The 121896-nt window shown below is 42.3% G+C and overlaps 1 protein-coding gene and 1 long non-coding RNA gene across 3 annotated transcripts; both read left to right on the top strand.

Moving 5' to 3' along the window:
* Positions 1–499: 499 nt before the first annotated feature.
* Positions 500–44021, top strand: TMEM65 (transmembrane protein 65). 2 transcript variants are annotated; one of them, XM_039525651.1, is made up of 8 exons: positions 500–1699; positions 9438–9518; positions 22162–22206; positions 25170–25237; positions 26463–26517; positions 28045–28087; positions 36056–36161; positions 39174–44021. In XM_039525651.1, the coding sequence occupies exons 1-8, from the start codon at positions 1366–1368 to the stop codon at positions 39267–39269; spliced, it is 828 nt and encodes a 275-aa protein (XP_039381585.1). In that variant the 5' UTR covers positions 500–1365; the 3' UTR covers positions 39270–44021. The 2 variants fall into 2 exon arrangements, with proteins under 2 accessions (XP_039381585.1, XP_039381586.1); XM_039525652.1 differs by lacking the exon at positions 9438–9518 and having other exon boundaries at positions 914–1699.
* Positions 44022–112011: 67990 nt separating this feature from the next.
* Positions 112012–114239, top strand: LOC120397190. The gene is made up of 3 exons (XR_005593706.1): positions 112012–112060; positions 112637–112784; positions 114121–114239. It is a non-coding gene; the product is annotated as an uncharacterized LOC120397190 (long non-coding RNA).
* Positions 114240–121896: the final 7657 nt, after the last annotated feature.

Raw genomic sequence — 121896 nt, 5'->3', positions numbered from 1 at the left:
TAGCATGGGGTTCGGAAATTCAGAAACCACGTGCCTAAGCCTGGCACACCGTCTCTCTGTGTAATCTACAGAAAACAGAGAGCACAGCTCTCTGAGCCTCGCTGCCTGAAACTACTTCTCCAGACTCCTCCCCCGAGGGAGAGAGGGGCACCCCACGAATATGATGGGTAAATAGCCTCTTAACTCAGCCCGCGGGGAGAGCCTGCACGCAGACCTTTGTCCCCCAGAGCACGTGTCAGGTCACGCAGATCCCGCCCCTCCACTGGGGACAGCCCCACCCGCTAAACAGACGCGAACTCACCCGCGATCCCGGGGAAAAGGCACGAGGGTGCCGGGATGACTCCGTGCTATGACACCCCGACACGGGATAATGACCCCCACAAGTTGCACTAAGAAGCTCTAGGCGGCTCAGCCGCTCGCTGGGTTCTATTTACAGCCGGCCCCGAGCTTTGTATCTTTACATGCTGGCAAAGCTCGCCGTGCCCACAGCAAGCCCCGCTCCCACTGGGTCCAGGCTCGCTGCTGAGACACAGCCGGGCTGCCCACCCAGCGCTTCCCCGCAGCAGCGGGCGTTACAGCGGCTCGCTCCCCTGGCGCTGGCGGGCGGGGAAACACCGCGGGCAGCGCCCAGTCCCCCCGGAGATGGCAGTGGTAGAACCGGGCACTAACCCGCTCCTCGCAAGGGACTGAACCAAGGGAGCCGGGAGCACTGGGGCCGGAGGGGAGCGTGCCCAGGCGGAGCCCGGCGGGAGGAGCCCCCTGGGCCTGGCTTTCCCTGGGACGCGGGGCTGAGCGCCCCCTCTCGCGCTCCGGAGCAAGGCCTGGGGGTGGGACACACACGGGGGGCGGGGGCCGGGCCGCGTCCCGCATCGCCTGGCTGGGCAGGGCGCCTGCCGCTCGCCTGGGCGGGACCCTCCTTCTCTCCCGCTGTCGCTCAGGCATCGGCCGGGCGCCTGCGCGGAGCCGCCCCCTCGGCTGTCGGCGGGCGCCGCCGGTGTTTGTGCGGGGCGGCCGGGGTGTTCCCTTCGCAGCCGGCTCGGGGGCCGTAGGCTAGTGCCGCTGCCAGGAGCCTCCATGGGGCGGCGCAGGGAGCTGTGACTGACTCGCCCTCCCCCAGCCCGGAGCCAACCGCAGGAGGCGGCTGCGGAGAGAGACCGAGCGGACCCCCCCTGCTCCCCGGCCGGCAGCCCATGAGCAGCGCGTCCCGCTCCCCAGTCTCGGTCACCGGCGCAGGAAGGAGCCGAGCCCGGCCGCGGCGGCTCGTTTCCCGGCTCCCGGGCTCTGCCCTGGATGGTGCCCGGCCCTGCCGCGCGCGGGGCTCCCGGGCGGGGATCGTAGCTCCCTAGCGCCGCTCCCTGCCTGCTGATGTCGGCGTGGCTGAGCCGGGCGGCGCTGCTGCTGGGGCGGCCGGGGGGCCCCGCCGCCGCCCCCTTCTGCCTGGGCTCCTTACGGGCCCCGCGCTGCTGCCGCCGCCTGGCCACCCTGCGCGGCGGGGCCGAGGGGCTGCGCCTTCCCCCGGCCTCGGGGCTGGCGTCGCCCGGCCGCCCGCGGGCGCTGGGCACCCACCCGAGGAAGGAGCCGATTGAGGCGCTGAACACGGCGCAGGGCGCCCGCGACTTCATCTACAGCCTGCACTCCACCGAGCGGAGCTGCCTGCTGCGGGAGCTGCACCGCTTCGAGTCCATCGCCATCGCGCAAGGTGAGCGGCCAGCGCCCCCGCTCCCTGTCCTGCCCGCGTCGGGGCCCAGCCTGGCATCGCCGCGCCCTGTAGCCCCCTGCGCTCCGGGGGGGAGGCAGGGAGACGCCGACGCGCCGCCCTCCACTAAAGTCATCCTGGACCCGGCCCGTGCCGCGTCCTGCCAATGCACCTGGGTCTGCAGCTGCATTAGCCAGGGGGGCCAGGCTGCCACCGCAGCCGCTAACACCTTGTTAGCGTGACACTGCCCCCAAAGTAAGCGACATGGGAAGGGTTCCCCATCGCCTGCTCCCCCAGCCAGGTGTCCCGAGCAGCCGGGCTCGGGTGACTGTGGCTGTGTCACGTACTTCAGGGTGCCTTTGGTGAGCCGGGCTGTGCAGTGAAATTAAATGCTGCACAGGGCCCAGTGTTACTCACGGAAAGTTTTCCGTAAAAAAAAAAAGTAGGAACGACACGCCTAGTGGAATGATTACTCTCTTGCCTATCCCTGTTCATTGAAGAATAAAACCTATTTTGGTGGAGGAGGGTGTGTTTGAAGTGCTTTAGGAACAGGAAGGAGAGAATCTCCAGAAGGTATTAGGAAGCAGAAGGGTAGAGCAGAGGTGGTCATACAAGTAAACAAGATCAGTGAATGACTTGAAAACAGTCCAGCATCAAATTGGGGAAAGGTATAGTGAAATAAAGATGAAAGCGGGCTGTATGCGGACCAGTTAAATTAATACTAGCTTGAGGTTGTTGGTAAAGAGGGACAGGGAGAAAAAGCAACATCTTTACCATATTATAAAAACAAACTTAATGCAAATAGAAGCAGAAAACAAAATGTTAAAACTAGGGCTTGCTATTTCATTCTAGACTAAATTGTCTATTCTGAGCTTTTTTAATTGTGGTATTTAAAGATTTGGCATGTCAGATTTTAGGGAGGCTTCTTGGAACTCCAGGAAAAGAGATGGACGCAAAATGACAGACTATGGAGAAAAGGAATAAAATGATTCCAAGGAACCCTTTTCACACTCTAGTTACTCAACTTATGAGTTTTCTGGATGTTGATATAATTTATTGATTCAATGAAGCATTCAGGTCTGACTTAGTAAGAATTCAGCCTTTTCTCCCTCCTATGCATTAGGCTAATTGAATCCTTAAAAAGCAATAGAGTAAGTAGGAGACTCATGTAAAATGTGACTTCAAAAATGTACTAATATATAAAAATAAAGTAAATTTGTCTTTGTTATACAGTAGCAGTGCATAGGGACAATGTCCTCTGCCTTCAACACCCGAAGCTCCGCAATTCTTGGGCAGCGTAATGTTTGTGTTTGTTAAACTGTTATGCAGCTAGAGTTCATAAGCTTCCAAAGATGCCATAGCTTTGGTCTCAAAACTTGATGTAACACTAACAAACCAACCAACCTATTAAGCCTAGTACTGAATTTGAAATTCTGACTCTTATAATTTAATCTTATTAGGTACCATAAACATTTTTATTACAAATATTCAAGATTCTGTAACTTATTAAAGAAATCCACTCATATTTGAGGTAGGCCTCTTTGTGGTTTCAGTAGTACTGTAATATATGTCCTTGGAAAGGGCACTTTTATGGCCTGTAGCTGTACAGTGCAAGTCTTGAGGAAACATTGCAGTCAATGGAAAACAGCTACAACAGTCAGCTCTAGAAGCACTGTTTCACTGAAGAAATAATGTGCTTTTCTTATCTTTGTTATGTAAATGTGTAAACGAATGCTATATTTATAATATACTATTCTGTGATAGTAATCCTTTAAAATGTCACTTGCTTTCTATGTGAATATCTCTTGAGAAAATTCAAGCTTTTGTGGAGCTTTACTGCTAGCTTTTGACAAAGCAATACATGAGTCTGAATAGTTTTATTCTTTAGCATAGTTGCCAAAGCACCTTATTCAATGATAAATAGGACAAGAAGAAATGTTGTTGTTTTTTTATTTCAACATAATGTTTGAGGATTGATACAGAGATAAACAGATTGCAATTAAGTAGTTTCCTAAACTACTGCTAGATGCATTCCTCTATAACTGCATTTCTATAAAATCCATAGTCTGCATACCTGTTACCTGAGTATTTAGAAGACTAAACAGAAACAAAACAGTCAGGCCATATTAATCTTTATTGTATTTTAATTATGACTTCTTTATTACAGATCTGTAAAATTACCAGGGGCACCTCTCTTATACTCTTGGCACTCATGAAAATTAGTTAATAGCACAATTAACATGAACAGAAGACTCAGCAGAAGCCTCACACAGTATGACCAAAAAAAAAAGACCATACAGTATAGATTAAATAGCTACTCCATCCTCAGTAAACATTACTCCTCAAATAGCATTTGTCTCCAAAAATCCCTCTCAAATTTTTTGGAGACTCTCCTGCAGGTCAACATATCCAGGCTATTTTGAGTTGGGGGTGTGTATTCCAGAGGAAAGGGTCCCTCACCTAGAATGCCCTTCCAATTTAGTGACAGGGATCTTTGGCTGGAGTGTCTCCACAGGTCTTGACTTCAACAATGTGGCATGTAGAGAGAGGCAGTCTTAAGTAGGCTGGTCTCGAGTCATTTAGGGATTTGTATATCTATACTAGTACCTTCAGCTCCACCTGGAAATCTGCAGGCAGCCAGGACATGCCTGCTGCAACTAACAAACTTTCTCCTCCTTGATGAGAAAATAATAAAAGGTGTGCATAGTTCTGTCGTCATATACAATTAAGCTTGGTTCATGTCTGTGGTCTTCTGATGTGTCCTGAAGCTTCAGGTCTTGACACAATGCACCTTTATGGAAGAAGAGCCTTTAGTACGTGCCCCTTTTGACCAAGAATTCCTAGTTAGGGTAGGTTTTTGTCTCCCTTGCTGCACTACCTCTTTTGTGCCCCCGCTGAGACTCTCATTAGTTAGGGGAGACTGTGAGCATACAGGAGACTTGTTCACATCAAGAACCAAAGGGGGCCTGTTTCCCAATTAATTACCAAGCCCATGACCAGAAGAATATAGTCCCGTCTATGTCCACCAACTGCCTTACAGCTAGATAGGGCAGGGTGTCTTGACTGCAGCTTCCACTAACATCAGAGGCTGAGGAATAACCTACCTATTGTCACCACTGCTGCACTGAAGAACAATTGTCAGATAGGTGAGCCAGAGCCACCACCCTTAACATTTAGAAGCCACCAATCCGAACAGGTGGGCCTGTGAAAAACGTTTGTATCTTTACCATTCCAAAACATAACACGTTCCTGTCTACCGTGATCATATAGCTATGCACAGGGATGTGCTGAGTGTATACGATAATTCCTTCCAAATATAACTGATTTGTTTTATGTTAGGTGTTGGTTGGAGAACTCTAGGTGCCCTCCAGCTCCCTGTTGCTGAAGTGGATACCAAGTTCTGTTTGGTTTACACTGGTTGACATTATCAGGCCGATCTAGAAAAGGGCTAGAAATGTACTTTAAAAAATAAAAACAGAAGTTCTCCTTTATACTTTTAGTCCTCAATCAGAAGGCCTGTGTCTGTGTGCTTGGCAGTGCCCTGAAGGGAGCCACATAGAGCTGTGGTTCTCAACCTTTCCAGACTACTGTACCCCTTTCAATAGTCTGATTTGTCTTGCATACCTCAAGTTTCACCTCACTTAAAACCTACTTGCTAACAAAATCAGACACAAAGGTCACATCACATTGTTACTGAAAAATTGCTTACTTCCTCATTTTTATCATATAATTATAAAACAAATCAATTTGGAATATAAATATTGTACTTACATTTCATTGTGATATTTGAGCCTGTTTTTCACTTGAGAGCCTTGTCAGAAGCCTGAGCCCCAGGCAGTGGGTCTGAAGCATGCTACTTAGCTTTGCAGGGATCCCTGTGGTGTGAGGCCCTGGGCAATTGCCCTGCTTGTCACTCCTTAATGCTGGCCCTGCACTTGCAATCCCCCTAAACCTGTCTCGTGACCCCCCTGATGGCTTCAACCCCCAGGTTGAAAAACACTGATCTAGATGAGTTGAGTACCCCCTGGAAGACTTGTGTGTACCCCCAGGGGTACATGTACCCCTGGTTGAGAACCACTGACATAGAGGAACCTCTCACAGGAGCAGTGGAGTGAGAGCATGTAGCTCTGGGTGGGAAGACTGGGAGGAGGATAAAGTAAAGAACTGGATTTTTGGGAAGTGTTGTCAGGATACTATTTTACCTAACGATATGTCCTGCCAATTGAGGTAGAATACTTTTTTTTTTAAAGCGTTCCATGTTAAAATTTTGACAATACATCACTATATAGTGTGCTGTATCTACAACATTAATTTTATATTTTTTCTTGTAACATGGAAATCATTTGCAAGTTGTTCTCAGGGACATAATCCTCAAGCCTCTCTGTCTGAGTTTCTATTCTTCCTGGAAAGTATAGTTTGTAAATGGAATGCCTGTCCCTTACAAACATTATCTTAAAGTCATACAGATGGACTGGACTTGTATCATGTTTTACTTCCTCCCTCTATAATTATAAAAGCACTAAGTGCGGGGGCTGACAAATTCTTCTTTTTTTCTGTTTTGAATATATCTGAAATGCTTCCAATTTTGCTTTATTTTCTGAGTAAAAGGGATGCCCCTGGTAAGCTTTGCTTAGCAGTCAGACAGAGTTAATTCCTCCTCCCTGTCCCCTCCCCCCCTTTTTAAACATGGTCAGAGGAGGAAGGTGTCACTGATTCCACAGTAGTGGAAAAACTTACAGCTAGTGTGAAAAATGACTTTACACAGAGACTCATGTACACTTCTAAATTTCCTTTTATGTAACAAAACCATCTTTTGATGAAAATTAAGAAAATTGTAGAAATAATTTTTCAGCGAAAAGATTGATACATTCAAGTTTTCTTTCAGTTTGACCAAACTTACATTTCTAAAGTGACTTTTATGAAAACACCCTTGCGCGGTGTACTAAGGCATACCAACACCAGTGGGTTTAGTGCCACTCTTTGACCCAGTGACCACTTACATGATTCTGCTGGGATCATTTCCTCTGCAAAATAAGCTGCTTTACTGTGTTTTTGTTTTTGTTTGTTTGTTTAGACTAATTGATCTACTGTGGGGAATATTCCTGACAGTGTAATATGGCAGATAATGGTTGAAGCTGAAGAGAAGATTCTTCTGGCATCCCTTTATGGCTATTGTATATATGTGCAGGTGAATTTTGAGCTAGGCATAGATGGAACCATCTGCCTCCTGGCTAACTCTTAAATAGTTTAGTTTATTCAGTGGGAGAATAAATGGTTAGTTTCATTGTTATTTTGATAATTGGTGATTGTGCAGATTTTGTGCCTGTGCTGCTAAACATTCATAACATTTTTGCAAGAGTAAGCTGCTTTGACTAGTGCAAACAGTTCTAATCCAATATGACAGCAAGCTCTTTCAGTTGGTAGGTTTGCAAAACCCACTAGTGAGTGCAAAAGGTTAATTCATAGAATGAATGAGACTAAGATATTTCAGATGGAAATATACATTTCCTCCACCATCCCACAGTGCTTTTTCTTTTCAGACACTGTAAGACTAGTGTCAAGTGTCTGTATAAAGGAGGCATGTACAGCAACTGCTGTATAGCTTGTCTAGAATGTTAAAAGAAAATACAAGCAATATTGACTTTGAACTTCGGTCAATCTTACTTGTACTTTGAATGTATTTTACACACAGCATCAATTTATGGGAATCTAAGAATTACTATTTATGATAGTTTATGTTACTATTTCTGTGTAGAAGATAAGCAACATACATTAATGCTAATGGTCTTTTGTGGTAGAGAATATATTTGGTAAGTATTTACACCACAGTAGAAAATCAGAAGCCTTTCATTGCTATTTTCTGTTGACATGTACAGCAGTTAGCTCAGTTATCAGCAGCAATACATCATATTAACTTTAAAAAGTTTGTTCAATTTTATGTTTAAATACATTCTTTGATAATTTGTTCAAATAGCAGAAGTTGTAGGTGATAAGATGTGAATAATGTACATGGCCTTCTTGGCAAAAGAGAATGTGTGTGTATATAATACATGCGAACTAGCCCAACCAGGGGACATTCAGAGTTAAGTGTTGCTTTATTTCTTTGGTACAATATTTGGCCTGAGGGAAAAATGCATTTTCTTTGTCAGAATCATGAGACTGTTCATCCACAAAATTGTCACAGCAGATTTTGAGTCAAAGTATTTAATGAAGTAAGTTGCTGTGCAAAGCAGATATGGCTTTTGTTGGTCTGACCCAGCCACGCCCCTTTCTGATGGCTGGAACTGTGGATTCTGCCTTGTTTAGATAGGAACTCTATTGTGGAGTTTAGCCAGGGAGAACTGAATGCTCAATTGAGCTTAAAAACTCCACAGTTTTAGTATATAGAGGCTTAGGTCAGATTTCTCATCAGTGAACACCACAACTACCCCACCAAGTAAATAGGGTCAAAAGTTGGATTTCTTCACTCTCCTGATCCCTAGATGAAACTATTTTGTCTTGTAAAAATAGTCTGGATTAGCTTTCATGCTAATCTTTCCCCTCCACAAATTGGGTGGCACTAAGGTTATAGCACCTCTTGTAGCCTGCAAAACAATCAGCACCAGATGCAGGTGGAGCAGAGAGAAAAGATTGAAGACTAGGCATTTCATTGGATACCTCAGTTATGAGCCTTCTGAGCTGAGAACTTGAAAAATATTAATCTACAAAGTTTAAAAAAGCTTTAACATGTACTGCTCTTGAGGAGTTGAAAATCTTAGTTTCTAGTGGCATAACTACCTTTGGTTGCACTACAGAGCTGCACAACTCAGCAGTTCTTCACCTAGTTTTCTTTATTCCTATATTCCTCTACATTTTTAATCTTTATTTAAAAAAATACAAAACCCTATGTCAATCTAACAATAAAATTGCAAATTCAAATAGTTGGGAAACTCAATTTTAAATTTCTCATAGGAATGTTATCTTACCCTCATTAACATGTAGTGTTTTTGCTAGATTAAATGTTTACCTTAATATATATATGTTGTGTGCCATATAGGCAAGTTAAAATTGCTATGAGAACTTTAATTTCCTGACTTGTTCTGTATTTAAACTTGCAAACCTAACATTGTGTTGATTTTGTTTAGGACTTGAACTTGGTTCCACGTGTATAACCTGTGAAAACAGGAGCTTCTTGTAGAAAGCACTCCATGGTGAGGCTGTTGATATGTTGTTAGAGTACCAAAAGTGGGGTAGGGTTTAATAGTCTAAATTACAAAGGAAGCATTTAATAATTTAAAACGGAATTAGCCTGGAATTTGTCTCAGAAAATGGCTAAATAACATATAGCTGTCCATTTTTACCTTAGATTCAGCAACAAACTGTTTAGTGCAATTTAACTTGTTTTATGACTCATTCACCTGATTTTGCTTTGTGCTCCATTCTGCAGTGTTCTGTCTATGTTTTTATGAAGACCACTTCTTTAATTTGATATTGCATCTATTTCTCTGTTCTCAGTAGTTCTCTATGTACATCTAGAAATTCTCAGCGCCTGATGCTGCAGACTTTACTGTCACAAAAACATCTTATTAAAGGCAATGATGCTGCAATCAGTGGGAGTTTTGTATATGGGATTAGGCCTCTCCATCAGTTATAAAGGCCCTATCCTTTCTGGCAGGTAAATTATGGTAGTTTGGAATGGTTTTAAATAATATAAGCTACTAAAGAATGACTTGTTCCTGTTTTTGCTTTTTAAAACGTTTAGCATCCAGATACCCAAAACCACTGGTACCCTTTGAGAAGGCAATGAAGCAGGTAACATCACCAGAGACAACTAGTACTTCTGGTATGGTAAAATCTCTTATGTTTGCTGGCTTTATGCAGCACGAAAAATGTAGGGAATTATCAGTTTGACATACTTCTGCTTGCTTGTTTTGAAGCAGTTGGCATGTTTTGTTAGCAGGAATAAAGTTTGCAGTTCTGTTTATAATTCAAGAATGTCAGCTCGGCCCAAGAATTATTATGGAAATTTTTTAGCTCAATTTTAGAAAGTTGTTCTTTTCCTTCTCCTTGTAGAGAGGCTTATGAACTGTATCTTAACTTTTAGTTAATGCTGAAACAGGCATGCTTTTTTGAAATAGCTCTGTTCACTCTGTAAACATTGGCAACATGTATCTTATCCCATCAGCATCACTTTGCTAGAAAAGAGCTACATCTGATACACTAAATGTTCAGTACCCTAGTACTGAACAACTTTCACCACTAAAAATAGTTACTTATTTAAAAAAAAAAACACCCCAAAGCAGTAATTACTGTTCATAGGTGAAATGAAATGGAATGTTCTAATTTAGATTTAGGCCTAAATTTTCAAAATTGTGCATGTGCAGTTTTGCATATATATTTTGTGCCAAGTTACTTCATAAATTATGCTTGCACACTTTTACATGCATGTCTTTACAAATTTGAGCCTTAAGGCCTGGTCCTGAAGATGCTTACCTGTGTTTTAACTTCAAGTATGTGAGTAGTCATGTTGAAGTTAATGGGATTACTTAAAGTTCAGTATATGCATAAGTGTTTGCAGGAGTGGGGTCTAAGTTTGAAAATATATGTAAAAGTAGTAATCTTATATCTGTAAAAGGAATACATTTATACCTGTAAGAAGTAAGATTTTTAACGAACTTTTCTAGAGGAAAATATGCTACTTTTTGATATAGTAAGACTTTTAGGAGAGATCAACATTCTGCTAACACTAAATGTGTAGTTTGATTTTTACGGTTCACATTACTATCCAAGTTAAAAACACTTTAGCAGCCATAAGCGGTATTCAAAGTATGCATATGCTCAGTTCCTTTATTTTCTTCATCAGAGGCTTAGTTCTGGTGTGTCATCTAAATTAAAATAAAATAAAATGTGGGGTTTTACTTAAGCAAGGAGAGAAGTTTACTCTGTATTGCAGCTCTTAGCCACTGCCGATTTTATTTAGCCAAAGTGTACTAGGTGCTGTACAGAAGGAGGAAGAAATAGTCTGTGCCCTTAGGAATTTACAGTATAAAAAGACAAAGTAGACAATGGGATGCAGATAGATATGGTTTACAAGCAGAGTAGTCAGGGCAAATGTCACAAATCTTGTTAAGTTAGTTCCATTAAAAAAAAAATAGAAATGGCTAGATTAATAGACAGTTGGAAACAGTTCCATGATATTTTTTTTAAAAGTGATCTCCAACACCAAAAAGTATCTTCTTTTAGTTTACTCTTACTCTGTGTGAAACTTTCCTTCATAACAAATAATATGCTTGCTTGAGTCTTGGGACATGTACTAACAATGCTTGCAATTAAACTTGTCCTTTCATTTCTGATGGCTTTTTGAATTTTCAGTTTTTGTCTCCTATAAACCATATTTACTTGGTTCTAAAGGCAGAAGTTCAGAAAAATGTTTGTTTTATCCAATGGATGTGATTTTTTTTCCATCCAAAGACTTTCTCAATACTATCTGAAAGAAGTTGAAGGTACTTCCGCAGTGTTCATTGCAATACTTTATTCTTTAGATAGACATATGTGCTTTTTAATATATAGCCCAGGTTTTGCTAAACTTTAGCAGAGTCATGGCACATGTCAGCAGTTCTAGTTTATTAAATGGTGTTTCCTCAGCTTGTCTGCTACATTCCATTTATCTCCGATAGTCTGTTTACCCTCTGTTCTTTGGATTCCTTTGGAAGACATGTTTGAATTATTCATTTTGTACTGCTTGTTTTTAAAATGGTGAGGATAGATGTTTGTTGTGCCTTGGGGAAGGACGCACTAAGGAAAGGCACTCCATTTGTAAGTCCTTTAAGAAGAGGAACCAGATGGTTAGAGACTTAAGATTGAAGCAGCGCCTTCTTGAGCAGGCAGTGAAGCCTGCCTAGACACTAGAGACTGCTTTGGAAAGTCAGGCCCCTCAAAGAGCACCAGAGCTGGGGCGTCTCAGCCAAGCCCAAATTACTCAAGCTGAAGGAAGAGGGGCCGCTCCCTTTCATTGGGCTATCTGAGAAAAAAACCCTCATAAGAGAGCCCAGGGCTATTCCAGAGGTTGGACTTGACTTCTCTGCCTAAGAATAGTACTGAACAGCATTGGGAGTCTCCCAGTCCACAGGTTAGAGTGGGACTGTTAACCCACTCTTCAGTACCGAGGTGGGAGCAAAGAAAGCCTGTACTGTTGACTCAGTACTGCCTCAGGCACTCGTTGAGACTGTTGGTCTCCTCCCTGACTGTGTATCAAGCAGCAGCAGATTTTCTGTGTCTTTCTATCCCTGACTCACCGCTCATTCAGGACCAGTTGACTACAGTGCTATCATCCTTGGCATCCTCAGATCCCACCGTGGTTTGGTGGCAAACTTACTATTGTTGCTGATGCCATCCTCGGAACTGCAGTTTACCCTTGGTGCAGGCTTGTCATCGACTTCCTGCTTGGCATGAAGATCATTGTTGATGTGCATAGAATCTTTGTTACTGATGCCGTCTACAATGCAGCCTGCATCTGCTGTGCTTGGATGATCTTCGTTTTTGGTAACGATGCCTCTTTTGGGACCCACTGTGAGGTTGTTTGATGGCCCCGTTGAGTGACCCCACTGACACCGTCAAGCTATTTGGAGGGATCCTCGCAGTCAAGCTCAAAACATCTCCCTCCCCTTTCCCGTCGCTCTCTATCTCAAAGGTCATCAAGACACAGCAGGAATCACAGTCGGTACTGGGTTCGGTACCGTTCCTGCAGTAGACACATGAGACCTTGGCTTAGTTCTTTCTGGTTGGCAAGGTATTATCCTTATTCACAGTGGCCTCTGTGGAAGTCCTTTGTTTGGAGAAATGCTGGTTGTCTGTTCACTGTAGAGTGAGTTCACCTGTACCTACAGTGGGCTCCCTGCCAGAACCACCTGGCCTGCAGCCATCGGCTCCCTCTGCCATGGGGTATCCTGAACCATTACGGCAGTCAGATGTTATTTCTCAAGGGATTCCATTGGTCCCAACTATATTTTTCTCCTCATCACCAAATGACAAAGAAATACTGAGTCCTTATCTTCAGTGCTGGATGGCTTCAGATTGTATCATGATTAGCTTAGGTGCATGGCATCGGCCTTAGGAATTCAGGCTGAGTTTGTACAGGGAAATACCTACACATAGGTGGTTATTCTCCATCAGTTCCTTGGATAGTTGTTCTCCCTATAAACAAAGCAATACTAAAGCCTGGTAAAGCCCTGTGTAATGCCCTGGCTTTGTTAATCCACACAGCAAAGCTCACTGTCAGAAGATACTGTGTGCCAGTGCAGGGCTCTGAGTCTTTTTTCTGTCATCCAGCTCCAAATTCTCTGAGATAGTGTCAGTTGAGAAAGTAAGACAGGGAAGATATAAATCGGTGCCTACAGAAAGAGTCCAAAAGGCTGGATTTGATGGGGAGAAAGATCTACTTGACTCCCACTTTGCAGATGCACATTACAAACAAGTAAGCTGTGTTATTGAAATATAATTTTGTGAACTGGGATGCTATGTCCAATTTTGTGGACAAATTGCCAGAATCTTCCAGGCAGGAATTCAAGGCCTTTGTTATGGAAGGCCATTTAGTGGCCAAGACATTCTTACAGTCCGCCCTGGATGTTGTTGGTGCTTCCTCCAGGCTCAGGGCCTTTGCGTAACAGTGAGAAGAAATCATGGTTACAAAACTCTGGCATAGCTCCTGAGGTCCAGCAAACCATAGAGGACTTGCCATTTGGTTGCTTCCTATTCTTGGAGAAAACTGAGGAGACGTTACATTCTTTCAAGGACTCCCAGGCCACCCTATCCTCATTGGGGATTTATACGCAAGCCTCAAAGAGATGTCATTTTGGGAACCAACAGCAATATCATCCTCAGTCCTCCCACCCTGTGAGGCATCAAGATTTCCCCAGAAAGGGGTACAAATCATGGAGAAGGAAAACTTCTGGGTCTAGTTTTTCTCAAATGGCCCATCCGCCCACTCTTTTGGCTAGACATGTTGTTTGGGCATTTTGAGAGCAGTGCCTCAGTTGTCAGCTATGCTGGAACAGGCTTTTTCACTTCTGCGGTGCTTGGGGGACAGTAACTGTGGAGAGATGGGTCCTCAGCACCATGAGATTGGGTTATATCATTCAGTTCCTCTCCATTCCCTGCTCCCATCCTACTACCCCATCTGTCTTCAGGGATCCCTCTCAGAACTCACTGCTGTCACAGCAGGTATGAACCGTGTGTACTGGGGAGGGTATCAAAGAGGTTCCTCATCACCATCACAGAAAGAGCTTTTACTCCTTGTACTTCCTAATTCCCATATCCAAAGATGGGAATGAGACCTATTCTCGATCTTGTGCTCTTAAGACACATCAAGTACATTAGATTTTTGCCTGGGTACTCTTGTTACCATTCTCCTGGCTTCGAATCACGACCTGTTTGCTGCCCTCGACGTCCAGGATGCTTATTTTCACGTGGCAATTTTCCCAGGCCACAGGAAGTTCCTCAGATTCCTTATTGCTGGCCACCACTACCAGTATATGGTCCCTCCCCTTTAGCCTATCATCAGCTCCCGTCATGCGATTTTACCAAATGCATGTATTGTGCTGGTGGCCTTCCTCAGGAGGATGGGACTTCATATCTTCCTGCACTTGGACCGACTGGTTACTGAGAGACTATCCAAGGAACAGGTCCTCAGTCTTGTCAACTTTTCATGCTAGACTTTTTTGATCGTCTAGGTCTGTTCTCAAAAGGGCAAATCAACTTTGCACCCACCTCAGAAAATCATGTTCATTGGAGCCTGATAGTTTCTATGAATTTGAGGGCCTTCCTTCCATCTGAACAGTTCCAGTCAATTCAGCAACTTCGCTGAGATCTCCAGTTGCACCCTTTGACCACAATCTGAGTATGCTTGAGGATACTGGACCATATGACCGTATGCACGTACATAATGCAGTATGTGAGGTTGCGCCTTTGCTCTCTTCAGTGGTGGCTGAAGTTACTCTATTGCCCAAGCTGCAGACATGGGGCACCCTTGTTGAGGTGCCTCCAGAGATACTTCACTCTTTACAACGGTGGATGGAATATAACGTGGGTCAGGGAATCCCCTTTTCCTGCCCTCCGTCGATCAAAGCAGTGGTTACCGAATGCCAATGCAATAGGTTGGGGAGTGCGTCTGGGAACATTTAAAATTTGGGGCTTTTGTTCAGAAGAGGAAGCTCCCTCCCATGTCAACCTGCTGAAACTTCGGGGGATATACAGTGCCTGTTGGCTTTTCGGGATCACATACCTACTCAGTTAACATCATGGCCAGACATGTTAAAAGGTCAGGCTGTATCTATCCAGAGGTTATCTAAGTAGGTGTCTAATTGCATTAACACTAATTAGAAATAATCCGTTTAGATCCTTCGGTTCAGATTAGGGCTTATTCCATTAGAGCTCAAGCATCTTCTGCTTCCCTGAGAAGCGTATCTGTTTCTGAGATTTTTCTTTTTTTTTTAAAGTGGCGAGGGGATTAGTCCATACCATTATGAGATGTTATTTCTTGGTTGAAGTTTTGAGATCTGATGGTTGTTTTTGAAGAGTTGGATGGCAGTCTTTATATAAATTGACTATGAGCACCCTCCTCGTACACATCAGATTACTGATTGTGAGTCACCAGAAGTGGAATACATATGGACAGTTGCACCAAGAAGAAAACTGTTACTTACCCTACAATAACAGCGAGATGTTGTCCATATGTATTCCATGACCTTTATTGCACCTGGATTCTGTATTGGCAAAGGAAACTGAGAAGCTATTAGGACCGCTTTCCCCTCAGTATGGGAGTGTGAGGGCACAGCTCAAGTGGATGCTGTTGACTAAAAGATTTCAATTGCAAATGCATGGGGCTCATGTGCACCAGAAGTGGAGTACGTATAGACAATACAACTTGAAGAACCAGTTAATATAGCGTCAGTAAAGGGTATTTGGTATAAAAATCCAGCATATTTGTTATGGATTTCAGTGTTGAGAGCTTCTTTCTTCATGGTTGCATACTGCATTCTATTTTATTAGGCTTCGCTCCTCTCAAGGAGCCAAGGAAATTGTTTTAAATACTTCTGTATGACCAAATTCTATTGAACATATAAAATAGGCTTTTTAAAGAACCTGTATAATTTTAAGGGTATGTCTACACTACCCACTGGATCAGTAGGTAGTGATCAATCTATCGGGGGTTGGTTTATTGCATCTATACTAGATGCGATAGATTGATCCCTGATCGCTCCTCCGTCAGCTCCAGAACTCCTCCACTGCAAGAGGCGGAAGCAGAGTCGACGGGGGAGCGGCGGCAATCGATCCCGTGCTGTGAGGACGCGAGATAAGTCGATCTAAGATACGTTGACTTCAGCTACGCGATTCTCGTAGCTGAAGTTGCGTATCTTAGATTGATTCCCCTCCCCTAGTGTAGACCAGGGCTCAGACTAAAAGAATGAGATATTGCATATCAAAGCTGGCTTCCATTAGGCTGGCCTTTTAAATTAATTTTTCAAAGAATATTCAAAGTGTGGTTCTGCACTGAAAAATGAAATGACATCTTCTGACTTGATAACAGTTTCCAGTTGGCATTTAGAGTAATATTTGCTTCCCTTAATGACAAATATAAGATTTACTCCTGATGCTCAAGGGCTACGAGGGAGAGAATAGAATCCAGCTCCTTCTCATGAAGCATCAACAGAATTGTTAACTAATTTCCAATTGCCATGCCAAAATTTGCCCTCTTCTTTGTGCGAGCTCATGTGTACCACAGAAGCTGAATTTATAATGATGCATGATGCAGAAAGAAAAACTTGATTTTTCAGAGTCCAGGTTGTCTGCAGTACTGGCAGTTAGAAAAAAAACCAAAACAGCCGCTGTCTATATTTAAAACTAGCAGATGTGCTCTGGCTTTGGAGACATGAAAATGGAAGCATATGATGCCACTTAAGTTACTTGTCATAGTGAAACCATGCATTAAGTGCACATGTCTTAAGAACTGAAATGCCATCAGGCCAAACCTGACCTTAAAAAAACAAACAAACAAACAAACCCCCACCCCCTTAATTTACCTTCCAGCTTTCTCAGCCTACCCTTTAATTACTTCCCTTTCCGAAATAAATGTAAGACAAGGGAGGCAATTGTCTCACTCTACTCGTCACTGGTGAGTCTCAGCTGGAGTCTTGTGTCCAGTTCTGGGCACCACACTTTCAGAAAGATGTGATAAATTGGAGAGAGTCCAGAGGAGAACAATAGAAATTATAAAAGTTTTAGAAAACCTGCCCTGTGAGGAAAGATTGAAAAAAAAACTTGGCATGTTTAGTCTTGAGGAAAGAAGGCTGAGGGGAGCCCTGATAAGTCTTGAGATGTGTTAAGGACTGTTATAAAGAGGACTGTAATCAGTTCTCTGTGTCTACTGAATGTAGGAGAAGTAGTAATGGGCTTAATCTGCAGCAAGGGAGATTTAGGTTAGATATTAGGGAAAACTTTCTAACTATAAAAATAGTTAAGCACTGGATTAGTCTTTCACGGGAGGTTGTGGAATCCCCATCATTGGAGGTTTTTAAGAACAGGTTAGACAAACATCGGCCAGGGTTTACTTGGTCTTGCCTCGGTGCAGGGGGCTGGATTAACTGACCTTTCGAGGTCCACTCCAGCCCAACATTTCTATATTCTGAGATTCTAAAATAAATCTGTAAATTTAAGGTACTGAAGTAGAGTTAGACGAGAGAGGGAAAACTGTTCCATTGTTTTAGGTGCCAGCCTGGGATTTGGGAGAACTGGCTTAGATTCCCTGCTCTGCCTCCTTGGTAGTGATTTGCCCATGATCAAGTCTCTCTCTGTGTTAGTTCCTCATCTGTAAAATGGGGAAGAATAGCAGTAACCAACCTCATAGGAAGGTTGTGAGTGTATATATACATAATTGGAAAAAAAAAAAAGGGAGGTACTAAGTCACTTTGGTAGGGCACATCATAAGCACTGATGATAGAAGTCGGTACCCAAAGCTCTGTATATCCTGTAGTAATATACAACATTTGAATTTTGTGTGTGATTTACAGAAATGTGCAGACTAATGAGTTTCTTAATCCTGAACTATGTTTGAGAACATGACATAATGTAGGTTTTTTTCAGGGAAGGAGCCTTATGTTAATGCATATGTATGAGGTGCCAAGCACACGTTTGTCACTACCGTGCATAAATATAGAAGCTTGTTGCTTTTCCTTGTGTAATCACCCTACATGGTGTGACTGTCTCCTTCTAATGGCTAGTCCACATATATGGGTTTGTCTGCTACAACCGTTCAGTTAAGGAACCTGATTCTTTATCTTAGCCAGTAGGGACTCAGGGTTTTAGTTCTGGGTTCAATCCCCATCACTTATATGTAATACACTTATAGTAAATATGGGGTGTCATGTTGTTATTACCTTAAATGTTTTTGTTCTCATTGTAGTGCGTTCTGTGGAGATTGTGCAAAACGTGGTCCAGTAGCACTGAAGGCAGTTTAGTTTAAATATTTATTTTTTAAAAATAATCCTCTTTGTATTGTATTATACAAAATTTGATATTCAAATGTAAGAGTGGGATCAAGTAAACAGAAACATTGAATAACTGTAGAAACTTCTCAGATTTTGAGGGAGGGATGAGGCACTCTCTTGAGATGTGACTAAAATTCTCTGAGGAAGAGCTCTGTGTATCTCGAAAACATGTCTTTCTCACCAACAGCAGTTGGTCCCATAAAAGATATTACCTCACCCACCTTGTCGCTCTAATATCCTGGGACTGACACGGCTACAACAACACTGCATATAGAATTCTCTGCAGATTTCCATTATTTCGGTTGATTGTTTGCCTTTATCTGAACAGCACCACAAATATGCAGAGTATTTTATGGATGTAAATATCTTTTTCCAGTGGTGATGTGGAATCACATATTTTCTTATGTTCTGTGTATCATGTGAATACTTTGCTAAGCTTTTTTGCGGGGTGTGGGGGGGACGTAACTAAATAGTTAATATGGTACAGCATATATTTAGGCACAGGGGCGGCTCTAGGAATTTGGCCGCCCCAAGCACGCCGGTCCCGCGGCTCCGGGGGACCTCTTGCAGACGTGCCTGCGGGAGGTCCGCTGGTCCCGCGGCGCCAGCGGACCTCCCGCAGTCATGACTGCGTAAGGTCCGCCGGAGCCGCCTGCCGCCCTCCCGGCAAAATGCTGCCCCAAGCGCACGCTTGGCGCGCTGGGGTCTGGAGCCAGCCCTGTTTAGGCATTTCACTAGTCAACATCCTTCCATGCTTTGACTGGTATAACAACTGGAAATCATTTATATTATGTACACCAAGTGGCTGAAGTTTTTTGTTTCTAGATACTGTCAGCTTATGTTTTGGCTTTTCCTGCCTGAAATGTCTAAGATAACCACTGGAAAAGCAATGAACTTGTTCACTAAACATTAGAGTCAAAGTGTTTGCTGTACTTCCGTCTCAATTTTAGGTTTTAGAGATCTTCATACTTTTACTGTCTCATGAGGCTATCCCAGTGAGTTAAATTAACAACTGGTTATCTGTCTTGCCTTATGCTTAACAGTTATTATATAGAATCCACCTCCTTCAGGATTCTCAAGTAAGTGTTATTTGGTTTCTGTGCATCTTATCCACCAGTCCAGAATTTTTCCCTAGCATAGTCCCTTTCCTCTTCATGGATACTTCTACAAAGGACTTTAGATTACCTTTCTGATAGGAAAATACTTTTGGTTCTTTTGTTTTGTGTGTTTAAAGCCCTCACTGTCCTGATGGTGATTATCTTGGCAAGTGATTTGCTGGCTTTGCCTTGACAGGCAGGTCGGAGAGAACCTTGTGTTCTGGATTGATGGATCTGAGGCACAGAAACTAACTTCCAGGTAAGAAACTATCCTTCACTCTGCGTATGGTAGGGGTACTAGATCCAGAGTATTAGTATTTTCCTTGATTGTTCATATTATTTCCTCACCCTTTCCCAGCATCCACTGTTAAATGGCTGACAATGATTTCTTTTTTTTCTGCTTTGGAGGAGACAATTAAAATATGATCTGTACAGTATCTGAAATTATTCTTTCTTACAAAATGTGCTATTTCGATTTTTAACACTTTTACATGGCTTGATATTGCCCAGCTGTATCTTATGTATTTATGGGAGCATCCATCCCCATATCAAGTATCACCAGTAGCCAATTGCAGGACTGAAGTAGTAGAGATTGATTCTAATATTTTTGTATAAAATTATAAGACGTTATGACTTGGATTACCATAGACCCTGTGTATTTCTTCAAGGCTGCCAGTTTCATTGTATCCTTATTTCTTAATAGTTTGTTAATTTACTAATTTACTGAATATCCCCAGCTATCACTCATCTGATCATTTTCCTTTCAGATGCAAGGAAAAAACCTGGATCTAAACTGTTGAATATTGCTTGAAAGAGTATAAATCAGCCCCAGTCAGCAGATTTTATGTCATTTTGCTGAACAAGGAACAAAGTGGAAAAACAGTGCTGTATTCGGATTTATGTCCTTCAAGCTTAATCCTTTTGCGATTAAATCTAATTTTGTTTTAAAACAATTTATCAATTATAAACATGTAAAGAATTTAGATTTGGGAAGTTGTTGGGGAAAAAAACCACTTCCCTAGTTAATTGCTGGGCCTCAGTTATCAGAAAATATAGAATGCCTTCCACTTCCACTTCTACAGGTTATTCCAATGGCATGCTAGTAAGGTTCTCTTTCCATTTCATTCCTCCTGCTGCAAGACGCACTCTGGTGTCTCCTTCGGTTGTGTGCCTTAGCCAGAAGATCTGGTGAGATGCTCTCTTGAGACCTGATGCCAGGACTGCTTTCATTTTTGAGACACACATACTCCCTATTTGTGTATTGAATTTATAGTATGATGGTAACTCTTAAAACTGAAGCTTCTGCATGAACATTCTATTGAGGTTCCAGGAGTTACTGGGGTTTTTTAATGGGGAAAATTAAGGACCCTTTGCTTGTTTTTCCTTTAGTATTGATATGTAAGGTTTCAATTTGTCCCTTTCTAGTTTTAAAAAAATCAGACAGACCACAGCTTGTATTCATTATGCTAAGCCTTGAAAATTCAAAAGATCAAAACCAGCTTTTGTGTATGAATGTACTGTGAAATATATTTCAAGTTTTTAATTACATCTAGAATTTTGGTCTTTCAACTGTTGGGACTATCTTGCTGATAAGATAGTGACATTAATGTGGTTACAGTCTTACAATTTCTGTGCTTTAAAGCAGTGGTTTTATACACTACAAAGTGACTCTGCAAAAAATGGTATTTTGGAGTTTCATGGCTGTATCTCAGTTATTCTAGTTCAAACTTGCTCATTGTTAAAAGAATATTTTTTTCTACCAGCCTTAAACTCGGACGTGGGCTCTGAGAATAAAGCTGGGTTCTTTCCTTCTCAAGCATCGTCATCTGTAATAAAAGTACTGCAGGCTTTAGCCAAAGTACAGGTGTGCATGTTGGAGCATGATTGGGTGATCAGTCAAGAATTCCCTTGTGCTTTCCTATGAAATGCAATTCCTGCAGGCTTGCTGCAGCAATCTGTAGGAGAGAGCTTTAATGTCCAATGCCTGGATAACATGCCCAGTTTCAGGCTGTGTCCCTGATCCTGGCAGAGGTAACATCAGGGTGGCAGTGCCTGCATATTCTGAGGGTCAGTGGTTGCTGATCTGCACTTAATTTCCTGGGCTTAAGTCCACATAACACCTGTTGAATACCACCACCAGTTTCCTTTGGGCCCCGCAATCCAAGGTTGGATTTCTTTTCATAACCTTATCATCTTGGTCCTTATCTTCAAGGCTGTTAATGGTTTGGGCCCAGGATATATAAACGATTTGTTTATACTTCAGGAACTCAGTTGCTGCTGCCTGTGCCACTATATTATTGTTTACTTTTAATCTTGCATCAGCAATGAAAAATCTATGCTATTTATTAGATATTTCCAATATCTGTATACAAAATGCTGTCTGCTATATACTTAGAGTATCTTTTTTTAAACGTACTTCTGTAAGGGATTCACTGGTGCACCATGAAATGTACTGTTTATTTATATAGACATATTACTGCCTTATTGCTATTTTCCAGAACTTTCCTCCCTCAATTTTAAAACAAAGGTGCTCATCAAATTTTTTGAATATAGGCAAATTACTTTGCATAATTTTGATATTTTTAATGATATGGAACTAGTCTAAGGCTTTCCTATTCTATATTTAAAAATTACTAGAGAGCATGTTAGTCATGATATCTTGAATCCAATTTAGATGTATCCTTATGTAATATATTGATGTATGCCTGTATTTTCATTACTCCACTACAATCACATTTCTTTATATACCCTAGAAGGCAGAAAATAGAGAGATACCGTAAACGTTTTATATTGCAATGAAATAAGTATGATTAGACTAACTTTCTAATTTCTTTTTGACCCTATCTAGAGAAGTTGGAAGTTGCACCACCATCCCCAGGACAGCTGAAACACGGTAAAAGAAAAAATATACTTATTGAATGTAGTTAATAGTTGTATATATTCTTTGATTCCTCATACTTGAAATACTTTGTCTTATTCTCAGAACTGTGCAGATTTATTCTAACTCCTCCTTTCATTAATGGGAGCTATCTACATAGTTTCCTTAGAGACTAGTGAGAGAACCTACATCTGGAGTGCACTGAGGTATTAAAAAAGTATCTGCAACCGCCGTGCTGTTGTTTCATAATACTCTAATTGGAGAAATGACCAGATATTTTTGGTGTGTTTATTGTCCTTTATGTCTAGTTTACCCAAACACAAATTATTACTGCATAGGAAAAGAAATTCAGAGCCAATACAGAACAGTGTATTGGTTCTGAGCTGTGTTGATGCAATAGCTTTTTTTCCCTTCTTTTTTCAGCTTCTTGTCCCACAGAAGTAGATTGTCATCTGCGTGTGGAGCGGTGGTGGGAGACTAGAAAATAAAAACTATAAATATAGATGTTGGATAAAATTTCTGAGAATTTAGTAGTCAACACCTATATTTATAGTTTTTATCCGACATCTATATTTATAGTTTTTATTTTCTAGTCCCCCGCCACTGCTCTACACACAGATGATAATCTACTTCTGTGGGATAAGAAATAATTTACTCAGACACCACTTCCTGCCAAAAAAGAGATTCACTGAATCTTAACACCTAACGTTTTTAGCCTAATCCCACACCTGCATCTATAGGAGAGAACACTGTGCTATAACCAGGCTGATTTGACTACTAAATTCTCAGAAATTTTATCCAAGTCAGCCTGATTATAGCACAGTGTTCTCTCCTATAGATGTAGGTTTGGGATTAGGCTAAAAATTTTAGGTGTTAAGATTCAGTGAATTTCTTTTTTTTGGCAGGAAGTGGTGTCTCTGAGTAAATTATTTCTTATCCCACAGAAGTAGATTATCATCTGTGTGTGGAGCCATGGTGGGGGACTAGAAAATAAAACCTGTTTGTATATACTGGGTTTAAATCTTCTAATTTTTTCACTGTGTTTACATCTGCTTAGTGTTGATCTTCCATAAACACTTTAGCAAACAGATTTACTGGCAGGAATGTTTGCCAAAGCAATTTATATTTAAGCAAATATTGCAGTATATTAATGGAAAGGAAATTTCAGATTATCAAAAGTATTCATGCTGTTAACCTGGAAAGAGTTACTCGCATGCAGTGGCCGAATTGAGTACTTGAAACAGTGAACAAATACATAAAAACTTCATTTTCATCACAGATAATTCACGAACAGGGAAAAAACCCACCCCACTCCAAATTATTATTGACAAATTATGTGTTCAGCTCTGTTTATTAACAGAAAGAATGTAAGTACCTTTTTCTTGTATATCAATGAACAAACACACTTCTATACCTTTTTCCCTTTTTTCAGTTGTGTAAGTTGTTTGTAGTGTTACTCGTTCAGGGACCCAATCTAAACCCTATTGAAGTTGTTAGAATCTCATTGACTTCATTTAAGAGTTTGATCAGGCCTTTGCTACAGATCCATAGTTGGCAATACAGATCTTGGAAGGCACTGCAGTGTGTCACACTTAGTGTTTTCTATCTATTGCCTTTTTAATGTCCTCAGTGTTCAAGCTTGCTAACATACCAGATGTTTACAAATCACAATCCACTACACATTTTCAAATGCTGATATAAAGAGAGAGAGTTTTTACTGTCATGTAGAATAGTTCCAGAATTCCAAACTAAACCTTAAGTATTTGGGGGCAAAAAAAAATTTATTCAAGTATGGTATTTTAGTTCCAAAAATTGGATTATACCTAGGTGCCTCTACTGGGTAGTATGAGTTGACTGTACCATTCACATTTTTATTATCCTTTCGGTTTTCCGTCAGTGTGAAATCAATACTCATGGGTTTTCATTTTTCCCTTCTTTCTTTCTCTGTCTCTCCCTCCCACATGTGGTTGTTTGTATGTTTACAAAATAGTGTACATTTTAAAAGAGCATAGATTTTAAGATACTATTGGGGGGGGGGAGTGTCAAAGGGCAGAAAGATTGAGAATATGCCAAAAAAGATGTTAAAATGAGTCTATTCCCCACATTTGTGTTTTAAGTTATATGCTTTATTCTTCAATTCCCTATTTAATATTTATATTATAGTAGCACCTAGAGTTTCTGATCAGGACTGAGGCTCCATTGAGACAGGTGCTGTATAAATACATACAAAGACGTACTCCTTTCCCCAAAGTGCTCACAAACTAAGAACTATTGGGGCAGAACAGATGGGAATGATAGCAGAAAGAAAGAATTGTGCTGTAATGAAAGCCCCTGCTTATTGAAGGAAGCTACTCATGTCATAGTCCATACCAAGTTACCACAATATTGAGTTATATCAATTTCTTGAACTATCAGAGGAAAGGTGAGAGGTAGAGAAAAAGGGAAGGGTTGGGAACGCAGAAAATGGAGCTGAAGCTCAGTTCTTCAAGCAGGAAAATGAGGAACAAATTTAAATGTAGAAATATTAGCACTAGCCAAGAAACATAAAGGAAGACATACTCCTTGATCTGAGGAGTTTACAGTCTAACAAAACACAGCTCCAGGAACATGCTAAGGACTCCAAGATAATGTAGATAACTATAGGCCCTCGCAGGGTCTCCGAGCCTGGGCTCCAGCCTCAGCTCAAATGTCAACAGTGATAGTTTGTAACCCCACAGCCCAAGTTAGCTGACCTGGGATAGCTGCAGCCATGCTGTGGGTCTTCTACTGCAGTGTGGGCATACCCAGTGAAAACAAAAAGGTCAGGACAATGAGACCAAGCTATAGAAAAGCAGCTGGGAAAAGACTACTGCATGTGTGTGTCTTAATTTGTCTTTTAAATCTGATGTCTTGCAATTGAAGAACAGTTGAAACTTAGATTTATTTAAATTAGTGAACCCAGCTGTAGAGTCTTACCTCTTATTACTCATTTCTTCCAGTGTTCTTCCACAATGCAATACCTTTTGTAGGGTTTGGATTCTTGGATAATGCAATTATGATAGCTGCGGTAAGTTTGTTTTTCTGTCTGATTTTGATAAAGGAACTGTAGTGCCTCGGATTAAATAAACATTTATTATGATTTCCAGAAGACTTTTTTTCTACCATGTTGCTAACTTCAGTCCCATTTTAGTACTTCCATTGGCAATATTTTCACATTTTATTTATTTATACAGAATATTTTCATTTTTTTTTTTACTGTTCAGAATAGTGATGTTCATGTCTGAAGGGGCAAAATTAGAGCTGATCTTATTTTGGCTTGGTTTGAAAAGAACTTGCTTTTTTTTCTGCTCTTAAAGATCCGTGCAGTGTGAGCAGTCTTAATATGTGAAGAATCCTTCATTCTGTTGACTGACACTGGCTTGTCGTGTGACGTTAGACATGTCATGAAACACGTCTGTCTTATAAAATGGTTATAATACATCATAACACACAGGAGTGATGTGATGCTTAATGTTTGTAAAGAATGTTTGTGACTTGCTGATAAATGGTCCTAGAGATATGCTGTAAATGCTGTTGCTTCTTTTTATTACAGTATTTTATTAATCTAGATGGGTTTAATTGGAATAGCACTTTCAAATATTTCTACCTAGTTCATAGATTTCAAGGCCAGAAAAGATCATTCTGAACATCTGTATAACATAGGCCATAGAACTTCCCCAAAATAATTCCTAAAGGCAAAATAAACTAGTGGAGTGGGAACAGGAGTGGAGGCCAAAAAATCTTTCTTCTAATCTTGATTTTTACCTCTGACCCTAGGGGGTTGGGCATGCTACTTAATTGCATTGTGTCATCTTCCTCATCTGACAGTTAAGGCCCTAACTAGCCCATGTGGTGCTGACTACTTACTATTTTGATTAGCATTTGAAGATGTAAAAGTGTTATAATAATTATAACATGCATTAGTTTTACATTTAACTAAGAGAATTAAAATAGGAAATTAGTGTGCTGAGATTGGGGCTCTTGTTTTCTGATGTCCAGTAGGTAGCCACTGTGAAACAAATATATAGGAGTTATTAAATATATGAAGCAGGGACCTGCATTTAAGGGAATGGGAAAGGCTGGAAGGAGATGAGAAGCTATGGTATTACCTACCTCTGTACTTCTAAATAACGAAGCAAGCAGCCGTCAGTCTGTTATGTTAAGTATGAAAGTTCTTAACTTGTTGGTTTCAGAGTAGCTTGTGGCTGACAATTAATGCCTCAAATAATGACAAGACAAACTTTTATTTTCAGGGAACCCAAATAGAATTATCGATTGGAGTTGTCCTGGGAATAACAACTATGGCAGGCAAGTAATATAGACACAATAATAAATGTAAACCAAAATGGCAAATTCCTTCAATCTAGACTGAAAATGAGCCACATGGATTTGAAGTAGCTGCTCATTGTTCCATAATTGAATCTTGGTTATAGAGAAACAACTCTCAGTTGTTAAAAGTAAGTATTCCATCTACAGTAATGGAATTTTCAGCCGAAATAGCCTCTAAAGATATTGATAGATTGCAGTTGTGTTACTTTTTTTTTTTTTTAAAAGTGGTATTTGTGTAGGACAGCTGTAACTCACTAAGGGCCTGATTCTATGAGCTGCTATGTGCCTGCAACTGCAAAGAAAGTACACAGGAGTTGAGGGAACTCACCTTGCAAAATCAGACCCACAGTCTATAGCTCTTAAGTATGTTTAAATGATCTTGTCTGTTTACCAGTATTTGCAACATGTTGTTTAATTCTGTCATACTATTGGAAAGAAGACTCTAAAGTTCCAATTGCAGAGAAAACGGCACTTAAATGCTGACGTGAAAGTAGGGCTGACTTTGTCTTGTATAAATCTAGATGTAATTCTTTTGCAAAATTCTGCTTTACTACAAAATTATCAAAAGTTATTTTTGTTTAATTCAATAACGGTGGCCAATGCCAGATGCTTCAGTGTTAATGAACAGAACATGGCAATTATTGAGTGATCCATTCCTTATCATCCAGTCCCAGGTTCTGGCAATCAGAGGTTTAGAAATGCCGAAGGCATGGGATTGTATCCCCAAGCATCTTAGCTAATAGCCATTGATGGATCTGTTATCGATAAACTCAAGTAATTCTTTTTGAACCCAGTTATACTTTTGGCCTTCACTGCATCCCGTGGCAAGGAATTCCACACATTGACTGTGTGTCGAATGAAGAAGTATTTCCTGCTGTCTGTTAATTTCATCGGGTGAACCTGTAGTTTTAGTATTTTGTGAAAGGGTAAATAACGCTTCCCTGTTCACTTTCTCCACACCATTCATGATTTTATAGATCTCTATCATTTTGGAATGCAGAGTGTATAGTTTCTCCATCTGGGTGTTCTCCTCAAATACTAGTTAATAGGACATATAATGAGTAGTTTCCTTCTCTGTTTTTAGGAAAATACACACGAGCAACAGGAATTTAGTTATAAATCCAATAGCATTAGCAGACCTTTTTGAACGACTTTCTTACGTGGCTAGTATAGACCTAGAAAGAATGCTCAGTTGGAAAATGTCAAACATAAAAGCCACAAAAATGTGACTAAAAATAACTATGGCCATTGTTAACTACAGTCTGAAAATTTGTTATGCCGTGTCCCAGGTCTGAGTGAATTTCCTGAATTTAATAAATTCAAGAAAATAGGTGCACCACCTATGATGTTAAAGCTCTGCTAGACCTACTGTTACAAATTGTGCTGCTAAAAGAAATCCTAGTGTAAGAGAAGAAACTTAATTCTGATACTCATGCTATATATCTTAATTAATCTTTTGTCAGTGGGTTTTGTAAAATAATGCTTTTCTGTTTCTCAATTTTTCAGCTGCTGCTTTGGGAAATCTTGTTTCAGATTTAGCTGGACTTGGGTAAGTTTGGGTTTTGCTGGAAGTATGTTATTGCTTGATCTCAAAAAAACAAAACAAAAAACCCCACCCAACAAAGCTTAATACACTGTAGAAATCCCTTTGGATGTTTCTAATTCTTGAAATATGTATTAACCAACCAGATACCCATAAAGATACCAAAATAATTGCCCTTCTCTCCTTGTGTTGCTCAGAAATAAAGCTGTGTTCTTTGAATTACTGCACATGTGGCTCTCAATTATGGTGTTCATGTGCCCCAGCACAGGGGTTTGGAACATTTTCAGTAGCAGTGTCCAGGAGGGGGTTTCCTGGCATGCCCTCATGCTCCCATTCCCCAAATACATAAAGGGCACAGTGATCCCAACTGCCACTCAGTTCCTTCTAACTGCCTCAGCCAGTGAATCAGAACAACTATGGGTGTGTCTACACTGCAAAGAAAAAAAACCCAGGCCAGCAAGTCTCACCACCCAGGACAACTGACTCAGGCTTGCAGGGCTCGCGGTACAGGGCCAAAAATAAAAGCTAACAATTTCTGGATGGGCTTTGAAACCCAGCAGAGAGGTGTGGGGGAGGCAAAGGGAGGGGTTGTGTCTTAGAGGCCCAGCCGGAGTGGGAAAGTCTACGCTGCTATTTTTAGCCCCTTAGTACAAACCCAAGTTGGTTGACCTGGGCTCTGAGAATTGCTGGTGTGCATTTGCTTCTCCCCACCAGCCCTCATGTAGTACGCATAGTGTCCCTTTGTAACCATTTTATTATTTAGTAATTGGTCTGATAGTTAAGGGTTAATTTGTTGATAGTTGCTTTGTTTATATTTGTGAGTATATTGGTTATCCTTTCAATTAGCTTGTTAGCAGTAGTTGTTTTTTTAAAGGCAGCAGCTTATGGCAGAGCCCAGATCTTCAGGCTTCAAGCCACATCTCTCCTGGGGTGGGATCGTTCCTCTGACTGACACCTGTGATAGATGCCTTTACTGTCTGAGTGAGGAACATGGCCATGCTGAGTGTGTGATTTTGCAAGTCTTTCAAGTAGCACACAAAAAGTAGAGGCAGTCCAGACTTTTTCTTATGGTCTATGAGATCTGTGTTGGATGTTCACAATTTACCTCTCCAGTGCTCCGGTCAGCTGAAATGTGGCACCTAATGCAGGAGAAATTAAGACATAAGAGACTCAGAGGAGTCCCTCAGAGCAGCCAGGGACCCCTGCTGTCAGAGGACTAAGGCCAGGTCTACACTAGGAAATTAGGTTGGTATAACTACTTTTTGATATTCTACAGTCAGCATCCCAAAGCAGGTTTGCACTACCTATTAATGAAGGAATATTGGATCCAACAAAAGATCTCTGGGCTACCTCTGTTTCCATTTCCGCTATTGCAAAACATGCTGATCATAAATACCAGGTGCCCTCCAGGATGTGAGTATCTTTGTCACATCATCATCTTGCTTCATCACCACTGGTGGTTGCTGCAGCCAATGAATGTTCAAAACAGACTGGAAAATCTATCCCTCACGAGATTGGATTTTTATTTATTTTTATTTTATTTTAAAGAAAATTTACTCTTCAGCATTTTTTCGGATCAGGATAGCAAATTATCAAATCATGCTTTCTAAATATGATTATGTCCAGTGGGTAGACTGTCGGAGTTTAAGGACAAATTGCGCTCAGAGTAGAGATGAGTTTAGAGCTATTTGTGAAGAAGAGCAGCTTATTGCTAAAACCTCTCTCTAAGCTAGGTTAGATGCTGCTGATTAGAGTGCTTGTTCAGTGGCTACAGGTATCATGCTCACCATGGTTCTCTGCATCAGGTTTACCAAAAGAAGTGCAAGTGACAGTTGAAGATTTGCCATTTGATGGTCAGAATCCATTCAGTGCCAAGACATGAATCTCTGCATTAATTAAAAGACTCAAGTTGCACACTCAGGACATTGGGTTTATATAATCCTCCTTTCAAAAAGAAATTAGTTTCATTCTCAGTTTTTAGTCTCCGCATATAGGAATGCCCAGTATCCTTCTTTTCCATGTTCCCGACACCAAAGGCCCTTCTGAACAGTTTAGAAAGAAATTTAGATATCAGAAGTAGTAGTCAATTCCACTACCCTCTTCTAGAATTACTCAGTTGGGTCAGACACAAAGACATCAAATTTGATCCTCTTTTACTCCACCCTTTGACTCCCATCTATTTTATTTCCTGGCGGCTTGGTAGCAATCACCATAGATTGATGGGTCCATTAAGTAATCAGGGATGGTTATGCCATTCAATTTGAATCCTTGCCTCCTTCCCACCACCCTTCCCAGTCCCTTTTCAGGGACCATTCTTACGCGAGTGCCATGCATCAGGAGATGGATGAAACTGCTCAAGCTTGCAGCAATAGAGTTAGTTCCTCAGCAGTATATGGGAAAAGGCTTCTATTCTCCCTGTTTCCTCATATTAAAAAAGAAAGGTGACTTGCGTCCAATTCAAGATCTCAGGAACCTCAACAAATTCATTTGATATGCAAAGTTCCAGATAGTAACTCTTGCTTCAGTTATCCCTGTGCTGGATCGGTTCATTATCTTTGACTTACAGGACACTTATTTTCATGTATCAATACACCCAGCACACAAAGTGTCTGTTTTGTGGCATTAGGGAGTCATTACTAATTCAGAGTACTACTTTGGAATTTCATCAGTGCAGAAGACATTTACAAAATTCCTGTCAGTAATGCAGCCCGTCTCCTCAGAGAAGGATTGCATATTTACCATTACCTAGAAGACTGGCTTGTGTGGGGGAAGTGACGAACACAGGTCATAGTGGCAGCAAAGAAAGTGATTTGTTTATTTTCATTCCTGGGTTAAAGGATCAACTTTAAAAAGTCTACTCAGATTCTGTCACAATACATAGAGTTCCTCAAAGCTCTCTTAGACTCAATAGCAGTGAGACAGTCCTCACACCAGACAGATTTAAAATAATAAAAAAAATCTGATTCTTCACTTCCATACTTACCCTCAGACAACAATAAGGATATGCCTGAAGCTTCTAGGCCATATGACTTGTGTACATTTGTAATCCCATTTGTCAGGTTATGTCTGGCTGTTTCAAGCATGGATCCGAGTCTGTTTACAGACCAGCAATCCACATTGTCAATGAAAGTGCTGATCCTAGATCAAATTTTATTCTCGATGGAATGGTGGCTGATACATGGAAATGTATGTGCAGGAATTCCATTTGCCCCTCTGATTGCATCCAAAACTTTGATAACCTATGCATCCAAGATGGGCTGGGGAACACACACAAATCAAGACCAGAGGCCATGAGTCTGAATATATCTAGAATCCACAGTTCACATAAATGTACTTGAACGAAGGGTGGTAAGCTTAGCTTGCAAAGCATTTCTACCTGTCATAAAGAATTATTAAATCCAAGTTCTCATGGACAATTCCATGGATGCCTATTACTTAAACAGACGGAGGCACAAGATCAGGCCTTCTTTGCCAAGAAGCCATAAAACTTTGGGAATGGTGCATTCAGAATCACATCAGACTGACAGCTCTTCATCTCTCAGAAAAGAAAAAAACGGTCTAGTGGCCTCACTGAGCAGGAAAATGTACTTATCTCACAAATGGGAATTTAAAAAAATGCAATAAAAAACTGATTTTTTTCAAGGGTGGGGACTTCCCCAGATAGACTTGTTTCCATCAGTTCAAAATAGGAAATGTGTGATATTTTGCTCTTGAGCAGGAAAGAATCTGGAATCTCTAACAGATGATTCATGATTTCTTGGTCACACTGTTTGATGTATGCTTTCCCTCCATTTCCACTAATTCCAAGAGTGTTAGACAATATAGCAAGAAAAGACTTGAGTTATACAGGTGGCTCCGGCTTGACCTTGCCAGTTTTGATTCTCAGATCAAATGCTACTGTCATCACTTTATCATCATATCATCAGTTTATCACATTCACAGTTCTGGAAGGCCTGTTATCGTAGAATCAGGGTCTGATTCTCCACTCAAATCCAACCTCTCTGCCTTTCCCAGCCTGGATGATATCTGGATGTCCTCAACAGACAGAGCATTCTTCAGACATACAGAGCATTCTCCTTCAGAGTAGAAAATTATCCATTAGGGCTAAATACCCAGCCAAATGGAAACATTTGACTTTATGGGCAAGGTTTAAAGGTTATGCTCCATCTCAGTGTTCAGTTCCAATAATATTAGATTACCTCTTATCTTTAAAGCACTCAAGACTATTTATCTCTTCAATCAAAGTCCATTTGGCAGTGATACCTGTATTTCATTCTCTAGAAGAGGGAAATACATTTTTTCTCATAAATCGGTGAATAGATTTATTAAAGGGCTTGTTTGCATTTTTTTCCTTCTGTGAGAAAGATTGTTTCAATATGGGACTTAAATTTAGTGCTTTCTTCAGTTAATGACATCCTCACTTTGAACCTTTATCAAATTGTCCAATTCATCTACTAACGTTGAAGGTAGCATTCCTGGTGCCAATTAACATCAGTTGGTAGAAAAAGCATATTTCAAGCCATATGGATTAATCCTCCATACACATTTTTTCACATGGATAGAGTAACTGAGACTGCATCCATCTTTTATTTCCAAACTACTATCAGATTTTCATATCAATCAGTTCATGCATTTACCAGTTTTCCTCACAAAAGCCTCATTCTTCACCTGCTGAATCTAAATTACATATTTTAGATGTGAGGTCCCTGTTATATTGCCTAGATAGTACCAGATCTTTTCATAAAATGTCAAGATTTTTTCATTGCTTATGATGATAAATCAAAAGGGATGGCTATTTCATCACAAAGACCTTAAAAATGGGTATAGCCTGTCTTAGAACTGCAAATTATATTAACAAGAAGAGACATCTGTCAAGCATTCGAACCACTCCACCAGAGCATAAGCTTCATAGATAGCGTGCTTAAGTCAGGTTCTAATGTAGAACAGCTACCAGGTCTTCAGCTCACACATTTATGAAACATTATTCGTTAGTTACTGATTCAAGATTTGACCCCCATTTTGGTAGAGCTGTTCTGCAGTCTCTTTTCTGATCAGTCCCAGCTCTCACCTCTTACAGGTAACTGTTAGCTAATAACTATAAGTGGACTCCACATGTGCAGTACCACGGAGAAGGAGGAATGGTTACTTACTTGATATTAACTGTGGCTCTGAGATTTTCTGCACATGTGGATCCTGTGATACACCCACCATCCCCACAGCTTAGAGTCTTATAAATGAGGATTCTGGGTGGCAAAAGGAACTGAATAGTGATTGAGGTTGCTGTAACCTTTGTGCCTTTGGAAGGGGCAGGGACACGAGGGCATGCAGGGCACATGTGTGATGCCTACTGGACACGGCTAGTGAAAATGTTCCAAATTCCTGTGCTGGAGCACATGGACCCCATAAATAGAATCCACATGTGCAGAACGTCTCGAAGAAGCGCAGTTACTATGAGTTAAGTAAGTTCTTTATCTGTTTCTTACAGTAGCTGGAATTACGATATCTTTACTCACATTGATTTCTTTTCCCGTTTCGGAATGTATTTTAGCCTTTGCTCCATTCCGAAAATATAGCAAAGTAGCTAAAGTTGAGCTTTAAAAGTTTTGCTGTATTCATTAAAAGGTACATTCACATATCTTGCAGATGAATAGAATTTGCACCCATTATTGCAAACAGAACTTGCATTCACAAGACCCGTTCATTTCAGTGTGTTCTGTAGATGCAAATATGAAATAGTTGCCTACTGGTAAGGGTTAGAATTGTGTTTGCACGAATGTTTGTACTTGCAAAATGTGGATCCATGTTTGTATGCATATATGTGTGTTTGTGCATGTCTAAGTGGAGACTCAGTAGAGAACCAGCTGAAAATTTGACCCTAAGGTTAGTTCATTAGTGTTCAAATTACATTAATGTAATGAAATGGCCAGAAAGTGGAAAAACTGTGTGCAGATAAGAGAAACATAACTAAAATGCCATAAATCCAACATTTTAATATTTTTCATGCTGTTTTTTTGTGTTTGGGTTTTTTTAGAGCAGTTTCTTAAAAATGTCCTTGATCATCTCAGCATGACATACATTCTGTGCTAGAATATGAAGTTGCCACCAGCAGTGTGTAGGGTCAGTATTTGAGACTTTGGGCAAGATCTTTGGATAGCATCATGTGCTGTCTTAGCCTCAGTTAGTTCAACACTGTCTCATTCTGGAAAAACAAAGCCCATAGTGGGAATCCTTTAGTGTTAGTATCTTCAAATAACTTTTCATATACAGGAAAAAATATGGAAGTTGTTATAAACTGTTCAGTCCTAATCTATAAACTTGACTTTATAGTATAGTTTGAATAGACTCTGCATCCGTCAGTCCATCTAATGTAGTTTACTAGTGTGCCTAGACAGATGAACTGGAACATCCCAGTCTGCCTTCAGGCAGGTTTGTTCAGTTGGCCTGCATCTGTGGAGTACACTCCTTTTTATGGTGTTTATTTCCAGAGGACTTGTGCAACCTAGAGCCCCCATAACTATTTTCTTTGAGGCTTATTTGTCAGGCCAAGTGCGTCCCAAACTCACTTCCACCAGTTTTACTGTGTAGCAGCCCACTATCTGCACCTAACCATAAAAGCGAGACTAACCTCCAGGTAGATAAGTTGGTTAAGAGAGAAAAAACTTTCCTAACTTGCATTCCTCTTCAGTGGGATAACACTGCACTGATAATACCAAGTGTTCTCCAGCAAGTGGCTATAGTTCCAGACAAGCTTTGGAATATTGCCAAAGCTTTGACTAGCGGTAACAGGTTTTTAGAATCTCTACATAGAGAATTTCATGGTAATAACAATTTTCTCTTTGAAAACTGAAAAACCTGAAGAGTTGCATATAAACTAGTAATTCTTTGCAATGACTTAGCTATATTGGGAGGGGCAATCGACAAAGACAGGGCCTCATACAATTTTAATATATTTTACAAGTATTAATGTGCCTTGAGAAGTACAAAAGCGATAGAGTGGGTGAGGTAATATCTTTTATTGGACCAACTTCTGTTGGTGGAAGAGACAAGCTTTCAAGATCTGTGTAAACACGGAAGCTTGTCTCTTTCACCAACAGAAGTTGGTCCAATAAAAGATATTACTTCACTCACCTTGTCTTTCTAGTATCCAGGGACCAACACAGCTATAATGCTGCAAAAGGCTAAATAGATTAACTCTGCCAAAAACTTTTCTCTGAAACCCTTATTTTTTCAGTTCCATTTTAAAAAAGATAACTTTTGTTTGCCATGTAGCTTCTTGTATGATAAGGGTTATGGTAAATATGCTGAACACTCAGTATTAAAATGTAATGTAACTTTTATTTTACAGTGGTACTGTTACATTTTAAGAAAAAGGTATATAAGAGGGGAAAAGATGCCTTTAGACTCCAGACTTGAGTAGTTATCAATGGTAAATTAGTATGTGTGTGACTTTTCGGCTTTCTTTTCCATAGGGAAAAAAAACATATTGAACATTAATTTCTGCCTCAGCAACTGATTATTAAAGCACAAATATATGATATGATAGAATGTTCCATGAATAATTGTTGAGAGGGAAGCTCTTACGTATGTACTGGATTTTTTTTCTAGTACTGAAAAAGACATTGCTGAATGGTGAAATCTTTTTTTCATAAATGTTACTGTAAAATGTGTCAAATTACAATAAAGTCCAGGTCTTATTACATGAAGGTTGTTTTTTTTTTGGAAGGCTTGACTAATTAGGGAGTGAATTAGTCAAAAGTATTCACTTACCATGTAAATGTGAACTTTCAAGTCTGAATATTTTCTTCTATATGCCAAACTGGTGGGTTAGCAGTACAGCATGGAAGAAGAAAAACTTTTCAGTATAAGTTAGTATTACTTTTGCACAAGTAATTTAACTTCAGTTGTGCGTTACTCCAGCTAATATATTTTCAAATCCAGAAACCTGAGTACTAACATGTGGCTCTTTTTTTTTAGTCTTGCAGGCTATGTTGAAGCTCTGGCTTCGAGAATGGGCCTGTCAATTCCTGATCTGACACCCAAGCAAGCAGATATGTGGCAAACACGTCTTAGTGCACACGTGGTAAATATATTTATGTATAGTTTGTGTGTACTTTTCACTGGTCATTAGCAGGGATGGGCAGAATCCATTTTTTTTAAATTTTTTTGACAAATGTCAAATATTTAGCTTTTGGTATTTGGTAAATACTAAATATTGTTGTGTCAAGTTGAGGGGAAGCAGATCTGGGCCAGGGAGCGGGGGCGGGGGGGGTAGATCTGGAGGAGTTTGGATGATTAGAGGCAGGCTGCAGTAGGGATGGAGGGGAAAATAGCCGCACACTCTGTGTATATCTGTGAACTCTGGCTGTGATGGTAAGATTAGGTGGGTGTCTGTGAAGTTAGTCAATGTGATGGGTGGCAGTACTTGTCCTTTAGAAAGTTTGGAATTCATTGTCCATGTCAGACTTACTAAATGCTTTCTGGCAATATATCTGTAGTGTGTACAAACTAATTCCAATCCTTAATTTATATATAAATCTGGATATGAAAAAAACTTTCCTCTAAGTAAAATGTGCGTGTTAAAGGAATATCCACTACCTATTAGGATATAAATCATTTTCAGAATTAGTAGATATTCATCATCTTTGGCTATTTTATTTTATTAAAAATTGAAGTGGTTGATATTGACTCATTTAAAATGGGGGGAATTAATTGCCACAGAAATAAACTGACTAATTTCATTGTGATGAAATAAATGGTACAGCTGCAAGATGAAGGAAATATCCAAGCAAGAGCTGAAAAAGTAATGTAGGAATAGTTTACCTTGGTAGAAATTAGGGTAAAAAAGTACAGCATTTATCTAGGAAGAGTAGTTATGGAGAGGTGTGTGTTTGTATGTAACACCTCCAGCAGCAAAAGAAGCAATAAATCCTCTAGCCTTATGTACAGGTACTAAATGTTTTCAATGGCGCACTCATCAGCCTCTAGCATTTAGGGTTTTCCTATGCTAATTGCTAATCCCAAATGTTAAAATTGTGAGAGTCTAACTCCTGGAACTTTAAATGAAGTTAACTGTAGAGCTACTCTACTGCTCTTCCTACACATCTTTTTGTAAGATCTCATTCATTCACATAGATTCAGCTTCCATTCTCATGCCGATGACTCTCAAATCTGTCCTTCTGCTGTCTCCCTCTAGCCAATCTGGCTTTACAGCATCTCTGTTTGACAGCATCTTCTGGGTCTCGTACCATTAATTTAAACCTAAAATGGCCAAAATTAAACACACTATTTTTCCTCCCAAAACCGTCCCACTCAACCCTTATTTGTCACTTCACAATATGACCGTATTTTTTTGCTCAAAGATCTAACCTGCACATCACCTTTGACTTCTCCTTTGACCTAGACATGTGGGCCCAAATCTTGCGCATGGGTGCCAAGTTTGTAGAAGTTTTGGTGGTGCCCAGAACCCGCCCCCCAACTCCGCCCCCACCTGCCTAAGGCTCTGGGAGGGGGCTCGGCGGGGGAGGTCTGGGGTGCAGATCCTGGGCTGGGGATTAGGGTGCAGGAGAGGTGCTGGGTGCAGGCTCTGGGCTGGGGCAGGGTGTGGGTGTGCGGGAGGGAGTGAAAGGTGCAGGCTTTGGGACGGAGTTTGGGGTTGGGAAGGGGTGTGTGGGAAGGGGGAGAGGGGGCACCTTCTGGGGAGGGAGTTTGGGAATAGGAGGGAGTACAGGGGTGCGGGCTGTGGGGCTGCGGATGCGGGCTCCATGCTGCCGGAGGGGGCTCAGGGCTGGGGCAGAGGATTAGGGTGTGGGGGGATGAGGGCTCTGGCTGGTGCTGAGGTGTTCATGATGCAGGAGGGTGCTCAGGGCAGAGGGTTGGGGTGTGGGGTGAGGGCTGTGGGGCTGAGGATGAGGGGTTCATGCTGCGGGGGGCTCAGGGCTGGTGCTGAGGATTAGTGTGCAGGGGGATGAGGGGTTCATGATGCGGGGGCGCTCAGGGCTGGGGATGAGGATTAGGGTGCGGGAGGATGAGGGATCTGGCTGGGGCTGAGGATTAGGGTGCAGGGGGATGAGGGCTCTGTCTGAGGATTAGGGTGAGGGGGGATGAGGGGTTCATGATGCGAGGGCACTCAGGGCTGGGGATGAGGATTAGGGTGCGGGGGGATGAGGGCTCTGGCTGGGGCTGAGGATTAGGGTGCAGGGGGATGAGGGCTCTGGCTGGGGCTGAGGATTAGGGTGCAGGAGGATGAGGGCTCTGGCTGGGGCTGAGGATTAGGGTGCGGGGGGATGAGGGCTCTGGCTGGGGATGAGGGTTTGGGGCATTGGAGAGGCTCAGGGTAAGGGCAGCCTGCCTTGCCATTAGTGGAGGGCAGGCACTAGGACCCTGGGGCAGCATCTCTGACAGCTCCAGCAGGCAGGGGAGAGGCGCGGCTGCTTTTTGTCAGGCAGGGACGCGACCTGGGAAATCTGACCTACTTCTTTGTATACATGCAGCAAAATCTTACAGGCCCTCATCTCCCATTCTGATTACAATAACCTCCTCTTCTCTGGCCTCCCTGACACCTCCTTCACTCCCTCCCATTCCATTCAAAGTGCAGCTGCTAAGATATCTTCCTTGCCTGTCATGAGCATGCCACCCCTTTTTTTGAATCTCTCCACAGTTGTCATCTTTTCCATCACAAGAAATTCAAGTTCTTGGGCTCTGGTTCAAGACCTTTCACAGTTCTGCCCTCCCCCTCCCACTACTTATTCATACTCTCTTCTTTTTATTATGGTGTGTATCCAACTCTTTGTGCCTTGCCACTGCCATCCGTGTCCACTTGCACATATATACATGCCTCTCCACCACTCTTTGTATGTTGCCTGACTTGGGGCAAAAAACCCCAACCCACTGAATTAATTTGACATGTTACCCTGATTGCTGTCGTTGCACGTTTATATCTTTTTTGTCTTCCTATATTGTAAGCACTTCAGAACAGGGTTGGTTTCTAATTATGTGATATTGCAGTGGCTAGCGTAATAGGACCTATTTCCTGATTGGGGGTAGCAACTGGACTATGAAAACCCTGGTAATTTCTCTCCATTTTTTTCCTTAGGGTAAAGCTATTGGAGTGACCATTGGCTGCCTTTTAGGAATGTTTCCTTTGTTCTTCTTTGGAGATGAAGAAAAAAAACTGGAAGAGAAAAATTAACCTTTTTACAATACAAATAAAAATGTAAACTAATGTACCTCAATTATTCAATTATGCTGTCAGAATATTTAGGAATTAACTGACTAACAATGTATAGACTTGGGAACAAAACATTCAGCATGTTGTTTTATGAATAGACTAATTTATTGTAGCTGTGTCTTATTCAGTACATCTTTTTATAAGATACCATTTAGCTTTTTATTTAATGTAAATTGTTGAAATGTTTTCACTTATAGTAGCAACTGACGTTTACCGATTCCCTCTCACCTTCATCCTGTAACAGGATTATTACTTAATTGCCTGCTCTGGATGTACTGTGCAGATTTTGGGTTTCCGTGACTGCTGCCTAACTTGTAAATGCATGCCAAAAAGGGTTCTTTTGCTGCTGCTCAGGTCCTCCAATCCAGACTGTCTATGGGGCCAGTTGGCGAGTGATTTGGAATGATGTCATTAAGCATTCTTGCAGTTACTTTTCCCTTTGAGCTGCCATTTCACATTGCCCCAGGATAGACCTGTTTTAGCTACCCCCCACGGTTTGGTTTGCACTCCTTCACAATTCTAGCTAATATTGCTTGCAAGCCATCCATTACACGCCATCACTTCTTGAGGAGGTAAGTATTTATTTATAGTGGTGCCTTGTTACCAAGTTCATCCTTCAGTGTTTATACACAGTCACCCAATTTTTTTTCCCCTGAAGCAGTATTTTGAGAATCAAGTTTAAAGTTAGTTTGTGGAATATCCCTTCTTTCATCTAACCACCCACTCAAGTTACAGCACCTACTTGCAGTGAGCATAACTTTCCTCTCTTCCTGAACTTTAACCAAACTCCAGGAATTCCAGCTGAGCCCCTAATGGAGTAATTATGTGCTACTGGCAACTGGATCAAAACAATAAAACTGTGTTTTGTACAGAATAGCAGATAGGTTGAGAAGAGCTGTAGACAAGGGATGGATGTCATGATGAAATTGGAAAAGGAGAGGTATATTTGAGGTGATGATACAGGAAGTCTTTTCCAGATGAGTGCACAGGACAAAAAATGAGGTTGCTCCCTTATTGTTTCGAACACTTTGTGCAAAGGGTATGAACCAGTGCTGTGTTCTGTCTGAGAAGGATATAACTTGAAAATCGGTTTCAGTCAAATGAAATCAGATTCCAGTGTGCCAACTCTGGACACTTTCCAGATCTGCCAGTTCTACATGCTTCCCTGTAGACTACAGATGTTCAAACCATTATATGGATTTGTGGGGAAAACCTCTAATATATGGGGAAATAGCCTCTGTTTGGTTGCCTTTTCCTATTCATCTGCATCATGGGGAAGGAGAGCCAGTTGGAGCTGCTACACAAGCTGATGGATAGTCTGTGGAGCGCACAAGAGCTCTGCTCCGCTATCTGTTAGCTGGTGAAATGCTCAGCTCTTTGGTTGTAGAACTGGCTGGGGAGTCGCTGCTTCCTGCCAGCTCTGCAGCTCCCCGTGTCCCCTTGTCCTCCCCCATCTGCCTACACACACTTGCCCTCCCATGAGTCTCTAGCCGCTGACATCACCCTACCCACCATGTCCCCAGCTTCCCTCTTACTTAGGTGTCTTCTGGGACAGGCCCTGATGGCCTGCCCCTCCCCTCCATAGGTCTTAATGCGGTACCTGGCTGACTCCTCACCTCCAGTCATTGGGGAGCTGCAAACAGGGAACCCATTGCCTCCCAAATCCCACAGAGTTCCACGGCCTTTAGAGGCAGGGACGTAGCCTCCCAGGCACTGAGCTCTGCTGACTTCAATCATACTAGCCAGGAGTAGCTCTACCCAGTGGGTGGGGTTTCCACCTATTGCTGGCAAACTCCTCCCATAGATTTGGAACTTTCTTCAGCAGCCAGGGCTGGAGCCATCTGAACTTAATGCCTGCAGAGCCAGGGTGTGGATTAGGCAGTGTCCCCCCCACTTGGCAGTCCCCCAAACACGGGAGATAGTGGGTAGCAGGTCCTCCCAAAGGCACATAGGTGTGGGAGGCCATTGGGGGAGTAATGGGGGAGAGAGGAAAAGAATAGGGAATCATAGGCCTGGGATGGAACTTCCACGCATGGAATCCCCGTTCTTACCCTGGGCTCTGTCTATGAATGGTGAAGCCTATGGTATGCTTTCCCTCCTCTTGTGTAATGTGGGAGCTGGCTTGGTGGAGGGTTTTGTGGGTGATGGGATGACTGCATGGACTGAATTGGGTATGAGGTGCTGGGGTGTGTGTGTGTGTAATGGGTGGGTGATATTGTTCAGCACGGGTGGGTGGAACATACATGGGTGTGTGAAGTGGGCAGGTGTGCACGTACAATTGGAGGATGTGGGGCTGCATGCATAGAATGAGTGGGTATTGTGTGCGTATGCCGAATGGGTGAAATGAATGGGGGGGTTGGTGGAGGAGTGAGTTGTCTGGGTAGTATATGAGTAACGACGTTGGGTAGGAAGATGGGAGGGAGTGAAAGTGGGTTTGAGATGTATGGAATGAATGTATGAAGTGGACATGCATAGAACAAATGGACACATGTATCTGAATTTATGCATATTTATGCCTGTTCATGCAACTATAGCTAAATTAAAATCTACTGGGTTTTTTATTTGCAAATGTTTGCAGGCATGGTTTCCTAATTTAGAAACTCAATCTGGTGGTCTCTCAATCTTTCTGTTGAAAGCTGTTTTAAGACGAATGAGTGCTCATGTCAAAAATGCTTAACGGGTGGTTTCTCTGATCGTCAAATTGGAAAAAAAAATCAGTCTGGATTAGTGGATCTGATCTGCAGAATATAATTCACAGTTAAAACTAGACCTTTGTTTATTATTTTCGCTGTGAAGGCATTTATTGGAAAAGCAGATTTGTGGGTTTTTTCCTTTTTTGCCTTATTAATTTTACTTATTTGCATCCCTGTATAATCTTTTATGTTTGTTGGTGAGTGATGAGTGATAGTTGCAATTACCATATGAAATATTTTTTAATATTTCAGTATATGACCCATCTGTACTATAACTATAAATTCCTAATAGTTGCTTACAAAGGAAAGGATCCTCTGTATGTACAATATGGAAGATGATACCAAAAGCAGGGTAGACCTAGGGCACTTTATTTTGGCAGCTCTGCATCCTTAGATGAGTTTTTCTAATCTGTAGAAAAATAGTAACAATTACGTTAAATCCCATGAAACTAAGTGTTTTGTTTGCTGTTGGAAAGACTTTATTATTGCAGCCCTTATTTGTTTAACATGTTTGATTAGCAGCTCACCTCCTTGGTGGTAAATCTGATCCCCCTCTTGACCACCTCCAGAGGCCCTGCCCCAGCGGTACCAGCCCTTTAATCCTAATGGATGAAGAAGGAACAAAGAAATGCTATCAACTTTTTAATAAGCTTTGAGATAGTACTGCTAAAGCAGTGTCTCAGAATTGCACTTCCCACAAAAAGATGACTTTTCATAAACTTTGTTAGTATCCCCTTAATATGTAGTATCAATTCAAATGTCCCTTGTTGTAGGATAGTATAATCTTCCTTCCGGTATAAGTTTGTGTTTTATGTGGTGCTTGGATGCTTTAAAATTGATCATCCAGTAGTAGTTGTCTTGCCTGGAAAGGACACTTTGGTTTTCTTCCTCTGCATATGTACTCAGTTTGCAAGAAGCTTTTCTTCTTTTGACTACTGTTCTTTCCTATTTTTTTCTTTACAAAGCTATAATTAGTCCTTTTTTTTTTTTTTAAGATGGAGAACACACAAAATGCATTTTGGATAGCAGTATTTTTATTTTACTATGGACATGCCATAACTCATCAAAGTGTAACATGTTGCTGAAGATAAGTACCATACTCTAATGTATGGTACTTTGCACAGAGTAGTTTCAGCAATGTTTCCCATTACAATATTGGCATTGGCATTGAAATTTTTAGGCACTACTCAAGCTTCTGTACTTCACTAACTGATTAAAATTGGAACACTAACTTCATTCTCATTATTTTTGAGAGCTTGCAAGAACAAATACATAGCTAAATTCAGCTGTTGTAGTAGTGGTCATTTAAAAATGACTATTAAGTCTATGTACTATTGTTTATTACCTTGTGCATGTAAATTGAGTGCATTTTGTTGATACTGTATGGTAAACTATTGTTCTGCAACCAATGTTTTTAACAAGAAAAGATGAACTAAAAGATCTTCAAAGAAGTTAATGTGATTTTGTTTTAAAACTATTGAGCTGGCCATGAAAAATTATAATGGGCAGGCAACACCGTGGTTGGAACTAGTCTTGTGTGTTTCAGACCAGCCGTGGACAGGGAGATCATGAAGGTGACTCCCTAGGTCTCCCAGGATTTGGGAAAGGAATAGTTAATACTGTGGGTAAAATCCTGCCACCTTTGTCACCAGTGGGGAAGCTCTCACAGTTTTCAGTGGGGCTAGATGTCACCCTGTATATGGGATGGCTCAACAAGGCTACAGGATTAACCCTTGTGTACCTCAGTGGTGCGAAAATAGGGGTTTGTGCCTATTCAGTATTGTGAATCTCTCAGCATGTGTTTTTAGTAAATGAGTATGGGCAATCCTGAGTGCTCTGGCCCTGTTCTTAAAAACACAGATTTGAAAAGACCAAGCATATAACAGAAGAACTACCATGTTGTCCGTACAAGTTTTTTAAGAGACTTTGTTCTTACTCCATTCATTTATTTCTATCAGTTTTGTACTGTATGTAAAATGGGCCTTTAACATTAAAAACTTGGTAGACGTGAAATTGTTTATATTCTGAAATGGTATGTCTTTTATTGTAACTTTAAATTTCATTATCAGTGTGTTTTTAACAAATGATTCAAGTGATTACTGTAGTTTGAGTTATTCCTTTTGCTTCCATTGCCCATGATAGATTCAGGGACATTTTTTAGAAATAACCAGCAAAGAACATGCATTTGATAGTATGGTGTGTGCCAAGCTGGGAAATACCTCTAATTTTTTATGAATATTGTGCATACGTCAGTGTGTTTGATGCATTACTTGCTGTGGGGTAAGATCAAAAGGGGTTGTTAGAGGAACCAAGCAGGAAAAGGAAAACAATCAGCTAGATAAGGAATGGCCCAGCAAAACACAGTAGCCAGGTTATTAGTTGTAAAGAAGCGACTTATCTGGTGCCAATAAGGTTACACAGCTGCTTTGTCAAGGCTGATGAGAGAGAGAGCTCAAAAGACTTGGTCGGTTAAAGGATTTGCTCTGCTGAAAGAGATGGGGAGAAAGGAATCCTCAGCAGACTGAGGCTGACAGGCTGATAGAGTGAGAGGGTCTGTGAAGATGCGAACTGACTCTCAGAAGCGGGGTCTGGAATAAGCTGGACCTACCTCAGCTATGCATAGAAAGGCTGCGCGGCGGTAAGTCAGGATACATATAGGACACTTTTTTGCTTTAACCCCTTTTCCTAAATGCTGAGTTCCCTTTGGCAAATAAATACTACTTTGTTTTGAAGAAGCTGTTTCAGTGTCACTACAAACTTATTACGTCACAGGCTCATGGAGCCAATCCCAATTGGTGCCTCTCAGGTTAACGCAGCTGGTAAACGGGGCTGCAGCCCAGAGGTCAGTCTGAGTGGTAAGACTGCCTGGTTCCACCCAGAATGAGGTGCTGGAAGCTAGGCCTGCCACCTGAGGGGAGCACTTAAGAGAGACTGAAAGGGCTCTAAAGCGCAGCTCACCCTGTAACCGTGACACCATAGCATATCTTCGTATTTTTCTCATTCATAGAATCATAGAAGATTAGGGTTGGAAGAGACCGCAGAAGGCCATCTAGTCCAATCCCCTGCTCAAAGCTGGACCAACCCCAACTAAATCATCCCAGCCAGGGCTTTGTCAAGCCAGGCCTTAAAAACCTCTAAGGATGGAGATTCCACCACCTCCCTAGGTAACCCATTCCAGTGCTTCACCACCCTCCTAGTGAAATAGTTTTTCCTAATATCCAACCTACACCTCCCCCACTGCAACTTGAGACCATTGCTTCTTGTTCTGTCATCTGCCACCACTGAGAACAGCCTAGCTCCATCCTCTTTGGAACCCCCCTTTAGGTAGTTGAAGGCTGCTATCAAATCCCCCTCACTCATCTTCTGCAGACTAAACAATCCCAGTTCACTCAGCGTCTCATCTCCAGAGCCCCCTAATCATTTTCATTGCCCTCCGCTGGACTTTCTCCAATTTGTCCACATCCTTTCTGTAGTAGGGGGCCCAAAACTGGACGCAGTACTCCAGAAGTGGCCTCACCGTTGCCGAATAGAGGGGAATAATCACCAGTCCAGCATGCTATTAGCCTTCTTGGCAACAAGGGCACACTTGACTCATATCCAGCTTCTCGTCCACTGTAATCCCAGGTCCTTTTCTGTAGAACTGCCACTTAGCCAGTCAGTCCCCAGCCTGTAGCAGTGCATGGAATTCTTACATCCTAAGTGCAGGACTCTGCGCTTGTCCTTGTTGAACCTCATCAGATTTCTTTTGGCCTAATCCTCTAATGTGTCTAGTCACATTGGACCCTATCCCTACCCTCCTGCATATCTACCTCTCCCCACAGCTTAGTGCCATCCGTAAACTTGCTGAGGGTGCAATCTATCCCATCATCCAGATCATTAATGAAGATTTTGAACAAAACTGGCCCCAGGATTGACCCCTGGGGCACTCCGCTTGATACCAGCTGCCAACTAGACATCAAGCCATTGATCACTACCTGTTGAGCCCGACGATCAAACCAGCTTTCTATCCACCTTATAGTCCATTCATCCAATCCATACTTTAACGTCCTGGCAAGAATACTGTGGGATACTCTATCAAAATCTTTGCTAAAGTCAAGGTATATCACGTCCCTCTCACTTTCCCAATATCCAGAAAGCCAATTATCTCATCATAGAAGGCACTCAGTTTGGTCAGGCATGACTTGCCCTTGGTGAATCCATGTTGACTGTTCCTGATCACCTTCCTCTCCTCCAAGTGCTTCAAAATGGGTTCCTTGAGGACCTGCTCCATGATTTTTCCAGGGACTGAGGTGAGGCTGACCATGTAGGGGTGTGGATAGGGGTCAGGGGGGAAGGGTTGGATAGGGGCTGGGGTCCTGGGAGGGGGCAGTCAGGGACAAAGAGTAGGAGGGTTGGTTGGGTCGGGGTTTCTGAGGAGGACAGTCAGGAGGTGGGAAGTGGGAGGGGGCAGATAGGGGGCAGGGGCCAGGCTGTTTTGGAATGCATAGCCTTCCCTACCCGGCCCTCCATACGGTTTTGGAACCCAATGTGGCCCTCAGGCCAAAAAGTTTGCCCACCCCAGTGTAATACTTGCAAAAAAAACAAAACATCATTCTGGGATGTATTACCAGAAGTGTTCTAAGCAAGACACAAGAAGTGATTCTGCTCTATTCCACGCTGATTAGACCTCAACTGGAGTAGTGTGTCCCATTCGGGGCATCATATTTCAGGAAAGATATGGACAAATAATCCAGAGAAGAGCAACAAAATGATTAAAGCTCTAGAAAACATGACCTCTGAGGGAAGATTGAAAAAGTTGGGTTTGTTTAGTCTGCAGAAGAGAAGACTGAAGGGGGACATAACAGTTTTCAAATACATAAAAGGTTGTTCTAAGGAGGAGGGAGAAAAATTGTTCTCCTTAACCTTTGAGGATAGGACAAGAAGCAAAGGTCTTAAATTGCAGTAAGGGAGGTTTAGTTTGGACATTAGGAAAAACTTCTTAACTGTCAGGGTGGTTAAACACTGGAATAAATAGCCTATGGAGGTTGTGGAATCTCCATCATTGGAAATTTTTAAGAGCAGGTTAGACAAACACCTGTCAGGGATGATCTAGATAATAGACCTTGAGTGCAAGGGACTGGACTAGATGACCTTTCAAGGTCCCTTCCAGTCTTACGATTCTATGATTAAACTACTGAGTTTTATGTAATGTTTTAGTTACAGTGAACTTCTTTTGTGTTCCTTTACTAGACTGTTGTCCAGTCCTTGGGAGAAATGCCCATTAATATTCAGGCGAAATGCCCATTGAAATAAGCAATGCAGGAATTGGGCACTTAAGTTATAACCGATTACCTTGGTTCCTTTCATAGGAGGTACTACAGGTGAGCATGTTCAGTACATTCAGGTTAGGGCGTTCTCACCTCTGGGGAGGTATCTAAATGGGTACTAAATGTGAAAACTTTAAGGAAGTAAAGTCAGCCTAACTGACAAATATATAGGCAAAAAGTCCAGCTGCACTTTAATTTTGTACCTGATAACATGCATACAAACATAAACATTCAGTTTAATGAGCCTTTGGAACTCTGCATTAGTCATTTTGGCTCTTTACTTGATTTACTACTTGGCTCTCAGTAATTGAAGCACAGTAACAAATGCCACAGATGCCATTCACTTTAATAGAAGTGACTAAAATAAATATATTGAGGAATTTACATGGTCTCATTTAAAATGTATTAGTGTCTCTGGTATATGAAAGATCACACATTTCACTGGCACCACTAGTAAGAGCAATAAAGTTTATATAAGAATGAATGAATGGCTTTACAAATTACTACAGAGAAGTTCAGTTACATGGATGGCATCTACCATGATTTTTACAGTAGCAGGCACTGATATCAATGGGCGGATCTCTTATTTTTGCTTCTATACTACAGACATTTTCTAAAATTCTTCCAGCTCAAAAGAAATCTTGGTTTTCAGTAGTCAGTGAAATGGCTGAATATTTTTTCCTTTGAAATCTTTCTCGTTGCTGCTGTTTAGCTCTCATTCTTGACAGGTTTAATGGAGGAGTATGAATGATTTTGTACAGATGTTGCTTCTTCTACCAGTTGGGTGTTAGCATTTTTGTTCTCTCCCAGTAGCCAACCCTGTTGAACTACTTTAGACTTTTAAAGAGAGTAAAGGGCACATGAGAAAAGGAGCCAAGGCAAAAAAGCATGCTTGCCATTCTTAGATATTTTTTTTTATTCCAGAAAATACTTTTAGAAGCATCTAGCTGAGCAGTGTCAATCTGCACACTGTGAGCGAGATGGTCTCTAGCCAAGAAGCTGTTAGTTACAAAATTAAGCTGTTTGGAGGATGACTTCTGTGAAGCCTTTATGTTCATTGCAAGACTTACATGCATAGCATAGCATTACTCCTACCAGATCAGACCACTGATTGATCTAGCTTGAATTCTAGCCTTTGGCAGTTGCCGGAACATGAGTCTTCAAAAGAGTACAAACATCATCCCAAAATATACCTAGTCATTGGAACAATACATACTAGTACTAAGAAGTTCCCTCAGGCAGTTAATTTATGCCATAAAGCATAGCAGAATTACCTCTAGCAATATCCTGCTTAGATGTATCAACCATAAATATGGAAAAAATCATATTGTTATAGTGTGTTTATAAGACACGTCAGTTCTTGTAGTGTATAGTTGCCATTGCCCACATTTAGAAGTCCATCTGTACCCTGAAGGAAGAGAAACAAACTTCCCATTTCCCCTCTTGTATAAAGTTGAATATCTTGGAATACCCTACAGAACTTTGCCAAGAAAGAGTACAAGCGTTGTTCAGCTAGAAGGGATCTTGAGTATATATTTAACTAACCCGTAAGCCTTTCATGTGAATTGCATCTTGAAACCTAACTAAACTGTATGAATTGGTTTTGTTCAATTTAAGATTGTCCTTATCTGTGCAGATATAGTGAGTTTAAATGTATTATTCATGTTTATTGCGGTAGTGCCTAAGGACCAACCACAAATGAGGAGCTATTGTGCCAGGTGGTGTTCAGGTGGACACTGCCTGAAGAACTTAAAATCTAAATTGACAAGACAGACACAGGGTCAAAGATGCAGTTAACCCTGAAACTGGCAACACAGCAGGAAATGTTATGAATGGTCCCTAAATCAGTTAGTGTTAGTTTAGTTTTCAGGTAGGGTCAACCCCAAATTGACCTGCTCATGTCCATTCAGAATTCTCAGTGTCAGCTGTATTGACCAGGCTCAGACACCAATTACTATCAGATGCCTTTCTGCTGAATTGAAGCAGTCATCTCTGTGCCTTCCCTCCGTTCCCTTGATGCCCAGAATCATAAGGAAAATCAGGGAGGACTGAGCAAATAGTATCCTCTTGGCAGGACCTTAGCAGTATCGGTACACAGACCTTCTCCAGCTGACCAGAGAACTGCTGGCTCTCTGAATTTTCCTTTGCCCCGGACCTCCTTTCTCCACAACAAAGAGAATGTGTTGGATCTGAGACACTTCACTTAGCCACTGGGAGAATAGTCTGCTTGTTTCCATGGATTGCTTGTGTTCACAGAGAATTCAAGCAGTACTGTTACAGTCTAGCAAGATCTCTACCTTGACGTGTTGCAGACTAAAATGAGAATTTGGTGTTTGGTGAAGGACAAGAAGTTATGTCACAGGTGGGAGTCTCTGCAGGTTCAGAGCATCTCTTGCATTTAAAATCACAGAGTTTGATAGTAGATTCCCTAAAGGCGCCTCTTGCAGTTGTATCTGACTCTCAAATATTGATTAGAAACAAGCCTCTATTCTCCCACCCCCCAATCTCTAGGATTTTTTTTATGGGAATGACTAATGCCTCTCCTGCTATTAGAGGCCCTTCCTGAGACTCCAACATTGATGGGCCCACCCTATGAGCCCCTTGCTCCAGCTTCCTTAGAACAGCTGGCTATCAAAATGGCATTTTTAATAGTCTAGACAAAGTCATTTGAGAGAGACTTCACCCCAGATTTATGCCTTAAATGGACTCAGATTTTCTGCTGTCACAGTATGTCTCCGTCTGTGTTCTTCCACAGACCTCATGCCCATCCAGGAGAGTTCCATTTAATTTTTTTTAGATGTGCAGAGCCCATATGCTATTATCTGGACAGGACTAAGCCCTTCAGAAAGTGTAACATTATTTGCTGCCTGTGGGGAAAGATGTAAGGGACAACCTATTAGTAAATAGACTCTCAGAATGGATTAGGATGTGTATTAAACATTGTTATTTGGTGAGAAAATCAATACCCGTATGATTAAAGATGCACTCCAGTGGGGCCCATAGCTGCCTCTTTAGCTTGTTTGAGGCCGATTCCTTTTGCAGACATTTGCAAAGCAGCAACACGGAGTTCTGGTCATACTTCCACTAACCACTGTCCATTGGACTTGGCATTGCGATCCGATACTCGGTTTGGTAAGGGGGTCCATTCGTGCCTAAAACTCTTTGCCCACCATCCTCTAACAGGGGCCGTGGCTTACTAATTCCCCATAAGTGGAAAAGCACAGAGGCCCTTGAATGGGGTTGGTTGCTTGTAACTGTTCAAGAGTTGCTGCTGTGCATTCACACCACCCAGCCACCTTCTGCCCTGCCGCAGAATTCTTTGTGTGTCAGGCTGGAGAGAAGGAACGGGGGTGACTCCGGTGTGAGGCAGGTGTACTCTTTTCTAGACATGGCCAATGACAGCATCACAAGAAAGTGCTACTGCACCACTTCCCTCATCACTCCCGCCACAACAGCCATGGCTTTCTATGCAGTTCTGCAGCTCGATGCTAGAGGCACCAAATCCCAAAAGTGTGAGTGCACAGAGGCAGCTCTCAGAGAGCAGCAGTAACTAGTAAGTAACTCCTCTTTCAATCCAAAATTCCCTGAGGGGGAGAGGCAGGTCACATGCTGTGCTGTTATAAATGCTTGTCTTCGCACTGGGGTTAGGTTATTCATCAAAGAACACATTCAAGGCCAATCAACCCTCAAAAGGAAGTAGGATGGGGGGGGGATTATACATTCCCTCAGTTTTAATATTCAGGCTTACTGTGACACTTGTTTTGGATTCCCAGTGCTGGGAGGCACCTCTCTATCTCTTGCCCTTAGTGTGAGGAAGCCCTGTAAGTGCCTGCTGTGGGTCAGCTCCCCAACTCCACCGGCCACAAGCACTGCCTTGCAGGCCCCACTGTTACTCTGCCAGTTAGCAACAGGCACACCCTAAGCCTTGAGCCCTCCGAGCAGCTCCTTGGAGCATCCAGCCCTTGGTGCGCCAGACACTTGCAGTACAGTAACTCCTCGCTTAACATTGTAGTTAAGTTCCTGAAAAATGCGACTTTAAGCAAAACAATGTTAAGTGAATCCAATTTCCCCATAAGAATTAATGTAAATGTTTTACCCGCATTCTGCCATATATTTCATGTTATAGTAGTCTCGGATGATGACACTCACAGCAGTTTGACAAAACACACAGAAGTTACCAGTGTGATTTTTCAAAAAATAGCTACAGCACTTGAACCAAGATTTAATAATCTGAAGTGCCTTCCAAAATCTGCGAGGGATGAGGTGTGGAGCATGCTTTCAGACATCTTAACAGCCCAACACTCGGATGCAGAAACCACAGAACCCAAACCACCAAAAAGGAAAATCAACCTTCTACTGATGGCATCTGACTTAGATGATAACAATGTACATGCGTCTGTCTGCACTGCTTTGGATCGGTATCAAGCAGAACCCATCAGCATGGACACATCCTCTGGAATGGTGGTTGAAGAATCATGGGACATACGAATCTTTAGCGCATCTGACATGTAAATATCTTGCGATGCCAGCTACAACAATGCCATGAGAACATCTGTTCTCACTTTCAGGTGACAGTGTAAACAAGAAGCAGGCAGCATTATCTTCTGCAAATGTAAACAAATTTGTTTGTCTGAGCGATTGGCTGAACAAGTAGGACTGATTGGACTTGTAGGCTCTAAGGTTGTACGTTGTTTTATTTTTGAATACAGTAATTGTACAATACATTTGTAAGTTCTACATTTGTAAGTTCAACTTTCATGATAGAGATTGCACTACGGTACTTGTATGAGGTGAACTGAAAAATATTTTCTTTTGTTTTTTGCCGTGCAAATATTTGTAGTAAAAATTTAAAGTGAGCACTGTACACTTTGTATTGTGTTGTTATTGAAATCAATATATTTGAAAACGTAGAAAACATCCAAAATATTTAAATAAATGGTATTCTGTTATTGTTTGACAGTGTGATTAATCACAATCACAATTCATTTTTTTAATCGCTTGACAGCTCTACTTTATACTAAAATCAGGTGTAAGTTTGTTTTTTTTAACAGCAACAGAGATTCATGTAGTGGCAACTGGAAGTATTGGAGACAAATGATTATGTATAAAACAAAATCATAACACACATTCTAGAGCCTAGACCTAATTAAAAAGACACTCCTCAGTCCTGTAGAATATTGTTCACCCAAAATCCTTGTGGCACTTTGCAGCCAGGCGTGGGGCTGTGACCTCCTTTCATGAGACGAGCATGCTGTAAGATGCCTGCTAGGTGAAGGATCCTGTGTGTTTCCAGGCACTCCCACATATACCCGAACATTCCTTTGTCTTTCTTCATAAACAGGACATTTCCCCCATCTGTTTGCTTCATCCTGTGAATTTTCTTTCTGGTAAAACAGGCATTCTTTCATTCTGCCTTTGGCTCCATATGCAAATATGCATACATTTTGAGGCGTACAACGCACCCATGGCTACACAGGGAGTTGGTTTCTGTTACCTTCTACCTGAAAGGAATATCCCCAAGGTATGCCACCTCCCAGTGATCTTAACTATCATATTTTAGTATGTAACTCCTTAAATATTATTTGTACATACATTTTGCAATGATTATGATGCCCAGTGGGCTACCAGTTCTTGGCAGAGGCTTCACATGCCACCCTTTGGTGAACTATTATGCAGATATCTGACCCAGGGACCCCTTCCAATTGGCACCAAGAGCTTGCTTGGTCACCCTTTGAATATTTTTCCATTCGTCTTTTGTTCACACTTTTTCTGTTAATAGTTCTGATATAGACCAGTACCTGGCTAGGTACAGGAGTGCTTTTTTTTCTCTGCACCACACCACTTCAGCTGCATTATGGGTACTCCAGCAGTCAGCCCTGAGTTTGCATTTGTAGTTGGTGAGGGTAATGTTTCAGCCATGGCATTAGCTACCAAACGCAATTTCAGGAAGAACATAGCAGCTTTATGGCAACACCCATATTCATTTCTTTATTTAGGGTTTCCCTCAATAATAGCTGCAGCCTGGCTCTAGCAACACTTCTCTGGGACGATAACGCAAAAGCTGAGCCCACTCAAGACAGTAGCCCTGAAAGAGGGGTACCTGTAACTAGAACATGGTACCTTAAATACTATGGGGATGTATGTTAGAAATCAATATACAGAGAACAAGTAAATGGCTGAATATCTCCAAACCACACTGAGGCTCTTGTGACAGACTGACAATATCCTGTGTTACAAAACTTATGGAATTAAGATAAACTTTATTGAATTAAGTTAAACCTTATTGAATTAGTGTTAATATCTTTGGGGTACATCGCATTAAAAATGCAACTGTGTATGTGGCATTGTATGTTCCTTTTCTAGTAGGGAGGGGGGATGCTAAGGTACTTCTGCCATTACCAACTCTTTGAAGGCGACCTTGCTGGAGAGACATGCATATACTAGTTCAAAGTAGATTCTCCATAGACTGACGTAGAAAGGGGTTTTTGGATAAATAGGACTGGGCTTGTGAAAAGGCAAGTTAGGGTTGGGGATAATTCTGGTATTATTACTGGCATGCCTGTAGGTACTTTTATTGCTCTTAATGTTTTCTCTGAAGTGCTTTTTACCTTAAGAATAAAATAGCCTTGCGTAGAAAGAGCTGTGTGGTGACTTGTAGCTGTAGCCATCAGTTTGTTATCAGTCTCTGAAGATAAAGCAAGCGTGTGTCCTTGGGCAACCTGTCTATGCTGGGAAATACACAGTGAAGGCAGGGAACTGTGCAGACTGGGTATATACCAGTCAGAAGGGAGAGAGACATGGGTCTCCACCCAGAAAGGGAATGGCTGAGGAGCTGGAAGCTGAGAGCAGGTGTCCTTGCTGAGCCACCGAGGGGCAATACAGGTGCAATTGCCCTAAACTGTGACAGCTCTTATTAACCTTTGTGCAAATTCCACACATTGCTTATGATCTGTTCACCTTACCAAAAAGTAGAGAGGCTGGAAATCAATTTATTAGCACCTGATGCACAACTGCATTTGTTATTCCAGGATTATACTGGTATAAAAATAATTGGAGATATACCAATTTCCTAGAACTGGAAGAGACCTTGAAAGGTCATTGAGTCCAGCCCCCTGCCTTCACTAGCAGGACCAATTTTTGCCCCAGATCCCTAAGTGGCCTTCTCAAGGATTGAACTCACCACCTTGGGTTTAGCAGGCCAATGCTCAAACCACTGAGCTATCCCTCCCCCCGCAATTTCAGAGGAGTTAGTCAAGTTTTCACAGTGTAATAGAGTGGTGAATGAGACCTGGAGCATAATTATCAGTCCAAATACTGCTTTGTCAACAAATAGAAATATGGCAGCTTATGTAATTGATTTAAAGAAGCCATTTAACTTAATTTTCAAACCAATGTAAACCATTAGTCCACTTTTAGAGTAATTACCTGTAAATGTTTCCTTGAAATGAAGATCAATATTTAAAACCTCCACTAGTGATGTACACAAATTAGATGATCATGTCACATGGAAGTTTAATTATAAAAGATTGGAGACAGAGAGAGGCAGTTTAGTTGTTGTTTTTTTCATCTCTCATTTTTAAATTCCAAGTTGATTTAAGAGTTTGGAAAGAAATGACTACATGTCCCCTTCTGTGTGGAAACACTTGTCTACTGTAGCACCATCTGATTTAAAAGAGAACCAGCCATACATGCCTATAAAAATACATATGCACAAAAGGTGCATTGGTCTCGGGATTGCAGGGCAGTGCAGTACGGGCCCCTAGGTTGCCTTGTTGCAGCAGTCAGCCAGTGCAGGGAGGAGGAGGAGGAGAGCTTTCACTAGATAGTCATGGTCCATGAAAAAGGCTCTTGGCTTGGCTGGGGAACAGAGCAGCTGATATTACCAAGAAAAGCAAAGGAAGGCCCATTCCTGTTCTGCCCTCCATTGAAAATACCACCTTTTGTTCCCTATCCTTGGTGGTTGTGTTGGAGGTATTAATGAATGTTCAGTCTGTTTATGCTTGCAAGTCGTATTTTGAGTTTCACAGGACACTTTGGTTCCAGGTGGTATTTTTCACAGGTCACCCGGGGTGTAACAATTGTGTGGATAATGTGCCTGAATACTCTCAGACTTTGTCACTGGTATGGAGATTCTTGGATCTGGAAAATTTCATGGGTGTCTTGCAGGCACTTTGGAGACCTCTTATCTGTGAACTTTGACTTTTCTAGTTTGTTGGCCTTGGTGCTTTGAGAACTTTCATGGTTGGTTTGTGATGTACAGCCTGAGACTGTGGGATTTCAATATCAAAAGGGTGAAGACGGGTGACAGAGGGATCATCACAGCCCTTTCTCCCTTTTCACTGCTACCAGTGCAGGTTGGCCCAAGAAGTGTCCTCTCATGAAATTAATAAAGTTGTGGCCACTTGGCCACAAATTCCAGACGTCTATGTCTGTCCTTATTGGCTTCTGCCATTCTCAAAAAAGATTTTAATTACTCAGAGTATGCAGTAGTTTCATCTTAAAATCCAACTGTGTGTACACTTGCTGACCTACCTTGTCTTTATCTCATTGTCTTTGATTAGTCTCTCTAGGTGAAGCTGTTAATTATGCAAGCATTAAGCAAATATAGCTCTGCACTGGATCAGCATTGAATTTTAATTGTAAGTGGAGTAGCTTAATGACAAAGGGGCTGACACATAAACAAATGACTTCTTTTGAAACTTTCCAGCAGGGAGCAGTTCCTTATTTCTATATGATTGTTCCTTGTGACATTATATGTGGGCAGCAAATTGCAACTTTTGTTTTCATTTCAGCTGCTATGACAAACAGCAGAAGTGTCAAATGTTACAAAATAGCTCGTAGTTGTTAAGGCTTTCTGTGAAGAATAATCTACTGAAATATCTTTGTGATGTTCTTTCCCAATCTGCAGAATGCATTATCATTTAACAAAATAAACATTTATTAATATGCTTATAATTAACATCATTGAGCACTGTCAGTTTAGCATTGTTGGAAAACGCTACAATATGGTGTAGAATAAAAAGGGGAGTTTTATGGTGTTGAGCACCAAGTAATTTTATCACAAAAATTGCTAAACATTTGTAGCCTAGAGAAGCAGCTCCCAGACTTTATTGGTTCCTGCACCATTTTAAATTTGTTGTGAAGTAAATGGATGGAACATCACATCATGCTCACATACCAGAGGTTGGGACTCTCTGGTCTAGAGAAACAAGAAATGGTTGGTCAAATCTTAATTGACTCTCAATGCCAATTCAGGAATTGTGATTCCTGGTATACTAGTCACATGGAGTTCTGCACACCAGGCCTGAAGGAGCACCGTGATCAAAGACAGACAAAACAGAACACAAGCAGTAAACACTAGTTACTTCAGATACAGTCTCCTCTGTCTGTCTGTCTGTCTGGAAAGCTTTCAACAAAGATTGCACCTTTAGAGGGGTACGCTCTGGTGGGGACACTCTTCTATACTCTTGGATGATTTAGTTGGGGATTGGTCCTGCTTTGAGCAGGGGGTTGGACTAGATGACCTCCTGCGGTCCCTTCCAACTCTGATATTCTATGATTCTGTAGGTCAGATAAAACCAAATTATATTATTCCCCAAATCAGTAGCGAGTCCTGTCTGTGTATCATAGATAACTAAAACAGTTTATAGATGGGCAAAGGAATTTCATGTAAGGGTTGGTGAATCTTGTTTGAATTATAGATAGAATAAACAGTTTATAAATGGGCAGAAATGAGTGATCATAACTAAGACCCAGGAAACCAAAAGTATTTAACTTGGTTACTCAAAAGAAGCCATTCAAGGAGTAGTCTTAAGACAGGCAAATTAATGAATATAAAGAATCTTAAATTCAGCTTAAATCCCATGATATCTCTGTGTACCAAGGTTAGCTGATGGCTTCTCTCCAGGAACATAGTTTGAACAATCTGGTCTTTAACAGGAGAATCTGTTAGTACCCGAAATTACAATAGCATTTCAATTCCCCATTAAAATTTATTACAAGAAAAGTTTAATCTAAAGCCTTGGCCGTGGTTTTGCAAACCCCCATCTCACCAGTGATGCTGAAGTCTTGGCAATGTCATCAAGTTGTAGAAGCAAAGTGCTGGATGGGAAGGTTGCTGCTTTAATAAGATGTGCTGGGGCTTCTTTCTTCATAGCTGTCTTGTTGCTGCTGTTTGTTTGCTTGAGAGATGAGATGTCAAGGCTGAATCCCAACTCTGTCACTCCAAGTACAGAAGTGGGGGCCCACAAGGATTTTAAAGATTAATACTGGCCACTCCAGGCTTGTATTACACTCACACGGTTACAGCTTTTCTCTGACCTTGGCTTGGTAAACGCTGCCACCACCCAAATGCAGCAAAACCCCCTTTGAACCCAGGAAGGAGCACTTGGGAATTCCTCCCCATGGGATGCCCTCCAGCCACTTCACCTCCGCACCAGGGAAGAGCTGAAAAAGGAAACACAGGAAATTAGCTGTGGCTACCAGCTAATCAAACAACATGCACAAACCTCTTAGGCAAAAATCCAATCCTGTTCTTTAAAAAGGTAAATTTTATTAAAAACAAAGAGAAAGAAAGTACACCTGGAACTTAGGCTTTTGCTAGATTTTAAAAGAACAATTCCAAAAAATCAAGCACCCAAAATAGCTTTCTTGGGGGTTCAGCTTAAAGGTTACAAGCAAACAAAAGCATCTGGGGTTAGCACAGAGGAGTCCACAAGCCAATAAGAAATAAAAGAAATAACCCTAATCGCATGTAGCTAAACATTGTGATCTACTTACACACTGGAGTTCAGATAAGTAGTTCTAGGCAAGATCTGATGACTTATAATCATACCTGGCTTAGCTGCTTACAGCATGGCTGCTTTGTCCCTCCAGCCCAGAAAACAACAGACAAAGGGAACGTTTCTTTCCCAATTTTAAAAAGTTCTACCTCCCCATTGGCTCTTTTGGTCAGGTGCCCACTTTTTTTCTTTACCTGGGGGACTTTTTAACCCTTTACAGGTAAAGGAAATAAAGAACAGCTACCAGGAGGGATTTTACAGCTAACTGACTGGCTGGGTGTCCATCAAAGGGAGCTATCCATCACTTTATTTATTACAGATGTTTTTTCTCTTTACAAAGCAGCGAGGTAAAGAAGGCCCACTTTCATGACCTAGTTTATAGCTCTGAAAACACATCCCAAGCATCACTCCTCTTTGAAGTATTCTGAATAAAGAACATCCTCTTTTCTTTTATACAACCAGGTCTTTTTCTAAGATGGACCTAAATATCTCACAAAGTTTGCTTTCGTGAGATAAAGATAATATTTTAACCAAAACAGTGCCTTGTGCAAGGGGAATGTGCCCAGTTCTTTTGGAAGACACACTTGGTGACAGTTTGCCTTTTGATCAAATAGTTCCTTGCTTTGCAACCTAGCACATGTAATACATTTACACCTTGCAGTTAAGAACTCCTATCCGATGTTCGATACAAATCACAATAAGTAACACTTGCATACATTTTTCAAAACCTAGAATAAAAGAAAATACTATAGAATGTTAAAAGCAAAATAAAAATTATAAAACTTAATTCCTGAGTTGTGTAAACACACTTGGAGGTCACAAATGTGAGGTTTTATGGGAAAGGTGGTGTCATCCTCTTTGACCACCTCTTTGGTGGTGCTTGTCACTGGTTGGAGAAACCAGAGAATTCCTAGGAATTTCCTTAATTAGCTTGAACATTTCATCTAATTAAATAAACAACCAAAAACATAAACATGCAAGCTATCCATATTTTCTCTAGCATAATACATATGAAAATAATTTTATCTCTTAAAATTCAGCAAAGGTGAAGTCAAGACTGTAATAATTGTAAGATTGTAAAATTAGAATAAGAAATTAAAATATTAACCATTTGTGCATCAATATTGAGATCTATTCCCCCAAAATGAGTTGCACAGTATAAACATCTAATGGGGGGAGAAAAATTGCTTTCCTCTGAAAGTAATTGTAAGAAAATTAGTTATTTTGGTGAGTTATAGTTAATATACTGTATTACTATTGTAATACATTACTAATTACTAATGTATTACTATTGTAGAATAGGCTGTGTACATTCTTATTGACGTACAGCTGGAAGTAAAAACCAAAGCTGCTGCTTTATTAGAAAAATAGAGAAATATCATTGGCAAAATTAGAAAACTCTGTAGGGAAATAACCTTTCTCTTCAGGCAGGACAGAGAGTTATAAGCACTCTTGCTAAGTATTTTATCAGTATCCCTGAAGACAACGATGAAAACAGTTTTTGGCTCCATACTAACATCTTACTTTACTTTCTTTCTGGTTATCTCTTTTAACACTAAGAGGTAAAGAACAGTGGTTCTGATCTCCCCTAAGCCAGTTTTGCACATGGATTGTTCCACTGACTTTAAGGGAGTTACATCTGACACAGATGTAACTGAGAGCAGAATTAGTGAATTTTACAAATGTTTTAATTCTAATCATTTTATTGTGTAATTTAGCAGAGTTCCTGATTCAATCCATTTGTACAATGCAGTCTGTGAAAGAAGAACAGTTACTGTTTCTAGTTTGTGCTTGACAGTGGGAAGAATTATTGAGGAGATTACAGCAGGTTTTGTGTCTACAGCACAGCAATATAGTAATGCTGACCATAGATTTTTTTTCATTTTAATCACCCTGTTCCTAAGACAATGCTGTTAAGAGGTCACTGTCAGGTGCAACCTCATAATTTTTTTAACAAATAGCTTTACTTGTATTTTTATACCTTTTATTTACTGAAATAGAAAGAAGTTTTACAATTTAATTTTCTTTTCACCATTCATATCTGTTTGCATGATTAAGTGATGGCAATTGACTAATTCAGTTGTTCTCAAACTTTTTCATAATATGTGTGCCTTGTTAAGAGAGCTTCCAGTCATGATCCCTGTATGTAGCCAATTGTTCACTGTACATATATAACAGTGCAGTGAAATTAGTTTCCAAAGTACATTTCTCAGTGTATGAATCTGCTTGGAAAAGATACTATGGAGTGGAGATGTGATAGAGGTCTATAAAATCATGAATGGTGTGGAGAAAGTGAAGTGGGGAAGTGTTATTTACCCCTTCCCATAACACACATGTCGGGGGTCACCCAACAAACTTAATAGGCAGCAGGTTTAAAACAAACACATGGAAGTACTTCTTCACACAATGCACAGTTAACCTGTGGAACTCCTTGGCAGAGGATATTGTGAAGGCCAAAGCTATAACTGGGTTCTAAAAAGAATTAGATAAATTCATGGAGGATAGGTTCATAAATGGTATTAGCCAAGATGTCAGGGATACAACCCCATGCTCTGGGTATCCCTAAACATCTGACTGCTAGAAGTTGGGACTGGAGGACAGGGTGGATCACTCGATAAAGTGCCCTGTTCTGTTCACTCACTCTCAAGGATCTGGCACCTGTCACAGTTGGAAGACTGGATACTGGGCTAGCAGGACCATTGGTCTGACCCAGTAAGGCCAGTCTTATGTTCTTATTTCACTGTAGCAATTATTTTGTATTAGTGAGGGGAGTGTTGGAAGTTTCTAAGCTGCTTTAGAATACGTCTAGTTGTAGTTCTGTGCAAAAATAATATAGGCTATTTGTGGCTTCAGGCTTTGTAAATTAAACACAAAATATCCCATTACAAACCACACAAAAATAAAGTCTCTAGTAAAATCAGATTGTAAACTCACCAACCTACTCTATATGCATCAGTTTTATTTGTAGTCTGGCCTGATAGCCTAATATTATGGCTTTGCCTTTCTAAGCACAAGACCCAGCTTTGATATGTTTCCAGTTGTGCTTCTCCTTGTCCTATGAGGCTGAGAGTGGTTATCTAACCTCTGCCCTATACAAGAGAGGGTGAAAAGTACTATTGCACCATAATTGGACCAGTCCTGGACACTCTTTGTAAAAAGAAAAAAACTGTCACAAACACTGATAGAAAAAAACCTTGGGGTATATCTTTCTTCCTCTGTTTCTCTCTGATCACATTACAGAAGACCCAATGCCTGGAAGCATGTTTACTATCTTTATCTCCAGATTTTCAGAAAATGTGGGGCAAATGCCAGTGGCACAGAGATAGTCAGTGACATCAATGACAATATGGGGAGTTCTTCCTGGATTCTTTTCAATTAACTTTCCCTATCCTTGCTAAAATGCCTTATTGAATCATAAAAATTAGAAATAGAAAAAGGCGTATTAGCCGTCTCTAAACCAGTTCACAATTGTTCCTCAAGTGTATTGTATTGGGCAGTATTTTGTCCAGTGTCTTTTTGAATTTTCCAAGTATGTGGCTCCCACTAGTTCCCTTTGCAAACTAAATTCTACAACTTGATCTATTTTTTACTTTTAGGAAGTTCTTCCTGCTATTCATTCTTAATGTCCTTTAATTTCATTCCATTACTCTTAGTTCATTCCCCTGCCTCCATCATGGGTATTTACACATTTACAATATTTGTAGGGTGCTCATATCCTTTCCTTAACCACTTCTTAGGCAAGTTATTCATATTTAGCTCTTATTAACCTGTACTTATGTTAGTTTTACCAATCCCTGATCATATCTGATGGTGTTCTCTGTACTTCCTCCAGTTTGTCTGGTAACGTGGCCTGAATTGAACACAATAGTTCACAGTATACAAACAGGGAAATTAGATAACGTAAAATACTCTTGCTGGAAGGTTGCAATGTAACCTTAGTAACCTTCTTTCTTAGAATTCAGAATAACACAAGAAACTCCAGAACAGATAGAGACAAAGCAGGCTGCTCCCTATAACAGGCAGGCACTACTCCATCCACCTTACTCGAGGGCCGGCTGTCTGTGTGCTGATTGACTCTATTGAACACTTCCCTAAAGAGCCCCTTCTAGCCTACAAGCAGGACAAGAAAACCCCTTACAAATTAAATGAATAGTCTACAATTTCAACACACTTTTCAAACACACCATATAGTATTCCCAGGATGGCCACATGATAGAGATACAGAGAGGGTACTATTATTTCCCTCTCCTCCTCCTCCTAATATTTCTGTGTATGCATCCAAAATTGTGTTAGCCTTTTTGGCTGCCATCACCCAAGGCAAACTTGTATCTAATTTGCTGTCAGCAATTGGCAAGATCTTTCAGCATTCCTTGTTTCTACCACTGAATACTTGTTGCAGATTTCCCACAGATGCTAGTTAGTATTTTTCCAAGGTTCACTAGATATTAACATCTACCAATGTTTCGTACCTCTCTATATCCCTATCGTAGTATTTCTCCATTTTTTTTGCTAATATTAGAAGTAGTTGAGAGATGAACACATTTGTTTACTTATTTCTTGGGGTATTAAAATGAACGTGTTGGTTGCTCCTCTAAAAACTTTTAGAGTCTACATCATTCTTGGCATGAGAACAGAGGACCTGTTGGTCACCACCACTATTTTTTGTTGCTTTCTCCCTAGTTGTCATCCTCCATCTCCTTTTTTATTTTTCTAGCCCTTTTGCTGGATTTTGAGAGGCTGTAAAACATACATTCCGCATGACAAACTGTACCCGTGTTTAGTTTTGACCATGCAAATAATGAACCATCAATTTATAGAAGCTGTCCGCTTCGTTCCATGGTGACATTACTGGAGATTCTACATCACAGCAGCAACAAGAAGTGTCTCAGAACAGTAGATCTCAGCACAATAAGGGTTACTGAAGTGAACAATACATAGGGAAATGATGTACTCTTTTGTTACATGACTATACTGTTCAGACACTAAAGCGAGCAACACGCTATAATAAACCTTTCACATTAAGGACTATTAGATAAAAGCAAGGGCATTATTTTTGGCTTTGGAGTGAACCTTATTATTTCCTGTCACCTTATTAAGCTCTCAGCATAGAATTTGCACACGCACATGCATTTCTATTGGTAAGCAATGAAAAAGTTGCCATTTATTTGAAGAAGGATGAAGATTTCTGCATTCTTTGCCAAAAAGAAATACAGTGTATTATCCACATCACAGCTTGGCTTCGGTGTCTTAAATCAACTGGATTTGAAAAAGCTGTATTAGGCTTCTGGTACTAAGCCTGCTTCGTTACAGTTTGTGAGATTGGACAGGGCTGGAGATTGATAATGGGATATAAAATCTTTCTCCTATGGCACTGGTTTGAATCAGGGTTAGCATGAGTGTGGCCATATCTCATTACTAAGTGGAAATGGCACTGAGATTAATATGAAATTAGTTGCTCCCCCAAAGGCTTAGTGGTTGCAATGCACTAGCTGGGGGGTAAACACTGAGTGACTGAGACAATTTTGGGCACAATCAGAGTCATGATTTGATCGCTATATCCATACAAAAAAGTTGGTAGAATGTCAACCTTAAGAAATCCTGTTGTTTTTTTAGGGGGCTGTATACGGAGAACCCCTTCCCCATATGACTCCAAATTTGGATCACTACCCCTACCCTGCAGCCCCATGATGCACACCAAATGTAAATATATTATGAGTAAGCATGTAGATATTAGAGCACTTAAAAGAATCAACCTTTAAACAGAAAGGAATTTTGAACCTTAATTTATGCAGAGCTATAATACTGTAAAAAGTATTTATATACCTTATTTTGCAGATTGACAGGTATATTAAAATGTGTTTTAGTGCAGTATAGTGAATGTTGTCAATAGAAGGGATTCCTTATCAATAGCAATTTATCAGTGGTCAAGGTGTCTACGATTTCTCAAGACTTCATCCTCATTCCTTTTACTCAGGAAAGCAAGTATTAAATAAAAGCATACTGTAGAATTGAGAATAAATTAAATTATCATGCTAATAAATTAAAATATTAGCTATTTTCCCCTGTAATTTTGGGTCTATAAGTTATTGTCTTGGCTAATTCTTCGTTTTGTTTTGTTTTAAAGTATATCTTGTTAACACTGTTGCTTCTGCTAAACGTGTCATGATCTTTAATCACCAGCACTAGTTAGAATCTCTTGTTTTCCATTTCATGGGAGGGACAGAAATTCCAGAAATGTATCTGCCTGATCCATCCAAAGACCCCTTAACCCTGTTCATCTCCCAGAGCCCTTCTCTCCCAAAACATCTGGGCCTTGCTTTCCACACTGGCGATCCACTTGATGGAGTTCTCCAGGTACATCCCCCCAGCCAGCCCCACTCCACTCAAACTCAAGAACCCTTACTCAAGGCTGATCTATGCATGGTTTTTGTACCAGTGTAATGTTTTCAGTTAAGGGCATGATTTTTTTTTGTTTCAGCTGTAAGCATAGTATGAATGAGTTTGCACCTGACATCTAGTGATGAGCTAGGGAAAAGACATCAGGAGCAGACTGTATTTGCATAAACACACCTACTCTGCCTAGGTGTGCAGCAGAGGTAAATGCTCTGCCAAAATGATCAATTTTGGCTGGTGCTGGGTTACAAATCACTCTAGTATTTTAATGCAGGGTAATGGAATGTTGTTATCCTAACTGGATGAGTAAAGGGCAGTGGAACTGCTTAATCTGCCCCGATTGCAGAGAGTCACCCTAAACTGAACCTCACTTACAGGGTTACAGCAGTGCAATAGTGCTGTAGTACAGGTGCTCCTATGCTGGCAGGAGAGCTATTCCCCAGGCATAGTTAATCCACTTCCCTGAGAAGTGGAAGCTATGTTACTGGGAGAAGTTCTCCCAGTGACATAGTGTGATCTACGTGGAGGGTTAGGTTGATATAACTATGTTACTCAGGAGTGTGGATTTTTCACACCTCTGTGCGATGTAATTATATCCATATAGGCCTGTAGTGTAGACCTGGCCTAAATCCTAGAGATAATTTGACTTTCCTCCTTCCCATGTTTAAAGACTGAGCTGATTGGACTTAACTGAGAGTCTTTGTTTTAGGAAGAGATCACTAGAGCTGAAATCCCAGATAAGCGGCTGCTGTGCCTTAGACCTGGTGTGGGACAGTGTTGCAGTGAAAGAGACTGCACAGCCTGCCATAGCCGTGAGGTTCCCCATGACTCACTGAGAGCTGGATTAAGTGGCGGAACCTCAGAATGTAGCATCACAGGGTACGTCTTCACTACCCGCCATATCGGCGGGTAGCAATCGATTTCTCAGGGATCGATATATCGCGTCTCATCTAGACGCGATATATCGATCCCCGAATGAGCTCCTGTTGACTCCGGAACTCCACCAACCCGAACGGCGGTAGCGGAGTCGACATGGGGAGCTGCGGACATCGATCCCGCACCGTGAGGACGGTAGGTAATTTGATCTAAGATACTTCGACTTCAGCTACGTTATTCACGTAGCTGAAGTTGCGTATCTTAGATCAATTTCCCCCCCGTAGTGTAGACCAGCCCACAGGTGGCAGCGGAGAAGCAGCAGCAGCACCAGAGAGAAGGATGGTGGCAGGGTGAATGCGGCAGACAGTAGTGCCAGAGTCAATGACGGCAGCAGGTGGCAGAGTTAGTGACTGCTGCAGTGGGTGGTGACGGAAGAGTGAAGGGCAGCAACTGTGAGTCAGTTGTAGAGGTGTCAGCAGCCGCTGAGGCATTGTTCAATGTTCCCCTCCCCAAATCTGAAGGTGGGATGTGGACCCATATGAATGCACCTCTGAATGCTGGGTCTTTGCTGACTAAGCACAACCAATTGTGAGTGGGGTGCAGTGGAGTGAGAGGGGAATGGTGCACTAAAGGGACACCATATGGGAAACCGAGGCAAAGGACACTGCCCACCGTATCGTGGGGTTGGTTTATGATAACGTTTTTCAATGTTAGTTGTGTTTTCCCAAACTAATGCTTGGTTCCCTTTCCCTTTTAATAAAACAGTTGGGTTTTTTGTTATGCAGACTTGGTGCTTGTGAGTGAGGCAGTATTGCCTCTTAGAGACGCCCAGAGGTGGTGTTAAGTTTTCCCAGGCTACTGGATGCGGGCTCAAGCCAGTTCTGTGTTGTAGTGTTAAGAGGAACCCCTAGCTACTGAATCTAGCCCTTGTTACTGCTGACTTCAGCTGGCAGAGGGGTTACATAACTGATATAGCTATTCCACTACCACAGCTAGTGTGGATGCAGTTATATCACTAGAAAGGGGTCGTATATGTACAGTTTCTTGCTCTTTTGCAAACTCTTTTTGAGTTCAGAACTCTTCATCTCTACAGCTGCAAGATTTGGTGGTTGGAAGTTTGAAATTTGGCCTTGAAATATCCCCCCTGAAGGAGAAGTACATAACCGGAGTGTTCCAGGGAAAACAGTCAAACTAGCAGAGCAGATGAACTGTACGTGTGTGTGTGTGTGCACGCGTGCTGCTGTAGCACTTTAGGGCTTGTCTCCACTTACTGGGGGACCGACGCGTGGAGATTGATCCACTTGGGGTCAATTTAGCGGGTCTAGTGAAGACCTGCTAAATCAACCGCCAATCGCTCTCCCATCTCCTCCGATAGTCCAATGGAATGAGAAGCATAAGATAAGTTGATGGGAGAGTTTCTCCTGTCAACCCAGTGCGGTGTAGACACCGCAATAAGTCAACCTAAGGTATGTCGATTCCGAGCAGGTCTACACTACGTGGCTGTTGACCCAAGTTATGCAACTCCAGCTCCAGGGCTCTGCTTGTTAGAGATCTGATCTCTGTGGAATGAATTCCTGTGAGCTACCATGAAAAACACATTACTTGTGTGACTGGTTCCCCCTTTTCCTTCATGCCAAATTTCTCACTGATGCCTCTGAATATGAAGGGGAAGAAAACCTTCTGACATTTCCTTGCCCTCTGTTTCACTCTCAGTTTGAAGCAGTGAATTTAAATCAGTCCCAGAGAATATCACTCACTTTGATAGAAAACCTGACATTCTTTGTGTTTTTCTATGCTATATTCTTTGAATTAGGAGTGACAGCCATTGGGGCTGGCATAGCTAGTTAGCTGCAGGGAGAGCAGAGGGAATTTATTAAGTTTATTTTAACCATCTGTGAACAAACAAAATATTAAATTATAACTTAAAATGTGGCTGGGGATGGGATGGAATCTTCAGTTGCCATGGAGAGAGAATAAGAAATAGATGATTTGTATTACAGGTCAAAAAGCTGTTAGTAACAGGAACTTATTATTTAGCATGTACCAAGCGCTGTCCAAATAGCATTGAACAGCTGTATACAAGAAAATAGAATAGAATTAATCTGTGAGTGGGTTGTGGGAGGGGAGTTGGAGAAAGGAATTTTCTTCTAAATATATTTAACATCATGGCTCAGAAAACTTAGAGAAGATTTATTGCTATAAAACCTATTGCATGTGATCAACTTAATAGGAATAGTAAATAAAACATGTGTCATGCATCATGAAATCTCAGAGTTGCTGGAAGAATTCAATTCTATCTGTAAATCCACAGGAGGAAATAGGTAGACATCTGATTTCAGATTAACACTGATTTTCATTAATACTACTGCTCTTCATCTCCAAACTGCTTTACAAAGCTTTTCAATATCTGTGTGAAGTAGCTAAGTATTATTCCCATCCTAGAGCTGGAGTAACCAAGGCAGAGGTAAGTGGCCTGTTTAAAATCCTAGGCAGGTAATGCCAGAGAAAGGACTAAACCACAAGAACCTCAAGTTGCCAGTCCTCTGCTTTTGGCCACTAGTCCACCCTTCTCTTTCAGACTCAAACTATTAGACCCTCCTCAGAGTCACCTTTAGAAGCATTTTGAATTCTCTCTTTCACAAGGAATAAGTCCAGTGGGAATTCTGGAGTTGTTCACAAGCCTGAAGCTTGTGATACTTAAAAATGGTAGTTAAAGCTGATTTGGGGTACGAGTTTGGATACAGATTGTTCTAAGCCAGGGGGAGGATCTTCTTGGTGATGCCAGCACCTGACATTGTAGGGATGGGATCTCTTCACAGGGGACACCGAAAGAAATCCTTATGTTCTACTGTGTGAACAGGGAGGAAAGGCTCTATTTTTCTTCTTCCCTCATTTCCTTTTAACTATTTTTTACAATATTACAGACTTTGGCTGCAAAGAAAGTTGCTTTGCCTGCCATCCCCATATCTGGCCCCTTCAGAGATGAAGGCACACTACCCCTAGTTCCCTTTGACCTTTCTGTAGAGCAAGCAGCCAGCATTCTCACCGCAGGAAAGGCTCATTTTCCTACTGCTGCCAGCGCAGCACAGAGCCTTGCCACAGGGAATTTATTGTTTACTGTGTGATACCATATGCAACATGATGACGTTAAGGCTCGGGGCAACTCCACAAATGCCTATTTTTGCTGGCCACCCTGAAGATGTCAGACATGGGCGCAGCCCACCCAGTCCCCTAAGATAAGGGGGAGTTGGGGAGAAGAGTGGGTTTGGGCTGTTACAGTTCACTCAGCTCTGGAGATGACGTGTGGAAGGTCTAGGGCCTGTAGTGGGAGAAAGAATGAGGGGTGAAGGAACTTCCCACATTTGCTATGAATGTGGCATGTCACATGGGGTGTTCACGTGGAGTCTGAGTGTGAACCTGAAACTCAAAGGAAAACGGAAGCATTGCAGATCTATTGAAACCCATAAGAACTGCAACAAGTAGGATTTGTGCAGCCCTGCCTAGGGGTTACCAAGCACCATTAAGCCAACATTTGCAATAGCTAACACTGCCGGAGAAATGGGTATTTAATTTACAGTTTCTCACCCTTGCAGTAAAATAGTCGATGCTTTCTATAACAGACACAAAAATATCTTATCACTAAGTTCTCTCAGTTCTGCAGTGACTCCTATCTGTTTCCCACACAAGCATCCTTTGTGTGTCCTGAAAGGTTCCCAAGGGCTGACAGCTGTGAAAGAAAAAACCCTCAGCTGGCATGGATTGAGCTAAAATTTGCTGTGACGCAGCACATTTCTTGCCTCAGCTGGTGGTGCTGGAAATTGAATTGCAGTTCTTGAAAATAGAGCCCTTTCATGCCAGTTCTCAAGAGTGTCTGACTCAAGACTTTTAAGATTTAGCATGGGCTGAGTTAGTCTTGCTCGTGGGAAATGGCTCATGATGGCTGTCTGTGACAAAAGACAATTGGGATGTGGAATAGGTGTACCTTTGCTTAATATTTCTTTTTAAGAACCCAAAGCACAGATAAATAAAAAACCTAGAACAAGCTGCTTGTTATGCACTTGGTGAATCTACCATATGTTGCCCCTTATGCTTGGGAGGAGTTCTCCATAAACACCCATAAAACTAATTTGTTAGCCTCCTTCAAAACCCTTCTTGAAATTCTCCTTTGCCATGATTCCTAGAATGAACTTAACAAACTCTAGGCTGCTGGTGCCTTGAGACCATTGACTATCATGCTGAGCAATATTGTCTCATTATTTCCTTGTGCTCTCCTGTCTGTCTGTATCCATCTGCTGTCTCTTGTCTTACACTTAGATGTTAAGCTCTTTGGGTCAGCAGCCATCTTTTTGTTCTGTGTTTGTACAGCACCTAGCAAAATGGGGTCGAAGTCCATGACTAGGACTGCAAGGTGCTATGGCAATACTAGGAGGGGAGGGATAGCACAGTGGTTTGAGCATTAGCCTGCTAAACCCAGGGTTGTGAGTTCAGCCCTTAAAGGGGCCACTTGGGGATTAGTCCTCCTTTGAGCAGGGGGTTGGACTAGATGATCTCTTGAGGTCCCTTCCAACCCTAATGATCTAATGCTTGTAAAATCTCCTATTTGTGATAATATTCCATTTTGTTTTTACAGTGTACAGAATTTTTTGATCTTTTAACTTCTTTAGGTTTACTGTAGTTTCTGAATCTCACAGGATTAGATGAAAGGATGGATAAAGTCCAGAGATGAGCAGGTACAGAAATGCCGGATTAACTCGGGTACCTGTTGGCACTGTACTATCCATGGGGCATGCACTTAGGGACTAACAACAAGAATTTCTGCTAGAAACTGGGGACGTATCAGTTGGAAGCAAGAGAGGAGGAGAAAGACTTGGGTGATTGGTCCATCACAGGATGACTATGAGTGACCAGTGTGATGTGGCCATGAAAAAGGCTAATGCAGTCCTAGGATGTGTCAGGCAATGTATTTCCAGTAGAGATAAGGAAGTGTTCATACCATTATACAAAGTACTGGTGTGACCTCATTTGAAATAGTGTGTGCAGTTCTGGCCTCCCGTGTTTAAGAAAGATGAATTCAGACTGGAACAGGTGCAGGGAAGGGCTACCAGGATGATCAGAGGAATGGAAATCTACCTTATGAGAAGAGACTTAAGGAGCTTGGCTTTTTAATGTAACAAAAGGAAGGCCGAGGGGAGATATGATTGCTCTCTATAAATACATCAGAGATATAAATACTGAGGAAGGAGAGGAGTGTTTAAGTTAAGGGCCATTGTTGACACCAGAACAAATGGATATAAACTGGCCATCAATAAGCTTAGGCTTGAAATTAGGCAAAGGTTTCTAACTATCACATGAGTGAAGTTCTGGAACAGCCTTCCAAAGGGAGAATAGGAGGCAAAAAACCTAATTTGCTTCAAGACTGAGCTCGATAGGTTTATGGAGGGGCTGGTGGGATGAGATTGCCTACAATGGCATATGGCCCTGTTGCCCTGGGTTTAAGGGGTGTGTATATCCCAGAATGTGATCAAGCTAATTGCAACCATATTATGTGCATTCAGCCATCATGAATTAAGGAAATAGAACACCACAGAGTTAAGGGTTAATTGGGAGACAGGCTTTCAGAAGCAAGGTCAAAATCTAGCTGGCAGTTTCTGCTAATCGGAATGGGAAGAGGGGACAGACAAGTAAACAACGGAGACTGAAAACCTTGGTGGCTGGAAAACCTTGAGTCTAGGTGCCTCTGATATTAAAAGTTTATTGTAAGCTAGAAAAGTGATGGGGTCATTATGGTCTATGCGTTTTGTAGAAGTTAGTTATCAAAGAATAGCTACTAGACTGTACTTTGGAGCAGTTCTCTTGAGAGATGTTTTTCCTGGCACTTTTTCCCCCCAACAGGTGAGCAACTTGCCACTGTGAACCTGCTGTTAATTACTCAGCACTGTTCCAGATGTTAGGTAAATATCTGGGATGTTCTAAACCTATTGCTTATGTCTGTGTATGCTTAAATCTAATAAACTGCAGTGTTAGAGAAGAACATAGGTTATTTGCATTTAATCCTTGATCGGACAGAATTGCTGTGTTCCTACTGATTTATTCCTCACACTGCTTGGAGTGAAATAGCTAAGTTGCCCCTGCTGGGAGTTCTGAAAACCCTGAGTAACAGCCCATCCATGACTGTTATTAGCAAATATCTCGAGTGGCCATACATGGGATGGTAGCTGCCAAGGTTTGAGTTACTACAGAATTACCAGCTGCCAAGATGTCTGGCTGGTGGGTCTTGCCCATATGCTCAGGGTCTAACTGATTGCCATATTTGGGGTCAGGAAGGAATTTTCCCCCAGGACACATTGGCAGAGACCCTGGTTATTGGTTGTTTTTTTTTTTTGCCTTCCTCTGCAGTTTGGGGCACAGGTCACCTCCTGGTTTGAACTAGAGTAAACAGTGGATTCGCTGAAATTTGAAGTCTTTAAATCAAGACCTGAGGACTTCAGTCACTCAGACAGAAGTTATTTGCATGTTTCTTTTAAGATAGTTTTTCTTTGCAGCTTTTTATTTTATTAGTTACTTTTTGAACAGTACATCCTTCCTACACTACAAGTAATAAGTAATACCACTAATTATTATCACAGCCTTCCTTTACTCGCTGATTGGGGCCTTTTCCTCACTAGCCAGAAACCATGAACCAAATATTTTATTTTCTTAACCAAACTTAAGCTAACTTTAATTTCATAACTATCCCCTCTATTCCCCACCTTAAAACCCACATGCACCTTGTACTATACTAAGCATTTAAATTACACTGATAATGACCACAATTTGGAATGACAATCTCCACCCTGGATGTAACCCCACACTGTACGTTTGCAGGGCCGCCCAGGGGGATGGGGGGCAAGTGGGGTAATTTGCCCCAGGCCCCGCAGGGGCCCCCACAAGAATATAGTATTCTATAGTATTGCAACTTTTTTTATGGAAGAGGCCCCTGAAATTACTTTGCCCCGGGCCCCCTGAATCCTCTGGGCAGCCCTGTATGTTTGTTTCCACCGGTAGGGGCTAGCCAATTCCCAGATTCCTTGTTCCACCTTATTATTTTGTTACTGCATTTCAGTAAGGAGTTCAACGGTTCTGGCCATTACACTTTTAAGATCCATGCTAAAAGGAGGAATAGGGTGCCCAAACTCAGGTACTGCATTTCAAGCAACCTTCTGCAATTTTAACTTTGCCTATATTTCAGTTACATAGTGAAAAACTGATAGGGGATATAACTTTTTATCACCACCGGAAATTCAGGTGTGAAAACAGCAAATAGGCCAATTAAAATAACATCCCCTGGGTCTATACTGGAAATGGTCCTTTCCAGTCACCACACGATATTTGCCATTCCCAGTATAGGTAGTTTTTACTTCACCAGCTTTCCAGCATCTCAGCTGTACTGTGCAATGTGCAGACTGTTCCCCCAAAGCGAATCCACATGCTGGCAACTCTGTAAGACATAACATGTTAGTGTCCCCCTGGTGCAAACAGCAGTACAAGTATGGGGCTTTCCAGACCTTGTCATTGACTTGCAACAGTATTTGAGGATGGAAAACAAACTTCTTCCACACCTTACGGGCTGCAATGGTTTCACATTTAACTTCGTGGTATTGGATCCTTGTTAATTTCCTTACCCTGCACCAACTGGTGTCACCTCTCTTGTACCAAATTTTTAACATTTCTGCTGTGTTAAGAGGGCAAATTTTCTTGCTCCTTCTTACTGAAGTCTGCTTTCACTTTGTATAGCATGTATCTCCCATACACTACACCCGTTATTATTATTAGAACACAGGGACTTAATCCTATACTTCTTAAAAGCAAACACAATGTATAAATTATATACAGTTAACAAAGGTTCATTAATGAGTCCTTGGTTTTGCTCAATCAATGGATGCAGTCCTGCTGCTGCTAGCTGCTACTGAAACGCTGGGTCATGTTCCCACAGCAACTCTGTCAGCTTGGTTTCAGAGTGACATACCAGTCACACACAGCTCAGCTCCCAGGCCAATTCCACCAAGTGACCTTCGCTTTTCTTGCTTCCCCCTTGGCAGGCTCATGCATTTTAAAACACAAGTTTTGTTCAGAAAGTCCGTTCAACAGTTCACAATCACATTCCATCAATCAAATTCATTAGGGAACTGCAGATTGGTAACATTCAATGACACTGGCACATAAACTGAACATCATTACAATGTTTTCTTAGTAGCTTTTACCCTAAGCCATTAGTGGGATTTGTTTCCAAACTAGGGCATTTCGATCTTTTATACAGTTGCTTAGTTTTAAGCCCTGACAAAGCCCTGGCTGGGATGATTTAGTTGGGTTTGGTTCTGCTTTGAGCAAGGGGTTGGACTAGATGACCTCCTGAGGTCCCTTCCAACCCTGATATTCTATGATTCTATTAATACGATTCTTCTTCTTTCATTCACAAAACATGGCTGTATAGCTTTTCACTCCCTAATAACATTCACTTTACATCACAGTTAATGGTTAAGCTCCATTTCTTATATTCACCGATCTTCCCTTGTGTTGGGTTGGTTTCTGCTTCCAAAGCACACAGCCAACTGAAAAAGAAAACACAACCTATTGTGGCTCCTCTCTGGAGCCCTTTTTGGATTTTAATTAAGTAGCATGTTTTGTTTACACTTCTTTTATCCCTATTACTGTACACACTGCATGATCCATGGGAATGCACACTCCGTCCATAATTTAATTCCCTCTCTTTATTTGCCATAACATTATATTAGCCATATTAATTTGCACATAAAGTGGAACTGTGTATTTTGTGCTTACGGAGTTTTCATGTCCTGCTATCAGAGTGACTGTCTGATCACTCAGAGCCACTCGGTGTTCTTAACACTGCTTCTCTTGTGCCCTGCTCCTAGGTGTGGCTGTTATTTTCCTTCTGCAGCTCTTTCAGGTGTTACTTTATTACCAACAAAATGATCCCAGGTCTCTCCCCCGTATCCTGGTTCTGGCCGCCCTGTTAGTCCCTATTTGCATTTACTAATTCGTCTTTAAGATTGATAGCCTAATTTTAAAAAGCCGTTGACCTTTGTAAAAGCATTGAGTCACCCGAAGGATTAACTAACAAAATTAAAACTACCAGGAGAGGTTGACTGCTCCCCACAGAATGTCTGTCAGCTTTGCAGCCTTGAATGAAAGATTCAAATGGATTTGTGGTGGAATCTTTTAAAAGGCAATTCATTTTAAGCATATAAAATAGGGTTTTGAAAACCAGGAGTGTTTGTTTAGGTCCTTTAAAACCTTGCATAATTACACAAATGTATTTGCGTTTCTTTTAAACATTTTGCTCAACACCCCTTATTTTTTACACAGCTGTACCCAGATTACTTTCCCTGCTTGTACTTTTGGAGACAGGCATATTCAGATGGAAGTGCTTGTATCGATGCACAGTGAGATGCATCCTGGGTAGGTATCCCAGTGTGCAACTCACCACCATCCAGCGCACTGTCTTGGGACATTTTCGTAATGCATGATGAGCCCAAAATGAGACGCACAGGGGTGACTGGGAACAAGGGGCCAAGTTCTGAGTTTGCAGCTGTCTCCATCCCACAGTGTCATCTGTGTCCCATAATTTTCATGCCTTTTTTCAAATCCCACAAAGCCGTGTGGCCCTCCTCGCTGTCTGCCATCTCTGATAGAAGTATCGAGCCTGCACAACTCTGCACTATTCTCAGCCGCATTGAAAGTGCAGGGCGCACAATCTTGCAGAGCTGCAAGAAGAAGTGAATCAGTGATGAATATGACGATTTCTTGGAGCACAGTTTGCTGTAGGACATAGCGAGAACCAACTCAAGTTGTTGGCAGCATTGACGGAGCAGCTGCAGATGGTGAAGCACCACTTCTGGGCCCAAGAAATGGGCACTGACAGGTGTGATCCCATCATAATGCAATCTCTGGATGACAAGCAGTGACTGCAGAACTTTTGCATGCTCAAAGCCACATTCCTGGATCGGTATGCTGAGCTCACCCCAGCCTGTCAGCACAGAGACACCAGAATGAGAGCTTCACTGTCAGTGGAGAAGCCAATGGTGATTACACTGTGGAAATTTGCAGCACCAGATTACTACCAGCCAATGGGAAATCAGTTTGGAGTCAGGAAATCCACTGGGAGAGGCCAGTTATCATGCAAGCATGCAGGGCCGTTAATTGCATCCTGCTACACAGGATTGTGACTTGTGGAAACACAGAGGATGGATTCGCTGCAGCGGGGTTCCCAAACAGTGGTGGAGTGATAGACAGCACACGTATCCCTATTTTGGCACCAGACCACCTTGCCACAGAGTACATCAACAGAAAGGGCTACTTTTCTGTGGTTATGAAATCATTGATGGATCACTGGGGACACTTCAGCAACATCAGTGTGGGCTGGTCAGGGAAGGTGCACGATGCTCTCATCTTTAAGAACACAGGACTTTTTAGAAAGCTGCAAGCAGAGAATATAACATTGTCAATACATCTGTTAATTTTGTGTTTGGCTTGTCCTATGTGTTGTATCACGTTGTCAGTAACAAGTAATTGGGTGCTTTTAGACCTGCTAAGCACTTGGTAGCAGATGTTGAAAACTAATAAAGATGTTATGTTTTAAATAACAGACATTTATTTTGTAAAAGGATTCAGTGCCAAAAAAACCCCCCTCTCACTGCAACGTTTTAGAACAAATATGTTTAAAACTTAATACAAACGTAATAAATTAAGAACACAGAACTTATGAAAGAGAAAGAAAATGTATGTGCATTTCAGCTATACATACACCTGTGTACAGGAAGCTGTGATTGTCTTTAACTTCCCCCAGGGAAGGGCAGTGACCCCTGATGCCACATGGAATGTTGAGGGGGGTGTAGGGAAGTCCAGAAGTTGAGTTCTCAATGGTTTTGCAGAGGGAAGTGAGTCTGGATGGCTGAAACTGCAGGTCAACCAGAGTCTGCAGCATTTGTGTTTGCTGACTGAGAAGCCCCATTATGTCCTGGTTCATCTACCTCTCCTTTTCCTGCTGGGACTCCTGGGCCTTGCTCCTCTCCACTCTTTCCTTCTCCAGGCTGTCTGCAATGTTCATCCTCCAGGCCCTGTGCTCACAGTCTGATGCAGCACTGGCTTGCAGGATCTCACTAAACATGTCCTTCCAAGTCCTCTTCTTTCTTCTGCTTGTCTGATTCAGGTGTTCTTCAGGCGTGGAGGGGGGAGACCTTGAAGGATGCAAAGGAAAGTGAAAGTTACGATGAAGAACTTACTCCCCTTGCTCCTCTGAAGTTGTGAGCACTACATTCTCACTTCTGCTTGGGGTTGCTTGAGCGCAGCACCAGTCACAGCACCAGCATGGTAAGTATGGACCACTGAGGGTTAGGGAAATGAGGAGGGAATTGCTCAATTGAATGAATCTTGTAGTGTAGCCCAATGGCACTGAATCCTAGCACTGTTTCCCACTGGCAGTGGGGATTTTAGCTGATATCTCACTCCCGAGGGTAACAGGTGCAGAGAGAGCCCAGCTGCTGCTGGTGTCCCGAAGCCGCCCAGACCCGTAAGCTGCCTGTGTACTGCAATGGTGTCTGCTCTAGTAATCGCTGATTAGCATGGGAAAGTGTCCTGCCTTGGAGGAAGAAATAAGGCAGCCCTCCCTAGAAATCTTCAGCAGAGGATTGCAGAGTACCTCCATGAAAGTTTCATCAAGATCTCTCAGGAGGATTCAAGGGACATCCCAGTGCATATAAACAAACTGCTCCATGGGTTCCCCCTGCCTAACTTTAGAGGGGAATGAAAAGCAGGTAACAACTCAACATCTCTTGGTTGTACAATATGCAGTCTAGCATGAATAAATTATTGAAAAGTCAAAAGCTTTTCCTGCTATTTTGAGGATGTCACCCCCTGCATTGGGCTCACCCATGCTCAACTGACAGAACTGTCTGTACTGCAGTGGAGTCAAGAACATATCCTGGCTTGCTGTGCAGCTGGATTCTCTGGTCACCTCTCCCACATCCTCCTCCTCTTCCTTGTCCATCTCGTCCTCACTTCACAGCAGGGCCCTGTGACTCAGGCTCCTTGGAGGTCTCCCCGGTGCTATGTGTGCATGATGGGGTCTTCGCCGAGTATGGTGTGCAGCTTTTGCTGGTCCAGGTCAGACCCCTTTTCTTGCATCCCCTGAGCAATCTGCTCATAGAAGTCCATGTTTTCGTGGCTGGTTCGGAGCTGTGCCTGACAGCCTCTTCTTCCCACAGGCCCAGGAGATCCAATATCTCCAGTCTACTCCAGGCTGGAGCATGTCTGGAGCATGTAACCAGCATGAGCAGCTGGACAGTTGCACTCAGCAGTGGAGAGCTGCTTGGTGTGCTTGCCAAGCCGGGCCATCAGGAAAAGGAATTTCAAAAATACACTCGGCTTTAAAGGGGAGGCGGGACTTCCAGTCTCTGTGACCCCAGGCAGTGGAGCTCACATTGGTGACCAGAGTTGTCAGTGTCTGGTATTGTGGGACAGCTGCTGGAGGACTGTTAAGGTCAACATAGGTAATGCAGCATCTACACTTGCACTGCGTCGACCTCAGTACATCAACCACGGCTCAACGCCACTCGGGGAGATGCCGTTATTATGTTGGCATAATGGGGCATTCACATTGATGGAAACAAATTTTAATGTAGACACAGGCATGACTAGGTTGATGCAAGGCAGCTTACATCAGCATAACTTTTGTAGCTTAGACCAGCCTCAGTACAGACCTTGAAGGACTGCTGCTTTTTATTTGGATTTATGCAAGTAGGTAACAGACACTGTTTTCTCCCTGATCTCCCAGGAATCTTTTCCATGTAGTTTGTTTCTTCCTCTACAACAGGGGTTGGCAACCTACAGCATGCATGCCAAAGGTGACACGCAAGCTGGTTTTTGATGGCACGTGGCGGCTGGCTGAGACCCTCAGCCCGCTGCCGCTCTGGGGTTTCCACCGCTGGCTCCTGCCAGCCAGGGTCCCACTGCCAGTCCCATTCAGCGCCCACTGCCGGCCTGAGTAAAGGAACCCCAGGCTGGCAGCGGGCTGAGACCCCGGCAGGCAGGAGCCAGCAGCCGAAACCCCAGAGCGGTGGCGGGCTGAGACGCTCAGCATGCCACCGCTCTGGGGTTCCCGCTGCTGGTCCCTTGCCAGCTGGGGTCTTGCCGCCGGACCCACTCAGCGCCTGCTGCTGGCTTGGGTGAAGGAACCCCAGGCTGGCAGCGGGCTGAAACCCTGGCTGGCAGGAGCCGGCGGCCGGAACCCCAGAGCACCGGCAGACAGAGCCGCTCAGTCGCTGCTCTGGGGTTCCGGCTGCTGGCCCCCTGCCAGCCGGGGTCCCTGCTGCAGCCCCACTCACCTTGCTTTCAGTTGGAGTTCCAGCGCAGGCCCCCTGCCAGACAGGGTCCAGGCCTCTGGCCCTGCTAAGCCCTACTAGCCACCAGCTGCACTCACCTCAGCTGCAGATCTGGGGTTCCAGCCGCTGACTTCCTGCCAGCCGGTTAACAACTGATCACTCAGAAGCCTGTGTGCAGCTTAAAGTATCCAAATACATGCCAGACATTGGAAAGCTCAGCAAGGAAAAGCAAACGAAACTGATAAGATCTGCATTTTAATTTAATTTCAAATAAAGCTTCTGAAACATTTTGAAAACCTTGTTTACTTTACATATAACAGTAGTTTGGTTATATAATATATAGACTTATAGAGACACCTTCTAAAAAACGTTAAAATATATTACTGGCATGTGAAGCCTTAAATTATTAGAGTGTATAAATGAAGACTCGGCACACCGCTTCTGAAAAGCTGCCAACCCCTGCTCTACAATTTTAATTTGCCTTTTATGCTTTTACATTCATCCCTCAAGGTGGCACATTTTGTTTGCAAAGATTTAGCCACCAAATCCAATCTCTATATAACACATCTGCCTTAGTCTGTGCTTTCTTTACTTTGGAATTATTTAAGAAGGCAGTATTAACATTGTCACCAGAAAATAACAGAACACCACTAGCTGTCACCTTCAGCCCCCAACTAAAACCTCTCCAGCGCATCATCAAAGATATACAACCTATCCTGAAAGATGATCCCTCACTCTCACAGATCTTGGGAGACAGACCTGTCCTCGCTTACAGACAACCCCCCACCCTGAAGCAAATACTCACCAGCAACAACAAAAACATTAACCCAGGAACCTATCCTTGCAACAAAGCCCGATGCCAACTCTGTCCACATAGCTATTCAAGTGACATCATCATAGGACCTAATCACATCAGCCATACCATCAGGGGCTCATTCACCTGCACATCTACCAATGAGATATATGCCATCATGTGCCAGCAATGCCCCTCTGCCATGTACATTGGCCAAACCGGACAGTCTCTACGCAAAAGAATTAATGGACACAAATCTGACATCAGGAATCATAACACTCAAAAACCAGTAGGAGAACACTTTAACCTGTCTGGTCATTCAATGACAGACCTGCGGGTGGCAATTTTGCAACAGAAAAGCTTTAAAAACAGACTCCAACGAGAAACTGCTGAGCTGGAATTGATATGCAAACTAGATACAATCAACTTAGGCTTAAATAGGGACTGGGAATGGCTGAGCTATTACAAACATTGAATCTATCTCCCCTTGTAAGTATTCTCACACTTCTTATCAAACTGTACTGGGCTATCTTGATTATCACTTCAAAAGTTTTTTTTTCTCTTACTTAATTGGCCTCTCAGAGTTGGTAAGACAACTCCCACCTTTTCATGCTCTCTGTATGTGTGTATATATCTCCTCAATATATGTTCCATTCTATGCATCCGATGAAGAGGGCTGTAGCCCACAAAAGCTTATGCTCAAATAAATTTGTTAGTCTCTAAGGCACCACAAGTATTCCTGTTCTTTTTGCGGATACAGGCTAACACGGCTGCTACTCTGAAACCTAAAATATCTGTAGCATTCCAGGCTCTTCCACTGTGCTATGCCAACAACCTTTCCATCTAGGTATCCAAAGTACAGTACCTTCCATTTCCCTTATGTTACGGATTTTTCTCTTTAGGAGAGAAATTATAGTGGCCCCAGAGGACACGACACTACCTCTTCACTATGTGGTTCAGAGCAACTGAAATTAATGTCAGGGGTCCCTTCATGGTTGCCAGAAATATTGGAATTATAAAGAATTGAAATTAATGTTAATATGGGAGACCACCAGACACTAATTTAACCATGAATTCCTTTATTACGTCCAAAGGCCAAATGGTATTTTACACAATTGCTCTAAACATGCCCAACAGCCTAAAAATAAGCAGTCACCCCAGTCTGAAGCAGTTTATCCTGCTACTTTCCTTCCTCCAAGCCCTCCCCTGCCTTGCTTACCAGCAGAACTGTGTTTCTTTTCAGACAGTTTTCCTTTTTCTCGTTACTGCAGCTTTTTATTTTATTCGTTACTTTTTGAAGCATACATCCTTCCGACAATGCAAGTAATAACAAATGCCACTAATTATTCTCATGGCCTTCCTTTTCTTGCTGATCTGGGGCCTCGTCCTTGCTAGCCACAAAGCGTAAAGCAAATATCATTTTTCTGAACCAAATTTAAGCTAACTTTAATTCTTTAAAACTATCCCTACGCAGCTCTTTGCTTATGAAAACACACGCCCAGTGATCTGTCCATACACAGTGGGGAAGTGTAATGCTGCCTCAGGAACAAGAATTAAACACAGGTAAACTAGAAGGCTCAATGGCTTGGTTAGGATTAAAAGTCCTAGACCGTGGAGAAGAAGCCAGGGAGTTAGATGCAGAGAGATTTTTCTATGTGTTTGAGATGGCAAGCTCTCCGGAGCACAGAATGTCTTTGGCACTGTACAAGACAAAAAATAAATGCTTGGTTCATGTGTAATATAGCTGAAATACCCAGAGACTACTGGCCGCCAGGGCACACTGCAAGACATGTCTGTCTATATGTGGTGGGTTGGGAGGGGAATTTGACTTGTCGGGGTAGGGAGTCTGGTATTCTGTCAGCAGTTTAATTGTACTTGCTTTTGTAACTTATGGCTGAGGTGCCTAAAGCCTTGGGTAGGTGCCTCTTTATTTTTTGTATAAATCTGAATAAATGAATAGTAAATGGTGAGGCAAAGCTTCAGAAGTCAATAATGCACGAATCGTTTAACTCTCCATTCACTTTGGAAGAGAAAGCAGCCTCCTGGCTCTAACTAGACAATTCCTTGGGGATGACAGTGCTAGTTGCTTCATGGCTGCTTAGCAGCCTAGCTCTTGGGACAGACATTGAAATGTTCTTGCAACTAATATATATACCATAATAGAGGCCCAACTTCAATGTATATCCCAAATTAAGAAAAACAGTAAAAGAACTAAAAAAGAGCCACCGTGGCTTAACAACCATGTAAAAGAAGCAGTGAGAGATAAAAAGACTTCCTTTAAAAAGTGGAAGTCAAATCCTAGTGAGGCAAATAGAAAGGAGCACAAACACTGCCAACTTAAGTGCAAGAGTGTAATAAGAAAAGCCAAAGAGGAGTTTGAAGAACGGCTAGCCAAAAACTCCAAAGGTAATAACAAAATGTTTTTTAAGTACATCAGAAGCAGGAAGCCTGCTAAACAACCAGTGGGGCCCCTTGATGATCAAAATTCAAAAGGAGCGCTTAAAGACGATAAAGTCATTGCGGAGAAACTAAATGGATTCTTTGCTTCAGTCTTCACGGCTGAGGATGTTAGGGAGATTCCCAAACCTGAGCTGGCTTTTGTAGGTGACAAATCTGAGAAACTGTCACAGATTGAAGTGTCACTAGAGGAGGTTTTGGAATTAATTGATAAACTCAACATTAACAAGTCACCGGGACCAGATGGCATTCACCCAAGAGTTCTGAAAGAACTCAAATGTGAAGTTGCGGAACTATTAACTAAGGTTTGTAACCTGTCCTTTAAATCGGCTTTGGTACCCGATGACTGGAAGTTAGCTAATGTAACGCCAATATTTAAAAAGGGCTCTAGGAGTGATCCCGGCAATTACAGACCGGTAAGTCTAACGTCGGTACCGGGCAAATTAGTTGAAACAATAGTAAAGAATAAAATTGTCAGACACATAGAAAAACATAAACTCTTGAGCAATAGTCAACATGGTTTCTGTAAAGGGAAATCGTGTCTTACTAATCTATTAGAGTTCTTTGAAGGGGTCAACAAACATGTGGACAAGGGGGATCCGGTGGACATAGTGTACTTAGATTTCCAGAAAGCCTTTGACAAGGTCCCTCACCAAAGGCTCTTACATAAATTAAGCTGTCATGAGATAAAAGGAAAGGTCCTTTCATGGATTGAGAACTGGTTAAAGGACAGGGAACAAAGGGTAGGAATTAATGGTAAATTCTCAGAATGGAGAGGGGTAACTAGTGGTGGTCAGTCCTAGGACCAATCCTATTCAATTTATTCATAAATGATCTGGAGAAAGGGGTAAACAGTGAGGTGGCAAAGTTTGCAGATGATACTAAACTACTCAAGATAGTTAAGACCAAAGCAGATTGTGAAGAACTTCAAAAAGATCTCACAAAACTAAGTGATTGGGCAACAAAATGGCAAATGAAATTTAATGTGGATAAATGTAAAGTAATGCACATTGGAAAAAATAACCCCAACTATACATACAACATGATGGGGGCTAATTTAGCTACAACGAGTCAGGAAAAGATCTTGGAGTTATCGTGGATAGTTCTCTGAAGATGTCACGCAGTGTGCAGAGGCGGTCAAAAAAGCAAACAGGATGTTAGGAATCATTAAAACGGGGATAGAGAATAAGACTGAGAATATATTATTGCCCTTATATAAATCCATGGTACGCCCACACCTCGAATACTGTGTACAGATGTGGTCTCCTCACCTCAAAAAAGATATTCTAGCACTAGAAAAGGTTCAGAAAAGAGCAACTAAAATGATTAGGGGTTTAGAGAGGGTCCCATATGAGGAAAGATTAAAGAGGCTAGGACTCTTCAGTTTGGAAAAGAGAAGACTAAGGGGACATGCTAGAGGTATATAAAATCATGAGTGATGTTGAGAAAGTGGATAAGGAAAAGTTATTTACTTATTCCCATAATACAAGAACTAGGGGTCACCAAATGAAATTAATAGGCAGCAGGTTTAAAACAAATAAAAGGAAGTTCTTCTTCACGCAGCGCACAGTCAACTTGTGGAACTCCTTACCTGAGGAGGTTGTGAAGGCTAGGACTATAACAATGTTTAAAAGGGGACTGGATAAATTCATGGTGGCTAAGTCCATAAATGGCTATTAGCCAGGATGGGTAAGAATGGTGTCCCTAGCCTCTGTTCGTCAGAGGATGGAGATGGATGGCAGGAGAGAGATCACTTGATCATTGCCTGTTAGATTCACTCCCTCAGGGGCACCTGGCATTGGCCACTGTCGGTAGACAGATACTGGGCTAGATGGACCTTTGGTCTGACCCGGTACGGCCTTTCTTATGTTCTTATGTTATGTTCTTATGGGAAGTTGCTTCAGTGTATTCTTAAAAATGATTGGTCGATTTCACTGGTACGATGCAGTTCATCCATTCTGGAGTACCACAAAGCAGCCACTGCATACTGGTGAATATGGAATAGATGTAGGTACTTAAATTTATTCTTTTAATGTGTTCCTTACAGCAGTTTGTAGATATCTATAATTATAACTAGAGCTATTCAAAAGTTTCTGTCAACAGTTTTCCACTGAAAACACTACAGTCTCATCAAAATTGAAATGTTTGGGAACATGTCGATTTTTGACAATTTTTCAATAGCAACCAGTATAAACATTTTTAGATGTGTGTTTCATTTTGACTTACTGTATAAACTATTATTTTTAAAATATTAATATACATGTTATATTTAATATAATGTAAACATCGGTCCCTTCCAACCCTGATATTCTATGATCTATGAAAACGACACAACAAATGTTTTGACTGAAACAAAGTGTTTTTTGGAATGTTCATGTCATAGCAAATTTCAAAATTTCAGCCTTTCATTCCAAACTGGAATTATTATTATTATTATTATTATTTTAAATGTCAGAATTTCTCAGGAAAAGAATATGTCAGTTCCCAACCAGCTCTTCTATTAAGAATATTTTTGTTCCATTGAAAGCATTCATTTTAAAAGGATTTATTATAAATACAGTGTGTACAGAAGCTGGCTAATGTGCAGTTTATTTGATCTTCTGACTATGGTTTATTCAGAGATTTTTAAGGCCAGAAGGGTCATTAGATCCTTTGACCTTTTGTATAATGCAAGCCATAGAATTTCACCCCTTTACCTATGTATTGAGCCCAATAGCTTGTTTGACTGAAACAGGCAGTTAATGTGGTGAATTGAATGCCCCATAATGTAGCAAGACTGTGAATCTCAATAAATGCTCTATCATACTAGCGAAGGAAAGCCTCCCAGGCCACCTGCTATGTCAAAAAGATAAGGGAATGCAACTAATTGTAAAACACTAACAAACCCATCGGATACAACTGTTATGCTGAGAGGTCCTGGTGACTGCATGGATAACAAACCTGTTTGAGATTGGGTGTGAACAGAACCTTCAATTGTCATAATCACAGATCTCCCCTTCCCTAAGACAAAAGGGTTGTGAACCTGCACAGGGGTTTGGATTGAGTGTAGGGAGTGGGGTTTTGCTGAGCATTGTTTGGGTAAGTGTGTGTGTGTGTGTGTGTGAGAGAGAGAGAGGGAGAGAGAGAGAGAGAGAGAGAAGGCAACGCAGAATAGAAACTGAGGACTGGTCCGCACTACAAAGTTGGGTCAATATAAGCCGCCTTGCATCAACCTAGTTCTATGTGACTCTACACTAAAATTTGTCTCCCACTGGTGTAAACTCTTCATTATGCTGGCATAGTAACACCACCTCCCTGAGCGGTGTTGAACCATGGTCAATGTACTGAGGTTAATACAGCACGAGTGTAGACACTGCATCACCTATATTAACTGTAGGAGTCCTCCAGCAGCTGTCCCACATACCTGATACTGACTGCTTTGGTCACCATTGTGAACGCCATGTGCAAGGATCACAGAGGTCAGAAGTGCACCCCCATCCCTCTTTAAAACTCTGTGAATTGCTGAAATGCCCTTTCCTAATTGTACACCTTGGTGAGCACCCCTCTTGCAGCTCTCCAGTGTTGTGTGCAACTGCCCAGATGACCCTGCCAGCTACGTGCTCCGGCCTGGAGTAGACAGGAGATACTGGATCTCCTGGGCCTGTGGGGAGAAGAGGCTGTGCAAGCAAAGCTATAGAAATGCCGACGTCTAGGGGCAGATTGAACAGAGGATGCAGGAGGAGGAGTATGACAAGGATCAGCAGCAGGGTCACATACAAGCAAAGGAACTGCAGCAGGCAGAGAGGCCAGCAATCAATCTGGTGCCAACCTGCAGACCTGCCGCTTTTACAAAGAGCTGCATGCCATACTCGGGGGAGACTCCACCACTACCCCACACACCACTGTGGATACCTCCAAGAAGCCTGAGTCACAGCCTCCGGCCACGAACAGCGAGGATGAGGAACATGTGGAGATGGGGTGCTGGGACAATTTTTAGAGTGGGGATGCTGAATCATACTGTAAACCCTGTATATAATGGAAAACACTTCAAACCAGGGGGTGCAGCAGCAGAGGGGATGGGGAACTTGTGACTGGAGGAGGCCCAACTATGCCACGAGCCAGGACCTGTTTGAGACTCCATTGCAGTCCAGTCAGTCCCAGTAAATAAGCATGGATGAGACTGATTCAGAGAAAGAAACCTTGGGTAAGTGTGTACATTTATTTCCCATTAGAGGGATGACACCCCAACTTAGCAGGACACAGATATGGACTTCACATGAATTTACTCATACTAGAAGAGGTACAGCAAAGAGAGGTAGAGTTATTTGGTTTTCATTCCCCTGTAGAGTTTGTGGAGAGGCCAGGAGGAGCAGTTTGTTTATAGACACAGGGATGCCACTTGAATTCTCCTGAGAGATCTCAATGAAACTTTCATGGAGGTATTACGCAATTCTCTCCTGAAGGTTTTGAGGGATGGCAGCCTTATTTCTTCTTCTACAGCAGGACACTTTCCCATGCTAGTCAGTGATAACTTCAGCAGGCACCATTGCGGTGCCCAGACTAGCAGCATAGGGGCCTGGGCAGTTTCAAGATGCCAGCAGCAGTTGTGCTGTCTGTGTCTCTGTTATTTTCAGGGGTCAGATATTAGCTAAAATCACCACCGGCTGTGGAAAATGGTGCCAGGATTCAGTGCCATTGCCCTATGCTCCTATCTAATTTCATGCAACCAAAGAATTCCTTCATTTCCCTCACCCCGGCGGGCCATACTCACCATGGCTGGTGCTGTGAGTGCTGCCCTGCACAATCAGTGTGAAGCAGAAGTGTCAATAAGCACGTCTTGCTTAAAACTTTAGGGGAGCCAGGGAAGGGGGTTCTGAACCTTAACTTTTGATTTCCATTGTGACCATACTGACAATGGAACTTCTGAGTGTTGTAGCTGTAGCTGCTGCCATTGCAGCCTTGAGGGTTTTCGTTTCCACACAAGTGGAACACCTGAACCAGATACGGAGGAGAAAGAAGAGGTCTTAGGGTGATCTGTTCTGTGAGATGCTGCAAGCCAGTGCTGCATCGGACCATGAACAGAGGATTTGGAGAATGAATATCACAGACTATAGAGAGAAAGGCCCAGCAGGAAGGGGAGAGGAGAGGGAGATGCACCAGGACATAATGGGGCTTCTCTGGTAGCAAACATAGATGTTGCAGACACTTGTGGACCTACAGGGTCTATAATCCTGGGCTTTCCTCTCTTTCCAGTCCATGGAGAACTACAGCACAGCGCCTTCCTACACTCCGCCTCAGCATTCCACATGGCATCAGGGGCCACATGCCCATCCCTACCCCTACCACTCCACACCGGGAGACAGTAAGGACAACCACAGCTTCACATACACTGACCTGTGAGAGCCACAGTGGATGTATACATAGCTAAAATGGACATGGATGTTCCTTCCTCTTCTTTATGCTCTGTCCTAAATTTATTAAGATTTTAATGTATTTACTTTTGAGTTGTGCAGAATTTTGGTCAGTAAAACTCTCTTGTTTGGAAAATAATTCATTTTTATTAGTTCCCAACAGATGCTGCGTAATGCCTGGTGGCAGTGAAAGTAGGGAGCACAACCCGTAGGATCAGTGACACACACACACACACACACACACACACACACACAGTGTCATAATAAAAAATGTATAGCACATACCATGACATTAATAAGTGCATTGTCGGTGTTACGTTCCTAGATGTGCAGCGAGCACCACGCAATTCCTACCAGATCCTCAGCCTGCAGGACCAGATGGAGCATGGCACAGCACAACACATTACTGTGGCTCCCTGTTAAAGTACTTTCAATGCCTCCCTGAGCTGGGTAGCTCCTTGCTGAGGTCTACTGATAGCCCTTATGTCCAGCTGTTCAAACTCAGCAGACAGCTGTTCCACATCACCGTCCACCCCAGCCAGGATTTACACCTTACGTGCCCCTAGGCACAGCATCTTCAGTGCCACCCCCCACCCCTAGCCTATATCTCACCTTCATGTTTTCCATAAAAAATGAAAAAATATAAGTCATAGATTTAAAAAACTGGTAAAAAATCTTACATAACTTTTTTGGCCTAAGCAAAAATGTTCTCGCTCGGAAATCCAATATCTGAGAGACATCTCAAGGCTCAAAGCTAGAATTGGGTATCACAGTGGGAATATCTCCTGCCTAGTGATATACATCTTGTGTTTCTAGAGGCACCTGACACTGGACAAAGAGTGAATATTGCCCTTCCTGCATCCCAGATTAGTGGAATATGCAGGGAAACAATATATTTATCTGGGAGGTTACTTAAAACTTCTTTACATGGTGCGCCAAATCCTCAGTTGGTGTAAATAGTGTAGGGCTCCACTGAAGTCTACAGGGATTTACACTAGGTGAGGATCTGGCCCACTATGTCATGATTTTATGAAACAATTCCTTAAACAAAACTGTGGAGGGGGGGTTCTGCCCCCCTTTACATGGTTAGAGGGGTCTTCGCAGCAAGGAAGACCGTAACTGTCTGACTATATACAAAGTGCTGGCAAATGTACAAAATCAACTGAAATCAATTAGAAATGTTTTTCTACCACTTGAACAGTAATTTTCTGGTGTTGTTTCTAACTAGAGTAGGGACACAATTTTAGGGCAGAAACGTGGTGGGTTTTTTTTCATCCATTAACTATTATTCATTACTTACTTTCCCCTCATTTTTTATCCACACCCTTTCCACTCCCTGTAATGTCGTGGTGTCTAGTCCCTGCAGCTCTTTACTCGTGTGGCTATTCCTCATTGGAATTACTCCCACTAAAATCCATGGATGAAATCCTGGCCCCGCTGCGGTCAGTTTCAAAGCTTCCACTGACTTCAGTGGAGCCAGCATGTCACCAAAGTGTTTCAGGATGCCTAGCTTATAAAGACAGAAGGGACCACCATTGTGATCATCTAGGGTGCCCTTCTGCAATGGGCTTCTGTCAGCAAAACCCCAGCACCTGCACAAAACTAGGGTGAACAGATGTTCCAATTTTATAGGGACGGTCCTGATTTTTGGGTCTTTTTCTTATATAGGCTCCTATTACGCTCCACCCCCATCCTGATTTTTCACACTTGCTGTCTGGTTACCCTACATAAAACCCCATTGACCTCAGTGGCGCTCCACATGCAAACAGGCAAGGAGCATTTCAGGATCCAGCCCTGATGTTCATAAATGCCTTTTCTTATGTTTGTAAAACACCAGACCCCCCTCTGGCACAATCTAAATCATCAATAACGGCTGGATTTTGCACATTCATTTGAAATGACTCAGCCAACAGCACAACATTCAGGGCCATAACACAGCTCTTATGAGACATCCATTTAAATCAGAACCGCTGTCTTCTTTTCAATCCCCACAGCTCAGCAGGTCACTTTTCCAAGTAAACAGTTCTTACATTTTTATTTTTTTTTTTGCCTGTGAAAGCGAGTTTAAGTAACTTTTGAAATTTTGGATTTAAACTTCCAGTGTCATGAAAGAAAGAAATGATTTAGGGTCATAGAAACCTCTCAGATATTCAGATTAATTTGAAATGAAATACAGAAACTAAAGTAATTTCTTGTTTTTTATGTTTTGTGGGTATGTTAATGTGACACACAAATGACAATGGACATCATAAAGTTATACCGAAACACTGTAGGTGATTTTATATAAAATACATCAATGAAAATGCTCTTACAATTCTTTAGAATGACTTGTTAAGCTTCAAATATAAAAAAATACTATGGCTAATGATTGCTGATCTGGTTTTCTTATGGTTAATAACACATAAGAGTTATCGTTAAACACTTTGACTTACCTCTGTTTTTCCAACCCACTTCAGGTTAAATGTTTATTTTATTCCATTAAAAGTTTATTACTATATAGCCATTAAAAGTAATGAGCAAACAGCCCACATGTGGAGCTACTTCTGTGTTATTGGGGCAAGATTTGATTTTGTTAGGTTCACTGACCAGCTTCATAGAAAGTTTAGTTCCTCAGCTACCTGAACAGAATTTATTGTCTCTTCCAAAATTTTATCCCTCAGGAGATGATGATTTGGTATGAAAACTCCTAAAGTCCTTAGCTATTGCTTAGAATTTGTCTGTTTGATTCTAGATCTCCAATGTTTTCTTTGTCAAAATTACTAAATTTAGTTTGTTGTTTTTTTTAAAACAAGCTATTTACTCAGATGAAAATATTCACTTCTGCAGTGTTAGCAAGAATTTCAAAATGTTGCTGGTGATGGCTCTTTATTTTAAAACTGTTCAGGGTCTCTGTTCCTGGACAAAAAACCATCAAGCTGTATGCATCATCCTTCTGCCAGGTGTTGTCAGCAGCAGCGACAAGGACTGGATTCAGGTATCTAGGGGTTCCTTTTAAGATTCTAACAAACAGCACAGGCCTGAGGCCACAGGGTTTACACCAGTAAGGATGAGTGACGTTTTCAGAAAGACTTAAGTAACTTGGGCCCTAAGAAACTAAGGTGCTTTTGAACATTTTGCCTGATGTTATGCTGTGGCCAACCTGCCTATTAGCCATGCCAGGGACTGACCTGGCCCATGAAATGCCTGAGCTCCCATGGTTAAAGGTGTGGTTTAAAATACTAGATAGGCAAAGTGCACATTTTCAGCTGCCATAGGCTAACTCATCCTTCTTCCAAATAAATGGCTTCTTGCAGACAAAAAAGCAACATGGGTTCTTGCAGCGGGAGTTTTTCAGTGCTAAGATGGTTTGCAAATCACTTTCAGTGTTGCATTGTCTCATCTCAGAGAAAATCTGCTTCCTTTCCACTTCACTTCCTAGTGCAAACACTACCCAAATTCTCACCCTTCTTATGCAGATTTCTTTTCCCGGATGGGACAGTCATCAGTGGTTGAAAACATCCCATCTCCCACCTCTATTAAAGAATGTCTCTGCTATACCTGCAGTAGGGGCAGCAACTTTGTTTTTTCCACTAAACCTGTGTTTTGGTTCTAGAAGTTCCATAACAGCTGATGAGAAACTTAGCTGTTCAAGGGGGAGTGAAAGGAGCTGTATCTCGAAAGAAAGTGGTTCTGTGAGAATTCCCTTTCATGTAGAGACACCGTGTAATTAATATAATTTGAAAGGTTCCACGTTGTCTTCCATAGTCTTTTAGAGATTGGTGATTTCAAATTTTGGCTCTGGTTTTGCCAACGGAAAGTCATCATGTAGAAACCAAATAGATTCCAGTGCCATTTTGTCAAGGTAAAACTCTAATATACTGGTAACTGTGTGTGAATATCTCCTGGCTTTTTCAGTTTGATATTGGGTCTTTTGTGCACCACTGCCTTTGTCAGCTTTTAAGCAGCATTTTGACAGCATGATTGAAACAATTTCCTCTGGTGTTACATTCCACAATGCAAGAACATTTCAGAACAGCAGGGTCAAACATATAATGCCGAAATGGGCTCAGTTTAGTCTTCAGCTATTTTGTAGCTCAATCTGAATAATTTTTTATCATCAATTCCTCTTGCAGGATGGATTAACAAACTGATTTTATTCTTTGTTCCGCACCGACTTATTATAAAGATATACCTAAAACTCACTCTTGCTGCCCTACAGATTATTAAGTAAAAAACCTGCTGGTTGTTTGAAGTTAATTGTACAAAGTCAGAATCCATTATGGGTATAAATCACGGTTAAATTGGTAGAGATGACAGCAAAGTAAATGCACCATGTACATTTTCAATCATTTTAAGGAGCTGTAAGTGTCTTAAAATTTGCATTCTCTACATGGATCCTCAGTTGTTTTATACACCTCTACCCCCAATATAACGCTGTCCTCGGGAGTCAAAAAATCTTACCGCGTTATAGGTGAAGCTGTGTTATATTGAACTTGCTTTGATCCGCCGGAGCACACAGCCCCCTGCCCCCCGGAGCGCTGCTTTACTGCGTTATATCCGAATTCGTGTTATATCAGGTCGTGTTATATCGGGGTAGAGGTGTACTTTAAAAATAAAAGGCTTACTTTGTATCTACAAAACAGGACACTAAAATACAGGTAGCAGAAAACAAGCATTGTCCAGAGGTGAGATTAAAATAAGTGCCCGAACCAAAATGACCTTCATTGACATCTTATGCTTTTACAGGTAAGCCTCTCAATCTGTTCTCCACTGTGGAAGCTGTTTTTCAAGAGCTTTGTTTTATCTGAAGCAGTAACACAAAATACCTTATTTTGAGCCTATAAAAGAATACGTTGCAAGTCCCTTTCCATGTTATGTGTTTTTATGTGGTATTCCAGGCCTGAGGCGCCATCTCTTTGTATGGTTCACTGCCTTGTAAACAGTTGTGGTTCAGGCCGCAGCACCATTAAGTGATTTTGCTAATGTAAATAAAATGCTACAAAGCAAGTAATGGGCCAGATTGTGGAGCCTTTACTTACACTGGTGAGCACTTGTTTATGAGTAGTCTCGTTGCTATTAATACTTTGTGGGACACAACATAAATATTTCACAAATATCTGAAATAGGTCATAAAAATAACTCAAATAATATTGTTTCAATTAAAAAGTGAGTGTCCTAATACCCTCCCTGCAGGCACCTAATGCATGATCTTAAAGCTGAACAGAACTGGATGTCTAAGGGATTGTCTACACTACCACTTAAGTCATTATAAGTTACGTCGCTCAGGGGTGTGAAAAAGCCACCCTCCTGAGCGACGTAAGTTACATCGACTTAAAGCTGTGTCTACATAGTTTCCACCTCTCGTTGAGGTGGAGTAATTATGCCGCCAAGAGAGCGCTCTCCCATTGGCATAGTGCGTCTTCACCAGACATGCTATGGTGCAGCTGTGCCAATGTAGTGTGGTAGTGTAGACTAGCCCTAAGAAATATGGCCATGAATCAGCAATGAATTTAAACATGTGCTTAACTTTAAGCACACGAATAGCCCCATTTGCTTTGGTGCTTTGCTAAGTCAGGGCCATCTGAGGCGAAAGGATAGAGTCAGGAATGACAGGCTGATCACTGTAAGTGTTTTGTAATGATACGCTTTTACTCCATGCACATGTTCTGAACTTACCACTTCACCGTTTGTCACATCATTGGCTCCTTAACTTTTAGACTGTGTTTCAAGGTCTTGTCCATCAAAGAAATACTGCCCCAACCAGTCAGCTGGACTTCCCTTTAAATAGACAAGGTGGGTGAGGTAATATCTTTTTTAGGACCAACTTCTGTTGGTGAGAGAGACAAGAGCTTCCAGCCACACAGAACTCTTTCTAGGGTGCGTCTCCACTGTAATCAGAGGTGTGGCTATGGCATGTACAGACAAATCGAAGCTAGCTTTGGTCTAACTAGCTCTAATAACAATAGCAGTGATGTCGTGGCAACACAGGCACTGGCTATACAGGCTTGCCCTTTGAGTATATACCCAGGGTCTTGGGCAGGCTTGTGCAGACCATGCCACTGCCTGTGCTGCACCAGCTTCATTTCTATTGTTATTCAAGCTAGCTAGTGTGGTGCACTGAGGATTGTGTTGGAATTGCAAGCTGTCACTTGGCCAATATAGAGTTTCCTGGTTCTGCTTGCAGGCTAGGGAGCTCTGCTGGGAAACTCGCAATCAGAATCAGTTGGCAGCCAGATGTCTAGGGTAAGATGGGGTGAATTGTGCCTCTTTGTTTTAGGGAGCAGCCTACTTTGTCTCTCTCTGTTTTGGGGTTCTTTTGTGATGTCATTCTAAATGATGAGAAATAAAGTAGTGTTATATTGTAACTTTCTAGCGAGAATATTTTATATTTTATCTAATTTCTTGGTTTGTGCGCTATGAAAACATAACAGTCATATCCCTGCCTGCTGTGTAGATATACCGATAGTTGCTCCCAACATTTTGAACACTGAGGAGTCTTATCATCAGACCAGATATTTCAATTTTCCTTCAATTGCTTCAGAGTACCAGATAAAATTTGAAACAAGAGTAGAAGCAATTTATCTGAAACCACATAATTCAGTCAGGCTTCATTAGTTGGTAGGTGTCTGGAAGATGATGTTGAAGTGTGACCCCACATAGTCTGGATGTATGAACAGCTAACCAACCATACAAGTTACCTCTTCCCATTATAAGCATATGCTGAGGATGAATTCTGTCTGGGGAACTAGATGGCACAGGGGATTGGTGTTTCAGATTCAAGTCCATTTCTATATTATCCCTCATCATGGTATCTGAGAGCAAAGAGTCATCGTTGCAAAACTTGGATCCCATTTAAAGCATCAGCAGCACTGAACAAAAATGTCTCCAATCTATATGTTAAACCAGAAAATGGACGCAAGGTTCAAATCTCATCTAGGGTTTCTCAAACAAGGTGTGCATGTCAATTACTAAAACCTCTGACATGCTCAGACACTACAGTGGTTGGGGCCACATAAGTTCCTGAGATAGTGATGTATGTGGCTGCCAGTTAGTGGGTCCCAGCAGACCACTTCCTGAGATCCATCAGTTACATTTGTTGATGTTTTGTTCCATGTACAACACCACACACACTGGAAACACTTAACAAAAAGCAGAATATAGACAATCCAGTTTGTGAGACTAGGCTAATCCAGACTAGTGTGAGCTATTTGGTTAAGGAGAGAGGAGAATCATCTGATACAGGGCCAAGGCTGATGTTCAAATTACAGGGAGAAATGGCAACCTTGCTATTAGCTTGCTTGGGTGAAAATGGGGGGCTATTTTGTGGGTTAGTAAGGTACAATATCCAATGGAATGCTCCATTGGCGTCTCCCGGGCCGGGTCAGGTAACTTTGCATACTGTGCCAGTGGTAAGGAATTGTCTCCAAAACAGATACAACTGTTTTTCTCATGAACTGCTTTCCCACCATGTTGTGCCTCTTGGCTCGCCAAGAGAACACTGTGTTGCAAGTTTAACTGAGCATTTCTGAAGGCATTAGGGAGCGCAAGGGGGTGTGGCATGGTATGAATGGCAGCAGCTTCTCTTGAAAGAAACAAGACAGTTGATGAATCTCTGAATCCTTGGCACATAATTATTAACATGTCCAGGCAAATGAATAGATGAATAATTTCATTAGCTGATTCACAATGTTTTACCGCTGAGCTATGGCTGAGCCATGCTGATTTAAACAGCATTGGAAAGAAGGTGAAGCTATTTCCAGTGTCTAAGTAGAATCTGGATGTTCTTTACTTCTCGCTTTTACTTCGGTACTTTCAATAAAAATTTTCAGTGAATTTAGCATCTGTGAAAGTCTCCAATCATGGGCGTGTATGGGATTTGAACTAGAGTCCGCTCGCACCCAAAGTGTGCTTCTTATCCTTGTTTTTATGGACAGGGAGCTGAGGCACAGAAATTGATTAAAGGATACTACCCAGGAAACATATCCTAATAGCCCTGGAGAATATCATTCTCTCACATCAGGGCGTGTCTACATTAGGGATTTTGAATTGGTGTAGCTACATGACTACCACACCACTGGGGCAACCCCCCAGTCTAGATGTGCTGTGATGGCGTAAAATGGGACTTACACCAGTGGAACTTACCCTACTTTGAAAGTGAGACTTCACATCAGTCCAGTGCATCTACATACACGGAGATTTGCCCTGGTGCATACAGTGGTGTAACGGGGAAAGAAAAAAGTGCTTAAATTAATCTTTTTGGTGTACCAGGCCCGGGAGTGCCATGGGAGGCACTAAGGGTGTACAGAGATGCACTTATTTGGAACTGGATTTAGGCTAGGGTGTCATTGGGATGAAAACCAGAAGTGCCATTAAAATTGCACTGCACACAACCAGGCTTTGCTTATCATGAGAGAGAAGGAGTGAGTCAATACTTTATTCCCCAAATGAGGAGGGGTAATCTCTGTTTACTCATGTTTAGCTTCGACTGCAGTACTGGGTGTGTAGCTACATCACTGCATATGGCATGCAGCACTAGTGCAAGCTCTCCCACATTGTCCTGCTTGTGTGTCTCAACCAGGCCCTGCAAGGAGTGTCTTTAGTGGGTGAAGTGATAAATAAACCCCTCCCTAGTTCGGAGCCCTTCTACTTAGGGTCTCAGTTATTGAACTGGCTGGACAACAATTTCCTTTCCATTACAAATTTCAAATTTTAGAAACAAAATTGTCCTGAGACAGCAGCCCAGGGAATTGGGCATGCTGGACAATATTCCAGCCCAGGGAGTTGGTGTGACAGATGTGGCAATTCCCTGAAATATTCTGGACAAACCTTATTGAATTAAGTTTAAGTATTTTAGGAGTTCACTGTATGAAAAGTGCGACGATTTGGATATTATTGTGGAATTGTATTGAACTTCTCTAGACGGGAAACATGGTTATTGTAAACCCTGGGAAGTGTTATGAGCATCAAAAAACTATTTGAAACAATGTGCCAGACAAGAATGGACTTTTTAAAGTGAAGTGGGTGTCCCAGGAAATCACTAGGGTCAGGTGTATGCAAATCTAACCCCTCCAGTTATACAAGAAATCAGCCTTTTGACACTTTACCCTGAGGATGGGACCTTTGTCCTCTGTTATATGAGGACAAGATCAGCAGCCCAAACTGTATAAAGGAGTGACTTGCAGCTGCTTGTTCTGGGCAGAACAACCTCTTCTGTAACCTCTGAAAAACCCTTTGGTGGGGTTTGAAGGATTGACTCCTGCCAGAGCCCTTGCTGGAGTCATGAGGTGATCTCTGGTAAGTGTATTAGCATGCATATAGGTTTGTTTATTGTTTTAATAAATGCTGTAATGCTTTCACCTTAAGAATTAATGTGTTTGCTTAGAGAGCGTTGTGAGGTATCTTATACCTGTGGGACGTTACGCTGCTTATAGCTTCTGAGGAGAAAGCAGAACAGGCCTGCTTAGGCACTCTGATTTGTTGGACTATTCACAGCATGGGCAGGGAATGGAGCAGCTTGGAAAACCCCCATTAAGGAGGAGAGAGACATGGGTCTCTATCCAAAAGAGGTGCTGGCTGAGGAGCAGGAACCTAAGAGTGGGTGCCCGTGGTGGAGCAGAGAGGGGAAATACAGGTGCAGTTGCTCTGAAACACTGATAGTTGGGTCACCTGGCGAGTCCATGAGCTAGGCAGGCTGTCCAGAAAACAAGCAGACTGGCCTAGTTGCCATTGAAACTTTCAATGGAATTGGCATGTTTCCACAAAATGTTGGGATTCCATCCCAAACTTCTTATTCAATGGAAAACTTTTCCACTGGAAAATGTTCAACCATCTCCAGTCAATTATGATTCTGATGGTTTCTGTGATTGTTTTTTCCCCATCAGGAACTAAATGAATATCCCAACTCGTTTTCACACGCCTTTAAACTGATGTCAGACAGTAATAACATGTAATCATTACTGACTTGGGAGGAATTGAACTGGTGATTTAAAGGAGTACGATTTTTATAACTGTCTTACAACCTGGTTACAGCATCTTTATTATTTAAATTCTGGTAGCAATTAGAGGTGATGACCAAGACTAGGTCCCCATTGCTCTAGGCACTGTACACACATGGTAAGAGACTGTTTCTGTACTGAAGCGCTTATAACCTAAATAAATACAGACAGAAAAGGGATGGGAGAAAGGCATTATTCCCCCATTTTACAGACAGGGAACTGAGGCACAGTGATCTTAATTTGATTTACCCAAAGTCAAACAGGAAGTCTCTGGAAAATCCGGGCATTGATCCTAGATCTTCTGAGTCCCAGTCCAATGCATTGACCACAAGATCATCTTGCCTCCTTACTTGTTCTCGAATTGTCCAAATACTCCTTCTAGGTTGTGAGAGAAGTTGTTTTTTCACCTCTCTTTTTCTGTGTTTACTATTGATTAAGAATCTGCAGTATATACAGAAAAGTAATCACAACTTACACTTCTAGATTACATTAAAGCACTGAAGCAATAATAGTGACAAACAGTATAGTGATTAGAATCCATAATTCACCTTTTTAAACTAATCAAAGCCCTTTTATTGATTTATTTACACAAAGTGAAAGAGCCATGAATTCAGTCTCAGTGGTGGATCCTGGGAGTATAATGCACATGGAACTGTGTTGAGTATAATGGTTTGTGTTTGCATTCTAGCTGAAATTTGTGGCAGTTACTTGTAAGCTTCAAAGCTCCTCAGTGGATATCAAAAAAATGTGGAAAAACTGGCCAGGGTTCCGAAAGGAACTACAAGAATGATGCAAGGTCTTGAAAACATGCCTTATAGTGAGAAATTTAAGAATCTCATTCTCTTTAGTTTATTGAAGAGAAGTTTAAGAGGTACTTAATGTCCACAGTACCTACACTTCACAGAGATTTGTGATGGTAATGGCTCTTTGATCTAGCAAAAAAAGACATAATGGAATCCAGTGGCTGGAAGCTGTAGAAATACGGCACACATTTTTAACTTTGAGGGCAATTAATCATTGGAACAGCTTATCTGGGGGAATGATGGATTCATCATCACTTGAAGTCTAAATCAAGACTGGATGTCTTTCTAAAAGAGATGCTGTGGCTCAAGCAGAAGTCATGGGCTTGATGCAAAGATTACCGGGTGAAGATCTTTGGCCTGTGTTATGTGTTAGACTAGAGGATCACAATGAGCTCTTCTGGACTTAATATCTATCTATCCATTTGTCAAGTTGCTAGCCTGGAGTTCTCCTGCCTCAATCTCCTGTAGTGGCGGTGTGTGTGATTCCTGAAAGTCCACTGGGGGGAGAGGGGGGAGAGGTGTCTCTGCATATTGCACCTGAAACGTTGTTAGAAAATACTAATGCAGAGTAACTGATCTCTAACTGCACCTTCAGTTTATCAATCAGCAAATTATCATTTGGTTTTGTATAAGGATTCACGTAAACATCACGCCACAGGAGTGTATTATTAGTTGCAGGATTGGTCACTCTGAAATCTGCTCAGGCATATGTTCAATATGAGTTCTTTTCAGACTAGAAAGATACTTTCTTCCCTTGTACCCCAGAACCTCAGTCATACTATGAATACTTCAGTTTATAAATCATGTACAATGAAATTATCATTGCATGAGCAACATGAAGACTTTAGCCCAATACTTAGCTGTGGGCTTTCTCTGCAGATACTAAAGAGATCAGCAGTGTTTGCCTATGCTTCTGCAGCAGTGCTTTAATGTTGCTACCCTTTCCTCCCCGACCATCAGCGGTTCTGCTGGTACGGACCCTACTGGCATGGCCACTGACAGGGGAGGCAAAAGGGGCAGGATTTTAAGTGGACATTCAGAGGTGGTCATTCCTGCTGGGCTGTTTGCCTGTGGCTGAACAGAAATCATCCCCGCTGTGTGCCATGCAGTGGGGGAAGGGGTGAAGTAATCACCCCGGAGAATAGGGTGTGGGTGTGGGGGGGGTTAGTTTTCATCAAGGAGAAACAAACAGAGCTTTCACACCGTAGCCTGGCCAGTCATGAAACTGGTTTTCAAAGCTTCTCTGATGCGCAGCGCACCCTGCTGCGCTCTTCTAACCACCCTAGTGTCTGGCTGTGCGTAATCAGCAGCCAGGGGATTTGCCTTAGCCTTCCACCCTGCCATAAATGGCTCCCCCTTACTCTCACAGAGATTGTGGAGCACACAGCAAGCAGTAATAACGATGGGAATATTGGTTTCACTGAGGTCTAACCTCGTCAGCAAACTGTGCCAGTGCGCTTTTAAATGTCCAAATGCACATTCTACCATCATTCTGCACTTGCTCAGCCTATAGTTGAACAGCTCCTGACTATTGTCCAGGGTGCCTTTGTATGGCTTCATGAGCCATGGCATTAAGGAGTAGGCTGGGTCCCCGAAGATAACTATAGGCATTTCAACATCCCCAGAGGTTATTTTCTGGTCTGGAAAGTAAGTCCCCTTCTCCAGCTGTTCAAACAGACCAGAGTTCCTGAAGATGTGAGCGTCATGTACCTTTCCCGGCCATCCCACATTGATGTTGATGAAACCTCCCTTGTGATCCACCAGTGCTTGCAGCATCATTGAAAAGTATCCCTTTCGGTTTATGTACTCATTGCCTTGGTGCTCCAGTGCCAAGATAGGGATATGGGTTCCGTCTATCACCCCACCACAGTTAGGGAACCCCATTGCAGCAAAGCCATCCACTAGGAGCTGCACATTTCCCAGAGTCACTACCCTTGATATCAGCTGCTCTTTGATCGCGTTGGCTACTTGGATCACAGCAGCCCCCACAGAAGATTTGCCCACTTCAAATTGATTCCTGACTGACTGGTAGCTGTCTGGCATTGCAAGCTTCCACAGGGCTATCGCAACTCGCTTGTGAACTGTGAGGGCTGCTTTCATCCTGGTATTCTTGTGCTTCAGGGCTGGGGAAAGCAAGTCAAAAAGTTCCATGAAAGTGCCCTTATGCATGCAAAAGTTTCACAGCCACTGGGAATCATCCCAAACCTGCAACACTATGCACTCCCACCAGTCTGTGCTTGTTTCTCAGGCCCAGAATCGGCGTTCCATGGCATGAGCCTGCCCCATTGCCACCAGGATGGCCAAATTGCTGGAACCCGTGCTTTGAGAGAAGTTTGTGTCCATGTCCGCATCACTCTCGTCACCGCGCTGCTGTCGCCGCCTCGCCTGCTTTTGCAGGTTCTGGTTCTGCATACACTGCAGGATAACGCGCGTGGTGTTTACAGTGCTCATAACTGCCGGGGCGATCTGAGCGGGCTCCATGCTTGCCGTAGTATGGCACCTGCGCGGAAAAAAGGTGTGAAACGATTCTCAGCCGTTGCTCTCACTGAGGGAGGGGCGACTGACGACATGGCTTACAGGGTTGGCTTACTGTACTGTTCCCACAGTCTCCACTGTGGGCTAGCTATGACAGTGCAACGCTCTGGAAGTCAACGCTAGCCTCGGTACCGTGGACGCACTCCGCCGACTTAATGGTCTTAAGTGGGGATGCTCACAATCGACTGTATCAAACTGATTTCTAAAAAATCAACTTATATTAAATTTAAATACCTAATTTCGTAGTGTAGACATACCCTTGGACTAGGATTGCCACAAGTGACAAAATACCTGTGGTAAAGGGGGGATAGAAGGGAGGCCCTGGTCACAATGGTGGGTGGGGAAAAGCAGGAGTGAGACAGGAGACAGAGACACTAGGACTGTGCAGGGTGGTGTTGTGAGTCAGTCGCATGCAATAATGGAGTTAAAATGGAGTTCCTGCGAAAATCCTGTGAGTCGGCTGCTGGGAGTCTGGAGGCAGGAACTGGTGCATTAGAAAATCATAAAGGAAGCAAATGGTAAAAGGCTACTAGACGGGGGTGAAGTTGTGTGGAGGAGGGAGAGAAAGTGGTAACAAAAGAAGGGAGGGATGAAAGGATGACTGGAAGGAGGAGGAAAGGAAGAAGAACAGTAAAATGATCATTGGTTGTGGTTCTCAACTTCCAGGATATTTTTTTTAAAGCCTGCTCAAAAGGGTGAGAAATTCATTTTTGCCTTTGAAAACTTAAGGAAAGAAAATAAGTTACTTTCAGTGTGATCATTTCAACCCCACTGACTAGTACCAATAGGAAAAGATTGTTACAAACAAAGTTTTGCTCTGTACAACTGAACCATGAAAATAAACAGTGATTAACGAAACTGCATTCCACTCTATGGCTAGCTCTACCTTTTACAAGGTGCTGGCTCCTAGCTCTGCCCTTACCTGGCAGTTTGTATGTATCACAAAGACTGTACATGTAAGTTTTTAATGCAGATGTCTGAGGAGATGTGCTGAAGCATTAGGTACCAGTTCCTTAAGCATGGAAAGCTTCATGCCCAGGTCTATCACGTTGCTGTAGTCTAGCTGAGAGGTGATGAAAGTGTGCATTGTTGTGCAATAGGGAATGGAGACTCCTAGCCAGCTGAAGATGGTGGAAAGCATTACTCACAAATGCTTCTATGCGAAAGGAGACTGTACTTTGGCTGCAAACTCTTCAAAATATTTTCCTCTAGTCACTAGCATAACCTCTGTCTTGCCTGGGTTCAATTTCAATCAACTGTTCTTCATCCATGATCGGATCTCCTGCAGGCCCTGGTGGTAATGGAATGGTTGTATGTGGTGATGGTTAGGCAGAGTTGGGTGCCATCTACATTTTGCTGGCACTTGAGTCCATGTCGTCTCACCAGTTCACCTAGTGGCTGTCTATAGATGTTGAATGGGACCAGAGAGAGAATTGATCCTGGGAGGACTCCACAAATGAAGGGTCTAGTAGTAGAGGCCATATAAGTACCATAGAGAGAGTTTGTGGGGCATATTTCCATCAGTACTCATTGGGTGCATTCCTTCAGGAAAGACCCAGGTCATTGTCCCTGTAGAGCTGGTGAGTTTCTTCTGTGGCTCTCATACACATCAACAGGGGAAAGAGAAGCATTTGAAAATGTAGGACAAGGTATGTGAAGGAAACCTGCAACTGGTTAGAAAATAGGAAACAAAGGGTGGGAATAAATGGTCAGTTTTCATAATAGAGAGGTAAACATTAGGGTCCCCCCAGGTCTTGTGCTGTTCAACATATTCATTAATGGTCTGGTGTGAACAGTGAAGTGGCAAAGTTTTCAGATGATACAAAATTATTCAAGATAGTTAACACTTCACAGTCAGCTTTGGACTTGCAGAGGGATCTCACAAAACTGGGTGATTAGGCAACAAAATGGCAGATTAAATTCAGCATTGATAAGTGTAAAGTAATGCATCCTAGAAAAAATAATCCCATCTATACATATGTAATGATCGGTACTAAATGAACTGTTACCACTCACGAAAGAGTGGATAGTTGTCTGAAAACTTCAGCTCAATCCAAAGCAGTGATCAAAAAGGCTAACAGAATGTTAGGCACTATTAGGAAAGGGATAGAAAATAAGATGGAAAACATCATAATGCAACTATATAAATCCATGGTGTGTCTTCATCTTGAATACTGTGTCTACTTTTCTGGTCACCCCATCTCAAAAAGGACATAGGGAAAATGGAAAAGGTTCAGAGACGGGCAACAAAGATGGTCAAGGGTATGGGATGACTTCTGTATGAGGACAGACTAAAAGGGTTAGGACTGTTCCACTTAGAAAAGAGATGACTAAGGGGGGATATGATAGAGGTCTGTAAAATCATGAACAGTATGGAAAAAGGGAAGAGAAGTGTTATTTACCATTTCCCACAATACAAAAACCAGGAATCACCTGATTAAATTTATAGGCAGCAGGTTTAATACAAACAAGAGGAAGTACTTTTTCACACAATGCACAATTAACCTGTGGAACTCATTGCCATGGGACGTTGTGAGGGCCAAATGTATAATTGGGTTCGAAAAAGAACCAGATAAGTTCTTGGAGGATAGGGCCAAGGTTTTCAGGGTCCTGGCTCTGTGGCAGCCACCGAGTCAGGTGAGCTGGAAGGAAATAGGCCTGGCTTCTGTCACAATATTCGACCAAGTGGACATGCTCCTGCAACACATTTTGATGAATCAGATGGAAAAATGTTCAGTCAGAAAAGATCTGGCCTGTTTTAAAAACTACATAAATGTTGGAGAATGGCGTGTATCTAGGGGCGGTGGGGGGCGGGGGCGGAATTCTATTAATTTTTATGTTGATCTTCTGGAATTCTCCTTCTGTCTGCGAAGGATAATTATTGTGGATCTGTTCACAGTATAGGTAACCAGCAGAGACAGCAAAATACTACTCTTTATTTCCTCAATGTGTGCTGAACAGGGATTTAACTTGCTGCAGTGATTTCAAAAAGGTCACCTAATCTTATCCTTCAGTTATAGCCATAAAAATTATATTGTAATCAAAGCAAATTTTATTAAGCACTGTTATATGAGACAGGCATGTGGGCTGGAGGGAAAGATATGGGCTTTTCTGCTTAAGGATGATATCAGTGGGCCTGGTAATGTCTAGTGGCTGGAATAACTCTTCATTTGTATGAGTACTCACATGTACTCACATGAGTACTCACTATTAGACACGTTAAGTAGGGATTAAATTTCTCTACAACACCAAAAACTTACCACACAACCTCTCCCAGCCACTGTTTTCTTTTCTCCTGTTTTATTTTTCTCTGAAGTCTTATCTGACCAGCCCACTGCCAAAAGCTATTAGTCTGGACCAAGGCTCAGTCTCACACTTAATGACAGAGAGACAACTGCAGAAGAGACTTGCCTGACCCACTGTTATGGGACTGACTCAACATGCTTCTGTGATAGCCATCAAAGTTAATTTGGAAGGATGTGCTGTTGCAGCTTCCTTTACCATTAGGAGAGGGACAAATAATAAGACAGAAAATATCATAATGCAACTATATAAATCCACGGTTCGCCCACAGTTTGAATATTGTGTGGAGTTCTGGTTGCCCCATCTCAAAAAAAGGGTATATTAGAATTGGAAAAAGTATAGAGAAGGGCAACAAAAATTATTAAGAGTATGGAACAGCTTCCATATAAGGAAAGATTCAAAAGACTGAGACAGTTCAATTTAGAAAAGAGACCACTAAGGGGGAATATGATAGAAGTCTATAAAATCATAAACAGCGATGAGAAAATGAATAGGGAAGTGTTATTTACCCCTTCACGAAACACAAGAACCAAGGGTCACCCAATGAAATTAATAGGCAGTAGATTCAAAACAAACCTAAGTACTTCTTCACACAGTCAGCCTGTGGAACTCATTGGCAGGAGATGTTGTGAAGGCCAAAAGTATAACTGGGTTAAAAGAAGAATTAGATACATTCATGGAGGATTAGGTCCATCAATAGTCATTAGTCAAGATGGTCAGGCTCTGGGTGTCTTTAAACCTCTCACTGCCAGAAGCAGAAACTGGATGACTGGGGATGGATCACTCAATAAATTGCCCTGTTCTGTTCTTTACCTCTGAAGCATCTGGCAGCGGCCACTGTCAGAAGACAGGATACTGGGTTAGATGGACCATTGGTCTGATCCAGTATGGCCATTCTTATGTACTCTGCAGTGATCAATATCATGGGGCAGCCATCCCACAACAGAAGAATTTTTAAACAGCCGAGTGCCTGTGCTGAATCCCAGCTATGAATAACTCGGGGCACATTATGCCGATGTGTTGAATTTTGCAAATTGTTCTCAGTTTACTTATTCTCTGACTTGTGCTGCTGGCAATGGGGTTGAGTTAGTGGCTGGAACATAGGACTTGGAGCCAGGAATCCTGGGCTCTGTTCCCCACTGTCACCTTGGATCCAGTCTGATATCTTTTCATTGACTTCAATGGGCACTGGATCCAGCCTTTAACCCTTTTGTGCCACAATTTATCCATTTGTAATGTGGGTATTGTTTGTCATATCCGTCACAGGTATAATAAGACGTATCTATCTGATTGCAAAGTGTAATTACTAACTACTTATAAAATAACCTGAGAATGTTGGATGAACGTTCACTATCGTAAGGGATTTCACCCCTTTTAATGCCCTCACATGCATACTAATTAGACGATTGGTTCAAATCCAGCCATCCAGTTCCTTTTGGTTAGTTAGTCTGGGCTCCAGCTATCTGAGCGGCACTCTTTAGAGTGCCAAGTTAATCACTTTACAAGTGGGTATTTAGAAACCAACTGATGGTGCTTCCAGATGGTTTTGACTCTGGATTATTCCTTGATACAAAGATCCATTTGAAAACTGATAAAAGTACAAAGGAAGAGCAGACAACCCGTTCAGTATCCTGCCCAATATCCAGTCTGTTGGCCATCCAGAAAAGGAGTTGTGTGGTGTTTTGTTTTTGTTTATGTTTGAGCAGGAACTCAATGTTACCAGTGAAGGGCAGCCTGCTGGACAGAGAATGGCATGTGGAGCATGGCATGCAGAGGCTACAAGGCTGTAATATTATATATCTGAAAGATCGAGGCTTTCAATATTTGATGGAATCTGATTTATTCTCTAAGCCTGAGCAAATTTGTTCTCAGAAATATTATTCATATTACTGTAGTGAGTAGAGTCATAGGTTCATAGAGTTTAAAGCCTAAAGAAACCATTAGATCACCTCGTCTCAAATTTTACCCAGTTTCCCCTGTATTGAATCTAATAACTTGACTTTGACTAATGCATATCTTCAGTTTCCATCTGAAAACAGCAAAGGATGGAGAATCCACAACTTCCTTTGGTAGTTTGTTCCAATGGTTAATCACCCTCGCTGTTAAAAGTTAGTGCCTAATTTCTCATCTGAATTTGTCTGGCTTCAGCCACTGTTTCTTGTTCTGCCTTTCTTCGCTAGATTTAAGAGCCCTTTGGTACCTGATATTTCCTCCCCATGAAGGTACTTAGACACTGTGATCAAGTCACCTCTCAATCTTCGTTTTGATAAGCTAAATAGATTGTGCTCTCCACCTTTCTGTGCCCTCTGTTCTGCTCCTTCTCCAATTTTTCAAAATCCTTTTACAAATGTGGACACTAGAATTGTAAGTTGTATTTCAGTATCAGTCTCACCAGTGCCATATACAGCGGTAAAATCACCTCCTCACTCCTATCTCCCTGTTTATTCATCCAAGGACTGCATTAACCCTCTTTGACACTGAGAACTCATGTTAAGTTGCTTGTCCACTATGACCTCTAAATCCTTTTCAGAGTTACTGATATCCAGGACACAGCTCCATTCTGTAGGTGGCCATTGCAGTCCTTGTTCCTAGATGTATAACCTTGCATTTGGTTGCATTAAAATACATTTTATTTGAATCGACCCAATTTACCAAGCGATCCAGATTGCTCTGTGTGACTGCTCTCTCCTCACCATTTACCACTCCACCAATCTTTGGGTCATCCACACATTTTATTTCGTAGTGTAGCAGTGGCCCCACTGAGCAAGGCACTGGGCAAACACATAGCAAGAGCTAATTCTTGCCCCGAACAGTTCACAATCTAAATACACAAGAAAGACCAAGGAGAAAGAGCGAGATGAAAGGCCTTACCCAAGATCACACAACAGATTAGTACTAGAGCCAGAAATAGAACCTCAGTCCCCTGACTCCATTCTAGTGCCCTGTCCCCTGAGCCATAGTTCTACTCCTTCAGTTATTTACATTTCCTATTTCACATTAAGGTGAATTTCAAACATGCTGCAAGTTAAAACTTTCTCCCCAAACCTGTGCATTTTATGCCAAGACGTCCATCCTTTGCTTACCTTTTCTGCACACAGTGAGTCGTACCAATGTGTGTCTGTTAAAAGGTCACACAACACATAATAATAATGTGACTCATCTGCACTAGTTGGACCAAATGTCATTTACAGTGAATTGTGTGTATGGTTTGACAGTAGCGTTTCCTTTAGAATTTAGGGCCAAAAGCAGTTTAAAATCAAGAACTCTGCATAAACAAACCATAAGTGAACCCACCTAGTGAATGGGCTGACTATTATTTCCAGTACAAAATTTCAGTAATATTTTCATATACAGCAGATTTCCAAAAGAGTGTGCAGGGGGAGGGACTTCAGAGCTCTGCAGAGAAACTAAATTTCAAAAGCAATATGTACTGGAAAACAATTTCCCAGCATTCTGCTGCTTTCATCCATTCCTCATACACTGAGAGCAGTACTTTGGCTCTTCCCTGACAAAACAGTCTAGACTTAAGCCATCTACAGCTTTATAGTACACACATTTTGGCATTCACATGCGAACTAGACTTTGGATTCATTTGTCTGCTTTAGGTGATAAAATCTGACAGGAAGACTTAGGGGGCAAAACCAAGAACTCTTCTGCCTCAGCTGTAAATCGGTTATTTTTTGTTACTCTGAAGTAGAATTTCAGAAAAACACTTTAAAAGCCATTTAGTGTGGTGAATGGGGCTCAACTTGATGACCCCGGAGACACAAGTCCTCTGTTTTCACAAGAGGTACAGGAAGCTTCTCCACTTTCCCCTGCTGTTGGACCCCAAACCCAGCCTGAAGAAACCACTTCTAGAGGTCACATGGATTTGTTGCTCATCCCCACTTCTGAGACTTCCAATAATTGGTGTAATAAACAGGGGCAGCTGTGATGACGAAAAACACTGTTTGGTGACGAGGACACCTTTCCATTAACAGCTAGACTGAGCTTACCAAACCCATCCAACTAAGCACCCATATGGTAGTGACTTTCAATCCCTTCCAACCTGGGCCAGTTTTACCCATCTGTTACCAATCCGTTGAATCATCTACTTCCATCTTGTCTAAAACACCTTTGATTCAGAAGTACCCTCCCCCTGCACACTCTTCAAACATACTGTTGTTTTTAAATACCGCTGCATTAACATCTGAGGTCCATGTCCTCTCCTCCCATGCAAAAGTGAGTGGAAGAGAACAAATTAATGCAAATCTTAAGTGGTTCAAAAGGACCCATGGAGCCTCAGAGTTCAGATCACTGAGGACTGGCTTGGGTAGGACACAAGGTGACACTGCTTATCAAGAGATGTGAGCCTTCTACCCTGTAGATCCTGTCCCAGCTCTGCAGAGAGCCGGCACCTTCACACTCCATTGCTGCCCCCACTCCTCACCCTGTGCTGGCATCAGCCATAGTAGCAGCTGTGCTGCTGCTGGCTCTATGCCCTGCTCGTGGGCTGCTGAGGGAGTCACAGAGCACATAGCAGGAGTTAACGTTGCCTCAGCTTTGCAAGAGCTGAAGGAGTCTGAAGAAGATTTTTGGCGATGTCACACACTGTTTTTGACTCATGCTGAACTGAACCAAAGTTCACTTTAAAAATAACTTGCAGGTGCTTCACATGGATCTGTGTCTGCTGCACTTCATGAAACTGCCAAATTATTTAACTTTGCAAAGCAGCCAGGGTGCCCCTTAGCAACTCCTTTAATTTACACTGGGACACTTCTGCTTCCATTGGCACCCTGTCATAAATCACAGCAATTCTTGTGTCATCATATTCCATCTGCCTAGATGTTCAGATATTTAAATGATTGGTAAACAAGTAGCTAAGTAACAGATGGGAAAATACACCTTGGATAAGGACCCAGCAATGCTCCAGTAATATCCTACATTTATAGAACATTGCTCATGCCAAAGGGTCCCAAAGTCCTGTATTAATAATTATTATTTATTTACATCACTGTAATGTCTAATGGCTCCAACCAAGATCAGGGCTCCATTCTGCGAGGCATACCACACACACAGTAAGAGACAGTCCTTCCCCCAGAAATCTTACAGCCCAAATAGACAAGACAGAAAGGGTGGGAGAAAGCAGGCGTGCTAAGTGGCTGCAAATTCTATTTCCATCCTAGGGGAAACACCAGGTAGGGGAAGTGTGCCCCAAATCAAACTGGTGTGTGTGTGTGTGTGTGGGTGTGTGTGGGTGTGTGTGTGTAAGGAATTAACCTCAATCCTATCGACGAGAAGGAAAAGATTCCCTTTCCTGCTCCTGCACTACGTGGCGGGGTAGTGACACACTATCTAATGTTCCGTGTCATAGTTGGAGAACTCAGCAGGTTCCTCAGCAACCATATGCTTGTTGGTAAGCAAACTCAAGGGGTTCCCAGGCTATGATCTTCAGCTTGCTAGGATGCTGTCTGCCACGGCTGCTTAGTTGACGATGCTTAGACAGATTAGCCCATTTCAACATTTGTGCTGCAAGTATATCCTCCTCACCCTTACCCTAGACCTCCCCAGGCTTTACCTCTGATGTCTTCTGCAGAGTTATTAATGACTCTCCATGACCATGTATGTTTTCCCCGGGCCTTTGCCAATTGTGGGAGATGACACTGCTCTCCTCCAAGAGAAGAGATGGTTAGTGGCTTTGAGCCCCTACAAAGGACTTGGATGGGGGCCTAACTGCCCTGGGACACCTAAAGTCCCTGATGAGGGGACCACTGAGTCCCAGAAGGGGAGGAGAGATCATTAATAACCCCGCAGAAGACATCTGCAGTAAAGTGTGGGGAGGCCTGGGCTAAGAGGGAGGAGGGTATATTTGTAGCACAAATGTTGGAATAGACAAATCTAGTGATACTCAGACCTCAGTGGTTCAGGAGCCAAATTAGCCATCAATATTATCCAAAAGAGCCACAGTAATGTGAATTACCGGTAATGGTTTCATTTATGATAGTACTATTCATATTTAAACAGTATAATAGGGGAAATATTTAGTTTATATATAATTCTCACAGCAAATAAGCTAATAACTTAGTGCAAGTTGATAATTTAATTGGTTAGTAACATAGTAAAAACATCCTGATTGATTGGTTAATAACTTAGATTGGTTCATAATTAAATCCCACAGTGTTTTAATATCATATGCTGCAAAGAACCGCAGGAGACACATTAAAGAGCAACTTGTAGCTCATGAGCTGCAGTCTGAGTATCACTGTCTAATCTGTTTAAGCATAATGTATATCTCTTCTAGGACTGCATTAGGATAATGTAAATGTGTCTGTCGCTCTTTACCTTGGATGGGCTTGGTAAGTAGCCCTCAGTCTAATATCTTCTATCACATGCATATTTCTTCAGGTTCCAAGTAGAAGTAAACAGGTGTTTTAAAAAAAAACACATCATGGCAAACAGTGAATGTCAGGTGAGTCACCCAGCCCACTAAGGAACTCTGAACACTAGCAACCCATCCCTCTTGGGGTTGGGTCACCTCTGATCACCTCCTCCTGGCCACGGGTGGCATTGTGGTGGCAGCTGCATGCCCTGCTGCTGCTGGCCACTGACACCTTTCTGTGCTCTGAGAATGCTGCTGAGTGAGTGTGGCAACGATTTGTTGCATCTCACACTCTGGAGCACCCCCAATCCAGCAGCATCTGGCAGGAGTGGGGTTGGTTCTCAAAACAGCTCGACGCTGTCAGGCGGGGTTTGGGTTGGCTGTCTTTAGCTTGGGTTTGGTCCAGGTCAGGCTTTAAAATTAGGCCTGAGCAAACCTCCAGGTGAGATTTCAGAGAGCACCTTGTGACCAAGTTGCTTATAGAAAGCCAGTGCCAGCATCTGAGAGTCAGATCCAGAGGTTTCAGTTCAGTCAAACATCCATTTGATTAGTAGGACTGTGGGAGTATGGCCATTTGACTGGAGTGTAAGTGGGATCAGACCACAGAAAGCACTAGCAGCTAGAGATCTGAATCAGGAAGTGTTATGCACAGAGAACAGCATCACCCTGCGATGAATGATTCGTGAAACATTTCAAATGAATAACGGCATTGCAGATTCTTAGATTTTAAGACTAGAAGGGACTGTTAGATCATTTAGCCTGACCTCCTGCAGAACACAGGCCACAGAATTTCATCCAGTTCTCTCCTGCATTGAGTGCAATAACTGTGCAGCCCAATACATACAGACAAGCTACAAATTTAAACTTAAACATGACTGATGTCTGTGCTGGTGAATGTACTTGAGAATAAAGGCATCATACCTTGTGGAATTTTTGCAGAGAAGGTTCAGAGCAATTTTTACATTGATTGATTGATAGATGACAAAGACCAGTTGCTGCTGGTGAAATGAATGGATGAGGTCAGTGCTGATGGATGTTTAATGCTTGGTTCTTACGGTCAAAACACGTAAAGAATAAATATGAGAGACACATCCTTTAGGTTAGGGAATTAACGATGAGAAGAAAAATCAATCACGGATTTGATGCGTTTGATGGGTTTCTAGTAAACAAATGTGTGTGACCCTTGAGATTCATAGATTCCAAGATCAGAAGGGATCATTGTGATCATTCAGTCTAAGCTCCTGTGTAACACAGGCCATAGAACTTACTCCAATTATTCCTAGACCATATCCTGTAGAAAAACATCCAATCTTGATTTAAAAACGGTCAGCGATGGATAATCCACCATGGGCCTTGGTAAATTGTTCCAATGGTTAATTATTCTCACTGTTAACAATTTATGCCTTATTTCCAGTCTGAATTTGTCTCAATTCCCAGCCATTGGATCATGTTACACGTTTCTCTGCTAGATTGAAGAACCCATTATTAACTATTGCAGGCACTTACAGACTGTAATCAAGTCATCCTCTACCCTTCTCTTTGTTAAGCTAAATAGATTGAGCTCCTTGGGTCTATCATCTTGAGGCATGTTGTCTAATCCTGTAATCATTCTTATGGCTCTTCTTTGAGCCCTCTCCAATTTATGAACTGAATTGTGGGCGCCAGAACTGGACATAGTATTCCGGAAGCGGTTGCACCAGTGCCAAAACCAGAGGTAAAATAACCATAGGTGTGCGCAGCACATTTCATTAGGATGTGCACCCAGGGAATTTTATTTATTTTTTTAAGGCGAACATCATAAAGGTTGGGGTGCAGGAGGGAGTGTGGGGGGTGCGGTGTGCAGGAAGGGGCTCAGGGTAAGGGACTGGGGCAGAGGAGGGGTGCGGGGTGTATGAGAGGGCTCAGGGAAGGGGGTTGGGGTGAAGGAGGGGTGTGGGTTGTGGCAGGGGGCTCAGGGCTGGGGGTGGGAGTGCAGGTGGGGTGTGGGGTGCGGCAGGGGGCTCAGGGCAGGGAGTTGGGGGGCGGAGTGCAGGAGGGGGCTCAGGGCAGGGGGTTGGGGTGCAGGAGGGGTGCAGTGTGCAGGAGGGGCTCAGGGCAGGGGGTTGGGGTACAGGGTGTGTGTGGGGTACAGCAGAGGACTCAGGGCAGGGAGTTGGGGGGTAGGGTGCAGGAGGGGGCTCAGGGCAGGGGGTTGGGGTGCAGGAGGGGTGTGGCTTCCCATCCAACACTTTGTAAGTTCTCTCCTGTTTATAAAGCGATTATTGTTTCTCTCCCTTCATTCTATTTATAGAGAAGGGTGAAGAACGGATCAAGAGGACACTTATTTTATTTGCTTCAGTCACTTTGTGTCTCACGTTATAAATCACGCTAGCCAACCCCAGCGCACAATGATGCATGCGCCAGCCGTGCCAGGCACAGACACAGACACAGCAACTGAGGTACAGCACTAGCAACTCCCAGGAGAATGTTTTGTCTCGTGTCTCTAATGCCCAGGGATGCTGTGCCTCGATCACTTCCTCTTTGGGGCTGTGCCCCCTGTACTTATGTGTACTGCTGATAGCGAGTTGTGCCTGCTATGGAAAATAACTGGCACGAGGCGCATTCATGCAGAGAGGGGACAAAAGGAACGACATATGTTCTTTATGGAGGCTTGTGGCTGCTTATAAAAACACAATCCCCTTTCTGTAGTATTTCGGAGAGCCCTAGCCTAACAATAATCGGGACCTAATAGTTCTTTTCATTACCAAATTGTAAAGGTTTTGGCATTAGGTAGCCTGTTAGTGATATGCAGGGAGGCATCATTTGGAAAAAAGACAGACCATATTGTGCTAGATGAATCTTGTCCAGCTCAGAAAAATCTTCCTCTGCAGACAGCAGCAATCTGCAGACTGAAGACATAAAAATATTAGCTACTGATTAACTTAAAATCCAGCCGGAGCTTTAGAGCAGTACATAGTTCAAATGTTACTTCTGGGGAATGGTGATCCACATTTCTGAAGTAATATTTATGATTTTATTATTCCTTTATTTTACATTTGAGGAGAATTTGGTTAGGTTTTTTTTCTGGGTGATTTGGCAGTATTTGCTCACATAAGCCCCTTGACTCACCAGGAAAGCAGCAGCCAAGTGAATTTTCAAATGTTGTTGACAGCTCCTCCTATTTGCTCCCTCTGTTTTCCCCACCTTCAAACCTTCCTCAAGCCAAACATCTTTTATGCCGCAAAAAGCTGGTGCTCAATCCACATCAGGCTGGCAGTCGCAGTCCGCATGGAAGTGATCTCAGTGTTATTGACCTGCATTCTGGTTGATACATTTTTCCTCGCTCCCAACTGATTCAGGCAGGACTTGCTCTGCCTACTGCAAAAGGTTGCATGTATAGATGCAACGTAAAAAGTGATGAGCCGAAGAAAACCCAAACTGCTCCCGGGCTTAAACTCCTCTAAGTATCACATCATGGTGCTGTGTGCTGCAGCCTATCTAGCAAAAGCTGGACCATATTTATGGGGCTATAATGTAGCCAGTTTATGCAACTTCAGGTGACCAGCAAAGCTAGCTCGACAGGGCTGGTCTGTCTTATGTATGTTGTGCTATGGGCCTAAAACTAGCAATGCAGCCATTTCTGCTCAGGCTGGAGCCCGGGTCTCAGAGCCTGGGGGTAGGGAGGGGCTGCAGCCTGAATGGAAACATCCACACTGCTATTTTTAGCTCTATAGCATGAACCCCAGTCAGTTGACCTTGTCTCTGAGACTTGCTGCCGTGGGATTTTTCTTGCAGTGTAGACGAATCCATCGAGTCATAAAGTTTAAGGCCAGTGGGAACCCAGAGATCATCTACTCTCACCTCCTGAACGTCACAGGCCAACAGCACCTGCACACTAAACTCAACAAATACTGTAACCGTTTCGTTATTGCTGCAGTTTTCTGACTCAGCATTCCTGCTACAGAATAAATAATTTACAATAGTAAAAATGCATAAAGGCCAGGTCAGCCTGGAGTGGAGATAAATTTGGGACACCAGTGAAAGGCATCTGTCATAGTGGACAGCTGAGTGAATCATTATATAATCAATTGTCTTTCTAGATACTTGTATTAATCTCTTGGCATGCAGCCAGGGAGAGGTGACAAATTCAGTCCTTAGGTTAATTATAGACTGGAATCGAGTTTATTTATAACCATTATCCCAATCAGGAAAATGTTTTTCGGAAGGATTTTGGAGAGCTCACATATTGAACTATTCTGTTGTGTATTGACAAAGGCTTTAGATTGAGAATGAGCAGCGAAGTGAAAATAGCTCAGGTTGAAGATATGAACTGGCTGAGAGCTAATGGAAGAACAAATGGGCTAACCACAGAAAGAAGGGAAGAAATGTAGGGAAGGAAATTATTGCCGGTTAAAGAATCAACATGGCAGATAGTTAATGCACATCTAGGTCTGGGTGGGGCACTCTCAGGATTTAGAAGGATTTTGGTTAATAAAAATATTGATTTTTGGGCACTTGCTTTGCCATCACAAATCATCTGCTGTGGCAGCACATGGCTAGCTGCACACCTATATTGGGTGTGTGTATAGTGGGGCAGTGCAGGCACACAATTTGGGCAGGTCTACACCACTGCTTAAGTCCATCTAGCCTACTTTGCTCAGGGGTGTGAAAAAGACATCCCCCCCTGCCCCTCCGCAAGCGACAGAATTTACAGTGACCTAAGCGCTGTCCACACCAGCTCTCCCGCCGACATAGCTTCCGCCTCTCGTAGAGGTGGAGTGATTATGCCAATGGGGGAGCACTCTCCTGTTGGCACAGAGGATCTTCATCAGATGCACTTCAGTGGCGCAGCTGCATTTGTGCAGCTGCGCCGATGTAGGGCTTCTAGTGTAGGCCCATCCATAGTTGTGTACTGATGTGTGCAAATGCTCACCAAGATTAGTGGTGAGATGTAGACCCACTGTGTCCAAGGGTCTAGAAAAACTGCAGCTTTGAACTACAGAGAGACACTGCAAACAGCACTTTCCGTGAGCTTAGAAAAGGAAGGGGCAGTAGCTGGAGATGGACAGTAGCTGGAGATGCAAGGAGGGACAAGGCTGGGGTTTTTTTTAAGATGCTTGTATTGTGGGCTGAAAGAGCTAGAGAATCAGAGGTTATGGAGAAGCGTAAGGGAGGAGATTAGAATGGGCATGAGGAAGATGGGATGGAGTCACTAGAGCAAGTAGACAGACACAGCCTAAATTCCTGACCAAATATCAAACCAAACTGAACCCCAAACTATTTTAAAAATGTGGGATGTCCCAGCCGTTCCTTTTCCTGATCCTCTACGAGCCCCCCACCTTTGCTGAAATCCATCCCAGGAGGCAGGAAGATGGGGTGTTACAGGATATCCTCACCTGTTAGGACCAGAACAGAGAGGCTCGGGGGGCAGGTGTCCCCATTCCAGAAGTTCTGCAGCCGAGAGAGACTCAGGGAATACACAAGGAGATGCTGTTATCTTGGGGATAACAGCTGGTGTCTGAAAAAACAACAAGCTATTCTCTTCAGGACATGGCAGTGCAGGATGGGGCGGGGCTCCCTTCTCTCTCAGCCAATCATGATGAGTTCTGGGAAGGAGGGCAGCATATAACTTGCCTCCTGATAGAAGGGGCACTGATAGGATGAAGATTGCCTGCTAACTTGTCTCAGGCCCAGGGGCAAGGCTACTGAGCTATTTGAACTTTGCCTCAGGCCCTGGAGGAACACTGGAATCCCCACTGGAGCAAGGATATCTGGGGGAAAGGACACCTGGTTTGTGAAGATTTCATTTCAAGTTTTGTTTGAGAGGCTTTGCTGGGGCAGAGCTGGGTGCAGGTAATTTAAAGGGCTTGCTGGGAGATGCTGGCTCAGGATCACAGGGTCTGGTACCTGGGGTTTCTCTGCCAGTTTGGAGATCTCTGCTGGGCTGCTACTTTCAGATTGAAGGAGATCCAGAATTTGATTTGGGGCAGAGGGGAGTGGTTCATTCTGCAGTGTCTCTGTCTTCAATGTATGTGAGATTTGAATAGAACCGAGGGTGAGGACTCGGGGGATAGGATAGGTACTGACAGTGCAGAGTGTGTTTGCAGTAAGGATCTTGGGGGACTGTGTTAGGAAACTGGAATCTGAGCAATTGATGAGAGGGAGCTAGGTACTTGTGGGCTTGTTTGGGGCCAGCAAAAAGAAGCTGGAAGATCAGGGGTCAGGTTGGACTGGGAGCACAGATGAAAGCGTAGGTAGAGAAGAGGAAGGAAAACTTCAGAGTTTAGGACACTGCTGAATGTAGCAGGACCTTCAGCTCTTTAAGGGTCACCCCTTTGCTGAGATTTCGTACAGGGGTATGCAAGGACATGACCTTGCAAAGGATGAAAACATGAACAGCTTCTAACAATGTCCTTGTAATAGAACTGAGCTGCTGTTTGGAATTTTGATTGTATTCCACGTTACAGCACATCGGGGAGGGGATTTGGAAAAAATTAACATGGCAGTGAAGGGCCATTAGCTGACATCCCATCCCAGATGCCTCGTCCCGGCAACAGATGTCTGTCTTTGCTGAGGGCATATGCTATCACATTGCTGATGTTTCATTAGCTATGTTATAAGTCTCCTGTAAAGCTAGAAAATGACCAATATTTTGTTTATCCCATTACTCCTGAGCTATGAGGAAGCCCTGTAGGATGCTAGTTACCTCTTCAGAAGTAGTTATGAAAGTGGTGGCAGTCTACTTGGTCAGAAATGTATTCACATTTGCATAAGGTCCTATCTTGTTCAGAATCTCTGCCCCATCTCCCGTTGACTTGCTGCTCCCTTCCTTATGTCATGTCTGAAATTAGATTGGGAAACACCTAGCCTGCTTTTCACTGCTGCAAAAGATTTTTGTTTACAAAGCCATTGCCTCTATTTACCCTTCTCTTCTGTCAATCTTAGATATATACATGGGCTCCAGTTACCACTGCATCTGAGCACCTCCCAGTCTGTATCCTCACAGAGCATCCTGTGAGGTAGCGAAGAGCTATCCCCAATTTGCAGATGGGGAATGGTGGCACAGAGAGACTGAGGGATTGGTCCAAAGTCACACAGGACGTCTGTGGGAGAGCAGGGAATTGAACTGGGTCTCCCAAATCTCAGACCCTAAATACTTGACCATCCTTCCTCTCTTCATCCATTCCTTAGGGGGCAGGAGTTTAGTTTTGGTGTGACTCTTCCATCAGGAGTGGGGGGCAATGGAGGAGGGAGAATTTGTCTCTGCAGAATGGGAAGAAGGTGTGGCCTCTGTAAATACTTGGGTCCCTGCTAAGAGTCACTTCTTCCTATTCTATTTTATGGCAGCACTATGCCAGCAGGACCCATGCTTCCATGATTGCCCTGCCATTGGCCAGCCCTTCCCCTGCAAGAGGGTTTCACAACATTGTGGGGGACCTGGTATAAGTCAGCTTTATCATTACACCAGGAATCTCCCTGGAGCTGAGGGAGGGACAATGCTGCAGGGCAGCTAGCCTGGCTCTAGCATCTCTGGCCCTGTGCCCTCCGCACCTGTAAAGTCTGATTCCTACAGGAAGAGGATTCCATGGGATTGAGGAGAAGTGACCCTGATGCCACAGACCCCACCACCACTATTCCTAGCCTGGATCAGCTGCTTTTTTCCTCCACTATTCATGGACGTGGCTGGGAGCATTCGGCCTCAGTTTAAGGTTCAGTGGAGGTTGTCAAAAGTGAGCTATTAACTTAGACTCATAGACTTTAAGGTCAGGAGAGACCATTATGATCATCTAGTCTGACCTCCTGCACAATGCAGGCCACAGAATCTCACTCACCCTCTCCTGTAACAAACCCCTAACCTACATCTGAGTTACTGAAGTCCTCAAATTGTGGTTTGAAGACCTCAAGCTGCAGAGAATCCTCCAGCAAGTGACCCATGCCCCATGCTGCAGAGGAAGGTGAAAAACCTCCAGGGCCTCTGCCAATCTGCCCTGGAGGAAAATTCCTTCCCGACCCCAAATATGGCGAACAGCTAAACCCTGAGCATGTAGGCAAGACTCACCAGCCAGACACCCAGGAAAGAATTCTCTGTAGTAACTCAGATCCCATCCCATCTAGTGCCACAGTATTAGAATGACAGTACTTTAAAAAAATAATCCAGATATTTTCCATTCAGGAAACTTACATTTCATTTTAAAACCCTAAACAGTCAAACTTAGTCTGTTGTATTTATGGGTCATTCTAAAGCCTCAGAGTTAGAAAGTCTGGAAATAGTACTTAAGAAGGAGGGATGTGTTTTGCCTCAAGACAGTTTTGCATGACTATTAAAGGTATTGAGGTCCTTATCAGTACATGGCAGCTTGATGTATGCAGGCCACAGCAAAATCAAATCTTCAGTTCATCCAGCTTGAATTTCCCTGATGGGAGGAATTGTGGGTAGAGGTAGAAGATACATGTTTATCTCTTCTAGCTGCCATAGAAGCTCAGGCACTAAGACTGAAAGCTGGATGCGGCTATAAGAATCACCACTTTCTGTGGTTAGTAGGTGTTTGTACAGCACCACTTGACTGTAATGATGGCCTGCAGTATGTGACAATGTGCACCCCAGCAGCTCTTTCAAACATTTACAGGTACAATCCTAGCCTTGGCCTTTCGAATGACTTGGTTTTGTCTTATGCTCTAATCTTACCCTCTCTCCTATCTCATCAGCGGATCCCTCCTAATTGCCCAGCTACAATATACACCAGTTTGAGCTCACTGAAACCAGAATATCTGTCCGGGGACTGGTTCTATTCAATATCTTCATAAATGATTTGGATAATGGCATAGAGAGTGCCTACTTATAAAGTTTGGGGATGATACCAAGCTGGGAAGCATTGCAAGTGCTTTGGAGGACAGGATTAGAATTCAAGATGATCTTGACAAACTGGAGGGATGGTCTGAAATAAATAGGATGAAATTCAATAAGTACAAATGCAAAGTACTCCACTTAGGAAGGAATAATCAATTGTATAAATTAGGGCTGTCGATTAATCACAGTTAACTCACACGATTAACTCAAAAAATTAATTGCAAATAAAATAATTAATTGCGATTAATCGCACTGTTAAACAATAGCATACCAATTGGAATTTATTAAATATTTTGGGATGTTTTTCTACATTTTCAAATATATCAATTTCAATTACAAAACAGAATACAAAGTGTACAATGCTCACTTTATACTATTTTTATTAAAAATATTTGCACTGTAAAAATGATAAAAGATATAGTATTTTTCAATTCCCCTCATTCAAGTACTGTAGTGTGATCTCTTTATCATGAAAGTGCAACCTACAAATGTAGATTTTTTTTGTTACATAACTGCATTCGAAAACAAAACAATGTAAAACATTAGTGCCTGCAAGTCCACGCAGTTCTACTTCTTATTCAGCCAATTGCTAAGAGAAACTAGTTTTATTACATTTACGGGAGATAATGCTGCCCACTTCTTAATTACAGTGTCACCTGAAAGTGAGAACAGGCATTTGCATGGCACGGTTGTAGCCGGCATCACAAGATATTTACGTGCCAGATGCGCTAAAGATTCCTATGCCTCTTCATGCTTCAGCCATCGTTCCAGAGGACATGCTGATGACGCTTGTTAAAAAATTAATGCGCTAATTAAATTTGTGACTGAACTTCTTGGGGAAGAATTGAATGCCTTGTGGTCTGTTTTACCCACATTGTGCCATATATTTCATGTTCTAGCAGTCTTGGATGATGACCCAGCACATGTTGTTCGTTTTAAGAACACTTTCACTGCAAATTTGACAAAATGCAAAGCAGGTACCAATCTGAAATTTCTAAAGATAGCTACAGCATTCGACCCAAGATTTAAGAATCTGAAGTGCCTTCCAAAATCTGAGAGGTGGTGGAGCATGCTTTCAGAAGTCTTAAAAGAGCAACACTCTGATGCGGAAACTACAGAACCCGAACCACCAAAAAAGAAAATTAACCTTCGGCTGGTGGCATCTGACTCAAATGCTGAAACTGAACATGTGTCGGTCTGCGCTGCTTTGGGTCATTATCAAGCAGATCCCATCATCAGCATGGACTCATGTCCCCTGGAAAGGTGGTTGAAGCATGAAGGGACATATGAATCTTTAGCTCATCTGGCATGTAAATATCTTGCGACACCGGCTACAACAGTGCCATGTGAACGCCTGTTCTCACTTTCAGGTGACACTGTAAACGAGAAACGGGCAGCATTATCTTCTGCAAATGTAAAGAAACTTGTTTGAGTGATTGGCTGAACAAGAAGTAGAACTGATTTGACTTGTAGGCTCTAAAGTTTTACATTGTTTTATTCTTGAATGCAGGTTTTTTTGTACATAATACTACATTTGTAAGATCAACTTTCGTGATAGAGAGATTGCACTACAGTACTTGCATTAGGTGAATTGAAAAATACTACTTTTGTTTTTACAGTGGAAATATTTGTAATAAAAATATATAAAGTGAGCACTGTACACTTTGTATTCTGTGCTGTAATTGAAATAAATGTATTTGAAAATGTAGAAAATATCCAAAAATATTTAAATAAATGGTATTCTATTATTAACAGCATCATTAATCACGATTAATTTTTTTAATCATGTGATTAATGGCGATTAATTTTTTTGATCGCTTGACAGCCCTAGTATAAATACTCCAGCTGCTGTTCTATGAAGCAGCTCATATCTTCAGACTAACGTAATTGAATCAGGACAGATAAATGCAGACTCTGTCAAACTAACATGGGTGTGGGCCCAGATCCTCAAATCAGGGGCAGCTCTAGGCACCAGCAAAGCAAGCAGCTGCTTGGGGCAGCCCATTCGCAGGGGCGGCAGCTGGCAAGGATCCAGCCTGGGAGCTGAGAACCAACAGGGGGCCCTGGGAGCTGTAGTTCCTTGATTAGCTCCCTGCCTATAGAGCCAGCCCCGGAGCAGGGAAAGAACTACATTTTCCAGCATTCCCTTGGCTGCTATGAACAGGAAATGGAGGGGAAGGGAGTATGGTAGCTGAAACCTCATGCTGCAGCTTGCTGTGAATGGAGAGCTCACTGCTAGAGCGAGGTGGCACTGTGAATGAGGAACAAATGTGCCCAAGGAGTAGAAGGCTTTGGCCCAGATATCCCCTTCAGAAGACATCCCCAGACTGGATTAGGGATACTGCTGTGACCTCACCTTGCAGCCCACAAAGAAGGAATTGGGTGGAGTACATGGACAGTGCCCCTCTCTATCTGAAGCCTAGCAAGGGAGGTATGTGGATCCCACTGGAATTTAAGATGAAAAGTAAGGGAGAGGAGGCTCTGCTCGGGGACTTTGGCAGCTTTAGATACAGTACCAGACACTTAGGAGGATTTCCACTTCTGAGCCATGGAAGCAGAAATTGATTTTTCCTTTCCAGATTTAGCTAATATTCAGAAAGGGAATCTAGCACCTGCCTTCCAGATTTGAACACCTCAAAATTCTAGCACCTGCCTTCCAGATTTGAACACCTCAAAACTCTGCCCACATATCTACGCCAGCAACACCATCACAGGACCTAACC

The sequence above is a fragment of the Mauremys reevesii genome, linkage group 2, assembly GCF_016161935.1.
Source record: "Mauremys reevesii isolate NIE-2019 linkage group 2, ASM1616193v1, whole genome shotgun sequence".
Classification (NCBI taxonomy): domain Eukaryota; kingdom Metazoa; phylum Chordata; order Testudines; family Geoemydidae; genus Mauremys; species Mauremys reevesii.
This window is presented reverse-complemented; position numbering and strand designations above follow the sequence as displayed.

Bases quoted from the DNA above. Each gene is read 5' to 3' on its own strand.
- TMEM65 (XM_039525651.1), top strand. From the start codon at position 1,366: ATGTCGGCGTGGCTGAGCCGGGCGGCGCTGCTGCTGGGGCGGCCGGGG. The intron at 9,519-22,161 runs GTATGGTAAAAT...GACCCTATCTAG, and splicing joins AGAGACAACTAGTACTTCTG to AGAAGTTGGAAGTTGCACCA. The intron at 28,088-36,055 runs GTAAGTTTGGGT...CTTTTTTTTTAG, and splicing joins TCAGATTTAGCTGGACTTGG to TCTTGCAGGCTATGTTGAAG.